This window comes from Lathyrus oleraceus, chromosome 2, assembly GCF_024323335.1.
Source record: "Lathyrus oleraceus cultivar Zhongwan6 chromosome 2, CAAS_Psat_ZW6_1.0, whole genome shotgun sequence".
Classification (NCBI taxonomy): domain Eukaryota; kingdom Viridiplantae; phylum Streptophyta; class Magnoliopsida; order Fabales; family Fabaceae; genus Lathyrus; species Lathyrus oleraceus.
The window spans coordinates 250,122,661-250,266,839 of NC_066580.1; positions in this window are offsets into that span (position 1 = coordinate 250,122,661).

A 144,179-nucleotide genomic window follows, 5' to 3' on the forward strand; every position below is an offset into this window, starting at 1 on the left:
TGGGTAATAGAATCTCAGGAGATCAAAATATCCATCTAGGTAGTAACTAGAAAGAAATGGTCAAACAAATGACTCAACCGAATGAGGATATATCTCAAGGGGAGTGGTTCCATCCAAATAATTAACTAGGGAGGAAACTGAAATAATAATCATCCACGAGGAAATAACTCAGTGGGGAATGAGAAAGATTAAACTCTTTCTGCTTAAGGGGATGACACTCTACAATTGAAGGAGGACAAGCGCATCAAATCTGCATAGGGAAATGATATCATCGAAGCATGGGATTAGAATAAAGGAATCAAGTGCAATAAAATGCATGATAGAATACCTGATGTTGTGTTTTATGCATGAATATGTATGTATATGTTTATAATTATGCTGACAAAATAACCACTAAGGATATAAATATCAGAAATTCGAGTCATCGCTGCAACACTCTCCTAATCTCAACAAGATGGAAAGACCAACTGGAGAAAACTGCTGGGGATGAACATAAATCATCTGGCTCTGAATAACTTATCCTTGGTTGGGGAGAGAAAGCGAAGATCTATGAGGGTCCAAACTGTCAACTCTGCGGGGAATTTTAGGTCAACACCATGTCAAATGGGAGACAACCTCACAAGGGTCCAAATCAAATATCGCTCAAGACCAAATACTGTCGAAAATGAGGGATCTTCAATTTCTGAATATGAACTCCGTCGGGGAACACAAGAGATAAAACTCTACACGTAGATCTGAGCCAATTATTGGGGGGTGTAAGCCTACAACTCAGTTGGGGATGCCTGATGAACTGATGGGAAAAAAATACTTAAGTCAACTGCTTGGGGTAGACCAACAAGGCTTCGCATTTAAAGACTTACGTGTTCTTAGACTGCTGTTAATATTCCTTGCTGAAACCGATTGTTCTTATAGTAATTTCTTTTATATTTTTTAAGAAAAATAATCTTTATTTATTAATTTATTTCAAAATCAGCATCATAAAAATTCAATTTTACTTAGCTGAAATCAATAAGAGTAGAAACAATTGGATAAAAAGCTCAACTTTATTTAATAGAATGGTAGTCTGTAAATAACAGGACTCCATAGATCTTTACAAAAAGTTGAAAATGGTATTTTAAATGGAAAAGGGATACATTGAATACAATTATCGCTACTCCTCCTACCAACTTCAATATCCATTGTGCTCTTGGCTTTGGTTGAGAATAACGAATCAGAACCAAATAACCTGCTCAAATACTGTCTCCAGGACTAGGACCAGCCGAATGCAATTACTTGCCATAATCCCTAATTTTTGCCTACATTTCCCCAAGGTGGGGTACTCAATCTATCAGGATAAATTGTTTCCTTTTATGTCTCTAACTTTTGCCTGGATCGCCCTTTCGGGTTTTCAATCCACCAAGACGCTCATTTTTGCCTAAGCCTCCCTTTCAGGTTTTCAATTTAGCGGGCTGTTCTTTTCTTTTTTAGGCAAAGTATTTCTTGACTGCATCGGCATTCACAGGACGAGGCTACCCTACGCATAAAATTAAAAGTTGAGAGTTGAAAAGATTTGACCAATGGGATGTAATCCAACAAACAAGAATGTTATATAGAAAACCTACTTTCCTTTTGGACTTTGAATCAAGAAATAATCAATAAGCAATTAGCAATATCCAAACATCATGAAGATCAAGGCATCAAATAAAGATAGCCACGTCCAAGCAAGCAATTCCCGTAGCTAGTGGTCTTCTTTTTCTTCTCATGTACCAGATGAGATATTCCTTGATCAACTCAGAACAAAGCATCAGACACAAGATCAAAATAGTAATTAGCACCAAGACAAAGTAACAAATGAAAACAGAGTTCAAGGCTTGCATCTAGGGGTGTTCAAAACCAAACCAATCCAATAGAAAACCGCAAACCAAACCAAACCAAACCGAAACCGCAAAAAACCGCATTTGGTTCGGATTCGTTTGGGTCAATTTTTAATAAAACCGCACGGTTTGGTTTGGTTTGAGGTTTATATTTTGCAAACCGAACTAAGCCAAACCAAACCGCATTATGTTACAACCCAAAGTTCACTTATCTCACATCCAACCCAAACCTCAAACCTAGTATGCCTTAACCTTACAATTACAAACGATTTTCTCTTAATCTCACTTAGGGTTTCAATTTCAACCTTCTTAAATCTCTCATAGTAGGTCTCGCCTATTCTACTCTAATAAGTCCTCTATTATGTTCTTTCTTTTTTATCTTTTATGTTACTATTTTCTCTTCCAATTACGTTTTTATTGCACTTTTCTTCTCAATCTCGCATCTCTTATGTTCTTTTTTTCATCTTCTCTAATCTCTCATCTCATATGTTTTTTTATGTTTTATTATAATGTCTTTGATATTATTTTATGCTACTATTTATATTTGTCTTATATTCCACTTTTGTCTAATCTGGTTTTTTGTATATTGAATGAAACGTTTTTGTCTAAATATGATGAATTTTGATGTTATTTAGTAATATATGAATGACTAAACACAAAGTTATGTCGTTATTTATAGGAGTATATATGGCTCAATAAAAATATTATAAAAATCGAACCAACCCAAACCGCATTGATTTGGTTTGGTTTTATTTCTAAAAGTCAACCGAACCAAACCGAACCGCATGCTTTTTTCTCTTGCGGTTCGGGTGATTTTTATAGCAAAAACCGCCCAAACCGCACCACGAACACCCCTACTTGCATCAGATGAAGGGTCAGTTCACAATAACTTGGTCTCAAAATGTTGGCATTGGCCAAGTCATTTTTGCACAAGGAATGTTGCCTAATCCTAATTCCAAAAGTTCAGATCAAGATCAACAGTCCACCAAATGTTTTTTAGGTGTTTTATTGTTTATTAAGTGTTTTAACGTCCTAAGACCACAAAAAAAATCAAAATGCACAAACAATATATACAATCACAAGATATGGCTCAAATGAGCAAAGTAAAAATGGCATAATCATAAACAATTTAAATGAAATGTACATGGCAATGAATGGTAAATGACTGAAATTTAAATTGCATAAAGTAAAAGACTTGAAAATAAAGAAATATTAATAAGAGTTAGTCAAATGTTAGTCAAAGGATAGTCAAGCATTAGTGATGCTTTTTAATTGATTAAGTCATTATTTGGAGAATACTCAACCATCCATTCACAAGCATGGATCCTTGAACCAAGACATTTTCCATGGGAAGGAAAAAAAGGTAAAGTTTCCACATAATACCATGAAGGATGGGAGACTCACAATCTCACTTACTAGAATGTTATGTCTTTAGGGTCAAATTTAGCTCCATGTTAAGCAATCGTAATTGGACTTATATAGAAGTCACAACTGTCTGAGGCCGAGTAATAAAAATTTAGGTGTTAATGCATGTTAGATATTTGGTATAATAAACCTATCTCCTAAAACATACCACACACTAAAAGAAAAGATCAAGGCGGATGGACTTGTCTCAGTCATACTTGTATTGGTTCATCTGACACAAAGTCATTGATGAACCAATTAGACTTAAGACATTAGAGATTTCATTGGTCAAATGAGGGAATGAGAAAAAATAGGGATGAATATGAAGGGGGAATGGAATGAGAGAAACATAAGTTGGACATGGGAGAAATTTTACCAAATTAAAACCATCCATTAATTTTGGGAGATGAAATGTACATTTCATCAATCCCCTAAATCCAATTGTTTTAATCTAACAAAAGTCAAATCAACCTTGACCGAGGTCCAAACAAATAGTCAAACATCACAAGACCATAAAATGGCTCCACATAATTTTTACACAATTAATCAATTAAAAATCAAATTAAAAATGGATTAAAATACAATTTAATTTGGTCAAAACCTAAAATCTCTTCAAAACACCAAATAAATAGCCAAGAGATTTATCCTAGGTCAAACAAGGTGAAAGCATCTTAGACAAAAAATTTCATGATTTTTGAAAAGTCAAAATAATTTTTAAACAATTAAAAAAATGCACAAAAACATTTAAGTCATGAAAAATATTAAAATTAATCCAAAAAATAATTTTAATTCAGAATATGAAAGAGAAAAATATTTAAAGATTTTTGGTGAAAGTCCCATATTTTTTTGATTAAAAAGGAAATTATTATGAATTAAACAAAATTTAAAGGATTAAACATAAAATCAAAAATTAAAATTAAAATAGAAAAACAAGGGCCATCAGATCTCCCTATTTAGTTGAGGTGGCAGATCTGATGGTCAAAATGCATGCTCCATCATGTACCACAGTCAACGTGTGTACACGCATGGTAATCAGAAGCGAAGGCCGAGATTAGAAGATGGGAAAAGGTCAGATGGTTCAGGACATTGCCAACACATCACTGGAGCTAGGACTCCGGTCTTTTTCTCAGGTGGACCTCATCGAACTGGTCCACCACAAACCACCATGGAAATGAAAAACAATGACATGGATTTAAAGAAAAAATGCTCAGGAGCTCAAATCTGGTCTCAATTTAATCCAATTCTAAGTATATCAAAAGATATAGGGATTTGAATTTTGAGGCTTATGAACTGAGTTTCTTCGATTTGACCTTAAAGCAACTCATGCTTGTTGCCTACATTGGTAGGACTTCAACCAACCAAAAATCACAATGAATAATGAAGAATTGAGAGAGAATCGAAGAGATGAAAATTCTGGAAAATCACCTTCGAATGAGCTACAACCTTGCCAAATCTTGCTTCCAATTGTGCTTGCCTTTGCTTCAGAAGCTTGTAGGAGATGAATTGAATCAAAGAAAAGCTTGGACTCTTGGAGTTTCAATCGCAAAACAAAATGAGATTTGAAGCTCGACTTACAAATGAAAATCTTCAAGATTATCCTTTAATGGTAAGGGTTTCGATTGCAGGTTCAAAGCTTGCGCATAAGGTCCTTAATTCTGAGCCAATAGGGTGTTATTTATAGGCATTCCAATTCATTTCCACACACATCCAAAATTTGCCAAATTTAGCAATTTTCCTTGCATGCTTCCATGGGCGTGTCGTAGGCCCATCAAATGATGTGTTCAGGTCCAAAATCAACAATGTGCAATGCTAAAATCATGTCATTTGGTCATGCAATGGAGATTGTAAAGTGTATGTGAAATCCATCCAAATGAACCTTCGAAAAGTACCCATGCGCAAGTCCTTCATTTCTTGTCCAAATGAGATGATCTGGAACTTTTTGGAAAGGTGAGATCAAGGGGAACAACTTTCATGTTTAACACTTTTCCATTTGAATCTTGGATCATGATAAATTTTGAGGTGGAAGTTTGGAAAACCAAACATATTTGAAACTTCTTTAAGTACCAAGTCAAATGTTCACTTCTTCCACCTTGAATAACTTTTGCTATGGGCTTCAAATGGAAAACTTTCCACCATCAAAGTTGTATCTCCTTTAAACATCTTTAGTTTTGTCATACATTTAACCTCATTTGGATTTGTCATGAAGGATTTATGAATTATAGAAGTTGAGGAAAATCACTTGTTCAATGGTAATGGCCCAAAATGAGCTATAATGTTTCCTCTTGGCACATGCATTTTCTAGTTGAATTTGAACTTCTTACAAAAGTCAAATATGGAGAGTACATCCCGAATTTGATCATTGAACTCTAATGTCTTTCATCTCATACAAATTGAGCAAGTTATGGTCCTTGGAAGTTGACCTCCTAACTAGGGTTCAAACAAAATGACCTATAATCCTTCACCATAAAAAATGAATTTCCAATCAAAACTAGCTTTAACCTTAACAGAAAGTTGTTTGGAATGTAATAAGTAGTAACTTTTCTCTTGGAATCATTTTCATATGACAAAAGTTGTAGGAGATAGGGTCTAGGGAACCCCAATTTTGATCAATTGACTTTCTCTTGTAAACCACCATGAACCATCTTGCAAACTTGACATTCTCTTGATATTTGGGACTCATGGAGGATCATATATGTATAAGATGATGTAATATGAAGTATCCCTTGAAATATTTGATCAAATGATGAAGAAACTTACTGAGGAAGTCATACAAGATACCTAAATGAATTAGGGCTTCCATGGCATACAAGCTTCAAATTCTTGATGAATTCTTGATAAAAATGATATGTGAAGACCATGGGGATCCATACATGATGTCTAGAATCAATGTGAATGATCTCTTTATTAATCTCCTTGCATTGAGGGTCTCAAACCCTAGATATGAGCTTGATGGAGTTTTAAACTCACTCACTACTTATAAAAGCAACAAACAATATATTGACATATTTTTGGTTTTTTGGTTTGTAAATAATGAAAAACAAAGTATGATACAATCAAATATGCTTGGTGACCTATCCCAATGCAAACCCAATGAATGAGGGGTAAGGAGGATGCCAAGGTGTGATCCTAAAGCCAATGCCTATGATGAGATAACATGAGGGATCTTAGGGTTAAAATTTGTCTTACACATACCTATCTGAGGTCGGTCAATAATAATGTTGGTTTTAATGCATGCTAGAAACAAAGTATCCAATACCAAGCTCCTAAACCATACCACACCCAAAAATAATAGAGGATGTGCCTATCTCAATCAAGCCTTTGTTGATTCATTTGACACAAGGTCATTAATGAATCAACTAGCTAATTATCCATGAGAATTCATTGGCCAATATATGTTTGGGGAAGAAATTAGATGAAAATGGAGATATGAAATAAAGGGGATCCCAAATTGGTCAACGGATGAACCTCACTTGATCAATACCATTCATTCATCTGAGAGATGAAGTTTTAAAGTTCATCAACCTCCTAAATCCAACGGTATTGACCAAGTGAAGGTCCAATTCAACAAAGGACAAGGCCAAACAGAAGTAGAGTGAACATCAGGTCAATACAAAAGCTCATCAAAGCATTAAACAAATTAAACTCTTTTTAAAACATTTTTAAGAATGAAGAAAAATAAGTTTTCAAAGATCAAAAACCTAAAACCCCTTCAAAACACCAAAGAAATTGCCAAGGGATTTATCATAGGTCAAATAAGGTCAAATGACCATTGACTAATTTTTTTGTATTTTTCAAAAGTTATAAGTAATTAAAAACTAATTAAAACAATTTAAAAATCACAAAATTCACCAAAAATATCAAACTTAATCCAAAAATTAATTTTGAATCATAAATGGGAAGAAGAAAATATTTGCTAATTTTTGGTGTTGGTCCCGTAATTTTTGGATAAAAAATGAGTTTATGGTGAATTTTAAAAGAAATGGATACTTAAAAATCAATTTAGAAAAATAAAATAAAATAGAAAATCAAGAGCCATTAGATCACCCCTCATTAATTGAGGTGACAGATTTGATGATCCAAAGCGCGCGTTTCATGTGTTCCTTCCGTCAATGCACCCCACACATGGTAAAGGCAACCAAAGGCTCAGAATAAAAGAGGGAAGAGAGATCCAAGGGTAAGGAAATTGCAACGCCACCACCGGAACCCTAGCTTCAGTGGTTTCCTTCGGTGAGGGTCACCGGACTGTTAAGAATGAACTTGCCCTGAAATTGATGGATCTAACATCATTTGAAAGGAAAAATTGCAAGGATCACGAATATGAACTCTGTTTATTCTATCTCTCACTCTATAATTAGAAAAGTGAAGATCAAATCACAGGTGTTCAACCTGAGTTGCTTCAAATCAAGCCCAAAACAACTCAGTCATGTTGCCTACATTGGTAGGACTTCAGCCATCACAAAATTCAGCTTAGATCTAGAGTAGGGAGGGAGAATCAAAGAGATGAAGTTTTTTGAAATTCACATTCTATGAGCTGCTTCTGAGCTTTGTTTGCGATGTGATTCTTCATGATTTCTCTTCTACTTGCTTGCAGAAATTCAATGAAGTGGAAAAGGGAATGCATCTTTGGAGTTTTTGTTCAGAAACCTGAGTTGAACAAAAACTCGATTTCTCAAGAAATCTTCAAAGAATTCGAAGGTTTGAGGTGGAAATGGCTACCAGAGCTTGGGCAGTCTCCTCCTTATTTCTGAGTAAATGGTGTTTGATTTATAAGTCAAACAATTGATATGTGCACCTTTCCAAATTTGAATGAAAAATGAGCAATTTTTGGTGCATTGGTGCATGGGTGATAGTACAAACCCAATTAATGATTAGAATCCACTCTAAATCGTGCCAGGAGGTTGTTGTAATCAACACACAAGGCCATGCAAAGTTGTGCATTGTTTGGAGCTCAAAACATTCCAAAACAAACCAGGGAGGAACCTCATGCGAATGTCCCTCATTTCTCATCCAAATGGAATAATCTTGGACTCTTTGAAAATATACCATCATGGGGAACAACTTTTATATTGGGAATATTTCCATTTGATGCATGAAACATGATGAATTCTGGCCTTGAAGTTGGAAAAATCAAACATACTTGAAAAATTTTCAAAGTTAAAAGTCAAATGACCTCTCTTTCCACCTTGAATAACTTTTTATTTGAGCTTCAAATGAACCTGGATCCTTATATGATGTTGTAGATCTTACAATTCTATTCAGTTTCACCACAAATATGACACCATTTGGAATTTGGATGATGGAGTTATGGTTTTAGAAGTTGAGAAGAATTGCTTGTTCAATGATGAGGACCAAAATGGACCTATAATATTTCCACATGGTACATGACTTTGAAAGTATAAATTGATCTTTATTAAAGAAGAAACATTTAAGAATACATCTTTAAATTAATGATGAAACTTGTATCATATTCATATCATAAAAATTGAGGAAGTTATGGTTCTTGGAAGTTGACCTTCTACCTAGGGCACAGACAAAAAGACATATAATCTTTCTCCATAAAAAATGACTTTACAAGCAAAATTAGATCTTCATGCCAAAATTAAAGTTATTTGGAATGTCATAAATAGTAACATTGTTGTTGGAATCATTTTCATATGATAAAAAATTTAGGATATAGGGTCTAGGGAACCCTAGATTTGACCAGTTTACTTTTCTGGTCAACCTCCTTCAACCAACTTGCAAACTTGAAGTTACCTTTCTATTTGAGACCCATGGAGCATTACATATGCTTATGATCAATTACAATGGAGTGTCAATTGATATCTTTAATCAAATATTATAGAAACTTGTTGAGGAAGGGACATAAGATACCTAGATCAGTTAGGGCTTCCTTGACAAACAAGCTTCAAACTCTTGATGAATTCTTGATCAAAATAAGAAATAAAGAACATGGGGATCCATATATGATGATTAGAACCAATTTTGACCTTTTCTAGATTTATCCCTTGCATTGAGGGTCTAAAACCCTAGTTGTGAGCTTGATGAGGCACAGGTGGATACACACACTACCTACAAAAAGAAACAAAGCTACACTAGACACATTTTTGGTATTTTGGTTAGAAAACAAAAAATATAAAGTATGATAAAATCATAAATTCTTGGTGATCTCTCCCAATGCAAACCTAATGAATTAAAGGTGAAGAGGATACCAAGGTGTGATCCCAATGCTAATGCTAAGTTATGAGATGGCATGAGGGATCTTATGGGTCAAAATTGGGGTCTTACAGCTTCCCTTATTTAAGGTTATTCTATCCGAGGATGTGAAGATTAAAATCTTCGTATCAATGCGGTATAATGGACTTAAATAACAACAATAAGAAACAAATTCAGGTCCCTAAGAGACCTTAAAATGCATATGATATGAATGCAAAATTAATCTTTGTGGGAATGTATTGCCACAAAGAAAATGAATCTGGGAGAGACTGAAAGTCCATAGGAGCATAATATATTCCATAAGGAAAACTCACTAAGGAGACACAGAATCTGGGGATAAAAGTTATGCATAGGCCAGACTACGACTTAAAAACTGTTGGAGACACGAGGGGATTTCCATGAAAATAAATCAATGGAAAGACTCGGATTGGGGGAAAAGAATATGCATGTATCATGATAACAACCAACATAACAAGAAACAATCCACTGGGGAAAGGTGTAAATCAAAACGAAGCTGAAATACCCAAACAAATGGAAATTTGATTTCATAAAGAAATACGAATCCAGACTCAACTGAGGAAGAAAAAATTCAACACATGAGTAAAAGAGATATATTATCCACCACCTGTTACTGGGTAAAGAGATAATATGCTCGGATAGAGGGAAATTCGTTACCTATTAAGGTAAACATATCAAGGATGACTTACTGAGGATAGTGAGGAATATTCGTTACCGGTTACTGGGTAAGAATAACATACTGGGGAAAAAAGAAGAAATAGGATTTACAACTACCTGTGGGGATAGAAGACCGAAGGAAGAATATCCATCACCGGTTAGGTAAACATATCAAGGATAAACTGCTTGGGAGAATCACCATTACCGGTTAAAGGGAAGCTTAACAAATGTGATCAACCACAAAAACAAACATAGGATTTATATCTACCAGATACTGATTAGAAGACTGAAGGAAAGAATACCTGTTACCAGTTAAGGTAAACATATAAGGATAGACTTGTCGAGAAAGAATGATTTACATCTACCTGTTACTGGGTAGAAAACCAAAGAGAGAGTATCCCTCACCGGCTAAGATGAATATATCAAGGATAAACTCAGAAGGAAGAATATTCGTCACCAGTTAAGATGAACATAACAAGGATAAACTACTAAAAGAAATAGGATTTACAACTACCAGTTACAAGGTAGAAGACCAAAGAGAGAATATTCGTCACCGGTTAAGGTGAACATGTCAAGTATAAACTCGTTGGGGAAACAAAAAGGAATTCGCTGAAGAAAACAAAGTAAATTACATTTTACTAGTCACTAGGTAAATTAACACAGGTAAAGTACTCAACATAAAGAAGGATATTATCAATTACTGGGTAATAAACTCTCCGAGAACAAAACATCTATCTAGGTAAGAACTAGAAAGAAACAGTCAAACAAGACTCAACCCAATGAGGACATAACTCAAGGGGAGTGGTTCCATCCAGATAATGAACTATGGAGGAAATAAAAATAATATTTATACACGAGGAAATAACTCAGTAGGGAAGAAGAAAGGATAAACTCTTTCTGCTTAAGGGGATGACACTCTTCTTGAAGGAGGACAGACACACCAAATCCGTGTGGGGAAATGATGTCACCAAAACAGGGGAACAGAAAAATAGGTCAATATGTGAAATCCACAATAAAATATATGATTCTATGTTTACACATGCATATGCATGAGTATGTATATGATTATGCTGATAAATGAGCACAAAGGATACAAACATGAAGCTCCAATCATCACAACTAGATACTCGCCTAATCTCAACAAGATGGGAACATCAATGGGAGAATCTACTAGGGATGAAAATAAATCATCGAGGATATAAATTCTATCTTTAAATATTCAATTCCCTGGGAACAACACACAACCAAATACTCAAGGAAGACTAGGGATATAACGATCCAAATTAAATGCCCAAACTCTGGTTGGGGAAAGACATGAAGAACATGCATCCGACCAAAAACTGTTGAAGGTTCAACGCTCAGACGAGATGAAGAATATATATATCAATAGCAATCACGGGGATCAGAATAGATCCAACTCAAAACTCGACTCTCGGGAGAGAAGGAAATAACTACTAGGGGATAGGCAATAATTGACAAAAATCTTGCTTAAAGCTCCAACTCTATGCGAGAGAAGAAAATACAGCTTAACAACTTCGCTGGGAAAGAAAGCACTGCTTAGGACATTAACCAATACGTTGAGGACAAGAAAGATCTGATAAGGATCAACATATTCAAACTGAGGATTCCGTTAATCAAAAATCAACTTCGTGGGGACTTCATTAGGGAGTTAAATCTACCATGACAAATCAAAAGCCACACGAGGATGCAATCAACAACATATTCCTTAAGAGGAAAACAACATTCATAAGACTCTTCTTGGATATTGACAAATAAACTAGTTCCAAGGTACCAAAAATATCAACCGGCCTGTAGAAACTCACAAAGGGGAAATAATGCGACGACTATGCAACAACCAAATAATGGTGTTGGGGATCTGAAAACCAAATAAAGTTTTGAAATTCTGGTATCGGATATGAGATGTCGAAGGTAATGTCACGACACTTATATCTGAACAATAAAAACAGGATAAGAGATAAAGAACTGTAATGCAAGAGACACAAGCAATTGTTAACCCAGTTCGGTGCAAACTCACCTACGTCTGGGGGCTACCAAGCTAGGAAGGAAATCCACTAAAATAGAATCAGTTCAAAGACTCTCAGTAAACAACTTCAAGTTACAGCCATTTCACCTAATCTCTACCCGTGTGACTTCTATGTAAGAACTCTTAGATATGAGACCCTACTCACTCCCCCTCAATCACAACAATGATATAAACAAGAATTACAATGAAAACAAGACACTCTTCCAAGACACACACTTGATCTTACTTAAAAGCTTTAATCAAGTAGACACACACTCATGCTTCAAAGCTTAGAGTGACAAATTACAACTCAAAAATCAGACCAATTCAATCATCTATGGATCAATTGAATGGCTTACAATTCACACGACCACACAAGACTCAAACCCTTATTCTCTCTCAATATTTTGTTCGTTATTTCTTATGTATAAATCAGATTTTCCATGTCCTTTTTATAGAAGCGTTTGGCTGGGCCTGGACATCATAAAACCCTAAAACTATTTTCCATTCATATCTTCTCATGACAGTTGATTAGATCTCTTTGGAAAAGAAGTTAATCTCGTTGTAATTACTGATTGATAGCGTGTTCAATCATCTCATCAATCATACACAGATTGCCATTAAAAACGCAATCACATAATAAATAACATTCATACTGAATGTTCTGTATACAGATGTCATGACATCGGGTATGACATCTCAGTAAAATCCTGCATAATCACATTTTTAAACATCCAGCAGGTACATGTTATCTTATGTTAAGACAACACATGTGACAAGTTGTGAACACTCTTGGCTTTACCAAAATTGCTGCCAACACTTAGAACCAACGAACTCCCCCTTTGGCAAATTTTGGCTAAAACATATTTCAACCCATTTGTTCACAAGAAAAAAACATATCAGCACTTAAGCAGCAGTAGAAGTAATAACCACACAATTACTAGCTATAATAGCAACTAGTAATAAACACACATTAAACACATATGTGTTTCTTTTCCCCCTAAGTCTGTTCAACACATACATCTCCTTCAACAACAACAACACCTGTAACATTCAGAGTCACCCTCTGACATCTCCTTCAATATCATCTGTACAACACAGAACATCATTCTGTTCAGACATCTCCTTCAACATCACAGAACATCATTCTGTTCAACATCATCAGTTGTCATCACATATTAACTGCAGCTCCACATATTAACTTCTCCCCCTTTTTTAGTAAAAATAGACCAAAGAGACCAATTAGATAAAACAAATGTCAATTAGTCCAGCAGAGAATGTCACAAAGAATGTTATAACATATAAAATGTTAAAACAAAATGTCAGGTGCTAGAGAACCATAATTATACACGGCTACATGAGGTGATATAATCAGAAATCCAGAGAACTCATAAAGAGCCCAAAAATTACATCATGGCATCAAACAAGACTGCCAAAAAAAACTACAAACATCAAATCAATAAAGCATCCAGAACAACATCATAACAGGGGGGCCATCTTCACCATAACTCAGTCTGAGGAGGTTGCATCTTCATCACCTTCAGATCCAGAACTGCCACTAGATTGATCTTGAGAATCAGACCTCTCACTTGAGGTGTGGGCATCTGTTTCCTTGGCTACACGAACATTATCCATATCTCCTTGCTCCAAGCTACTAATTAGAACCTCTAAAGCCTCTTTCCTAGCCTTGGCCACCCTAATCCCAGTCTCCAATTCCTTGCATGTCTCTTTCAGTTTAGCAATCATGCCACCTTGAGAGGTTGGCTTCTTCATCGCAGATGTCATTACAATGTCATTGACATGACTGCCTTCAAATAACTTATAATGAACTGACAATGCAGGCTTTCTTCAACTGGGGATATCACTTGTGCTAAAAATACCAGGTTGTTGGCTTAGAATTATCCCACAAATAATTGAGGGAAAGGCAATTGGCAGCTTCGCTGCATTTGTCGAAGCATGTCTAACAATTTGTTCACTTTCTCTGACCTTTCTCTTCTTGACCTCCACTTTACTCCATGATTTTGAAGGACCTACAGCAGTAGCCTTCTTACCAGTTCCGGCTGTCATCATCTCCGCCACAGACCTCCCCTTCCTGGTCTTCATTCTCTTAGCAACCCTTGGCTCCAAGTGATGAAGCAAGGTGTCATCTTCATCATCTGAGCTTTCTTCTTCCAAATCAATCACCTTCTTACCAGGGGCATGCTTCTTCCAAATCACAATCCTTTTGCAGCAATATCTTTCTCTGACCTAGATGAATCATCATCTTTCTCATTTTGAGGTTCCACCTTAGGTGAGGGGTCCCTTCTAGACAGAGGAGTCGAAACTCCCTTGACTAAGTGTCATTCATTTAGGATCCCCGTGACCAAGTTTCTAATGACACAATCAGTATGATGCATGTCATCTTTAGAGGTAGGGTTATCAGAGTTATTACCTTGAGTATGCTCTGAACTGGAGGAAGGACCAGGGGCATCGCCTGGGATAACTGATAAGGGTATCACTTCCAAAATGTCTTCATGCAGAAAATCCATGGATGGTGTTCTTGCTTTGTGTGTAGGTTTGTGACCAAAAGATGAAGGATATTGTGACATCTTGTTGAGCTTTTGAAAAAGAAATTGTTTCCCTAACAGAGATGGTCAATACAGTTTGATGAAGATGGAAGTGGTTGAACTGAGGTAATGTGTGGAAATGCTATAGATGGTAGTTCCAATACTAGGTAATGATTTACCATAAATGGGGCATTTTCTTTTAAGTGGGCAGGCAATATTTTTATTACCTTTTCCACTACAAATTAATTGCTATAAATTCTCATGGATACAAATCCCCAATTTCCCTCTTAAACATTCAAACTGATTAGCATCCGAAGCCTTTATAAATATGTCAGTTAATTGCATTTCAGTAGTAACATGCTCCAGTGCTATGATTTTCTCTTCCACAAGTTCTCTAATAAAGTGATGAGGAATATCAATGTGCTTTGTCCTGTTGTGCTGAATAGGATTCTTAGAAATATTTATAGCACTCAGGTTGTCACAGTACAATGTCATGACATCTTGTGTGACATTGTATTCAGCCAACATTTGTTTCATCCAACCCAGTTGAGAACAACTAATCCCAGCTGCTATGTATTCAGCTTCATCAGTGGATAGGGACACACAATTTTGTTTCTTACTAAACCATGATATCAGGTTGTTCCCAAAGAAGAAGCATCCTCCTGATGTGCTTTTCCTATCATCAGCACTTCCAAGCCAGTCATCATCACAGTAACCAGTCAGCATAGATCCAGATCCATGAGTATATAACATCCCATAGTCACTGGTGCCATTGACATATTTCAGTATCCTCTTCACTTGGTTTATGTGACTGACTTTTGGTTCATCTTGATATCTAGCACAAACACCTACAGCAAATGCAATGTCAGGTTTGCTTCCTGTGAGATATAGCAGGCTTCCTATCATGCTTTTGTATAGACTTTGATCTACACTAACACCATTTTCATCTTTGGAGACTTTCAAATGTGTAGGAGCAGGTGTTCTTTTATGACTTGCATTTTCCATGCCAAACTTCTTAAAAATGTTTTTGGCATATTTGCTTTGAGACAGAAAGATAGAATCTTCCATCTGCTTGACTTGTAGCCCAAGAAAATAGGTCAGCTCTCCATCAAGGCTCATCTCAAACTCAGACTGCATTTGTCTAACAAAATGTTAAACTATCTGATCTGACATCCCACCTAACATAATATCATCCACATATATTTGAGCCACCATGAGTTTTCCTCCTTCATTCTTAACAAATAGGTGTAATTCCCCAAAATTTAACCTTCATTTTTCTTGGAAGCATGGGATTATGTTTTACACTTCATTAGCATCATATTAGGTCATACTCATTGCATACTGCATTAGCGACATGGAGATCAGATTTTGATCGATCACTCCTTAACATAAGGAGCCCATAAAAAGCAAGATTGAGAATTGGACTTCATTTTCTAAGTATACAAGTCTTAAGGGTCTCAAGGGGGTCCAAGTATCTTATTATGGTCCTCAGTTCATCAGTGAAGGATTCAAAGCTATCAGACTGTTCATCTGGATTTAATTAGAAATTAGGGTTTCATGGCTACCTGCAACAGGAAATGTTTGGTTGGAAGTATAGGAGATCATCCATGTCATGATTAGAGGGGCATCTTGGCCTAGGAAGATTCACAATTATCTCAGAAAGATCCATTGGCAATCAGTGCAATCAGTTCCTGATCATTTTGCCCTAAAACTAGAGTTTGGTATAAAATCAGTTTACTTCTGATTCTTTGGGTGAAACTATTTTCCATGGCCCTCCATATGTCCACAAGGGTCTATATACAAAAAATCAGCTCTTTATTTGAGCTAGAAGTGCTTCAATTGATCAATGGAATCGGGAATCAGAAAGTTTCGGAAAAGTCAACTGTGGGGCCAGAAAAGTCAACTCCTGACATTTTGAGAGTGGAACCTCAAAATCCATGCCTAGGGGATCCTACATGTGAAATTTGATCAAGGTTGGATCATGGATTCATCATTTAATCAGGAATTGGAAAAGTTACTTAATTTGGAAATGGTTGACTTTCCATTTAGGGCAAGTTTTCAAGATAAAAGCTCCATTTGAAAATTTCTCCAACATGAATGGTGTTCCTCTTGTTCCAAGATTTCTATAGATATAAGGTTTGCTCCATTTGGATTAGAATTGAGACAATTATACTTAGTAAAAGTGAGACATATTTTTAGGACACTTCGAAAAATTTCTAAGTCCAAAATCTTCAAAATTTGTCAAGACTTCTTGGCCATTTTTCTTGCACTTCAAGGCATTATTTGAAAAATCTTTCTTCACAACAATTGTACTTTTCCATGTCGTCTTTCACATCCTTTTGGAATCATCTCATTTGGATCCATAGTATGAGAGATACATTCATTTAAAAAGGGCACAACGACTTGATTTTCTAGGCAGATTTTGGGTCTGGCTGGCCCAATCAAATTTCCTAAGCATGCTGCACAAACCAGTCACGTTTTTTACCTCTTTTGGCCATGCATTGGACATCCATTCACTTAAGTTTGGCCCAAAATAACAATATTTTACACCTCACTTCACCCTTTTATTCTTATGGATAAATCACTTATTAAAAAGCCCATGAGAACACCTAATCCACCCTATTTAAGAAGCTGAAACCCTAACCCTAAGACTCTAGGGGGATTGCTTCTAGTGATCCATAGGATGTTCATTTTCCTTCTCTCTTGTATTGTATTTGGTTACCAAGACTGTACTTCTTTGGTGTAAAAACATTTCCAAATATTAATTGACGTGATATTTCCGTATGTGATAAGTTTAATATTTCCAAAATTTTCAAATAAGACTCCAAAGTTCCTCTGATATAAAAATTAAATCATAAGCATTGCATGCATCATGTTTATCTATTCCCAGGGGTTTATATCTTCTTCTTGATTCTAGTCGGGGTTTTCTTACACTGTTTATCTAATGTGAGACTGGAATCAAGGGGTAGAATACCCTTTGAAATTGATATACATGTCATTGCATTTGCATATTCATTAGCATGTCTTGCATAACAGGTACCGCCGCAATGTTCTCATCTTGTTTGGTATTCGATTATTAGGAGAGCTGACTCAGGCATTCACCGATATGGTACCTGAAGGAATCAACAGACAGAAATGGAAGGTTTACAAGTAGAGCTCGCTGAGATGAGGATTCACATGAATCAGTTCATGGAAGTGGTCCAAGGAATGGCTCAGGGACAGCAGGAGATTAGATTGTTGGTACAGGGGAATCCCCCTACTACTCAACCGGAGGTTGTGGCTGATCCTCCCGCTGGAGAGGCTAATGGACCCAATGGACTGGGGCCTATCCCCATCCCACATGGCAACCTTGGTCAACAACCCATCCATGATGATTAGGAAGATCAATTCCCCCTGCTTCAGGAGGACTTTGGCATGGGCCATGGTGTGGACCCTATGTTTCGGAGACTGGAAGAGAGGTTGAAAGCTGTGGAAGGGCAGAATGCTCTTGGTGTGGATGTTGCTGACTTGGGGCTGGTCCCAGGCATGAGAGTTCCGGCAAAATTCAAAGTCCCCGTGTTTGATAAGTATAATGGCAACTTTTGCCCGAAGATTCATGTACAAGCTTACTTCCGCAAGATGATCGCGTATTTTGATGATGAGAAGTTGCTCATGTACTTCTTCTAGGACAGCCTAGCTGGGGCATCCTTGGAGTGGTATATGAGGCTGGACAAAGCCCATATTCACTACTGGAGAGACTTGGCTGAGGTCTTTGTGAAGCAATATCAGTACAATGCGGATATGGCACCTGACAGGACTCAACTCCAGAATCTGTCTCTCAAGAGCAACGAGTGCTTCAAAGAGTATGCTCAACGCTGGAGAGTGTTGGCTTCCCGTGTTCAGCCTCCGATTTTGGAAAAAGAGATGGCCAACATGTTTATGAACACATTGTCTGGATCTTATTTGGAGCGTCTGGTGGGTTGCAACGCCTCGAATTTTGCTGATGTGGTCTCTACCGGTAAGAGGGTGGAGAACTACTTGAAGACATGTAAGATCCAAAATGGGTTTGGATCATCTTCGGGGTCAAAGAAGCCGTTCTTAGGAGGATTGAAGAGGAGAGAAGGGGATGCAAATGCCATATCTTCTTATAAGAACAAGGGTAACCGGAGGAATAACTTTCAGAATTACCATCAACAACCTTATGTTGTAGCAGTGACCATTCCAGTTGCAGCACCAGTGCAACAACAACAACCACAACGTCAACAAAATCAATACCAACAACAACAGGGTAACAGACCTGCTTATCAACAGAGACAAAGGATGATGGATAGGAGTTTCGACACTCTTCCGATGTCGTATGCCCAGTTGCTTCCCAACCTTCAACATTTGCAACTTGTGCAGTTACGCACTTTGGCTCCTCCCGTTGGCAGGCTTCCAGTGGGTTATGACGCCAATGCTAGGTGTAATTTCCACTATAGGGCACCTGGCCACACTATTGAGAACTGCGAAGCTTTTAAGCATGTAGTTCAGGACCTTATTGATTCAAAGGCCATTAACTTTTCGTCGGCTCCTAATGTTGTCAAAAATCCTATCCCGCAACATGGTAGAGCAAATGTTACACTGGTTGAAGGAGAAGTCAAATTAGTCAAGGAGGTGTTGAAGGTGAAGACTCCGCTGTTAGAAATCAAAGAATACTTGCTAAAGGAAGATGTTTTCCCCGACTGTGGGAGCGGTTGTTTGGGTTGTGTTCCACAGAGTGGGGGTTGTGTGAAGCTGCAGCAGGGTATTCAGGTCTTGCTTGACGATGGTATCATCCAAGCTGAAGACCTGTCTGCCCAAAGGTCTGTTGAAGGGATTGCTGAAGGGGTTGTTGAGAATGCAGATGTTGATCCTCTCTTTCCTGAAGATGCTGAAGAATTTACAAATGTTGTTCCTGCTGATTTTGTAATTCCCAATGATGTAATTAATTTTTCTGATGTTGTTGTTGATATTTCAAACATGGTGTTTGATTCTGATGTACTTGTTGAACTTGATTCTGATGTTTCAGATGTTTGTACTTCAATAAATAAGATTTCTGAGTATGATTGTGACGTTGCCACTATCACAATTTTCTACCCGACCGCTCAGATCAGTGCGCTAGTAGCGCAACCGGTACCACCAGTGCGACCGCATCAATCTACTATGACCATCACGACCCCTGGTCCTTTACCTTTTACCAGCGAAAGGGCCATTCTTTGGCATTACGGGGGGAGTGTGTACACGCATGATCATGTAGTGGAGCAGCCACTGAAAGTAGAAGAGGTGCAGGATCAGAAGTCTGAACCTGGAATTGAGATAAAATATCCCGCAGTGGACAATGTTGGTGGAATCAGGCGATTCACCAGAAGTGGTAGACTGTTCTCACCACCGGTTACCCAACCTGATAGTGCTGACACCGCGGCGAAGGCCAAAGGCAAGCAAGTTGTGAATGAGGGTACCTCTGCACCACAGGCTGGCTCTGAGCCTGCTTTTGCGAAGGATGTGGACGAACTTTTGAGAATTATAAAGAAAAGCGATTACAAGGTAGTCAATCAGTTGATTCAAACCCCATCCAAGATATCTATTCTCTCACTTCTACTGTGTTCGGAGGCACACAGGGAGGCACTCCTGAAGGTCCCTAATGCTGCATATTTGCCTCAGGAGATCTTAGTGAACCAACTAGAAAGGATCGTTGCAAATGTTCATACAAGCAACGGGTTGGGTTTTACTGATTCTGACTTGATGCCAGCTGGACGTGATCATAACAAGGCTTTGCACATCTCAATGGAGTGTAAAGACACTGTGCTATCCCATGTTCTTGTGGATACACGTTCCACTCTCAATGTGCTACCCAAGAGAGCCCTGTCAAAGTTAGATGTAGAAGGTTTGATGTGGAAGCCTTCCGATCTTGTGGTAAGAGCCTTCGATGGTTCTAAGAGGTCGGTGTTCGGAGAGGTAGAATTGCCAATTCAGATTGGATCACAAACCTTCAACACCGTCTTCTATGTGATGGATATCATTCCTTCGTATAGCTGCTTGTTGGGTCGTCCTTGGATCCACAATGTTGGGGCAGTCTCCTCGACCTTGTATCAGAAGATCAAGTTCCCGGTCAACGAAAGAATTAACATTGTCTATGGTGAGGAGGATATTCTAGTCAATAACATGTCTACATTCAAGTATGTAGAGGTAGAAGGTGACATTCATGAGACCCTGTGTCAGGCCTTTTAGGCAGTTCAAGTCAAGGATGCAGCTCCAGTGGAAGAGGTTGAAGCAGGTGCCTCTTTGTCGTCCTTCAAGCAGGCACAGGCCTTGGTAAATTCAAGTGTTGCTCCCGGTTGGGGACGTCTGGTGGATTTACCTGTAAAGGAAGACAAGTTTGGGATTGGGTTTCAGCCAACATTGACTTCTACAACTGCAACGCCGCAGACTCGTCAGGGGCCGATTACTTCCTCCAGTGCTGGCATCATTCGGTACGGCCAGGTCTCTGCAATCAACAAAGAAGATGGGGATAGTGATTGCGACATTGACAACTGGGTGCGTCCACGGGTCCCGGGTGAAGTACTCCGCAACTAGTCTTCTGAAGAGATTATCCAAGTCACTCTTCTTAAAGATTAATTTTCTCTATTTATTCATGCATATCCAAGTCTTACGTTCCGCCCAGGGCGTGATGACTCATTGTAGGGCTCATCTATGTGGGTACCTGCATTTTTTATCATAAATAAAGGACGTCTTTTTGCATTCAAATATTTTGTTCATTGTCTTTCTATTTTTGCAGTTTTCAAAAAATCAAAAAATATTTTGGCAATGTTTTGTTTAGTTTTCACTTCTTGTTCACACTCATAAACACATACCATCACTCATGCAGATACACATCGCCGGGTCCTATTGATCACAGTTATACTATGGCTCACTGCAACTTTGAAAATCCAATCTTTCAAGCTGAAGAAGAGGGTGATGAAGACTGTGAACTCTCTGAAGAACTTGCCAGGTTGTTAAAACAGGAGGAAAGGGTCATTCAACCGCATCAAGAGTCTATTGAAGTGATTAATCTCGGCACCGAGGACGTCAAGAGAGAAATCAAGATAGGGGCTACTTTGGAAGATAATGTGAAGAAGGGGTTGATTAAATTGCTGCAAGAGTATGTTGACATCTTCGCTTGGTCTTATCAGGACATGCCAGGGCTTGACACAGACATTGTGGTACACCGTTTGCCTCTCAAAGAGGATTGTCCTCCGGTCAAGCAGAAGCTCAGAAGAACAAGACCAGAGATGGCTGTCAAGATAAAGGAAGAAGTGCAAAAACAGTTGGATGCAGGGTTTCTAGCGGTTACAAATTATCCGCCATGGGTTGCAAATATCGTTCCAGTACCTAAAACGGATGGAAAGGTATGGATGTGTGTTGACTACCGGGATCTGAACAGAGCTAGTCCTAAAGATGATTTCCCATTACCTGACATCGACGTTTTGGTGGATAACACGGCTCAGTTCTCGGTATTTTCCTTCATGGATGGCTTTTCTGGCTATAATCAAATTAAGATGGCACCAGAAGACATGGAGAAGACAACTTTCATAACCCCATGGGGCACCTTCTGCTATAAGGTGATGCCGTTTAGTCTGAAAAATGCTAGGGCAACATATCAACGAGCTATGGTAACTCTTTTCCATGATATGATTCATCATGAAATCGAGGTTTATGTTGATGATATGATTGCCAAATCTCAGACGGAAGAAGAACATATGGTGAATTTGCAGAAACTGTTTGAGCATTTGAGGAAATTCAAGCTGAGGCTTAATCCGAACAAGTGTACTTTCGGGGTGAGATCTAGAAAACTGATGGGTTTTATTGTTAGTGAAAAAGGGATTGAGGTGGATCCGACCAAAGTGAAAGCGATACAAGAAATGCCTAAGCCAAGAACAGAAAAACAAGTCTGTGGTTTCTTAGGAAGGTTGAACTACATTGCAAGGTTCATCTCTCACCTAACAGCCACGTGTGAGCCAATATTCAAATTGTTGAGAAAAGATCAGGCTATCAGGTGGAATGATGATTGCCAAAGGGCTTTCAAAAAAATAAAAGAGTATTTGCAGAATCCTCCTATCCTTATGCCTCCAGTCCCAGGGAGACCGCTGATTATGTATTTGACAGTACTTGATAATTACATGGGTTGTGTTCTTGGTCAACACGACGAGACAGGTAGGGAAGAGCATGCCATCTACTACCTGAGTAAAAAATTCACAGATTGCGAGTCGAGATACTCAATGCTTGAAAAGACATGTTGTGCACTTGCATGGGCTGCTAAGCGATTGAGACAATACATGCTGACTCACACAACCTTACTGTTTTCCAAAATGGATCTAGTCAAGTATATATTTGAGAAGCCAGTTCTCCCCAGAAGGGTTGCTCCTTGCATATGGTACTGACAGAGTACGACATCCAGTATACATCCCAGAAAGCCATCAAAGGGAGTATTCTGTCAGACTATCTTGCTCAGCAGCCGATTGATGATTATGAGCCGATGAAGTTTGATTTTTCGGATGAAGACATCATGTTCCTCAAGATCAAAGACTATGAAGAGCTAGTTGTTGAGGAGGGACCTGATCCAGATGAAAAGTGGACTTTAATGTTTGATGGGGCCGTCAATGCCAAAGGAAGTGGAATTGGTGCAGTCATTACCACTCCGAAAGGTGCCCACATGCCTTTCACCCCTGTATCTTGGGTATCGAGCAAGCCATTGATTTGAGAGTCAAGACTTTGGACATCTTCGGAGATTCAACTCTAGTGATCAATCAAGTGAATGGTGATTGGAATACTCTCCAGCCTAATCTGGTCCCCTACAGAGATTACACGAGAAGACTGTTTACTTTCTTCATAACAGTAAAGCTATATCATGTACCTCGTAACGAGAACCAGATGGGAGATGCTCTTGCTACTCTATCCTCCATGATCAAGGTGATTCGGTGGAACCATGTTCCCAGGATTGATGTTATACGCCTTGATAGGGCCGCGTATGTGTTTGTTGCTGAACTGGTAGTTGATTACAAGCCCTGGTACCACAACATCAAGTGCTTTCTGAAGAATCAAGAGTACCATGCAGGGGCATCCAACAATGATAGAAAGACTTTGAGAAGATTGGCAGGCAGTTTCTTCTTGAACAAAGACGATGTGTTGTATAATAGGAACTTCGACATGGTTTTGCTCAGATGCGTGGATAGACACGAAGCAGACATGTTAATGCAGGAAGTTCATGAAGGCTCCTTCGGCACTCATGTCGGCACTCATGCAATGGCTAAGAGATTGTTGAGAACGGGTTATTACTGGATGACCATGGAAGCTGATTGTTTTAAATATGCTCGAAGGTGTCATAAATGCCAGATTTATGTTGATAAGGTGCATGTGCCCCCAAATCCTCTGAATGTGATGTCTTCGTCGTGGCCATTTGCTATGTGGGGCATTGATATGGTTGGAAAGATTGAGCCGACTACTTCCAATGGGCATCGTTTCATCCTTGTTGCCATCGACTATTTCACCAAGTGGGTCGAAGCAGCGTCATTTGCGAAGGTCTCCAGACATGTGGTTACCCGATTCATTAAGAAAGAAATCATTTGTCGTTATGGGATTCCCAAAAGAATCATTACTGATAATGGTTCTAACCTCAATAACAAAATGATGAAGGAGTTGTGCAAGAACTTCAACATTCAACATCACAACTCTTCCCCTTATCGTCCTAAGATGAACGGTGTTGTTGAGGCAGCAAATAAGAACATAAAGAAGATTGTGCAGAAGATGGTCGTTACATACAGAGATTGGCATGAGATGCTACCCTTCTCCTTGCATGGGTACCGTACTTCAGTACGTACATCGACCAGGGAAACCCCTTACTCCCTTGTGTATGGTACTGAAGCAGTCCTACCTGTTGAAGTGGAGATTCCTTCTCTAAGAGTCATGTTGGATGTCAAGTTAGACGAAGCTGAATGGGTTCGGACAAGGTTCAATGAGTTGAGTCTTATCGAAGAGACGTGAATGGCAGCCATTTGTCATGGCCAGTTGTATCAAAGTCGGATGAAGAGAGCCTTTGATCAGAAAGTGCGTCCTCGATGCTTCCAAGTCGGAGATTTGGTGTTGAAAAGGATCCTTCCTCCTCAGACAGATCACAGGGGCAAGTGGACTCCAAACTATGATGGACAGTATATTGTCACCAAGGTTTTTGATGGTGGAGCCTTAATGCTTGCATCTATGGATGGTGAAAACTTCACTTCCCCTGTGAACTCAGACGCAGTTAAAAAATACTTCGCATAAAATAGACCCGTTGGACGATAAAAAGAATAGTCCAGGCAAAAAAATGGGCATCCCGGCGAACCAAGAAAATGAAAAAGGTTCGGGCAAAAGTTAGGGATTAAAAAATGAAAAGATTGTACACCCAGTAAGTTGAAAACATGAAAGGGCAACTTAGGCAAAAATGGGTATCCCGGTGGATTGAAAACCCGAAAGGGCGATCCAAGCAAAAGTTAGGGATTGAGCGAATGGCTGCGTTATGAGTAGTTCTGAATATCATCTCGTGTCGATAACCGGAAACTTCTGAAGGATTGGACACAATCCAATCACCTATTTCGGAAAGCTGATCATCTGGAGGATCTTGAAGACGAGCGAATCATAGCAGAATTGGAACCCGATATAAATCCATTTCACATTGCCATTAGATTAATTTCTGTTTTTATCTGTTATGCAATTACCGCTTTCCAGGGATTGCTTCCTGATGTAAATACATATTCAGAGGCCACTCAATCAATAAAATCATGTTATTCAGTACATCTCTGTATTCATTTTCATTTTACTGTTTTATTTGCAAAAATGACGTCCGAATTTTTGATAAACATTGCATCATGAAACATAAGAGCTTTACAGGTACGTGCTTAATAAACATTGAAAATTGCTGTAAATTTTAAGTGCTTTGGATCGTCTATTCAGAACAGGTACACTCGGGGCATTTCCTTAAGGTCCCCATCAAATGATCGCGGATGTTTTTCCTCAACAGTTGGAATTTGGTATCTTATCCCTGTAAAGCTGGTCCAAGCGTTGGATTCTTCAATCCCCAGCAGGCTCTCACTGCTGTACTTCCCCAAGCATTTGTTTCATATTTTACATTCACCAGTAGAGTCGATAGTGTCAGACTGTATATCACCAGCGGAGTTGATAGTGTCAGACTGTATATCCCCAACGGAGTTGACAGTGCCAGACTGTACATCCCAGCAGAAGCGGCTTCTCCTTAGAGTTCGATGCCAGATCAATGATCTCGACGCTAGACCCATGGTATCTTTCCTTGAAGCAGAATCTCGGTACCGTATCGGTGTTTGCTTCCCCTGCTGAGTCGTCTCTCTCGCAGATTATGGTTTCCAGAACCACTGTCGCTTTCCTCAGCAGCAAGTTTTCAGTGTCATTCTCTCCCCAGTCAGAGCCTCGGTATTTTGTTATTTTCCAGAACACCGTGTGGCAGGTCATTTCCCCACAGAGTTCTTTGTGCTATGCATCTCCAACAGCCTTGCTAGGGTCCAGAAGATGGTGATCATTTCCCGAGCAGAATTCCTTGCCTCAGCTTAGCGATCTCTCTAATCAAGCATTTCGCATCCCTGCATGTAGAACCATATTGCATTGCATCCTCCCAAATCGCGTAGCATTTCCATTTTCATGGAGCATTACGCCATTGAAAAATTCAAACATACGCATGTAAAGCATAAGGAATTCTCGATATCCCAAGTGATAAGCCAGAAGTTTGTTTCCAGTACTCAGACTGAAGGTCGTTCATGACTTATCCTTATTATTCCCAGCAGGGGTCATTGGCCCACGCGCCGCCTCAATCATCATTTTCCCTATTTCTACCGATACTCACAGGCATGAAAGTTTTTGGTATTCATACCGAAGTGGAATTCAGGCCATTTTTCCGATGTTCAGATTGAAGAAGTTTCCGACGTTCAGGTCGATGCAACTTGTGGCATTCAGGCCAATTTCTGGTATTTAGACCGAAGTGGCATTCAGGCCAGTTTTACGATGTTCAGATCAAAGAAGTTTCTGACGTTCAGGTCGACGCAACTTGTGGCATTCAGGCCAATTTCCGGTATTCAGACCGAAGTGGCATTCAGGCCAGTTTTTCCGATGTTCAGATCGAAGAAGTTTCCGACGTTCAGGTCTACGCAACTTGTGGCATTCAGGCCAAGTTTCCGGTATTCACACCGAAGTGGCATTCAGGCCAGTTTCCCGGTGTTCAGACCGATGTTTGATAATCTAATATCTTCCGATGTTCAGATCAAAGAAGTTTCCGACATTTAGGTCGATGCAACTTATGGCATTCAGGCCTGTTTTCCGATATTCAGGCCTGTTTCCCGGTGTTCAGACCGATGTTTGATAATCAAGTATCGTCTGATGCTCGGATCGAAGTCATTTCCAGTATTCAGATTGATGAGCGGCATTCAGGCCATGGTTATTTCTGTGTTACCATTTATTTTGGTATTCAGGCTAACATTCCTTGTTTCGGTGTTCAGACCGACTCTCACCGTACCAGACGGATTCTTTTTCAAGACCACCTCCTGGCCGATTCTGACAGGCATTGTTACTTCATTTTTTCACTTCAGTGTAAATTTTCGGGCTTTTATCGTATTCAATCACTTGATACCTCGAAAGTGAGAAAGCCATTGCTATCTTCCTTTCGGGTTTCCAGTTGATTGAATAGGGGCAGCTATAGTACCCCAAAATTTACCCTTCATTTTTCCAGGAAGCATGGGATTATGTTTTACACTTCATTAGCATCATATTAGGTCATACTCATTGCATACTGCATTAGTGACATGGAGATCAGGTTTTTATCGATCACTCCTTAACAGAAGGAGCCCACACAAAGCAAGATTGAGGATTGGACTTCATTTTCTAAGTATAAAAGTATCAAGGGTCTCAGGGGGGTCCAAGTATCTTATTATGGTCCTCAGTTCATCAGTGAAGGATTCAAAGCTATCAGAGTGTTCATCTGGATTTAATCAGAAATTAGGGTTTCATGGCAACCTGCAATAGGCAATGTTTGGTTGGAAGTAGAGGATTTCATCCATTTCATGATTAAAGAGGCATCTTGGCCTAGGAAGATTCACAATTATCTCAGAAAGATCCATTAGCAATCAGTGCAATCAGTTCCTGATCATTTTTCCCTAAAACTAGGGTTTGGTATAAAATCAGTTTATTTCTGATTCTTTAGGTGAAACTCTTTTCCATGGCCCTCCATATGTCCACAAGAGTCTACATACAAAAAAATCAGCTCTTTATTTGAGCTAGAAGTGCTTCAATGGATCAATGGAATCGGGAATCAGACAGTTTGGGAAAAGTCAACTGTGGGGCCAGAAAAGTCAAATCCTGACATTTTGAGAGTGGAATCTCAAACTCCATGCCTAGGGGATCCCACATGTGAAATTTTGTCAAGGTTGGATCATGGATTCATCATTTTATCAGGAATTAGAAAAGTTACTTAATTTGGAAATGATTGACTTTCCATTTAGGGCATGTTTTCAGGATCGCTGCACTCACTTTAAGCCCATTTTGGGTCAAGATAAAAGCTCCATTTGAAAATTTCTCCAACATAAGAGTTGTTCCTCTTGTTCCAAGCTTTCTAGAGATCTAAATTTTGCTCCATTTGGATTTGAATTGTGAAAGTTATGCTTAGTCAAAGTGAGACATTTTTTTAGGACACTTAAAAAAATTTCTAAGTCCAAAATCTTCAAAATTTGTCAAGACTTCTTGGCCTGTTTTCTTGAACTTCAAGGCATTATTTGAAAATACTTTCTTCACAACAATTTTACCTTGCCAGGTCCTCTTTCAAATACTTTTGGAATCATCTTATTTGGATCCATGGTCTGAGAGATACATTCATTTAAAGTGGGCACCATGACTTGATTTTCTAGCTGATTTTGGGCCTGGCTGGCCCAATCAGATTTTCTAAGCATGCTGCACAAACCAGTCACGTTTTTTTACCTCTTTTGGCCATGCATTGGACATCCATTCACTTAAGTTTGGCCCAAAATAACAACATTTTACACCTCACTTCACACTTTTATTCTTATGGATAAATCACTTACTAAAAAGCCCATGAGAACACCTAATCCACCCTATTTAAGAAGTTGAAACCCTAATCCTAAAGGAGCATTGGAATTTTATTGAAAGGAGGAAAAGCTTCATCACATATCAGATTCTATTCCACTTCTCTTTTCCATTAGGTAATCATCTCTTCCATGGCCATGTTTTGATATATCTACGCTTACTTACCATGTTCATCACCATTAATCCTTCCATTTTAATATTTTTTTTTCTTATTTAAAATATTTTATTCGTCCATAAAATTACCCAAAAATATTCTTCACTTTTCTTAACGTTTTATTTAATTTTATATAATTTTTATTTTCGTATTTTTTTAATATTAATATTTTATTTTAATTATTTATTCTAAATGGTCCATTTTAACACACTTTTTTTTATTGATTTTATTTTTATGACTTAATATTTTATTTTGGGATGATGGTTGTCCACTGTCTCATGGTCAACCTGACCTTTTCTTGGAATTTTATTTCAGATTTTCAATTTATTTTGGATTTATTTTTGACCTAGTTTGGTTGATTGACTTTTAATTTCACTTCTGTTTTATTTTAATTAATTCACGTACCAATTTTCATTATTTTTAAAATATATTTTGGGGATGATGATATCCTGACCCCACCATGTGTATTTTAATTTTTCATAATTTTCTTGATGAATTTACTATTTATTTTTGATTTATTTCTAACCTAGTCTTATTAATTGACTGTTTGTTTGACTTCTGTTTTATTTTAATTAATTCACGTTCCAATTTTCATTATTTTTAAAATATTTTTGGGAGATGATGATGTCCTGATCCCACCTTATTTAGTTTAATTTTTCATAATTTTCTTGATTAATTTACTATTTATTCTTGATTTATTTCTAACCTAGTCTTATTAATTGACTTTTGTTTTGAGCTATGTTTTGTTTTAATTAATTCACGTGCCAATTTTCATTATTTTTAAAATATTTTTGGAGGATGATGATGTCCTGACCGCACCTTATGTAATTTAATTTTTCATAATTTTATTGATTAATTTGCTATTTATTTGTTACTTTTTAAGTTGACTTGAATTTTCAGTTGACTTCTTTATGATCGATGTTTGACTTAGGGATTGCTTATGGCAATTGAAGAGATCTTTTGATCCTCCCTTGTTCATCTCATATGCCATGTATTAGAGACCTTTTACCTTGATTTTATTTGGTCCTTACCTCATTTCCTGATTAAATTATTCAGTGGACCCTTCGTGTGTATATTTTCATCTGTTTGATTCATCTGTTATCTTTTATACTTGTTTCTCTCATTCATGCTTTCTATTGCTAGATTATTTAACATGTTCATACTCCCATGCATTGTTTAAATGCTCCATTATTTGATTCTTTGGCTTGATTATATATTGTTTATTTATCCGATCTGATTGATAATTGTTGCCTACTTGTATGATGTATGAGGCATATATTCTTATTGTTTGTTTGCCATGAACAATCCCCATTAATAACAAATGTACTCCTCTCCCATAAAGTGTATAATATTTATTTCTTTATTTATTTAGTCACCTGTTAATACAAGAATTAAAATGAACATCCGATAACCATTTCAAAATAAGATCAAAAGCTCGATCCAACGTCGAGTAATCATTTTCAAAACTTAACAGAACTAGCACGTATTCATCCATCCTTTTGTAAGTCGATTGCTTCATGCATCGCCATTTCTCTTGTAAGTCGATTGCTTCATGCATCGCCATCTACCTGTAAGTCGATTGCCTCAGGCGTCGCCATCTGCCCTTATCCGTGAATCCTCTCCTTGCTCCATACGTCGACTCTTATTCCGTATAGATAACACCCATTAGGTAGAACCCTTTGTATGATAACATAGGTAGAATTCCCTTATTCTTTGCATGCTAACATTAGGTAGATGTTCCCCTTTGTAAATCATAACACATAGGTCCATATTGCATGACAACTCTAGAGCAGAGCTTCCCCACTTTTAGACCTTTCGTGCGTCTCCGATCTTGTGGCATGTCAGTCCATTCTATTGCAAAGAGGTAACTGCCTAAGACTCGATTCAGCAAGCTGCGACACCTACTTCTAGGACGTTGAACACACTGCCCACCCTCCTTTGACACATCTGGTGTCCTCTTTTGTAAGTCCATGTTCAGATGGCAATCCTTAACCCCTGGTTAGCCGAACTACGTTTTGCTTTGATTCTCATTCCAGATGAGATACGTAGGCATAAGACGCGACGTCTTACCGAGCACACTTCTCTTTAACCCATATGTAGCCGAGCTACGAAGACTCTGATTCTCATACTCAGATGAGATACGTAGGCAGTGGATGCGATATCCTTGCGAGTCATTTTCTTTTAACCTTCCTTTTAGTAAATAGTACTTTAGATATACGTACACCCTTTAGACTAGAACAACACTTATGAAAAGGGCTCCCTAGGAGTACCTAGGATGTTTTGGGTGCTTAAAACCTTCCCATTGCATAACCAACCCCCTAACCCAGATCTCTGACATTTTTACTAGTTTTTGATTCGATAAAACTTTTAGGTTTTTATTCGCTTTCTAACCATTCCTTTGGATAAATAGAAGTGCGGTGGCGACTCGACTTGTATGGTTTACCTTGGATTTAGTCAATATCTCTAATGGTAACGAATACCCCGCTACAATAGGGTCTTGTCAATACCTCCCTTCCTGTATCCATTTTTAGTGAGGAACACTGTGAGTCTCTCATACCAAGCCCTATGAGCTTGTTTCAATCCATAGAGGGCTTTCTTCAATCTGTACACATGCTTTGGAAGATTTGGATATGTGAATCCTTTAGGTTGTTCAACATATACTTCCTCATTTAAGTAGCCATTCAAGAAGGCACTTTTTACATCCATTTGGAACAGTTTGAACTTCAGAATACATGCCACTCCAAGCAATAGTCTAATGGACTCAAGGCGAGCTACCGGGGCAAATCTTTCATCAAAGTCCACTCCCACAACTTGAGTATATCCTTGTGCTACTAATCTTGATTTGTTTTTAGTAACCACCCCTTGTTCATCAAATTTATTCTTATACTCCCACGTTGTACCTATGACATTTATTCCTTCAGGTCTAGGAACCAGTTCCCATACTTCATTCCTCTTGAATTGACCTAACTCCTCCTGCATGGCATTGATCCAGAACTCATCAGTCAAGGCTTCCTTGACATTCCTAGGCTCAATCTTTGACACAAAGCAACCATGTGATATCACTTCCCTTGATCTAGTTGTGACCCCTTTATTTGGATCTCCTATAATGAGTACTTTGGGATGATCCTTCTGAATTCTGATGGAGGGTCCCTTATTGGTTTTGTCATCTTCAGGTTCAACTTGAGGAGGTTCACTCTCCTTATTTTTGTCTTAGAAATCAGTTGGGGGATCATTCATAAATGTCTCAACATCGTTTGTGACATCAGTCTGTTGGTCATCAACCACAACATTGATAGATTCCATCATTACTTTTGTTTTGGAATTAAAGGCTCTATATGCTCTGATGTTTGTTGAGTAACCCAGAAATATTCCTTCATCACTTTTGGGATCCATCTTCCTTCTTTGTTCACGATCAGTCAAGATATACCATTTACTACCAAACACATGGAAGTATTTGACTGTAGGTCTTCTCCCTTTCCAGACTTCATATAAAGTTGTATGAGCCCCTTTCTTCAAGGTCACTCTATTGTGAACATAGAAGGTTGTGTTCATGGCTTCAACCCAAAACTGGTAGGGCAATTTCTTAGCATGAATCATAGCTCTAGCTGATTCTTTAAGGGTTCTATTTTTCCTTTTCACCACACCATTTTGCTGGGGATTAACGGGAGATGAGAAGTCATGATGAATTCCTTCTGAAGAATAGAATTCAGCAAATTTGTTATTCTCAAATTCCTTCCCATGATCACTTCTAGTTTTGATAACTGGACTTTCCTTTTCTCTTTGAAGTTTTAGACAAAGATCTTTGAAGACTTCAAAAACATCAGATTTTTCTCTTATAAAATTGATCCAGGTGTATATGGAGAAGTCATCCACCACTACATACGCATACTTCTTCCAACCAAGGCTTTCCACCTGCATGGGTCCCATCAAATCCATATGGAGGAGTTCCAGAACTTTGGATGTGGTGTCATGTCTGAGCTTCTGGTGTCGCATCCTTGTCTATTTTCCAATCTGACATTCCCCACAGACTTTTCCTTCATCAATCTTCAAGTTGGGAATTCCTTTAACAACTTCAACAGATATAATCCTCTTCATACCTTTAAGATGCAGATGGCCCAATCTTTAATTCCATATCTTCACTTTTTCTTCTTTGTCTAAAGTACACATTGAAGAATAACCAGTTTCTTGAGAACTCCACATGTAACAATTGTCTTTAGACCTGACTTCTTTCATGATCACTTCATTTTCTTTGTTAGTAATCAGACATTCAGTTTTAGTGAAGTTTACATTTAGACTTTGGTCACGCAGTTGACTGATGCTTATTAAATTTGTAGTTAATCCCTTAACAAGTAGGACATTGTCAAGGTCAGGAACTCCAGGGCAATCAAGCTTACCAATCCCCTTGGTTTCACCCTTTGCTCCATCACCAAAGGTTACATAGCTGGTGACATGAGGATGAAGGCCAGTTAGCAGGTTTTTGTTTCCAGTCATGTGTCTGGAGCACCCACTGTCAAAATACCAATCTTCTTTGGCTGAAACTCTGAAGGAAGTGTGAGCTATCAAACATGTAACATCAGTCCTAGGAACCCATTGCTTTTTGTTGATAGGTCTGTGATGGTTGGGTCTAGGTTGATGATGAGCAGGATTAGGATAGCCATACAACTTATAGAAGAAAGGTTTTATGTGGCCAAATTTTCCACAGTAATGACATCTCCATCTTTGGTGTTTCCCTTTCTGTTGTATTCCTTTATGATGTTGTGACATATGATGTGACATCTCAGGTTTGCTATCAATATGGCTGCACTTAGGTTTGGATTTAGGTTTGCCACCAGTGTAACTGCACTCTGGCTTAGATTCATTGAACCCAATGCCAGATTTGTCTCCTGTCATTTGTCCAGTCTGGAGAATTTTGTCTAAGGTGTCAGATCCATTGTTTAGCATCCTGACATACTTTGTCATCTTATCTAGTTTGGAATTCATAAACACTACTTCAGCTTTTAATTTAGAGATGGTTTCCAAGTATTCTACCTTCTCATTCTCCAGTTGGGTTATCACCTTCTTCTGGCTTTCAACTTGTTGACACGCTTCTGCACTTCTGTGACACAACTTTCTGTAGGTAGTGGCCAACTCTTCCAAGGCTACTTTATCATCACTTGAGTCTTCATCAGAACCCCATCTTCCAGTCAAGGCAGTCACAAGATTTGCAGAATCTTCTGTTTCACTTTCATCAGACCAAGTGACAGCAAGACTCCTCTTCTGTTTCTTGAGGTAGGTTCCACATTCAGTTCTAATGTGTCCATATCCATCACATTCATGGCACTGAACTCCTTTTCCTTCTTTGGGCTTTTCATCCGACCTTGTTCTTCTTCCAATATTGTTGGATTTACTGATGTCAAATGAGATGTTCTTGACATTAGCCTTAGATCTTACATCCATCTTTTTCAGAAGTCTGTTGAACTTTCTTCCCAGCATTGCTACATCATTTGCCAGATCTTCATCAATATCTTGACCATTTTCCTCCTCTTTCTCCTCAGTGTTTGACACGAAGGCTATGCTTTTGACTTTCTTTTCATATCCATCACACATTCCCATCTCAAATGTTTGGAGGGATCCAATTAGCTCCTAAACTCTCATATTGGAAATGTCTTGAGACTCTTCTATGGCTGTCACTTTCATGGAAAATCTCTTAGGGAGTGACCTGAGTATTTTTCTCACTAATATTTCATCTGACATCTTCTCACCCAGGGCTCCTGAGGCATTAGAAATTTCAAGGATATTCATATGAAATTCATGAATATTTTCATCTTCTTTCATCCTTAAATTTTCAAACTTGGTAGTGAGTGTAGCACCTCAAATTTGCACCTCCCATTTTGTACATACATTTTCATGGTTAGGTCATTAGCATTGCATTGTCCACTGCATAGCATTGCATTGTCCATTGCCTAGTGCAAGTCATCAGTCAAGACTGCTCAGGAGATCCAGTTGTGCAAGCAAGCAAGTGCATTTCCTATGGAAGCAAAGCCCTAGGGTTGGTCCATTGTGTTCATGTGACCTAGGGGTCATTTTGAAGTGGTTTGGCCAAAGGTTGGATGTTCAAAGATCATCAGTCAAGATGCAATTCATCTGAAACCCTAGAAAGTCAACCAAAGTCAACTGTCAATTCAATTATGGATTTGAAGGTGGGAGATGGTTAGAGAGGCCTCATTCATGTCCATACAAGTCTCATTTGACATTTCAAACATCAACAATGAAGAATTTGAGGTCAGATGAAAAGTTTCCAAAAATAGTAAGTGACCTGTAATTTGAAATTGCCAAAAATGAAAAGGTTTTCTCCTCAAGATTACATGACCAAGAAAGCTTCAAATGAAATTCTGTCCAAAATGAAAGTTTAAGATCTTTCTCTCCCTATTCCAAAAAGTCCAAGAACATGAATTTCTCATGTGTGGTTGAAAAGATATGGATCAATCATGGCCAAATGAATTTGAACTTCAAGCATGCATAACTTTTGAACCATAAGGCCAAATGGAGTGGTTCTTTTTGCAACATTTATCTCTTGACATGCACTATCCAATTCATGCATCATATGCCATGCATTTCCATCACAAAAATATTTGACTTTTCATTTGAATTTTGGAGGGAAAGTTCAAATTCAAAACTTATGCATTGCCTTCACTTCCCACCACTTGCATTTGGTTCAAAATAACATTTGAAGTGCATTTCCAAGCAGAAACGTGTACTGTTGCATTACCATTCCATGCATAAGGTGCATTTGCAAATTGACATCCACACCTCATTTTCATTAATCCCTTGGCATTTGGTCTAAGCATGTTTGACAAACTTGATTAACAGATCATATATAAGTGAAATCATAACAGAAAATGGGATTAACACTTCATAATTCTCAAATCTGAAAAATCTCTTCCAATTTTCTCTCTCACTTTTCATCAAAATTTTGCAAAAGCATTGCCTTGTTCTTGGTTGATTCATCACATAGGAGCATAGTGGAGCATTGTTAGAGCAAGATCCAGAGGAATTCATCAAGATTCGAAGCTGTTGAAGCTCACACTCATCCATGGCAGTTGGAGATTCAAGCAAGATCAAGCACGATTGAGCTATCATCCTTCATCCATTCAATCATACAAGAGCTGAGGAAGAACTGTTTATGCATTACAAGACCTGAAAGCATCAATTCCAGTTCTGTAGCTTCAACAAGGTTAGAATTTGAATGTCCTAATTCATGAAATTGATAGATGCTTGTTGTAGATCGTGCTTTGGTGGTTAATCTGAACTTTAGATCACTGATTTTCATGAAGAAATGAGTAAGATAGGTTAGATCTAAGTTTGATGGTTGAAACTTCTTTTGCTCGAATCTTTGGATATATGCTGAATTAGAGTAAATTAAGCATGGATTAGTGATGTACGTGGAAGGATGAACGTGTTGATATACTCATTTTTAGAATCTGAGAATTTTGTTCATGAGGCCTCAAGAACACGATGAAGGCTGTATGAATGTTAGGGTTTCTTTTCCAAATTTCCATTTGATCCTTTGCAGCATGTGTTTTGATGTTTTTGATCATGCATTGGTCCATGTAGCGCTGGCTTGGCACAATGGTTGGTCATAATTGATTCCCACTGCCACCTCAGTTAAGTGAAACGGTGCATTTCATTTAACTGAGCGCCACTTTCAAATTCCTCTTCTGTTCGATTCCTGGCGAGGGCAAATTCACATATTGCTTTGCATATTATTTCATTTATTCCACATATTCATGCTATGCTTCATTCATGTTTTTATTTTTTTTCATTCCCTTTAAAAAATCATAACTCAAGAAATATTCATCCAATTAATGTGTGGTTTTTTGCATCTTGCTCCTCATCATGTCTACTTTTTTTTGATTATTTTTCCACAATTTGTGCCTGGATGGAATTTAATTTTGCCTAGGGTTTGTGTATGCATGTTGAATTTGTACCTTGCTTGCCATATGATTTTTGAAATGATAAGATTTAATCCAATGCCTATGAAATTTGGTATGCTTAAACTAGACATCTTGCTGGTCATTTTGGTGTCGAGTTTGCATTTTTAGCATTTATGGTTGTTCAGATATGATCTAGTTAATGTAGGTGTGACAATGTCTGTCACACCTTTACTTGCTTGACTTGATGAATTTCTTTGCCATGCCAAATGAATGCTAAATGATTTGATTTTTTTTATGTTGATTCTTATGCATGTGGAGAGTGATCATGAATTCTTGTGGATTTGTTGGATTCATTTCTGATTTGTTTGGTATTTTTCTTGCTGGTTGACCATGTGTGAACTTTTGAAAAGTGTTGAACTTCAATGATTTGGGAAATGCTTATGCTTTATCATATGGATTTGAAATTTTTCACATTGTTTATAGACACATGGAAGCTTATTGTGGCTTTGGTTTGAGGTCTTTATCATTTGTCAATTCTGTTTTAGGCTTGTGTTAAGTTGATGTAGAAAATTGTGTCCTATTTGAGCTTGTTTGTGCTTACCTTGCCTAATGGAATTTGTTTGCCATGCTTAAACTTGTCCAAATGCCTTGATTTTTGGTGTGTTGATCATGTTTTGTTTTCTTGTTTAGCCATGATTTTTCTTGGAATTAATTGAACCATTTTTGAATTAATGTGGATTTGTTCATTCTGTTGCTTCGATGTGCTTCCAACTTGCATGCCTTGCCATGATTGATTTATGAAATGAATTTGGTTGATGCTATTGACATGAGACCTCTTGGATTGTGTTCTTAATTGGTTTAATTTGATTCATGTCAATTTTCATGTTCTGTTTTGAATTATTTCTCCCTTTTTGACCTTAGGCCTTGTCCTAGTGGTTTGTGCTTATGTTTGAGCTTTGTTTTCAGGATAAGAAGCACATGGCCATAAGGAGATTGATTCACATTTGCTTGAGTTGGTTGATTGTTTGATGTTGACTAATCTTGATTGGTTTTGTAGGTGTCTTTTAGCTCATTTGAGTTTGAGCTTGCGCCCGACACCTTGTTGCATTGCTTGTTTGATTGTACTGATAACTGTTGACTGTTGGTTGTCTGTTTAGTTCATTTGACTTGTGTACTGATTGAGTTGGATTGTTTTCAGGTACATTAGTTGCTTAAGTTCATTGTGAACTTGCTTTTGCTTTGCTTGATTTCTTAAGCATTGAGGTATAACTTCTCTGACTTCATGTAGTCTGGAAGACCTGTCCTGTTACTTGGGCAGGCACCTGTCTGAAGCCCTCCTTAAGAGGCAATGCTTGTGTTTGTTTATCTTTGTGCCAAGCAGGAAAAGACCTCTATGAGGCAATTGGCAGATAAAAGAGATGTGTAATCCATCTCCTGCTATTCAGTGAGTCATCCCTTTGCTCACACACCTCGTGTTGATGCATTGTGGATATTAACCTAAGATTTCTGTTGAGTCAGTCACATGTGGAGAAGAGTTCCAACTTTCTGAACTCCCACACTTTCGTTTGTCCGAAGCTCTCCTAGGCCAGGGATAAGAGCTGTGAAGTCTTATCTTCACTTCCTATTTCATCTGCTTCACCCTAACTCTCAATGTTAGGGTTAAGAGCTAACATCACCCTGTTACAGTGGCTTGTTTGTCGAGGTTGACATGACCCCTTGACTAAAGCTTAACCTTGTGTGAGCCTATCTGTTTGTATATAGTGTGTGTGCTTGCCTTTGTGCTTGTGTTTACTCGGTTGCTGTTTAGGATAGCTTGCTCCCTGTGCAAGCTAGATAGAAACTTCAACCTAGGACCATGGTGAATTTACATGATAACTATTAGGCTCGAGTTAGTCTCCCTTCTAGTTTGTCATTTCCCAGTCTCTGGTTAGGTTAGAAGTTCTTTCCTTGCGTAGGGGAACTACGTCGCCCTGATCCTCATACCAGATGAGGTACGTAGGCAGGAGATGAGCTGATCTCTCCGGGCGCCCTTTTGTTTTGTTTGTGTGAGTTGTTTCTCCTTTTCTGGTTGGAGTCCGATGTAAGTCCAGCGATTGGCATTCGGTTTCCAGTTTCTGTGTTGGAGTCTGACGTAAGTTCAGCGATTGGCAGTTGGTTTCCTGCGTGTGTTTGTTGGTTCGGAGTCTGATGTAAGTCCAGCGATTGGCATTCAGTTTCCATGTTTGCCTATTTGTGTGGAGTCTGACGTAAGTCCAGCGGCAGTCAGTTTCCTGTGTTTGTGGTTTTGTTTGGCGTGCGTGAGCCGAGATACGAGTGCTCTGATTCTTCTTTAGTCCGAGAAGATACGTATGCATAGGATGCGACATCCTAGCGAGCACGTTTCCCCCTGTCTTGAACTACGTCGACTCTGATGTCTGTGTCTGACAGACTACGTAGGCCCAAGATGCGATATCCTGGCGAGTTAGTTTCTCTTGTTTTCTGTGTCTCCTTTCAGCGTGTGTATGCAGTTGTTTGAGCAGCGTCTAGCAACCTTTATCCTTCCTTTTGTGCGTGGATCCCGTCGAGTACGACGGATGCGTAGGGGTGTTAATACCTTCCCTTCGCATAACCGACTCCCGATCCCATCTCTCTTTGGTTGCGAGACCATGTCTTTTCCAGGTTTACTTCGAGCGTTTCCTTTCCCTCTTTTGGGATAAATAACGCACGGTGGTGGCTCTGTTGTTTCGTTTTCCCGCCGGTTTTTCGCGTAATGCGACAGCTGGCGACTCTGCTGGGGACTGAGAAGTTGACCTCTTGCTGGTCCATCTTCCCTAAGTGAGTCAGTCCTAGCGCTCATTAGGATAGTTGTGGTTGCTTTTCTTTTTTCTGCTTTACTTATTGCATCCCTATTTATTATGCGGTGATTGTATATACTTGCATAGATATTTGCATGCATCATACTGTCATGTTGGATTTTGTACAGGTTGGTTCCTATGATTTGGGGTGGGTGTTCTGAGTGAGGCCAAATACCCAGGCCTGAGTATACACCTAGGATTAACATGGTCTCACGTTTCTTCACATGTTGTACGACATGATGAGGAGACGTGTCACCACAGCCGGACGAGGCTCATTTTAGAGAGTCCTTCCGGGTGGAGTTATTCCGCTTAGGTCGGATTATCTCTTATGAGCTGTTGACTTCGGTGACCGTTCTTTCCCGGACCTTTGATTTAGACGATCTTAAGAGAGCTGCAACGGCACACCCGAAAGGGCAAACCCGTTGAGTATCTTTGCCCGATTGTCGAGACCATTGTCCGCCTTAGGATGACCTTGTTAGAATTCACCTGTGAGGGGAGGGTTTAATTCTTGCAAGTACAGGGTTCTGCCAGTGATGTTGTGTTGGTGTCCTTAAGCCGGATTTATGGATCTTTATTTCTGGACGCCGGAGGTTTGACCCTGGTATTGACCAGAGGGTTCCGTTTATTTCGGATCCCTGGGCTGAATTTGAGGTTACTTGCTCAGATGACTTTGGGTTCAGATGACTTTGGATTTCAGATGATTTTGGGGTCTCAGATGACTTTGATTGATGCCAGAATTCATGTCGAAGCTCTGATCCTGTGCTCCGAGATGCACAGCCGACCAGTCATAGTTGCATCATTTGCATCATAGCATGTTTATTTTCAAAAAAAATAATAATGCATGAAAAAAGAAAAAGGTTAACTCGCATGTGCATATCCTTTCCAGGATCATTCATGATAAAATAGTACCCATATCATGCATATCATGCACATATCATTCTTGCATTACAGACATGCTTGGGAGAGATTTCTCACTCTGGTTCCTGACTGAGACAGGATTGCTGATCATCGTCCACACCACTACTCAACCAAACTGAATCAACAGAGGAATATGGATCAAGTTCAGGCTGAGTTGGCCGAGATGAGGGAAAACATGGCCCAGTTTATGACGATGATGCAAGGTGTTGTGCAAGGGCAAGAGGAGCTGCGTGCCTTAGCCCAAAGACAGGAAGCCGCGATTCCGCCGTACAACCGTGCTTTGCCAGTGGGTGTGCCTGTTCATGAGAATGTTGCTGCTGCTCCCGTCAATGACTATGCCGTAGGTGATGAGTTAAGGGGGATCCGAATCAATGGACAGCCTCTTCCTGCAGAGACTGTCAATGCTAGAGCTACCCGGGCTCCTGTTCGTCATCCTGCTCCGCTTGTTGATAGGCAAGAGGACATGTTCACTCTGCTCAGTGATGATGATGAAGTTGTGAGAACTGGAGAAAGGGATAGAAAAGTGGATGCCCTTGTTGAGAAAATTCGTGCCATGGAGTGTCAGAACTCTCTGGGGTTCGATGTAACCGATATGGGTTTGGTTGATGGGTTGAGGATCCCCTACAAATTCAAGGCGTCGTCCTTTGACAAATACAATGGCACTTCCTATCCTCGCACTCATGTGCAGGCTTACTACAGGAAAATCTCAGCATATACTGACGATGAGAAGATGTGGATGTACTTTTTCCAAGACAGTTTGTCTGGAGCGTCTTTGGACTGGTACATGGATTTGAAGAAAGAATCAGTCAGAAGCTGGAAAGATCTGGGTGAAGCCTTTCTGAGGCAGTATAAGCACAACATGGATATGGCGCCGAGCCGAACCCAACTGCAGAGCTTGTGTCAGAAGACTGGTGAGATCTTCAAAGAGTACGCCCAGAGATGGCGTGAGCTAGCCGCAAGAGTGCAACCTCCGATGTTGGAGAGAGAGTTGACTGACATGTTCATCGGGACCTTGCAGGGTGTGTTCATGGATCGCATGGGGAGTTTCCCGTTCAGTAGCTTTTCTGATGTTGTTGTCTGTGGGGAGAGGACTGAGAGTCTTATCAAAGCAGGAAAGATACAAGATCCTGGCTCTTCAAGTTCTTCGAGTTCTAAGAAGACATACTCTGGGGCACCCAAAAGGGGAGAGAGTGAAACAAATGTTGTACATCGTCGGAGGAATGTGAACAAAGTACAATATCGTCAGGTCGCTGCTGTGACTATTCCAGCAACTCAACCTCAACGACAGCAGAGAAGGCCAACTCAGCAATATCAGCATCAACAACATCGTCCTCAGCAGCAGGCTTACCAGCCTCACAATGGTAATCAAGCTAGTACAAGTAATGAGAGGAAGAAGATCATTTTTGATCCGATCCCTATGTCGTATGCAGAACTGTATCCCTCTTTGATATAACGGAACTTGATTACTCCCAGAGACCCGCCGGCTATACCCGTCAACCCTCGGTGGTGGTATAGGCCTGATCAACATTGTGTGTATCATTCGGGTGCTCCTGGTCATGATGTGGAAAGCTGCTTTCAGCTGAAGAATAAGGTGCAGGACCTTGTCAGATCAGGGATTCTGAGCTTCGAGGACTTAGGTCCCATAGTTAATCAAGCTTGAAGACAACAAGCCCCGGGCTGGCGGTGGCTTTTCTTCTAAAGTCTTCAACGAAAAGGGTTGTTCAAGAGCAGAAGCTGCTAATGCAAAGACATTTGTCATCCCTGGTGGGATCTATCACAATTGGGTCATTGTGGGCGTTCCTACAATTGTTCATAAGTCAGAATAATAATCACTTTGTTTAAAAACCCTTCTCCCATGCCAAAAGGAGAAGTGATGACATTGTTGGCAACATTTTGTGCAATGATATTTTCATTCAAATAAAGCATGTTAAAACATTTGTTTTTCCATTTGTTTTCCCTTTTTGCTTTTTGCATGAAATTGGTGATCACAAAAAACCCTAAAAACAAGAATAAAAGCAATCTTTTCATCTGCATAACGATTGTCTTGTTTGATTTCCAAAAAGCTTTCATACTCAAAATCATTATGCAGGTTGTTTCTTAAACCCATTGAACATAATGATCCGACGTCATCTCCCAATTTTGAATTCCATGTATTCGAAGCGGAAGAAGATGATGTTGAAGGGATTCCTGACGGTATTTCCCGACTTCTTGAGCAAGAAAAGAAGATCACTCAGCTGCATCTAGAGAATCAGCAGGACAGCCAACTGGGGCATAAAAAACAAAGAAAAAAAAACAAAAAAAAAAAGAAAAGAAAGAGGAGGGTGCAAAATCAAAAGAAATCAAAAGAAATCCAAATCAAAAGAAAGAAAAAAGAAAGAAAGAAACAAAAGAAAAACAGCACCCTCAAGTCCCAAGTTAACTGATGCTGAATGGATTCAGAGTCGTTACGACCAACTGAATCTGATCGAGAAGAAGAGATTAACTGCCATGTGTCATGGTCAGTTATATCAGCAGAGAGTGAAAAAAGCATTCGATAAGAAGGTCAAGCCTCGTGTGTTCCAAGAAGGTGACTTGGTGCTCAAGAAAGTCTTTGCTCTCGCGCCCGATTCCAGGGGCAAGTGAACCCCAAGCTATGAATGTCCATATGTTATCAGGAGAGCCTTTTCAGGCGGTGCTTTGACACTTACAACAATGGATGGAGAAGTTCACTCGTCCTGTGAATTCCGATGCAGTCAAGAAATACTTCGCCTAAAACAAAAAAGGCAGAATAGCTCGCTAAGTCGAACACCCCAAAGGGCGACTTAGGCAAAAAGGAGTGTCTCGGTGGATTGAAAACCCGAAAGGGCGATCCAGGAAAAAGTTAGAGACATTGAAAAAAGAATTTGCATCCCGCTAGATTGATCACCTCACACTGGGGCAATCTAGGCAAAAATTAGGGATATGGCAAGTAACTGCATCCTGACAAGACTGTGTTCTACATCTGTCATCCGTCAAGGATTCTCGATTCGTCGTCGACTGAAGCTCCGGATACATCGAAATTCGGAATGGTAGAGGAAAGGTCATTATGTTCAATGTAGCCCTCTCCAATATATATCACCGGTTTCAAACTTATACAGATCTATGGAGTCTCGCCCTTTGCAGACTACCATTCCATCACAGCAATTTGAGCTTTTATCCAATTATTTGCACTCTTATTTGTTTCAATTCAACAAATGTTTTGTATGTTTTAATTGATAAAGTATCATTGTTTTCAAAATAAACAAATTTTTCACAAATTTTTCTTAAACAAAGTGAACATTCACAATGATGGAAGGATACTTAGGAGATCCGCCGTGCTCTCCCAAGGGTGGTATGATTACCAACAGGTAAGACATGTGTTCGTATCTCAAGCATAACTGTATTTTTCCTGTAGAACCTCTTATGGTTTCTCCTCAGCGAGGTTGCTCAGTGCAGTGTTGGTTGAAGTTGTTCATCTTCATGTGCCCGGCAGTGCAACATTCTTTCTCCAAGTCCCTGTTAGCTCTATTGTGGTGCATCCCCAGCCAAGTTGCTGTTCGAGCCTTTTTGTGGGCCAGTTCCCAAGCAGAGTGTTTATTGAAGACTCGGCATGGGTGGTTTTCTTTGGAAGATTCGGTATTTGGTGGATTGACATCCCAGTAATCCGGCTTTCCCTCGGATAGATTCCTCAGCGGAATTTGTTGACATGATGAGCTTTTATCTATCCTCATCAAGGATCTGGTTGCTTCTTGGTATCTCTGATCTCCAGCATGAGTTGTTGTGGTGGCATGTCTGCCTGTATATTGAACTCTTTCATCCGGTTGTGATTGATGATCCCTCCGGAAGCCTATTGTGGCCTTCCTCCCCTGCAGGATGGCGTTGTTCCCTAATGTCCCAGTCTCTGGCAGACTTTCCTTTGCTCTCTGGTGATTTTGGCCTTCCCTCTGGAAGGGTAGCACCGGATAGTTGATTCCTGGACCTATGTGTGTTGAGCATGTTTGTTTGTCAGCATTCATCATACATTCCTCATGCATAATGCATACATGCATAATCATAACATTCAGGTACTCATGGGGCATCTTGGCCGTGTATCTGTTGATGGTTGTCTCCTGTCAAATGAGATGTTCTTGACATTAGCCTTAGATCTTACATCCATCTTTTTCAGAAGTCTGTTGAATTGTCTTCCCAGCATTGCTAAATCATTTGCCAGATCTTCATCAATATCTTGACCATTTTCCTCCTCTTTCTCCTCAGTGTTTGACACGAAGGCTATGCTTTTGACTTTCTTTTCATATCCATCACACATTCCCATCACAAATGTTTGGAGGGATCCAATTAGCTGATAAACTCTCATATTGGAAATGTCTTGAGACTCTTCTATGGCTGTCACTTTCATGGCAAATCTCTTAGGGAGTGACCTGAGTATTTTTCTCACTAATTTTTCATCTGACATCTTCTCACCCAGGGCTCCTAAGGCATTAGAAATTTCAAGGATATTCATATGAAATTCATGAATATTTTCATCTTCTTTCATCCTTAAATTTTCAAACTTGGTAGTGAGCAGCTGCAGTCTAGACATCTTCACTCTAGAGGTGCCTTCATGAGTGGTTTTGAGAATGTCCCAAGCATCTTTAGCCACCTCACTGTTGTTTACCAATCTGAAGATATTCTTATCTACTCCATTGAGTATAGAATTCAATGCTTTTGAGTTCCCAAGGGCTAGATCCTCCTCCTCCTTGGTCCATTGTTCTTCAGCCTTCTTATCAGTAGTAGCTTCTCTGTCCTTAGTAATAATTGGATGTTCCCAGCCTGTTAAAACAACCTTCCAAGCCTTATTATCCAGAGATTTTAGGAAGGCTACCATTAGAGGTTTCCAATAGTCATAGTTGGATCCATCTAGAATAGGTGGTCTGTGAACAAATCCTCCATCTCTCTCCATAGTACCAGAAATTAACGTCCCTAGATCTCACCCAGAACCAGAGCAAGATGCCTGCTCTGATACTAATTGAAAGTCTAGTATCAGATATGAGATGTCGAAGGTAATGTCACGACACTAATATTTGAACAATACAAATAGGATAAGAGATAAAGAACAGTAATGCAAGAGACACAAGCAATGGTTAACCCAGTTCGGTGCAAACTCAGCTACGTCTGGGGGCTACCAAGCCAGGAAGGAAATCCACTAAAATAGAATCAGTTCAAAGACTCCCAGTAAACAACTTCAAGTTACAGTCTTTTCACCTAATCTCTACCAGTGTGACTTCTATCTAAGAACTCTTAGATATGAGACCCTACTCACTCCCCCTCAATCACAACAATGATATAAACAAGAATTACAATGAAAAGAAGACACTCTTCAAAGATACACACTTGATCTTACTTAAAAGCTTCAATCAAGTAGACAGACACTCATGCTTCAAAGCTTAGAGTGAAAAATTACAACTCAAAAATCAGACCAATTCAATCATCTATGGATGAATTGAATGGCTTACAATTCACACTACCACACAAGACTCAAACCCTTATTCTCTCTCAATATTTTGTTCGTTATGTCTCGTATATAAAATCCGGTTTTCCATGTCCTTTTTATAGAAGCATTTGGCTGGGCTTGGACTTCATAAAACCCTAAAACTATTTTCCTTTCATATCTTCTCATGACAGTTGATTAGGTCTCTTTGGAAAATAAGTTAATCTCATTGTAATTACTGATTAATAGCATGTTCAATCATCTCATCAATCATACACAGATTGCCATTAAAAACGCAATCACATAATACATAACATTCAAACTGAATATTTTGTATACAAATGTCATGACATCGGGTCTGACATCTCAGTAAAATCCTGCATAATCACATTTTAAACATCCAGCAGGTACATGTTATCTTATGTTAAGACAACACATGTGACAACTTGTGAACACTCTTGGTTTTACCAAAATTGCTTGGTTCAATCACAATAATGAAAAACGAGGATGAAAAATCCACGAAAGGCCTCAATTGGGGAAATGATGATGAACTAAAATGAGAACAATACATCAGCCATGCTGGGGATCAACATAGAACTATTTAGGGAGCAAACACCACCAGAAAAACTACTCCGGGAAGACAACAATGCTTCACACTTAAAGACTTACTATTCTTAGATTGGTGTTCACATTCCTTTTAAAATTCAATGTTCTTAAAGTAAATGTCTTATTATATCAGAAAAAAATTTATTCATTAATTGATTTATTTCAAAATTATCATCATAAAGATACAATTTTATTAAAACAGAAACAAAATAATAATTGTAAATAATTGGTTAAAGGCTAAACTTTATTTAATAGAATGGTAGTCCACAAATGATAGGACTCCATAGATCTTTACAATGTTTGAAAATGGTAATTTATATGGAAAACGAATACATTGAATATAATGGCCACTACTCTCCCTACCAACTTTGAAGTCCATTATACTTTGTCTTCGGTTACGAATGATGAATCAGAACCAAATGACGGGCAACACTGCTTCAATGACCAGATCTAGCTTTTGCTTGGATCGCCCTTTCAGGTCTTCAATCCACCGAGACGCTCATTTTTTCCTAAGCCGCAATTTTGGGTTTTCTACTTAGCGAGTTTTACTTTTCTTTTTTAGAAGAAGTATTTCCTGACTGCATCGGCGTTCACAGGACGAGTGAACTCTTCACCATCCACAGTTGTAAGAATCAATGCACTGCCTGAGAAGGCTCTCTTAACAACACATGGGACATCATAATTAGGATTCCATTTGCCCCTAGAATCAGGTTTGAAAGATAATATTTTCTTGAGCATGAGGTCACCTTCTCGGAACTCACGAGGTTGGACCTTCTTATCAAAAGCTTTCTTCATTCTTTTCTAATATCACTGACCAAGACACATGGCAGTTGTAAGACCCCAATTTTGACCCAAAATCCCTCATGATATCTCATCATATGCATTGGCTTTGGGATCACACATTGGCATCCTCCTTACCCCATTCATTGGGTTTTCATTGGGAGAGGTCACCAAGCACATTTGATTATATCATACTTTGTTTTTATTTATTTACTAACCAAAATACCAAAAATATGTCAATGTATAGTTTGTTGCTTTTGTAGGTAGTGTGTGTGTTTACCCATGCTCCAACAAGCTCATATATAGGGTTTAAGATCCTAAATGAAAAGAGATCAATCAAGAGATTATTTACATTGACTCTAGACATCATATATGGATCCCATGGTCTTCACATATCATTTTGATCAAGAATTCATCAAGAGTTTAAAGCTTGTTTTCCTTGGAAGCCCTAATTCACCTAGGTGTCTTATGTGACTTCCTCAACAAGTTTCTTCAACATTTGATCAAAGATATCAAGGGATACTTTATATTACATCATCTTTCACATATATTATCCTCCATGAGTCCCCAAATATCAAGAGAATGTCAAGTTTGTAAGATGTTTCATGGTGGTTGCCCAGAGAAAGTCAACTCGTCAAAACTGGGGTTCCATAGACCATATCTCCTACATTTTTTATCATATGAAAATGATTAGAAGAGAAATGTTACTCAATATGACATTCCAAACAACTTTCATGTTTAAGACAAGAACTAGTTTTGCTTGGAAAGTCATTTTTTAATGTGAAAGAGTATAGGTCATTTTGTCTGAACCTTAGTTAGGAGGTCAACTTCCAAGGACCATAACTTGCCTAAATCTTTATGTGATAAAATCCATTCAAGTTCCATGATCAAATTCAAGATGTTCAGTTCAACTTTTATGTTTGGAAGAAGTTAAAATTCAACTTGAAAATGCATGTGCCAAGAAGAAACATTATAGGTTATTTTGGGCCATTACCATTGAACAAGTGATTTTCCTCAACTTATAAAATGCATAACTCTTTCATGCCAAATCCAAATAAGGTCAAATTTATCACCAAATTGAAGAGGTTTGAATTATCTACAACTTTAATGAAGGAACATTTTCCATTTGAAGTCCATAGAAAAAGTTATTCAAGGTGGAAGAAATGAACATTTGACTTGGTACTTAGAAAATTTTCAAATATACATGATTTTCAAAACATCCACCTTAACATTCATTATGATCCAAGCATCAAATGGAAAAGTTTTCAGTAGAAAAGTTGTTCCCCTTGAGATCACTATTACAAAAAGTCCAATATCACCTCATTTGGACCAAAATTAAGGGAATTACGCATGGCTCCTTTGTAGGATTTGTTTAGGCAAGTTTCGGATTCAAATGATCATTCCTCTTTGCATGCTTCCATGTGATGACCTCAGTACTATTTATGCATGAATTGAAGTTGGATTGCAAGTTTCTTTCGGCCCAAATCATTTCCCATGCATCCATGCACTATGGTTTCCAATTTTGGCAAATTTTCAAGTGGTGCAAAAATGAATTCCCTTACCTATTTAAACAAGCTCATGGCCTCAAAAATAACAGACACACCTTGCCCAAGCTTTTCCAAGAGAACTCAGAACATCACATCATAGAATTCCTTAAATATTTCTTTGAAATCGAGTTTGAATTTCACCTTCAGTTTTGAAGTTCAAACTCCAAGAATTCATTGCCTTTTTCATCTCAATTGGTTACTGCAAGCAAGAGGAGGAAGAATGAAGCAAATCCAGATCAAGATAAAGTTAAATTGAAGATACTCGAAGGGAAATTTCATAAACTTATCTTCTTCCATTCTCCCTCATTTCTCAATTATTTTGATTGATTTTTGGTTGGCTGAAGTCCTACCAATGTAGGCAACAAGATTGAGTTGCTTTGAGGTCAAATCGAAGCAACTCAGTTCATGATCCTCAAAATTAAAATCCATGTATATCTTGATATACTTGGAATTGGAAAAAGTTGAGGCCGGATTCGAGCTCCTAAGTATTTTCTCTTTGAAATAGTGTCCTTTTTTTTTCATTTTTCATAAAGTTTAGGTTGGACCAGTTCGGTGGAGGTCACCGGAGAAGATGACCAGAGTTAGGGATCCGATGGTGAGTTGGCTTCCTCTTATCCATCTAATCTTGGTCCAAGGATCTAATCTCAGCCTTCTCTTCCAATTACCATGCGTGTACACGCGTTGACTGTGGTTCATGATGGAGCACGTGTTTTGGCCATCAAATATGCCACCTCAATTAATGAGGGAGATCTGATGGCCCTTGTTTTTTTGTATTTTCTGATTTTATGTTTAATCCTTTAATTTTTTTTAATTCATATTAATATCATTTTTAATCCAAAAAATATGGGACTTTCACCAAAAAATCTCTAAATATTTTCCTCTTTCATTTTCTGAATTAAAATTATTTTTTGGATTGATTTTGATACTTTTCATGAATTAAATATTTTTGTGCATATTTTTAATTTTTTAAAAATACTTCTGACTGTTCAAATTAAATAGTATTTTAAAGCATTTTTAAATTGATTTTTAATTGGTTAATTGTGTTGAGCCATTTTTATGTTCTTGTGATGTTAGACTATTTGTTTGGGCCTTGGTCAAGGTTGATTTGACTTTGTAGGATTAAAATCATTGGATTTAGGGGATTGATGAAATGTACATTTCATCGCCCAAAATGAATGAATGAGTTTAATTGATTAAAAATTCCTCCCATGACCAATTTGTGTTTCTTTCATTCCCCTCCCCATTCATCTTCATCCCTATTCTTTCCCATTCCTTTCATTGACCAATGAAATCTCAAATGTCCTAAGGCTTATTGGTTCATCAATGACCTTGTGTCAAATGAACCAATACAAGTATGGATGAGATAGGTCCATCCCTTTGATATTTTCTTTTAGTGTGTGGTATGTTTTAGGAGTTTGGTTCATTATACCAAATCTCTAACATGCCGTAACACCTAAATTTTTATTGCCCGACCTCAGATAGTTGTGACTTCTACATAAGTCCAATTACGATTGCTTAACATAGAGGTAAATTTGACCCTAAAGGCATAGAATTTTAGTAAGTGAGATTGTAAGTCTCCCATCCTTCATGGTATTATATGGAAACTTAACCTTTTCTCCTTCCTATGGAAGATGTCTTGGTTTAAGGATCCATGCTTGTGAATGGATGGTTGAGTGTTCTCCAGAGAATGACTTAATCAATTAAAACGCAAAACACCACTAACATTTAACTAACATTTGACTAACTCTTATTATTATTGTTTTACTTTCAAGTCATTTACTTCATCCAATTCATTTTTTAGTCATTTATCATTCATTGCCATTTACATTTCATTTAACTTGTTTATGTTTATGTCATTTTTACTTTACTCATTTGAGCCATATCTTGTGATTATATATATTTATTTGTGCATTTTTATTTTGTTTATGGTCTTAGGACCTTAAAACACTTAATAAACAACAAAAACCCTAAAAAAAATAGTGGACTCTTGACTTTGATATGAACTTTTGGACTTAGGATTATGCAACATTCCCTGTGCCAAAAGGACATGGCCAATGCCAACATTTTGAGACCAAGTTATTGTGAACTAAGCATTCATCTGGTGCAAGTCTTGGGATTTATTTGAATTCATCTGCTACTCTGTCTTTGTACTAATTGTTATTTTGATCTTATGTCTGATGCTTTCTTCTGAGTTGATCAAAGGAATATTTCATCTGATACATGAGAAGACAAAGAAGACAACTAGCTATGGGATTTGCTTACTTGGATGTGGCCATCTTTATTTGATGCCTCGCTCTTCTTGATGTTTGGATATTGCTAATTGCTTGATTCAAAGTCCAAGGGAAAATGGGTTTCTATATGACATTCTTGTCTGTTGGATTGCGTCCCATTGGTCAATTCTTTTCAACTCTTAACTTTTATTTTTATGCTTAGGATAGCCTCTTCATCTCCTTCCACTTCTTAAATTTTAAAATCTCTCCCCCTTTTTAAAAAACTTTATTTGCTTGTGATTTCAAACTTAGACCTTATATCAAGTAGAACGTTGGCCTTATGCCATTGAATTTTTAAACTTCTCTTTTTCTAAATCAAACTTGTAAATAAATCTAATCATATTGACTTAAACTTTCAAAAGACAAAAATAACTAACAACTCCATTCAAACCATTGGCCCTTTGTGCCCTTCTCAATTTAACTTTTGTTAAAAGCAATTCACCAACTTTGAAATTATTACCACGAACTACGAGGTTTTGATCCCTTGGAGTACCTAGGACACTTTGGGTGCTAACACCTTCCCTTTGTGTAACCAACCCCCTTACCTGTAATCTTTGGATTTTATTAGTTTTGATTTGAAAACTTCTTATCTTTGGGTTTTGTTCATACTTTTCCCTTTTCCTCTGGAAACAATAAGAGCGCGGTGGCGACTCTAGTTTTATTGATGTTAAGCTTATCCGTAGCTTGATGGTCATGATTTTACCCCCACAAAAATTAAGTGGCGACTCTGCTGGGGAGTAGTCCTCAGTGGGTTTAGCCTACTTTTTTATGTGTATATATTTGTATATTTGATGTTTGTATATTTCTTTGTATAATATGACTTGTCCACTGTGCTTGATGATCTCTGAGTGGTGAGATAAGTTCTAACCCTAACATGAGTGCAATTAAGGTAGGAGGATGGTATAGTCATGATCAACTTGTGTGGAGTAGTCCTTAAAAAGTTGGCTTGAGTCCCATCTACTCAGTGGAGACCCTTTTGGAGTTACTGATGTCACACAAGTTATTTGTGGTTAGGAATTACTTTCTCTAATTTGGGGTCCTAGAAGTCGGGACCGTAGAATATTTAACCCAACTTGGCCTATTTAGGATGTAGTACGGAGACTGTTCAGGTGTAGACCTGATAATAGTTGTTACACAATACTACACTCAGACGAGTTTCTCTTGAGAATATTATGGGTTGATGAGTCTGTCATCCTAACCTGTAATATTCGAAAGATGGGATTAAGACTCTGGGAACTTTCCTAGAACATGATCTACATGTTTTTATCCCGAGTACACTCCTTTGGGATGGTTCTTAACTTAACTCCATGCTCGTGACTCACAACAAACCCTTTGATTCTCAGTTGATCCGAGCAAGTCTCCTCAATTTCAATGGAGCTTGGCTGTTGGTAAGGTTAAAAACCATAATCCACCAAAATGGATGATTGATCTTGATGATGACTTGATCCATCCCTTGACCTTTGTTTGTGTTTGACTTGTGTGTGATTCCTTATTTGTGATTGTTGCATTCATGCATACATGCACATCATAACATTTATCACAGAAAAATAAATTTCAAGGAACTGAGGTCTTCTTTGCAAATATTTTCAGACCATGGATTATGGACGAAGGAACACTAAGAAGTACAATTTCAGATGTCCTGACTTGAAGGAGCTAAGGATGTTGTCATCTTTTGTATTAGATCCCTTATACTTCAAGCAACATCATGGGAAGCTTTTATCTATGTTATTTGCCGATGTGGTTGAAGGACTTCTAAGTGTTTTGGTCCAGTTCTACGATCCTCTCTACTTGTGCTTCACTTTTCCCGATTATCAGCTCGTACCTACATTAAGGAAGTATGCCAAATCTTGGGAATACCCATATCTGATAAGGTACCCTTTAGTGGATTGAAAGAGATTCCGAGATCTCATATCGTAGCTAAAGCTCTTCATCTGAAGAAATCTAAGATTAATGCTCATTTGATGAAGAAAGGAGGTATTCTTGGGTTGACTTATGAGTTCCTCATTGGTAAAGCCACTGTCTTTGCTCAAGCCGATATTATGGACGCTTTTGAAGCCATCTTTGTATTGCTCATCTACGTTCTAGCTTTGTTCCCTAACATTGACGTTCTAGCTTTGTTAACGTCATTAGAATCTTCTTAATTGCAACTCATGTTCCTACTCTGATGGGTGACATGTATTTCTCTTTGCATTTGAGGAATTCTAAAGGTGGTGGGACTATGGTATGTTGTGTTGCTCTTCTGTACAAGTGGTTTATTTCGCACTTGCTTGGAGAACAAGCAATGTCTATGGTGGTCCCAGAGACTTATATCTCTCACTAATGATGATATTGTTTGGTATGATTCTGCATTAGATAGCTTGGATATCATTGATAGTTGTGGTGAGTTCTCTAATGTGCCTCTCATTGGTACACAAGGAGGAATCAACTACAACCCCGCTTTGGCTCGTCGTCAATTTGGGTTCCCCTTGAGAGACAAACCTAATAAAACTCAGTTAGAAGGTATTTTATATAAAGAGGGTAAAGATCCCGAACATTTGAAGCAAAGAATGATACATGCCTGACATAGTGTGCATAGGAAAGGAAGATCTGAGCTTGGTCCACGCAACTGTGTAACTTTGGAAGCTTACACTACATGGGTGAAGAGGAGAGCTTTGGAGCTGAAGATGACGTATGCTTGTGAAGACCTATGTCTTTGGTTATGGATGAGCCATCAACTCTCCCTAACCAAGATGTAGAGGAGTTGGAAGACACACTCGCCAAGATGAAGCAAGAGAGAGATATGTGGGAAGAGCGGTTCCATGCTTTGATCCGAAAGCATGAGGAGTTACAACTTGATTCAAAAGATAAGGATGCACTTATTGAGCTTCTTGAAGACCGATGAATGAAGAGACTAAGAGAGCCAGAGGGTCTATCTTTCTCTAGCATGCCTCATCCTTCCGGTGCTTAGAAGAAGATTGTTGATCAGCTTGTCCTTGAGAAGGCTCAGATGAAGACATCCTTTGAGTCTGAGATTCGACGCATCCTAAGGAAGTACGTGCCTGTAACCAGATCATCTGATACTGTTGCTAAGGGAGACTTAGGATGATTAGTTTCCTTTACTATTGTGTTTGTATTCTGGTTTCTGAAATTGTACTCAGTGTAATCCTTCCAAATTTTATGAATAAAAAGAGATTTTATGGTCAATCAAATTGTTACTATCGTTATTATTTAATATATTTGCAAATAGAACTTCATATGTTCCTTAAAATCTAAATAATCAAAAACATTGCATTTCATGCATCATTTGCATAACAGGTTTTCTTCCGCCAGATGTCTTATCGGTTATTCTTCTGTGCTTCAGCCAAGCTGACCTACCGATACAACACTCGTGTCAATCAATCGAGGATAATGGAGCATCTAGAGCAAGAGAACTGAGAGATGAAGGATGAAATTACCAGGTTAACAACATTGGTGGAATCTGTCATTGTTGCGCATAACCAATCTTCATTAACTCCTGCAACTCCTCCCCAAAGGACTGTTATTTCTGAGGTTGCTACTTCGACCGTTCCTGTTGCTTCCACCCAATCTGGTCCTTCTATGCCTGTTGGATTCCCTTGGGGAATGCCATCCAACTTTATGCCAAAAGGGTATGCACCCACTTTTGTTTCTCGGTCGGCATCTAGCCCGGTCATGTCAGTGCCTCCTCCAGTTTTTCACACCATGCCTCGTGTTGAAGACACTATCTACCACTCAGAAACCATTTGGGGGTCCAAACGTGTATGAGAAAATGGAAGAGATGAAGGATCAGTTCCTCGAGTTGCGTAAAGAGTTGAAGAATCTGAGAGGAAAGGACTTGTTTAGGAAGAGTGCAACTGAACTCTACCTGGTACCTAATGTGAAGATCCCAATGAAATTCAAGGTCCCTGACTTTAAAAAGTATAAGGGGAACACTTGCCCGCTGAGCCACCTTGTTATGTATGCCAGAAAGATGTCTACTCAAATTTATAATGATCAGTTCCTGATTCACTACTTCCAAGATAGTTTGACTGGTGCCACTTTGAGATGGTATACGGGGTTGTACAGTGCAAGTATCCGTACTTTCAATGACTTGGGTGAGGCCTTTGTCAAGCAGTACAATTATAACATTGTCATGGCACCCGATAGAGACCAACTAAGGTCTATGTCTCAGAAAGATAATGAGACATTGTAGGAGTATGCCCAGAGATGGAGGGAGCTTGCTGCCCAGATAAGTCCATCATTGGAAGAAAAAGAGATGACGAAGATATTCCTGAAGATGTTGAGTTCGTTTTATTACGAACGTATGATTGCCATTCCCCCCAGTGACTTACCGAAATGATAAATATGGGGATGAGGTTAGAAGAAGGAGTCCGTGAAGGACGTCTGTCCAGAGAAGAAGCATCTTCTAGCAAGAAGTATGGGGGTAGTTTCTCCAAGAGGAAGGAGGGGGAAACTAATTTAGTGAATGTAGGGAGGAAGAGGATGCCTCATGTTAGAAAGAGGTCTCAGCCTCGTTAACACCAACATCAAGTTTTATCATTGATTCCTGTATTTTCCCACAATTCCAACAATCAATCAGTTCTGATTCAGCAACCACAACTACAACAACAACCGCAACAAAGAACCAACTACAACAACAACAATAATCCACAATAAAGCTTTGAGAGGAAAAAGGTTTCTTTTGACCCTATTCCTATGTCATATGCAGAATTGTACCCATCCTTGGTTCTCAAGAACCTCATCCAACCCAGAAATCCTCCACAAATTCCTAAGCCACTTCCATGGTGGTTCAAACCTGAACTTCGTTGTGCTTTTCACCAGGGAGCCCCTGGCTACGACATAGAGAACTTCTATCAGTTGAAATATGAAGTACAAAAGCTTGTGAAATGTGGGATGGTATCCTTTAAGGACAGAGCACCTAATGTGAAAGCTAATCCATTGCCTGCTCATGATAATGCTACTATCAACATGGTGGATGACTGTCCAGGGAATTTCTGAGTATTCGATGTACGACATATCTGTAGGTCGTTAGTGGAAATACATAGAACCTTGTGTTTGATCAGTGACTGTGAGCATGAGCATGATGGTTGTGCAATCTGTAGCGTGAACCCCCGTGGGTGTATGATTGTCTAGAGAGATATCCAGAAGTTGATTGATGATGTAGCGGGGTATTCGTTACCTTTACATTCATTGACTAAATCAAAAGTAAACCATACAAGTCAAGTCGCCACCACACTTCTATTTATCCAAAGGAAAGGTTAGAAAGCGTACAAAAACCGAGAAGTTTTATCGAATCAAAAACTAATAAAAATGTCAAAGATCGGGGTAAGAGGGTTGGTTATGCAATGGGAAGGTTTTAAGCACCCAAAACATCCTAGGTACTCCTAGGGATCCCTTTTCACAATTGTTGTAAGGTAGGTTGGTATTTGTGAAAAATATTTGTGAAAACATGATTAGGGGGATGAGAGAAGAATGTACAAATTATTTACAATTTTGTGTTTGAATGGATAAACCCATTACCTACGTACCATCTTAAAAAAGATTAGGATCAAAACCTCGTAGTTCGGGGTAAAAATCTTAAAACAAGTTGGTGAATTGATTGGTCCAAAAGCCTTATGGTGTTTTGTTATCCAAGGGAGAAAACTCAACCTAAAACCACAAATCCACCATGTGAGGATAACTTCAACATGCTAGTGAGGGGTTAACCCTATAATAAGCATGGAAGACTCATTGTCCATCACTAAGGATATAGGTGAGTATTATATCTACCTCAAGGATAACTCAAACCTAATAGCTAAAGGTTATGAAAAAGTTTTGATAAGAAGTGGCCATTGAAACCACAAAGACATTTGAATGAGTTATATTTACCAATGAAAAGTATTTACAAAATATGGTCAAAGTTGACTTAAGGATTCAATTCAAATAAGTGTTATGAAAAGAAAGTTTGAAAATCAAAAGCATAATGCTTATGTTTCTAATGTTTGAAAACAAATGTTAATGTTTGCACAAATGTTTTGGCTTGGGTTAGAGTGGAGGGAAAAAGAAGAATGGCTAAGTCCTAAACATACAAAAGATGAAGGAGAAGAAACAAGACCACAAATGGAGTTCCCTTCTTGAGATCATATTTATGATCCAAGTAGCTCTCATCCTTTGGAATAAGCAAGCAAATAAGTGTATACTCAAGCAACCAATCAATCAAGCAAGCTCTTAGGAATCTTCCGATGGCTCTTGTATCTCTTACTTTAGATGCACATGACAATGGTTCTTCAATTTGGCTCAAATAAGAATCCCTAGCACAAAAGCACATACATCAAAAAGTTCCATAATGTAAACCAAGAATGGACAAGAGTGAGTTTAGAGATTTGATCCTTCTAATCCATCTTCAACATTAAGGCCCTTTTTTCTTACTCCATTTTGCATAGGGAATGTCCTAGAATCTAAGTCCTTTTGTCCATTTAGCATTTGGTTCACATCAATCAAAACAAAACACAAGCACAATAATATATACACAATTATATGCTCAAGTGAGCAAAAGGCAAATTGCATTAACATAAACATGTGCTCAAATGAGAAAAGGGCAAAAGCAAATGAATAATATGTACAATAATGGTAAATTGAATAAATTTAAAGTGCAAGAATTAAATGTTAATGGTTAATGGTTAGTGTTAGTGTGCCATAAGGCAATTTAGCGCTATGTTAAGCAATCGTAAGTCGACTAATGTAGTAGTCACACCTATCTGAGTCTGATCAATAAAATATAGGCAACAACACAAGTTAGAGATCTTGATTAGTGAATCAAGCTCCTACAACTTACCATGCCAAAAGAAGATGAGAAATGATCTTGTATTGATTTAGGTTCTTTGCTTGATTAGGAAGCAACCTATCCTTAATGCAAAGCCATTCACTTGATCTATGATCAAGATGAATTAGATTTGAATCAAGGAAGATTAAATCTCCCATACATCAAGGCTAACCACCAATCTTTAACTCATTGATCAAAAAAGAAAAAAAAAAGATGAAGAAGGAGATGAACAAGATTGAACATTAATGGAAATCCAAATGAAGTAATCAACATACAGTGACCAAAGATAGATGGAATCAAAGTCAAACATTAGTAAACAGAAGCAAAATGAAGTTTAGAAGTCAAGAAACAAATAAAATATTTTACGTATTTTTCAAAATTAAAATAATACTTGAATTAAAATAAATAGTTAAAGGTCAAACTTCAAATCCATTTCAAATCAACTTTGAAAAGTCCAAATGGATCATCCTAAGTTCAACAAGGTCAAATAAAGTTTGACAAAAAATTTCACCATTTTTAGAAACCAGAAACTATTTTTAATCAATTAAAAATGCATAAAAATAGCCTAATTGAATTAAAAACTCAAATAAATCTCAAATGAATTAATAAATTGATGAGAATATTTTTCAAAGATCCATCATCATTCGAAGAGGCTGAGAAAATATTTTTGTATTTTTTGAATATCAAAAACTATTTAAAATGAATTAAAAATAACCAGAAAAGAGAAAATTCATAAAAAATATCAAATGATAAAATAAAAAATATTAAAAATCATTTTTAGAAACTAGAAATTAAAAGAGAAATAATGCAATTGGTCTCACATTTTTTGGACCAATAATGAGTGAGATATGATTTTTTGAAATGAAAAGGAATAAAAGAAATAAATGGAAATTAAAATCAGCAATTAAAAAATAAGGAAAAGCGTGAGGCGTTGGATGTAAGCTTATTAGTTGAGCTGGCGCATCAGACGGGTCATGAGCGCGCATCCACCATTCACTCAAGTCAATGCAAAACACCTGGCTATTAAATAAGTCATAAGAATGAAGGATACAAATTCGAGCTGGAAATGAGAACGCACGACCAAGATTTGATCTGGAGTTGGGACAGGGGTGTACACCACCGTCTTCTCCGGCGAGACCTCTAGTTCCGGTGAGAGTTGCAGACATGGCAACCTCAACCAAATGCCACGATCTATACAACAAAGGAAAGCTGGGGTGATGTACATCACCCCTGTGCCATTTATTTCCACTCTAGACTTCCATAGAGAGAGGAATTATAGATTGAAAAATATGGTGTTCAACTGATACTTGATGGAATTTCAAAATTCAAAGCATAAATGAATTGCCTCTGATGAGAGGACTTCAGCCAACCCAATAAATGCAAGAAACAAGCTATGAACAAAGAGTTTCGAAGAAAATAAGTTTGAGCATCCACCTCTGAAATGTGGATCTTGAGAGCACGATTCTCCTTTGCTAATGCTTTCAATATGATCTCAGGATGAAGATGAAGCAAGGTTAAGGAACTATGAGTCTGAAAATCAATCAATGAAATTCAAATTCAGATCTGAAAATTTGAAGAGAAAGAGAGAGTTCCTTTAAGTGAGGCTATGGAGGGATTCTTGCAGCATAACAGGCGCCTTCAGGTTGTGAAATTATGAAGCCTTGTGCACTTATTTATAGCAAATGGAGAAGGTATGCATGAGCAGTGCATGTGCATGAATGGAAAGGGCCTCCATGCATGGGCCTGTACAGGCGCATGAAGGGCCCAATTCCTCTTGGTTTGTCAAGCTAAGATCATAATATGATGGAATGGTCGTGCAAAATGGATGCAATAGGCTTATGCAATGTGTTTTCAACTTGTTTCCAAAAATGCACTAAAATGTTATCCCTTTCGAAAATGATATTTTCAAACATAAAACATAGCCTTATGGGTAATGGTTGGAAAGCTCTTGACATGAGAATTAATTGTTATGTTGGGCAAAACTTCATTTGGAATTGGGAAATTTGTGAAAATTGATCATAAATTGCAAGGTGCAAAACATGTGTATGTGAGAATTTCCAAAATGGGCCAACTTCAAGCCCTTCTGTTTCAATGATGCAAGCTCCAAATAACAAAACCTTTAACATAAAAGTTGTATATCTCTTCAAGACAATCAAATTGGACTCATATTTTGCATCATTTGGATTTTTGATGAGAAAATTATGGGCACTTGAAGTTGGACTTTTTCACATTTCAATGCCTTTGGTCAAAAGTGACCTATAATGTTTTTCATAATCACATGTATTTATTTTAGGAATATGGAAATTTGTCAAACATAAAAAATGAACTAGACATCCTAATATTTCTAATGCATTTGATCCCACCTCAGGATCATGAAAAATGAATGAGTTATGTTCTTGGGCAGTTGACCCAAAATTAGGGTTTCAGTCAAAATGACCTATAATGTTTTGAAATGGATGATGACCTTCCAACCTTCAAGTAAATTTTTTATGAACATGAAAGTTGTTCATATGGTACTTAATAACATATTTTCTCTTGGGGTCATCTCCATTTGACAAATACATCAAACGTTAGGTCTCTGTTGACGTCAAAATAGTTAGATGAATTGACTAATCAACTTCTCAAGTCCCTGCCTCAAATCTTGATGAATTAAGGATTTAGGGTACTCAAATAAGCTCAAATATGCATGAAATGATGAATGGGATAACTTCCCTTGATTGTATTTGACCATGGGTTGAGGTTGCTTCATGAGCAAGACATAGTTGATGAAGAGATGAATTAGGGTTTCCTTGGGAAACAATCCTCAAGCCCCTTGGTTTGCTTTGGTCAAATTGACAAATTGAGATATTTGGGAGGCACATATGATGAATAAGAGCTTTGTGAACCATTGTCATGCTTGCTTTCACCTTCACCTAGTCATATCAATGGGCATAGGGTCTCTTAGAAGCCTTGGATCTTTTGGTTGCTCAAGCTACAAAACAAGCAAAGTTAGTGACATATTTTTGTGCTTTTGGTTAGTAAAAAAAATAAGAAAAACAATAATATACAATTCAAGCATTCTTTGTGGTCTCAAACCACTCACACAAGTTCCCACCCTAGGGTTAGGAGCCAAGATGCTATTATCCTTGAGGCAACATGCAAATGCAATGTTATGATGCCATGAGGGATCTTAGGATCAAAATTGGGGTCTTACAGATGAGAATGTAATCCAGATTCAACAGTCGAGGGATATAGATGATGTGAATGTAATCGTGCCAGTATTCAAGACCCCTGAGGGGGTAGTTATTCAGTTTGATAGCAGCAACATCAATGATGTTAATAGATCGGTATCGTCGTTGGTTATACGGTTAGGAGGCCCTGTTCCATATGCATCCGATAATGTTATGCCTTATCAATACAATGCCACAATGATTGAAAATGGTCAAGAGGTTCCTTTACCAGTTGTAGACTCTGTGGTGAATATTGTTGATATCGCAAAGGTGGCCTGTAGTGGTCGTGTGTTCGGTCTGATTTTTTTGAAAGAGGTAGAAGGTGCTGCAACCAGTAAGAAGGTAGAGATTCTAGTAGTGAATCTGGTTAGGACTTCAGTGTGCCAATCTGGTGAATCCAACAATCTGAAGGCTAGTGATGATGATGAAGTTCTAAAATTAATAAAAAGAAGTGAGTTTAATGTGGTGGAGCAGCTGCTCTAGACCTCGTTAAAGATCTATGTGCTGTAATTGTTGATGAATTCTGAGACACATAGGGAGGCATTGCAGAAAGTGCTCGAGAAGGCTTAAGTTAAGCTGGATGTTACTGTGGATCAGTTTGACCACATTGTTGCCAATATTACTTCTTGCAATAATTTGAGTTTTTATGATGAAGAGCTTCTTGAGGAAGGCAAAAATCACAATTTGGCGATACATGTTTCGATGAATTGTAAAGAGGACGCTATGTCCAACGTGTTGGTTGACACTTGGTCATCACTGAACGTGCTTCCAAAGTAAACTTTGTCAAAACTTTCTTACCAAGGCGCACCAATGAGGTACAATGGCGTGATTCTTAAGGCGTTTGGTGGTTCTCGTAAAACCGTCATTGGTGAAGTGGACCTTCCAATTAAGATAGGTCCGAGTGATTTCCAGATAACTTTCCAAGTATTGGATATCCACCCGACCTACAGTTGTCTATTGGGAAGGCCATGGATTCATGAAGCAGGAGCAGTGACGTCTACTCTTCCCCAGAAGCTGAAATTTGTCAATAACGGCAAGCTTGTCGTTGTTGGTGGACAGAAGGCACTTTTGGTAAGCCATTTTTCATCTTTTTCTTATGTTGATGCTAAGGAGGAGGTTGGAACTTTGTTCCAAGCCTTATTTATTGCTGAAGAGAAGAAATATGGGCACCCATGTCTTCTTTAAAGGATGCACAAAAGGCTATTGAGGCTGGAAAGAATGATCAATGAGGCCGTATGGTAGAGATTGTTGAGAACAGGAATATGGATGGATTGGGATTTCAATCGGGGTTGTTGAACGTCAGAATTGAAGATGTACAACCAAGTTTCCGTAGAGGACGGTTCATTCATGGGAATGATCAACAATCAGCTGCTGTGACTGAGGATGGTGATGCTGAAGACGAAGCTTGTGCCAACTTTGTAACGCATGGCCAGACTTGCAGCAATTAGGTTGCTATTGATGTTCCTACTATTATTCATCGCTCTAGGTAATTTGTTATTTCATTTTTTAAGAAAAAATCCTTCTCATATGCCTAAGGGAAAAGTTAACATTGTTAGGCATTTCTATTATCATCAATAAAATAGAAATTTATCCATCCACATATTTGATGTTTTATTTTTACTTTTTGCTTTTCTGAAAATGGTAATCACAAAAAACATAAGTAAATAATAATCTGGCCAACATTGACTTCTCTAAAATCAAAATATCAAATCATTATGCAGGTTGGTTCTCAAACCCATTGAATACAATGATCCTACTCCCTCTCCAAACTTTGATTTTCGTGTGTTTGAAGTTGAGGAAGAGACTGACGATGAAGAAGTATCTGATGAGTTATCTCGTTTACTTGAGCACGAGGAAAAAGCCATTTAGGGGTTTGAAGAGCAGATTGAAGTAGTCAACTTGGGTTTCGAAGATGATGTAAAGAAAGTCAAGATTGGGTCTCAACTGTGTCTAGAGGCTAAGAAGGGGTTGATTGATCTCCTTCGAGAATATTCAGATGTGTTTTCTTGGCCTATCAAGACATGCCTGGTTTGGATTTTGAGATTGTGGAGCATAGATTGCTGTTGAAGCCAGAATTCCCGCCGATCAAGCAAAAGTTGAGAACAACTCGTCCTGATATGGCAGTAAAGATCAAAGAGGAAGTGCATAAGAAAATTGATGCTTTTTTTCTTGTTACCTCCGAATATCCGCAAGGGTGGCCAATGTTGTGCTTGTTCCTAAGTAAGATGGAAAGGTCTGCATGTGTGTTGATTATAGAGAGTTGAACAAAGCTTGTCCAAATGATGATTTTCATCTGCCACATATTGATATGTTAGTAGACAATATAACTAAATTCAAAGTCTTTTCGTTTATGGACGAATTTTCCGGTTATAATCAGATCAAGACGACACCTAAATATATGGAGAAGATGACCTTCATTACACCCTGGGGAAAATTCTATTATAGAGTGATGCGTTTTGTTTTAAAGAATGCTGGAGCAACATACCAGAGAGATATGACCACTCTTTTTCATGATATGTGTAATACCCCAATTTTGACCCTAAGATCCCTCATGCAATTTCATCATATGCATTAGCATTGGGATCACACCTTGGCATTCTCCTTACCCCTCTCTCATTGGGTTTGCTTTGGGAGAGATCACCAAGCACTATGTGATTATATCATACTTGTATATTATCATTTTACTAACCAAAATACCAAAAATATGTCTTTGCATTTACCTAACTCTTTTGTACGTAGGGCATGATCATCATTGATCTATCAAGTTCATATATAGGGTTTAAGACCCTCATGGCTAACAGTACAATCAAGGATTGAGCCACAATGTCTCAAATCATCATATATGAGTCCCAATGATCTCTACATGTCATTTTGATCAAGTATTCTTCAAGAGTTTGGAGGTGATTTTTGTTGGAAACCCTAGTTTGACCGGGTATCTTGAGTAACTTCTCCAATAAGCTATCTCATCAATTGATCAAATTTCTCAATGGAAACTTCAAATTTCATCATATTATGCATATATGATATAACATTAGCCAAAAAAAAGTCAAGAGAATTGGAAGTTAGCAAGTTGGTTGATGGTAGTCGGCCAGATGAGTTCATCTGATCAAAACTGGGTCTCCCTAGACCCTATCTTCTATAATGTTCACAATATGAAAATGATTCCAAGATAAACGTTACTCTAAATGACATTCTAAAAAACTTTGATGTTGATACCTAAATCTAGTTATGCTTGGAAAATCATTTTCTATGTTGAAACATTATAGGTCATTTTGTCTAAACCCTAATTTGAAAGTCAACTTCCCAAGACCATAACTTGCTCAAGTTTTATGAGATGAAATATTTCCAAGTTGAACAATAAAATTAAAGATGTCTAATTAAACTTTGATGTTTTTAGTGATAGCTAAATCAACTTTTATGAGCATATGATATGAGGATACATCATAGGTCATTTTTGACCTATACCATTGAACAAGTGATTTCCTCAACCTCAAAAATGCATAACGCTATCATTCTAAATCCAAATAACATGACATTGGTGACCATTTTGAAGGTATTTGAAAGAGATACAACTTTGATGAAGACACGTTTCTCATTTGAAGCTCACATAAAAAGTTAAGCAAGGTGGCATATTGAGATATATGACTTAACACTTAGAAAAAATTTCAACATGTTGAAATTTCAAAACTTCAACCTCAAAATTCACAATGATACAAGTTCCAATTGGAAAGGTGTTCAACATAAAAGTTGTTCCCCTTGATCTAATCTTTCCAAAGAACCCTATTTCATGCATTTTGGATGAGGTTTGCTAGGGTTGTGCGTGGTCTTAACAGGTCTGCATCATTGGAGAAAATCAAACGTCCAAAACTCCATTTCACTTTGCCTTGCCATTCAAGCATTATTTGAACTTCAGTACAGTTGAAATTGGATCATAATGGATTGCTTCATAGGCCTCTACACGCCCATGCAAGCTTGTGCATCACATTGGCAACTTTAGCAAATTTTCAAGTGTGTAATTATCAATCCCAAATGCTATAAATACAAGGCCTCTGAGCTCATTTCAAACACACCTTGCGTGCCAGCTTTGCCCCCCTACTTGAAACCCTCACCATTCAAAGGAAAACCTGAGAATTTTCAACTTGAAAATTGAGTTTGAATCTCACTGTTTGGATATTCAAAAACTCCAGGATCAAAAGCTTTGTACCATTGCCAAACCACTTCTACAAGCTCCTCGAGTGTGATCAAGTCAAGTTTGAAGCAAGCAAGATCCATTTCTGCACAGCATTGAAGGTAATTTTCAGAAATCTTCTTCTCTTTCATTCTCACTCAATTATCATCAATTCTCTTGGATCTTTGGTTGTCTGAAGTCCTACCAATATAGGCAAGAAAATTGAGTTTCTTTGAGGCCAAATCGGAGCAACTCAGTTGACACACCTCAAAATTCAACTCCTCATATCTTTCTATATATTTGGAGTTAGTTGAAATTGAGGTCAGATTCGTGCTCTACGTCATTTTTTCTTTCAGATCATGTCCTCTTTTTTCATTTTGATGATGGTGATGAGTGAACTAGTCTGGTGGATCACGCCTGAGATGTTGACCGGAGGTCCAGCGGCGGTGGTGTGCTGGACAGGTTCTGAGCCATTGATCTTGTTTAAATTGTTTTAATCTTGAACGTTGCTTTTGAATACCATTGGTGTGGTGCGCTGACTCGTGTGTTTGATGGAACACGTATTTTTGACCACTTAATATGCCACCTCAATTAATGAGGGAGATCAAGTAGTCCAAGTTTTTTTGATATTTTTATTTTTATTTTATTTCATTTAATTTTTATTAATTCATATTAATATTGATCCAAAAAATATGGGAGTTTCACCAAATAATTTTAAATAAATTCTTATTTCATATTCTGAATTAAAATTATTTTTTGGATCATTATTAATATTTTTCATGATTTAATTGATTTTATGAATATTTTTAATTGTTTAAAAATACTTTTAAGTCTCCAAAAATTCTGAAATTTTTTCTCAAAGGTCCTCTGACCTTGTTTGACCTATGATAAATCTCATGGCCATTTCTTTGGTGTTTTAATGAGATTTTAGGAATTCGACAAACCATATTTAATTTAATGCATTATTTTTAGTATTTTAAATTGAATAAATGCCAAATAATTGTGTTGAGCTATCTTGATGATTTGTATAAGTTTGACTTGTGTTGTTGGGCCTTGGTCAAGGTTGATTTGACTTTGCTAGGTTAAGATCATTGGATTTAGGGGATTGATGGAATGTACATTCCATCTCCCAAAATGAATGAATGGTCTTAATTTAGTAAAAGTCCTCCTTTAACCAATATGAGTTTTGATCTATTCCTCTCCCTCTTCATCTAATTCCCCTTCTTTATGTATCCATTTTATTTGGCCTATGATATCTCAAAGTCCTAAGGCTAGTTGATTAAAAAATCAACATAAGTATGGATGAGATTAGGCTACCTCTTTTGCATATTCTTTTTGTGTGTGGTATATTTCATGAGCATAGTCCATTATAATATGTCTCTAAAATGCATTAACACCAAAATTCTATTGCCAGATCTCAAATAGTTGTTACTTCTACATAAGTCCAATTATGATTGCTTAACATAACGCTAAATTTTTAACACAAAAGGCATAGCATTCTAGTTAGTGAGATTGGAAGTCTCCCCTCTTTCATGGTATTGTATGGAAACTTGGCCTTTTTTCCTTCCTTTGGAAGATGTCTTGGTTCAAGGATCCATGCTTGTGATAATTGGGTTGAGTGTTCTCCAAAGAATGACTTATATGAAAAGCAAAAGCAAAAACAATACGAACTTCTAATTAATTAACAAATAACATTTAATTTCAAGCCATTTACTTTTATGCACTTTAACTTTTAATCTCTATTCATTTGCCATTATTCATACCATTCTAATTGTTTATATTAATGTCTTTTCACTTTGCCCACTTGGACCATATTGTGTGATATATCTTGTTTGTGTATTTTTTGTTTGTTTGTGTGGTATTTGACCATTAATGTACATAATAAGAAACAAAAACCCTAAAAATTTATTGTGTGGACTGTTGGTTTGATCTTGGGAAATTGGACTTAGAATCTAGGAAACATCCCTATGCAAAAGGACTTGGCCAATGCCAACTTTCATGTAACCAAGTGCTTGCAATTTGACACTTCATCTGATACATCATTGAAGATACATTTGAGTTCATCTGCAACATGATCATTATGAAGCTGTTATTTTGAACCTGTGACCTGTGGAATTCATCTGTTACATGGACAAATTTGAAAGAGATCATGGAATGGCTAAAGCTTGGATGTGGCTATCATTATTTGATGCCTTGTTCTTCAAGTTAATATTGTATGCATTGTTTGTTGCTTGATTCAAATATCCAAGGGAAATTGGGGTTTCTATATGGCATTCTTGCCTATTGGATAACAACCCATTGGTCAGATATGTTTAACTCTTAACTTTTAAATTTGTGCTTAGGATTAGTCTCTTCATCTCCTCCCCATCTCTTTAATTTCAAAATCTCTCCCTCCTTTTAAAAAACTTATTTGTTTGAACTTGTTATTTTCTAAACTTAGACCCTTTGTAAATTAGAAACTTCGGTCTTATGCCATTGCATTTTCAAACTTATTTTCTTAAATCAAACTTGTAAATAAATTTAACTATACTTGACTTAAAATTTTCAAAATCCAAAAAGAACTAACTCATTCAAACCATTTTTTAGGCCCTTGTGCCTTCCAAACTTAATTTTTGATTAAAAGCAATGCATCCACTTTGAAATTTGTATCACGAACTACAAGGTTTTGATCCCTCATTTTTATGTTGGTACGTAGGCACAAGTCCGAAGGTCTTGTCAAACACAAAAATATAATTAATGAATTATTTTCTCATCCCCCCATTCTATTTTTTTGTAAACATCACTTTGTACATAATACATATGCACGCAAGAAAGGGCTCCCTAGGAGTACCTAGGACACTTTGGGTGCTAACACCTTCCCTCTGTGTAACCAACCCCCTTACCTGTAATCTCTGGCATTTTATTAGTTTTGATTTGAAAACTTCTTATTCTTGGGTTTTGTTCGTACTTTTCCCTTTTCCCTTGGAAACAATAAAAGCCCAGTGCGACTCTTGTTATTTGATGTCTTGCTTATCCATAGCTTGATGATCATGAATTTACTGCTATAATATGATGCATAAAGAGATTGATGTTTATGTGGATGATATGATTTCCAAGTCAAGCGATAAAGAAAAACATGTCGAGCATTTGTTGAAGTTATTCCAGCGTTTGAGGAAGTACAAACTCCGCTTGAATCCCAATACGTGCACTTTTGGTGTTCATTCTAGTAAGTTATTGGGCTTTATTGTCTGTGAGAAGGGTATTGAGGTTGACCCTTCCAAGGTCAAAGCAATACAAGAAACGCATGTGCCCAAAACTGAGAAGCAAGTTAGAGGTTTTCTTGGGCGCTTGAATTATATCTTGAGATTTATATTGCATATGACTAGAACATGTGTGTATATATTCAAGCTTCTTCAGAAAGATCAGTCTTGTGATTGGACCGAAGTTTCCAGAAATATTTTGATAGTATCAAAGAATATATGCTTAACCCTCCGACTCTATCTCCGCCTGTGGAAGGAAGACCGCTGATCATGTATTTGACTGTGCTTGATGAGAGTATGGGTTATGTTCTTGGTCAGCAAGATAGATATGGAAAGAAAGAGTATGCAATTTACTACCTTAGTAAAAAATTCATCAACTGTAAGACTCGGTATTCTTTGCTTGAAAAGACGTGTTGCGCATTGGCTTGGGCTGCTAAGCGTCTGTGCGAATATATGTTGAATCATACTCCTTGGTTGATATCCAAAATAGATCCAATCAAGTACATATTTGAAAAGCCTGCTTTAACTGGGAGAATTGCCCATTGGCAGATGTTATTATCCGAGTATGATATTGAATACCGATCTCAAAAAGTTATCAAGGGTAGTGTCTTGGCTGACCATTTGGCTCACCAACCTATTGAAGATTATCAGTCAATGCAGTATGGTTTTCCTGATGAAGAGATTTTGTACTTGAAGATGAAGGATTGTGATGAACCATTGCTTGAAGAAAGGCCAAAATCTGGTTTCTGTTGGGGCATGGTATTTGATGGAGTTATTAACTTATATGGTAATGGCATTGGGGATATGATTATTACTCCTTAAGGCACTCATTTTCCGTTTACAACTAGATTGACTTTCAAGTGTACAAACAATATGACTGAGTATGAAGCTTGTATTATGGGGCTTGAAGAGGCCATTGATCTCAGAATAAAATATCTTGACGTCTATGGTGATTCAAATTTTGTTGGGAATCAGATCAAAGGTGAATGGGATACGAACCAACCCGGTTTGATACCATATAGAGACTATGCGAGGTGGATTTCAACTTTCTTTACAAAGGTTGAGTTTCATCATATCCCTCGAGATGAAAACCGGATGGCAGATGCACTTGCAACGTTGGCTTCCATGATCGTGGCGAAAATTTAGAATGAAGTCTCCAATTTGATTGTAATGCATCTTGATAGGCCAACTCATGTATTTGCTCATGAAGATGTTAAAGATGAAAAGTCGTGGTATTTCGATATTAAGTGTTTCCTCCAAAGGCAAATTTACCCGCCTGGGGCATCTTTGAAAGATAAGAATACTTTGATAAGATTAGCTGGAAACTTCTACCTTAATGGTAATCTGCTTTACAGGTGAAATTTCGATATGGTTTTGCTCAGATGCGTGGATAGACAGGAAGCAGACACGCTGATGACTGAAGCCATGAAGGTTATTTTGGTACCCATTCCAATGGAGATGCTATGGCAAAGAAGATGTTGAGAGAAGGTTACTATTGGCTATCAATGAAGTTTGACTGTTACAAGTTTATGAAGAAATGCCATAAGTGTCAACTCTATGCAGATAAGATTCATGTTCCTCCGACACTATTGAATGTCATTTCCTCTCCATAGTCCTTCTCTGAGTGGTGAGATAAGTACTAACCTGAACATGAGTGCAATTAAGATAGGAGGATGGTATAGTCATGTTCGACTTATGTGGAGTAGTCCCTAACAAGTTGGCTTGAGATCCATCTACTCAGTGGAGACTCTTTTGGATTTGGAAATGTTACCCAAGTATTTTTTGGTTAGGCATTACTATCCCTAATTTAGGTCCGAGAAGCTGAGGACCGTAGAGCATTTACCCCCTCTTGGCCTATTTAGGACATAGTGCGGAGACTATTCAAGTGTAGACTTGATAACATTTGTTACACGATACTACACTCAAACGAGTTTCTCTTGAGAATATTATGGATCGATGAGTCAGTCATCTTAACCTGTAATATCCGATAGATGGAATTAAGACTTTGGGAACTTTTTAGAACATGATCTACAAGTTTTTATCCTTAGTTCACTCCTTTGGGATGGTTCTTACCTAAACTCCATGCTCGTGACTCACAACAAACCCTTGATTCTTTGTTGATCCAATCAAGTCTTGTCAATATCAAAGGAATTTGGGTGTTGATAAGGTGCAAACCATAATCCACCAAAATGGATGATTGATCTTGACAATGACCTAATTCATGCCTTGACCTTTGTTTTCTTGCCTTGGGTGTGATCCCTTATTTGTGATTGTTGCATTCATGCATTCATGCATTCATGCGTATCATAACATTCATCACACGAAAATTTCAAGGAACTGAGGTGTTATTTGCAAATATTTTTAGACCATGGATTATGGACGAGGGAACACTAAGAAGTACAGTTTTAGATGTCTCGACTTAAAAGAGTTAAGGAAGCTAGCATATTTTGTATTAGATCCCTTGGACTTCAAACAACGCCATGGGAAGCTTCTATCTATCTTGTCTACTGATGTGGTGAAGGACTTCTGAGTGTGTTGGTTCAGTTCTATGATCCTCTCTACCGTTGCTTCACTTTTCCGGATTATTAGCTTGTGCCTACGTTGGAGGAGTATTCTCACCTCTTGGGGATACCCATTTCTAGTAGAGTGCCTTTTAGTGGATTGGAGGATATTCCTAGATCTCATCTTATTGCTGAAGCTTTTCACTTGAAGAAGTCTGAGATAGAGATCTATTGGGTAAAGAAAAGAGGATTGTTTGGGTTGCTATTTGATTTCCTCATCAAGGAAGCTACTGCTTTTGTTCAAGCAGGTAGTGGGGACGCTTTTGAAGCTATCTTTGTGTTGCTCATTTATGGATTAGCTTTGTGTCGCATTACGCGAAAAATCGGCGGGAAAAAGAAACAACAGAGCCGCCATCGTGCGTTATTTATCCCAAAAGAGGGAAAGGAAACGCTCGAAGTAAACCTGGAAAAGACATGGTCTCGCGACCAAAGAAAGATGGGATCGGGAGTCGGTTATGCGAAGGGAAGGTATTAGCACCCCTACGCATCCGTCGTACTCGACGGGATCCATGCATAAAAGGAAGGATAAAGGTTGCTAAACATTGCTCACAAACTGCACACAAGGCTGGAAAGAACACACAGAAAGACAAGAGAAACAGGACTCGGCAGGGTATCGCATCCTGGGCCTACGTAGTCTGTCAGGCACAGACATCAGAGTCGACGTAGTTCGGGACAGGGGAAACGTGCTCGCTAGGATGTCGCATCCTATGCATACGTATCTTCTCTGACGGGAGAAGAATCAGAGCACTCGTAGCTCGGCTAACGCATGCCAAACAAAACCTCAAACACAGGAAACCGACTGCCAATCGCTGGACTTACATCCGACTCCGAACCAACAAACACACACTGGAAACTAACTGCCAATCGCTGGACTTATGTCAGACTCCAACGAGCAAACAAGACAAAGGAAACCGACTGCCAATCGCTGGACTAATGTCAGACTCCAAACAAACACAAAGGGTTGAAAAAGAAAAGGGCGCCCGGAGAGATCAGCTCATCTCCTGCCTACGTACCTCATCTGGTATGAGGATCAGGGCGACGTAGTTCCCCTACGCAGGGAAAAAGGACTAGCCTAACCAGATACAAAGGGAGATACAAACTACTAGGGAGACTACGACTCGAGCCTAGAAGTTGTCATGCATACGATCCCTAAGTTAAGGTTTCTATCTAACTTGCACAGGGAGCAAGCTATCCTAAACAGCACAGGCAAAGCAAACATACACACAAATAGCACACACTATATACAAACAAAGTGGGCTCACACAAGGCTAGGCTGTGGAACACAAGCCAACTGGAATCAGGTGGAATTAGCTCTTAACCCTAACATTGAGAGTTAGGGTGAAGCTGATGAAATGGGAAGTGAGGGTAAGACCTCACAGCTCTTATCCCCGGCCTGGGGGAGCTTCAGACAAATGAAAGTGGGAGTTCAGAAAGTTGGAACTCTTCTCCACATATGACTGACACAACAATGATCTTGGGTTAATATCCACAATGCATCAACACAAGGTGTGTGAGCAAGGTGGATGACACACTGAATAGCAGGAGATGGATTGCACATCTCTTTTATCTGCCCATTGCCTCTTAGAGGTCTTTTCCTGCTTGGCACAAAAGTAAACAAACACAAGCATTGCCTCTTAAGGAGGGCTTCAGACAGGTGCCTGCCCAAGTAACAGGACAGGTCTTCCAGACTACATGGAGTCAGAGAGTTATACCTCAAATGGTTAAGCAACCAAGCAAAAGCAAAAGCAAGTTCAAAAGAACTTAAGCAACTTATGTACCTGAAAAAAAATCTAACTCAGTCAGTATACAACTCAAACAATCAAACAGACGATCACACAATCAATCAGACAGATAAGCAAGCAATGCAAGCCACAAGCCAATGTGCACAACATAAATGACTTGGCATCAACCTACAAAACAAATCAAAATTAGTCAACATCAACCAATTAGTCAACTCAAGCAAGTGAATCAATCCCATTGTGGCCATGTGCTTCTTAACCTGAAATCAAAGCTCAACTGTGAGTTACAAACCACTAGGTCAAGGCCTAGGGTCAAAGATGGAGAAATAATCCAAAACAGAACATGAAATTCAACATGAATCAACCTCAGTCAATTAAGAACACAATCCAAAAGATCCCATATCAATAGCATTCACAAAATTCATTTCATGAACCAAATATGGCAAGGTATGCAAGTTGAAAGCACATTGAGACAACAGAATGAACAAATGCACATTAATTCAAAAATGATTCAATTAATCTCAACAAAATTCATGGTTAAACAAAACATACAACATGACCAACACACAAACAATTAGGGCAATTGGACAAGATTAAGCATGGTAATTAAATTGCATAAGGCAAGGCAATCAAAACAAGCTCAAATGTGACACCAAATGTTACACCAACTTAGTACAAGCTTAAAACAGAAATGAATCAAGGTAAAAACCTCAAACCAAAGCCAAAACAACCTTTAATACGTCTAGAAACGATGTGAAAAATTTCACATCCATAGGATAAAGCACAAGCATTTCACAATCAAGTGAAAATCAAGACACTCCAAAAGTTCACAAATGATCATCCAGAATGAAAAATTTCAATCAAATCCGAAATCAATCCAAAAATTCCAGAAAAAATCATGATCAACCACAACACTCATATCAAGCATCATACAAAAAATCAAGGCATTTGGAGTTCATTTGGCATGGCAAAGAAATTAATCAAGTTGGACATCACAAGGTGTGACACACATTGTCACACCTAACTTCACATGATCATAAAACAGAAACCACAAATGGTAAAAATACAAATTCAACACCAAAATGTCCAGCCAAGAGTCTAGTTTAAGCATGTAAAATTTCATGAGCATTGGATTAAAATTGATCATTTCACAAATGGAGAAGCAAGGCAAGGTACAATATGCACACATGTTCATAAACCCTAGGGCAAAACAAAATCCAGCCATGCACAATTTATGAAAAAATAATCAAAACAAACTAGACACAATAAGGAAGACAATGCAAAAATTCTCATGTTTTTTGGATGATTTATCAATGATTTATGAATTTTGGAAGAGAAATAAAAAATAAAAAAAGGCACGTGACGTATGTACGAGCACATGGAGGTAAAAGGAAATAATGTGGAATGCATTTTGAATATTTTGCATTGGCGGAGAATCGAACTGCAGAGCAATTCAAATGTGGCGCGCCAAACTGGATGAAACATTGGGTTTCATTAATCCAGTTGGCCGGTCAATGCTGATGGTGCAAGGTCAAACGCGCCAGGACTAATCATTTTGCCATGCGTATGCCAAATGGACCAATACATGTTCATATATTCACAAACACATGCAGGGCGCTGAAAACACGAATTGGAAGATCAAAACACATTTCTGGAAAAATTTCTATCATCTTCATACGAGTTCATCATGAACAGTGCATGGCCAAGAACAAATGTCTCAGATTCAAAAAATAAGCACATCAACGTGTTCATCTCTCATCACTCATCACTAATCCAGGCATGGTTTGTCCTAATTCAACATATATTCAGAGAATCGATCAAAAGAAGAATCACACATCAAACTTTAAATCACTATAACTAATTCAATTCTACATGGAATTTTGTGATTCGAAGCTCAGTTTCACCAACGTTCGAAGATCTACAACAATCACATAATCAATTTAAGAATAGAGAAATTCGATTTCTGACCTCTTGGAGAAAACAGAACTGGAATTGCTTGATTCAGGCCTTGAAAAGCTCAAACAGATATTCCAAAGTGTTTGTGGAGTTTATTGGATGAAGAATGAAGGCTTAATCGTGCTTGATCTCTCCTAAACCAGCTTTCACCATTGATGTATCAAAGCTCCAAGTATGAATAATGCTACACGATTTGCTGTGGATCTAGCTTCAATAATGCTCAATAATGCTTCTAGATGATGAATGGATCAAGCAATATGCAATGTGTTTGAAGAAACTCAAAGAAAAAAGTGAGAGAAAAATTTATGGTTTGGATCTAGATCTGAGAATTCTGATTATGGTTACGCAAAAACAATTATGCTTTAGGCTTTATACTCCCTCTTAATCATGCCTCTAATCAGGTTTAAGCAAATGGCCAATGGATTAGCAACATGAGAGTGTAAGTGCAAAATGGATATTCTCACCCTATGCATGGAATGATCATGAACAGTACACGAAATGGTGTTGAATTTCACTCAAAATATCCTTTTGGGGCCAATGGAAGTGTTGCCATGTGTAAACAATGCATCATTTTTAAACTTCAAAATTCCCTCCAAAAATCAAGTGAAAAATCAAATGATTATGTGATGAAAATGCATGGCATGTGATGCATGATTTGGATAGTATATGTCAAGACATGAATGTACAAAAAAGAACCACTCCATTTGGCCTTTTGGTTAAGAAGTTATACATGTTTGAAGTTCAAAGTTCACTTGGCCATGATTGATCCATATCTCTTCAACCATACATGAGAAATTTATGATCTTGGACTTTTTGGAAATGGGAGAGAAAGATATTCAACTTTCATATTGGACAAATTTTAATTTGAAGCTTTCTTGATAATTTAATCTTGAGGAGAAAACCTTTCCATTTTTGGCAAATTCAATTACAGGTCACTTACTATTTTTGGAAAGTTTTGATCTGACCTCAAATTCTTCATTGTTGATGTTTCAAATGTCAAATGAGACTTGTATGGACATGAATGAGGCCTCTCTAACCATCTCCCACCTTCAAATCCATGGTTGAATTGACAGTTGACTTTTATTGACTTTCTAGGGTTTTAGATGAATTGATCATTGACTGATGAGCTTTGAACATCCAATCTTTTGCCAAACCACTTCAAAATGATCCTTGAATCATATGAACTCATTATACCAACCCTAGGGCTTTACTTCCATAGAAAATGCACTTGCTTGCTTGCACAGTTGAATCTCCTGACCAGTCTTGACTAATGAATTGATGGACTATGCAATGAACAATGCAATGCTAATGACCTAAACATGAAAATGAATGTACAAAATGGGAGGTGCAAATTTGAGGTGCTACACTTTGTTTCCTAACATTGACAGTTTTGTTGATGTTAACGCCATTAGACTTTTCTTGATTGGGAATCCCGTGCCTACTTTATTGGGTGATATGTATTTCTCTTTGCATCTAAGGAACTCTAAAGGTGGTGGAACTATTTTCTGTTGCATTCCTCTTTTGTACAAGTGGTTTATTTCGCACATGCCTCAGACACCTGCTTTTGTGGAGAACAAACAATGTCTACGGTGGTCTCAGAGACTTATGTCTCTCAATAATGATGATATAGTTTGGTATGATCCTTCTTTGAACAGTTTGGAGATTATTGATTGTTGTGGTGAATTCTCTAATGTGCCTCTCATTGGTACACAAGGAGGAATTAACTACAACCCTGCTTTGGCTCATCGTCAACTTGGGTTCCCCTCGAGAGACAAACCTAATAACACTTTTTTAGAAGGTATTTTCTAGCAAGAGGGTAAAGATCCCCAACATTTGAAGCAAAAGATTGTGCATGCTTGGGATAATATGCATAGGAAGGGAAGATCTGAGCTTGGTCCGCATAATTGTGTAGCTTTGGAAGCTTACACTCTTTGGGTGAAAAAGAGAGTGTTAGAGTTGAAAATGTCTTACCCTTGTGAAAGACCTATATCTATGGTTGTGTTTGAGCCATTAACTCTCCCTAACCAAGATGTAGATGAGTTGGAAGACGCACTTGCTAAGATGAAGCATGAGAAGGACATGTGGGAAGAGTGTCTCCATGCTTTGAGCAAGAAGCATGAGGAGTTGCAATTAGAGTCTAAGGACAAAGATGCACTCATTGAGCTACTTGAAGACCGAGTGACAAAGAGACAGAGAGAGCCGGAGGTCTCATCTTCCTCTAGCATGGCTCAGCCTTCCGTTGCTTGGAAGAAGATTGTTGATCAGCTTGTCCTCGAGAAGACTCAGATGAAGGCTTCTTTCGAGACTGATATTCGACAAATTCGAAGGAAGTACGTGCCTACAGCCAGATCTTCTGACGTTGTTGTTAGGGATCCTTAGTATGAATAGTCTCCTTTCCTCTTGTATTTTTCATTTGGTTTCTGAAATTGTACAAAGTGTAATCCTTCCAATTATATAAATAAAAAGAGTTTTTTGGTCATATCAAATTGTTGCAATTATTGTTAAATATATATATATATATATATATATATATATATATATATATATATATATATATATATATATATATATATATATATATATATATATATATATATATATATATATATATATATTCGCAAATAATATAGTAAGTTCCTTGAAAAAAATAAAAAAATAGAAAAACAAGCATTGCATTTCATGCATCATTTGCATAAGCAGGTTTCTCGTTCGCCAGATGTCTCATTGGTGTTTTTTTTGTGCTTCAGCCAAGCTGACTCATCAGTACAACACTCGCTCCAATCACTCTAGAGTCATGGAACTTCTTGAGAAAGAGAATAGAGAGCTGAAGGACGAGATCACTCGACTGACTGCCATGATGGAGCCAGTGCTAGCTGCTTAGAGCCAGTCTTCTCCAACACCCGTAACTCTTCCTCCCCATAGGACTATTATTTCAAAGGTGGATACCTCTACTATGCCTGCTGCTACCACTTAGTTTGCACCTGCCATGCCTGCCGGATTCCCTCTGGGAATGCCGCCGAACATCATACCTGAAGGCTTTGCGCCTACCTTTGCTTCTATGTCGACATCTAGCCCGGTCATATCTGTGCCACCTCCCGTTGTGCACACCTTACCTCGTGTGAAAGACACCATTTATCATTCTGATCCATCTGAGAGTCCGGATGTTTATGAGAAAATGGATGAGATGAAAGATCAATTTCTTGAGCTGCGCAAGGAGTTGATAACTTTAAGAGGAAAGGACCCTTTTGAGAAGAGTGCTTCTGAATTATGTCTGGCGCCGAATGTGAAGATTCTGGTGAAGTTCAAAGTGTCTGACTTTGAAAAATACAGAGGGAAGTCATGTCCACTCAGTTATTTTGTGATGTATGCCCGCATAATGTCTACCCAAACAGATAATGATCAGCTGTTAATTCACTACTTCCAAGACAGTCTGATCGGTGTTGCGCTCAAATGGTACATGGGTTTGGACTTTGCCAGCATTCGCACGTTCAACAATTTGGGAGAAGCTTTCGTCAAATAGTATAAATATAATGTGGATATGGCGCCTGATAGAGACCAGTTGAGGTCTATGTCTCAGAAGGATAAGGAGACATTCAAAGAGTATGCACAGAGATGGGGAGAGTTAGCTGCTCAGATCACTCCACCTTTAGAAGAGAACAAGATGACCAAGATCTTTTTGAAGACCCTGAGTTCATTTTACTATGAACGTATGATTGCCAGTCCCCCTAGTGACTTTACCGAAATGGTAAACATGGGGATGAGGCTTGAAGAAGGTGTCCAAGAAGGACGATTGTCAAAAGAGGAGGCGTCATCAAGTAAGAGATATGGCAGCAGTTTCAGGAAGAAGAAAGACAACGAAGCCAATGCAATAACTAGTGGGAGGCAGAGGAGGCCTCACATCAGCAATGCTCACTACGAAGCCAATGCTCACTACGTAGATCAGATCAGAAGGTCATCTTCTGCAAATGTTGAAAGATGGTCAAGAGGTTCCATTGCCTATGACCAGCTCTGTAGTGAGCATTGCTGATGTTACTAAGGTGACCTGTAACGGTGGAGTGTTTGGTTCGGCGTTCCCAAAAGACAAGGAAGAATCAACTGTTAGTAAGAAGGTGGAAGTGCCTGTTGTAGATCAGATTGGTGCTTTAAAGTGTCAGTATGGTGAATCCAGCAGTCTGAAGGCTAATGATGATGATGAGGTACTCCATTTGATCAAGAAAAGCGAGATTAATATGGTGGAGCAGCTGCTCCAAACTCCCTCAAAGATTTCAGTATTGTTTATGCTCATGAATTCAGAAGCGCACAGAGAAGCACTGCAAAGAGTTCTAGAACAAGCTTTTGTGGAACATGATGTTACGGTGGATCAGTTTGATCTTATAGTAGCTAACATCACTTCCTGCAATAATCTCAGCTTTTGTGATGAAGAACTCCCTAAGGAGGGTAGGAATCATAATTTGGCTCTGCATATCTCCATGAATTGCAAAGGTGATGCTTTATCTATTGTACTTGTTGACACCGGATCGTCATTGAATGTGTTGCCGAAGTCAACTCTTTCTAAGTTTTCATATCAAGGAGCGCCTATGAGGTATAGCGGTGTAATCGTCAAAGCTTTTGACGGTTCACGCAAGACAGTGATAGGTGAAGTGGACCTTCCGTTAAAGATAGGTCTGAGTGACTTCCAAATTACTTTTCAAGTAATGGATATCCACCTGGCCTATAGTTGTCTGTTGGGAAGGCCATGGATCCATGAGGCAGGAGCTGTTACCTCCACATTAAATCAAGAATGGAAAGCTTGTTATTGTTGATGGGAAAAAGGCATTGTTAGTTAGCCACCTGTCATCTTTCTCTTATGCTGAAGCTGAGGATGAGATTGGAACTCTGTTCCAAGCCTTATCTATTGCTGCTGAAAGGAGAGTTGGGGCACCTATGTCCTCATTGAAAGATGCCAGGAAGATTGTTGAAGAAGGTAATGTTGATCAGTGGGGGCGCATGGTAGAGGTCTCCGACAACAAAGGTAGAACCGGTTTGGGCTTTCAACAAGTTTATCAACTGCTAGATCAGAGGATATGCAAGTTAGCTTCCGTAGCGGAGGGTTCATTCACGGCAATGAACAACACTTAGTTGTTGTGCTAGAGGATGACGAAGAGGAAGACTGCACCAATTTTGTGACACATGGAAAGACTTGCAATGATTGGGTTGTTGTTGACATTCCTGTTATTATGCATCAATCTAAGTAATTGCTTTTATTTGTTTTAAAAAATCATTCTTCTATGCCTAAGGGAGAAGTGAACATTATTGGGCATTTTCAAATTTGATCATCAATAAAATTAATTATATTCATCCACATCTATGATGTTTTGTTTTTACTTTTTGCTTTACTCTGGAAATGGTAATCACAAAAAACATAAATAAATAATATAATTGTCCATCTGCATAATATTTGGTCACAAATTCACTTCTCCAAAATCAAAATATCAAATCATTATGCAGGTTGGTTTCTAACCCCATTGAATATAATGATCCTTCTCCTTGTCCAAATTTCGAATTCCCTGTGTTTGAGGTCGAGGAAGAAAGTGATGAAGAAGTGAGTGATGAATTGTATCGTCTTCTTAAGCATGATGAAAAAGCCATTCAGCCGTTCGAAGAGAAGATTGAGTTAGTCAACTTGGGTTCCGAGGATGATGTGAAGGAAGTCAAGATTGGGTCTCGATTGTGTCTAGATGAGAAGAAGGGGTTGGTTGATCTTCTTCGAGAGTATTCAGATGTGTTTGCTTGGTCCTATCAAGACATGCCTGGTTTGGATTCTGAGGTTGTGGAGCATAGATTTCCGTTGAAGCCAGAATGCCCGCCAGTCAAGCAGAAGTTGAGAAGAACGCATCCTGATGTGGCAGTAAAGATCAAAGAAGAAGTGCAGAAGCAGATTGATGCCGATTTCCTTGTGACCGCTGAGAATCCGCAATGGGTGGCCAATATGGTGCTTGTGCCAAAGAAAGATGGAAAAGTCCCCATGTGTGTTGATTAACGAGATTTGAATAAAGCCAGTCCGAAAGATGATTTCCCTCTGCCACACATTGATATGTTGGTAGACATTACTGCTAAATTCAAAGTCTTTTCGTTTATGGATAGATTTTACAAATATAATCAGATCAAGATGGCACCCGAAGATATGGAGAAGACCACATTCATTACACCTTGGGGAGAATTCTATTATAGAGTGATGCCTTTCAGTTTGAAGAATGCCGATGGAACTTACAAAAGAGCAATGACTACTCTTTTTCATGATATGATGCATAAAGAGATTGAAGTTTATGTCAATGACATGATTGCTAAATCAATTGATGAAGAGGAACATGTTGAGCATTTGTTGAAACTATTCCAGCGTTTGAGGAAGTATAAACTCCGCTTGAATCCCAATAAGTGTACTTTTGGTGTTCATTCTGGTAAGTTGTTGGGGTTTATTGTCAGCGAGAAGGGTATTAAAGTCGATCCTGCCAAGGTCAAAGCAATACAAGACATGCCTGCGCCCAATATGTAGAAGCAAGTCAGACGTTTTCTCGGCTGCTTGAATTATATCTCAAGATTCATTTCACATATGACTGCCACATGTGTACCTATATTCAAGCTTCTTCGGAAAGATCAGTCTTGTGATTGGACCGAAGACTGCCAGAAAGCTTTTGATAGTATCAAGGAGTATCTACTTGAACCTCCAATTTTGTGTCCACCTATTAAAGGAAGATCGTTGATCATGTATTTGACTGTGCTTGAGGATAGTATGGGTTGTGTTCTAGGTCAAAAAGATGAGACTGGAAAGAAAGAATTTGTAATTTACTACCTCAGTAAGAAATTCACCGACTGTGAGACTCGATATTCTATGCTAGAAAAGACTTGTTGTGCATTGGCTTGGGATGCTAAGCGTCTACGTCAGTATATGTTGAATCCTACCACTTGGTTGATATCCAAAATGGATCCAATCAAGTATATATTTGAGAAGCCTGCTTTAACAGGGAGGATTTCCCGTTGGCAGATGTTGTTATCAGAGTATGATATTGAATACCGATCTCAGAAAGGGATCAAAGGTAGTATCTTGGCTGACCATTTGGCTCACCAACCAATTGAAGATTATCAGTCAGTGTAGTATGAATTTCCTGATGAAGAGATCTCGTACTTGAAAATGAAAGACTGTGATGAACCATTGTTTGAAGAACGACCAGAACCTGGTTCTTGTTGGGGCATGGTATTTGATGGAGCTGTTAATTAATATGGTAATGGCATTGGGGCAGTGATTATTACTCCTGAAGGTACGCATTTTGCCTTTACATCTAGGTTGACTTTCAAGTGTACAAATAATATGGCAAAATATGAAGCAATCGTCTTTGGAGATTCAACTTTGGTTGTGAATCAGATCAAAGGTGAGTGGGAGACGAATCAACCCGGTTTGATACCATATAGAGAATATGCGAGGAGGATTTCAATTTTCTTTACCAAGGTTGAATTTCATCATATCCCTCAAGATTAAAACCGGATGGCAGATGCCCTTGCAACGTTGCCATCAATGATTGTAGTGAAGTATTGGAATGAAGTTACCAATTTAACCGTGATACGTCTTGATAGGCCAACTCATGTGTTTGTTATTAAAGAGATCAAAGACAAAAAGCCGTGGTATTACGACATCAAGTGTTTCCTCCAAAGTTAGATTTATCCATCTGGGGCATCTGTGAAAGATAAGAAGACTTTGAGGAGATTAGTCGGCAATTTCTACCTTAATGGAGCGGTATTGTACAATAGAAACTTCAATATGGTTTTGCTCAGATGCGTGGATAGACACGAAGCAGACCTATTGATGACTAAAGTCCATGAAGGTTCCTTCGGTACTCATTCCAATGGACATGCAATGGCGAAGAAGATGTTGCGAGCAAGTTACTATTGGCTGGCAATGAAATTTGATTGTTGCAAGTTTGTGAAGAAATGCCACAAGTGTCAAATATATGCAGATAAGATTCATGTTCCTCCGACACTGTTGAATTTTATTTCATCCCCATGGCCCTTCTCCATGTGGGGAATTGATATGATTGGCATGATTGAGCCTAAAGCTTTGAATGGACATCGTTTCATTTTGGTGGCAATTGACTACTTCACAAAATGGGTCGAAGCGACATTGTATGTGAATGTGACCAAGCAAGTGGTTGTAAGGTTTATCAAGAATCAGATTATATGCCGTTATGGTGTGCCATGTAAGATCATTACTGATAATGGATCGAACTTGAATAATAATATGGTCGAAGCTCTTTTAAAAGACTTCAAGATTGCACATCATAATTCTTCTCCCTACAGACCCAAGATGAATGAGGTTGTTGAAGCTGCCAATAAGAACATCAAGAATATTATTCAGAAGATGGTTGTGACATATAAGAATTGACATGAGAAGCTCCCATTTGCTTTGCAAGGGTATCGTACATCCATCCTCACTTCAATAGGAGCAACCCCTTTTTCTCTCTTGTAAATGGTATGGAAGCAGTGCTCCCCGTAGAGGTCGAGATTCCTTCATTGTGTGTGCTCATGGAAGCCAAGTTGACTAACGCTGAATGGTATCAAACCAGGTTGGATCAGCTGAATTTGATAGAAGAGAAGAGATTGACTGCCATGTGTCATGGTCAGTTAAATCAGCAAAGGATGAAGAAAGCTTTTAATAAGAAGGTCAGACCTCGGGTATTTAGGGAAGGTGACCTTGTGCTCAAGAAGATTTTATCATTTAAACCAGATTCTAGGGGAAAATGGACTCCTAATTATGAAGGCCCATATGTTCTTAAGAGAGCCTTTTTAGGCGGTGCATTGATTCTTACAACTATGGATGGTGAAGAGTTCACTCGTCCTGTGAACGCAGATGCAGTCAAGAAATACTTCGCCTAAAAAGAACAGAACATCTCGTTAAGTTGAAAACTCGAAAGGGCGGCTTAGGAAAAAATGAGCGTCTCGGTGGATTGAAAACCCTAAAGGGCGATCCAGGAAAAAATTAGAGACCTAAACCAGAAAGAATTTTGCCGATAAGTTGAGTACCCCACCCTGGGGAAACTTATGCAAAAATTAGGGATTTTAGCAAGTAATTGCATTCTGCTGATCTTCAATTTTTGGAGAAGATTTGTTGAGCACAAGAGTTGACATCATTTCATCATCCCTAGTAGCGGCCAAAAGCACAACGGATATCAAGAATTGGTGGAAGGATTAGTTATCATTTGTATTCAATGTAACCTTTTTCCATGAAAATTACCATTTTCAATTTTGTAAAGATCTATGGAGTCTTGTCATTTACAGATTACCATTCTATTAAATAAAGTTGAGCTTTTATCCAATTGTTTCCACTCTTATTTACTTCAGTCAAATAGTTTAAATTTTATTGTGATCATTTTTGAATTTAAATTTTTTAATCAAAATCATTTTCTTAAACATATAAAAGCAAGAATTTTAAAGCAATTAAAAAGAAATATCAACAACATTTCGAAAATAGCAAGTCCTAATTGTGGAGCATTAATGGTTCCCCCGAGCAGTTAACCCTTCAGTTATCCCCAGCCGAGTTGGTTGATTCTTTCCTCCAACAGAGTTTGTGGATATTCCCCAGCGGAGTTTGTATATTCCTCAGCAGGGTTGATGTAGCCTTTGATCTCCAGCAGAGTAAGATTGGTTTCATCAGTAGATTGCATTGGTTTCTCCACCAGTCGCCATCCAGCTCGATCCCCAATCAGAGTTTCCTCTTGGTTTCTTAGCAACTATTTGTGTTTATCCTCTGTACGGTTGTACCCCATTTGATATGGTGTTCCCCTCAGATTCAATAATGTTCCCTTTCCTCAGCAGGTCTCCTCCTTCTCCAGCTAGGGTTGAGCCTTTGGGATGTTGATCTCTTTGCTCCGATAGTTGTTCCCCTCTTTTGTGGATTGACCGAGGCTTGTATCGATGATTCAAATTTTTGTGACACCTTTGTATCCTTTGCGATCGTTTTGTCAGCATAATCATCATATATACATATACATATACATATACACTCATTACATGATTGTATCATCATACTGATTGATTCATTGTTTGAGACTCCTATTTTCTGTTATGGAGGTACTTTATCCCCATACAAATTTGGCATCTGTCCTCTTTCAATTGTAGAGGGTCGACCCCTTAAGCAGAAATACTTTAACCTTTCTCCTTTCCCCACTGAGTTATTTCCTCGTGGAAGATTTTTGTTTTAGTTTCCTCCCTAGTGGATTATCTGGATGGAATCACTCCCCTTAAGTTATATCCTCATTGGGTTGAGTCTTGATTGACCGTTTCTTTCTAGTTCTTACCTAGATAGATGCTTTGGGTCCCCTAAGAGTTTATTACCCAGTAACTAATAATATTCTTCTTAGTTTGCAGTTTGTTACTTCTTGCCCAATACTCGGCAAAGGTACCCCTATTTTCCCCATCAATAGAGTCCCTAGTGGATTCATTCTTTTCCCGGAAGAATATCCTTGATATGTTCATCCTAAGCGATGACAGATATTTTCTTTCCCTGTCTGAGTTTATCCTTGATATGTTCATCCTAACGGATGGCGGATATTCTCATCTTTGGTATTTTACACAGTAAAAAGGTAGTTGTAATCCCTATTTTGTTCCCCAGAGAGCTAATCCTTGATACGTTCATCCTAACCGATGACAGGATTCCTTCTCTTTGCGGTCTTCTACCCAGTAACCGGTAGTTGTAACTCCTGCTTTTTTTCCCCTTTGCAGAGTTTATCCTTGATATGTTCATCCTAATCGATGGAGGGTTTTCTCTTTGTGGTATTCTATTCAGTAATTGATATATGTAATTCCTATTTTTCTCCTCAATAGAGTCTTTCCTTGATATGTTCATCCTAACCGGTGACGAATCTTCTCTTTGATGGTATTCTATCCAGTATTCCATAGATGTAATTCCTACTTTTTACTTAGTTGGTTTATCCTTGATATGTTCATCTTAACCGATGACGGATATCCTCCTTGACATCCCAGGGAAGTCTATCCTTGATATGTTCATATTAACCGGTGACAAATTTTCTTCCCTTCTGAGTCTATCCTTGATATGTTCACCCTAACCGGTGAAAGGTATTCTCAGCTTTGGTTTTCTGCCTAGTAATTGGTAGTTGTAAATCCTATTTTCTACAGTTTTCCCCGGCAAGGCTATTCTTACCCAGTAACCGGTAATGAATATTCCCTCCTGTTGGTTCTCAGTGAGTCATCCTTGATATGTTCATCCTAACCGATGACGGATGTCCTCTCTATAAGATCTTTATTATCTCCTTACCCAGTAACAGGTAGTGGATAGTAGATTTCTGCTCCTCCTGTGTTGAAGTTTATTCCTTCCCCAGTTGAGTTGAGTGTGCATTTCCTTAGTGAAATCGCTTTTCCTACATGATTCAAGTATGTTAGTTTTATCCTGATCTACTTGTTTCCCCTACAGATGTTTTGTTTCCCCGGCTGAGTCCTTCCATTTTTATGGAATTCCTCTGAGTTCCCTAGCAGTTTTTAAGTCGTAGCCTGGCCTACGCATAATCCTTTTTCCCCCAGAGTCTCTGTCTCCCCAATGAGTTATTCCTTATGTAATGCATTATGCTCTTGCGGATATTCGGTCTCTCTGATTTCTTTTCCTTTGTGGCAACATTTCCCCCACAGAGAATTCGCCTTTAGATTCATATCATATGCATCATGAGGTCTCTTAGGGACCAAAATTTGTTTCTATGTTGTTATTTAAGCCCCTTCTACTGGGTCGATACGAAGATTTTAACCTTCACCTCCTCAGTTAGAATGTCCTTAAGATCTCTCATGCAATTTCATCATATGCATTAGCATTGGGATCACACCTTGGCATTCTTCTTACCCATCTTTCATTGGATTTGACTGGGGAGAGATTACCAAGCACTATGTGATTATATCATACTTGTATATTATCATTTTACTAACCAAATTACCAAAAATATGTCTTTGCATTTACCTAACTCTTTTGTACGTAGGGCATGATCATCATTGATCTATAAAGTTCATATCTAAGGTTTAAGACCCTCATGGCTAAAAGTACAATCAAGGATTGATCCACAATGTCCCAAATCATCATATATGAGTCCCAATGATCTCTACATGTCATATTGATCAAGTATTCTTCAAGAGTTTGAAGGTGATTTTCCTTGGAAACCCTAGTTTGACTAGGTATCTTGAGTAACTTCTCCAACAAGCTATCTCACCAATTGATCAAATTTCCCAAGGGACACTTCAAATTTCATCATCTTATGCATATATGATCTACCATGAGCCAAAAAAAGTCAAGAGAATTGGAAGTTAGCAAGTTGGTTGATGGTGGTTGGCTAGATGAGTTCATCTGATCAAAACCGGGTCTCCCTAGACCCTATCTCCTACAATTTTCACCATATAAAAATGATTGCAAGATTAATGTTACTCTAAATGACATTCCAAAGAATTTTCATGTTGAGACCTAGAGCTAGTTTTGCTTGGAAAATCATTTTCTATGTTGAAACATTATAGGTCATTTTGTCTAAACCCTAATTCGAAAGTCAACTTCCCAAGACCATAACTTTCAAAATGTTTATGAGATGGAAGATTTAAAAGTTGCACAATCAAATTAAAGATGTGTAATTCAACTTTGATGTTTGGAGTGAGAGCTAAATCAAGTTTTATGAGCATATGATATGAGGATACATTATAGGTCATTTTTGACCTATACCATTGAACAAGTGATTTTCCTCAACTTCAAAAATGCATAAATCTATCATTCTAAATCCAAATAACATGAAATGTCTGACCATTTTGAAGGTATTTGAAAGATCTACAACTTTGATGAAGACACTTTTCTCATTTGAAGCTCACATAAAAAGTTAAGTAAGGTAGAATATTGAGATATATGACTTAACACAGAAAAATTTTCAACATGTTGAAATTTCCAAACTTCCACCTCAAAATTCACCATGATCCAAGTTCCAATTGGAAAAGTGTCCAATATCAAAGTTGTTCCCCTTGATCTAAGCTTTCCAAAGAACCATATTTGTTGTATTTTGGATGAGGTTTGCTAGGGCTGCACATGGTCTTAACAGGTCTGCATCATTGGAGAAAATCAAATGTCCAAAACTCTATTTCACTTTGCCTTGCCATTCAAGCATGATTTGACCTTTAGTACAGTTGCAATTGGATTATAATGGATTACTTCATGGGCCTGTGCACGCCCATGCAAGCTTGTGCATCACATTGCCAAGTTTATCAATTTTTCAAGTGTTCAATTATCAATCCCAAATGCTATAAATACAAGGCATCTGAGCTCATTTCAAACACACCTTGCGCGCCAGCTTTGCCCCCCAATTGAAACCCTCACCATTCAAAGGAAAACCTGAGAATTTTCATCTTGAAAATTGAGTTTGAATCTCACTTGTTGGAGATTCAAAAACTCCAGGATCCAAAGGTTTGTACCATTGCCAAACAACTTCTGCAAGCTCCTCGAATGTGCTCAAGTCAATTTTGAAGTAAGCAAGATCCATTTCTGCATAACATTGAAGATAATTTTCAGAAATCTTCTTCTCTTCAATTCTCACTCAATTCTCATCAATTCTCTTGGATCTTTGGTTGTCTGAAGTCCTACCATTGTAGGCACGATGATTGAGTTGCTTTGAAGCCAAATCAAAGCAACTCAGTTGACACACCTCTAAATTCAACTCCTCATATCTTTCTATATATTCGGAGTTAGTTGAAATTGAGGTCATATTCGTGCACTACACCATTTTTTCTTTCAGATCATGTCCTCTTTTTTCATTTTGGTGATGGTGATGAGTGAACTAGTCCGATGGTCCACGTTTTTTTTTTATTTTCTGATATTCATTTTATTTCACTTGATTTTTATTAATTCATATTCATTTTAATATTGATCCAAAAAAATATGAGAGTTTCACCAAAAGATTTTAAATAAATTCTTCTTTCATATTCTGATCTAAAATTATGTTTTGGATCATTATTAATATTTTTCATGATTTAATTGATTTTGTGAATATTTTTAATTGTTTAAAAACACTTTTAAATCTCCAAAAATTCTGAAAATTTTTCTCCAAGGTCCTTTGTCCTTGTTTGACCTATGATAAATCTCATGGCCATTTCTTTGGTGTTTTGATGAGATTTTAGGAATTTGACAAACCATATTTAATTTAATGCATTATTTTAGTATTTTAAATTGAATAAATGCTAGATAATTGTGTTGAGCTATCTTGATGATTTGTATAAGTTTGACTTGTGTTATTGGGCCTTGGTCAAGCTTGATTTGATTTTGCTAGCTTAAGATCATTTGATTTAAGGGATTGATGGAATGTACATTCCATCTCCCAAAATGAATGAATGATCTTAACTTGGTAAAAGTCATCCTTTGACCAATTTGAGTTTGGATATATTCCCCTCCCTCTTCATCTAATTCCCCTTCTTTCTGCATCCATTTCATTTGGCCTATGATATCTAAAAGTCCTAAGGCTAGTGGATGGAAAAATCAACATACGTATGGATGAGATTAGGCTACCTCTTTTGCATATTCTTTTTGTGTGTGGTATGTTTCATGAGCATAGTCCATTATACTATGTCTCTAACATGCATTAACACCAAAATTCTATTGCCCGACCTCAAATAGTTGTGACTTCTACATAAGTCCAATTACGATTGCTTAACATACCGCTAAATTTTGACACAAAAGGCATAGCATTCTAGTTAGTAAGATTGTAAGTCTCCCCTCTTTTATGGTATTGTGTGGAAACTTGGCCTTTTTTCCTTTCCTTGGAAGATGTCTTGGTTCAAGGATCCATGCTTGTGATAAGTGGGTTGAGTATTCTCTAAAAAGAATGACTTAAAATGAAAAGCAAAAGCAAAAGCAATACTAACTTCTAATTCATTAACAACTAACATTTAATTTCAAGCCATTTACTTTTAATGCATTTTAATTTTTAAGCTCTATTCATTTCCATTATTCATACCATTATAATTGTTTATATTAATGCCTTTTCACTTTGTCCACTTGGACCATATTGTGTGATATGTCTTGTTTGTGTATCTTTTGTTTGTTTGTGTCGTCTTTGACCATTAATGTACATAATAAGAAACAAAAACCCTTAAAAACTATTGTGTGGACTGTTAGTTTGATCTTGGACAATTGGACTTAGAATCTAGGAAACATCCATATGCAAAAGGACTTGGCCAATGCCAACTTTCATGTAACCAAGTGCTTGCAATTTGAAACTTCATATGATACATCATTGAAAATACATTTCAGCTCATCTGCAACTTGATAATTGTGAAGCTGTTATTTTGAACCTGTGACCTGTGGAATTCATTTGTTACATGGGCAAATTTGAAAGAGATCATGGAATGGCTAAAGCTTGGATGTGGCTATCTTTATTTGATGGCTTGCTCTTCAAGTTAATGTTGTATGCATTGTTTGTTGCTTTATTCAAATATCAAAGGGAATTTGGGGTTTCTATATGGCATTCTTGCCTATTGGATTGCAGCCATTGGTCAGATCTTTTCAACTCTTAACTTTTAAATTTGTGCTTAGGATTAGTCTCTTCATATCCTCCCCACCTCTTTAATTTCAAAATCTCTCCCTCCTTTTAAAAAACTTCTTTGTTTGAACTTGTTATTTTCTAAACTTAGACCCTTTGCAAATTAGAAACTTTGGCCTTATGCCATTGCATTTTCAAACTTCTTTTCTTAAATCAAACTTGTAAATAAATTTAATTATACTTGACTTAAAATTTTCAAAATCCAAAAAGAACTAACTCATTCAAACCATTTTTTAGGCCCTTGTTCCTTTCAAACTTAATTTTTGATTAAAAGCAATGCATCCACTTCTAAATTTGTACCACGAACTACGAGGTTTTGATCCCTCATTTTTATGTTGGTACGTAGGCACAAGTCCGAAGGTCTTGTCAAACACAAAAATATAATTAATGAATCATTTTCTCATCCCCCCATTCTATTTGTTTGTAAGCATCACTTTGTACAAAATACATATGCACACAAGAAAGGGCTCCCTAGGAGTACCTTGGACACTTTGGGTGATAACACCTTCCCTCTGTGTGACCAACCCCCTTACCTGTAATCTCTGGAATTTTATTAGTTTTGATTTAAAAGCTTCTTATTTTTGGGTTTTGTTCGTACTTTTCCCGTTTCCCTTGGAAATAGTAAAAGCGCGGTGGCAACTCTTGTTATTTGATGTCTTTCTTATCTATAGCTTGATGATCATGAATTTACCGCTACAATATGATGCATAAAGAGATTGAGGTTTATGTGGATGATATGATTTCCAAGTCAACCTATGAAGAAGAACATGTCGTGAATTTATTGAAGTTATTCCAACGTTTAAGGAAGTACAAACTTTGCTTGAATCCCAATAAGTGCACTTTTAGTGTTCATTCTGGTAAGTTGTTGGGCTTTATTGTCAGCGAGAAGGGTATTGAGGTTGACCCTTCCAAGATCAAAGTAATACAAGAAATGCATGCGCCCAAAACTGAGAAGCAAGTCAGAGGCTTTCTTGGTCGCTTGAATTATATCTTGAGATTTACATCTCATATGACTGGCACATGTGCACATATATTCAAGCTTCTTCGGAAAGATTAATCTTCTGATTGGACCGAAGTTGCCAGAAAGCTTTTGATAGTATCAAAGAATATCTGCTTAACCATCCGATTCTATCTCCTTATGTGGAAGGAAGACCGTTGATCATGTATTTGATTGTGCTTGATGAGAGTATGGGTTGTGTTCTTGGTTAGCAAGATGGCTATGGAAAGAAAAAGTATGCAATTTACTACCTTAGTAAAAAATTCACCGACTGTGAGACTCAATATTCTATGCTTGAAAAGACGTGTTACGCATTGGCTTGGGCTGCTAAGCGTCTGCGCCAATATATGTTGAATGATATTACTTGGTTGATATCCAAAATAGATCCAATCAAGTAAATTTTTGAAAAGCCTGCTTTAACTGGGAGAATTTCCCGTTGGCAGATGTTATTATCCGAGTATGATATTGAATACCGATCTCAAAAAGTTTTCAAGGGTAGTGTCTTGGCTAACCATTTGGCTCACCAACCTATTGAAGATTATCAGTCAATGCAGTATGATTTTCCTGACGAAGTGATTTTGTACTTGAAGATGAAGGATTATGATGAACCATTGCTTGAAGAAAGGCCAAAACCTGGTTCTCGTTGGTGCATGGTATTGGATAGAGTTATTAATTCATATGGTAATGGAATTGGGGATATGATTATTACTCCTCAAGGTACTTATTTTCTGTTTACAACTAGATTGACTTTCAAGTGTACAAACAATATGGTTGAGTATGAAGCTTGCATTATGGGGCTTGAGGAGGCCATTATTCTCAAAATAAAATATCTTGACGTCTATGGAGATTCAACTTTAGTTGTGAATCAGATCAAAGGTGAATGGGAGACGAATCAACCCGGTTTGATACCATATAGAGACTATGTGAGGAGGATTTCATCTTTCTTTACAAAGGTTGAGTTTCATCGTATCCCTCGAGATGATCGTTGTGAAATTTTGGAATGAAGTTTCCAATCTGACTATAATGCGTCTTAATAGGCCAGCTCATGTATTTTCTCATGAAGACGTTAAAGATGAAAAGTTGTGGTAATTCGATATCAAGTGTTTCCTCCAAAGTCAAATTTACCCGCATGGTGCATCTTCGAAAGATAAGAAGACTTTGAGAGGATTAGCGGGCAACTCCTACCTTAATGGTAATTTTCATTACAAGAGAAATTTCGATATGGTTTTGCTCAGATGCGTGAATAGACACGAAGCAGATTATTGATGACTGAAGCCATGAAGGTTATTTTGGTACCCATTCCAATGGACATGCTATGGCAACGAAGATGTTGAGAGCAAGTTACCATTGACTGTCAATGGAGTCTGACTGTTACAAGTTTGTGAAGAAATGCCATAAGTGTCAAATTTATGCAGATAAGATTCATGTTCCTCTGACACTGTTGAATGTCATTTCCTCTCCATGGCCCTTCTCTATGTGGGGAATAAATATGATTGGTATGATTTAACCCAAAGCTTCAAACAAACATCATTTCATTCTAGTGGCTATTGATTACTTCACAAAGTGGGTTGAATCGGCATCGTATGCAAATGTAACCAAGCAACTTGTTTGAGGTTTATCAAGAATCAGATTATATGTCGTTATAGTGTGCCAAGAAAGATCATTACTGATAATGGATCTAATTTGAACAATAATATCGTGGAATCTCTTTGTAAAGACTTCAAGATTTCACACCATAATTCTTCTCCCTACAGACCCAAGATGAATGGGGTTGTTAAAGCTGCAAATAAGAACATCAAGAAGATTATTCAGAAAATGGTGGTAACCTACAAAGATTGGCATGAGATGCTCCCATTTGCTTTGCATGGGTACCGTATATCCATCCGCACTTCAACAGGGGAAACCCCTTTCTCTCTTGTTTATGGTATGGATGTTGTGCTCACCATAGAGGTTGAGATCCCATCATCGCGTGTCTTGATGGAAGCCAAGTTGACAGAAGCTGAATGGTGCCATACCAGATATGACTAGATGAATTTCATTGAAGAGAAGAGATTGACTGCCATGTGTCATGGTCAGTTATATCAACAAATAATGAAGAAAGCTTTTGATAAGAAGGTCAGGCCTCATGTACTTAGAGAAGGTGACGTTGTGCTCAAGGAGATTTTGTATTTCAAACCAGATGCTAGGGGAAAATGGACACCTAATTATGAAGGCACATATGTTGTGAAGAGACCCTTTTCAGGCGGTCTTTGATTCTTACAACTATGAATGGTGAAGACTTCACTCGTCTAGTGAATGTCGATGCAGTCAAGAAATACTTCGCCTAAAAAGAAAAGAACAACTCGCTAAGTTGAAAACCCGAAAGGAAGGCTTAGGAAAAAATGAGCGTCCCGGTGGATTGAAAATCCGAAAGGGCGATCCAGGCAATAATTAGAGGGATAAAATAGAAAATTTATCCCGATAGATTGAGTACCCCACCTTGGGGAAATCTAGGCAAAAATTAGGGATTATGGCAAGTAACTACATTCGGTTGGTCCTAGTCATTGGAGTAGTTTGAGCAGATCATTTGGTTTTGATTCATCATTCTCAACCAAAGCCAAGAGCACAACATATATTGAAGTTGGTAAGGAGAGTTGTAATCATTGTATTCAATGTAGCCCTTTTCCATATAAATTACCATTTTCAACTTTTGTAAAAAATCTATGGAGTCTTGTCATTTACAGACGACCATCCTATTAAATAAAGTTGAGCTTTTTATCCAATTGTTTATACTCTTATTTATTTTCAGTTAAATAAAATTGAATTTTTATGATGATAATTTTGAAATAAATTAATAAGTTAAAATCATTTATTTCTTAAGAATATAAAAGCAATTACCTTAAGGACAATCGATTTCAGCAAGGATTATCAACAGCAGTCTGAGAACAGGTAAGTCTTGATAATGTGAAACCTTATTGGTCTTCCCTGAGCAGTTGGTTTGGCGTTTTTTCTAAATAATTCATCATTTATCCCCAGTAAGGTGGAGCTGGAGATTAGGCCCTTTTGTAGACCATTTCCCCCAGCTGAGTAGTAGAGTCTCACCCTTAGCAAATGTCTCAGACCTCGTACGAAGTTTTATCTCCTGTATTTCTCGATGGATTTCATCTTCAAATATCGAAGATCTCTTGTTCCCGATAGTATTTGGTTTTGAGCGATGTTTGATCCCCTGCGAGATTGTCTCTCATTTGGTATGGCATTGACCTAAAATTCCCCGTAGATTTGAATCCTCGGCAAATATTTTCTCTCTCCCCATCCATGATTGAGTTATTCAGATCTAGATGATTTATCATTAATCCCTAGAATTTTCTTCATTTAGTGTTCCATCTTGATGAGATTAGCTGAGTGTTACATCAACGATTCAAAGTTGTGATATTTGTATCCTTTGGGATTGTTTCGTCAACATAATTATAATCATATACATACATATTCATGCATAAAACACATCATAAGATATTTTCATTATGCATTTTATCGCATTTGATTCCTTATATCCGATCCCCTACTACGGGTGATATTATTCCCCATACAGGACTGATGTGTGTGTCCTCCTTCAATTGTAGAGTGTCATCTCCCTAAGTAGAAAGAGTTTAACCTTTCTTATTTCTCCACTGAGTTATTTCCTCGTGGATGATTATTGCTTCAGTTTCCTCCCTAATTAACTATCTGGATGGAACCACTCCCCTTGAGTTATATCCTCATAAGGTTGAGTCATTGTTTGATCGTTTCATCTAGTTACTACCTATATGGATATTTTGGTCCCTTGAGAATGTGTTTCCCAGTAACTGGTAATATTCTTCTCAATTTTTGAGTACATTACTTTTTCCCAATACCCGGTGTAAGACCCCAATTTTGACCCTAAGATCCCTCATGCAATCTCATCATATGCATTAGCACTTGGATCATACCTTGGCATCCTCCTTACCCCTCTTTCATTGGGTTTGTTTTGGGAGAGATCACCAAGCACCATGTGATTGTATCATACCTGTATATTATCATTTTACAAACCAAAATACCAAAAATATGTCTTTGTATTTGCCTAACTCTTTTGTAGGTAGGGCATGATCACCATTGATCCATCATGTTCAGATCTAGGGTTTGAAACCCTCATTGCTAAGAGCACAACCAAGGAATTAAACACAAGAGCTTAAGCATCATAGATTAGTCCCAATGATCTATACATGTTATTTTTATCAATAATTCTTCAAGAGTTTGGAGTTGATTTGTCTTGGAAACCCTAATTCATCTAGGTTTCTTGAGTAACTTCTTCAACAAGCTTCTTCACCAATTGATCAAATTTCTCAAGGGACACTTCAAGTTCCATCATCTTATGCATATATGATCTACCATGAGCCTAAAAAGTCATAGAATTGCAAGCTAGCAAGTTGGTTGATGGTGGTTGGCCAGATGAATTCATCTGATCAAATTTGGGTCTCCCTAGATCCTATCTCCTACAATGTTCATCATATGAAAATGATTCCAAGATAAACGTTACTCTAAATGACATTCCAAACAACTTTCATGTGGAGGTCTAGAGTTAATTTTGCTTGGAAAGTCATTTTCTATGTTGAAACATTATAGGTCATTTTATCTAAACCCTAATTTGAAAGTCAACATCCCAAGCCCATAACTTGCTCAATTTTTATGAGATGAAAGATTTCCAAGTTTAACAATCAAATTCAAGATGTATAATTCAACCTTGATGTTTGGAGTGAAAGCTAAATCAACTTTTATGAGCATGTGATATAAGGATACATTATAGGTCATTTTGGACCAATACCATTGAACAAGTGATATTCCTCAACTCCAAAAATGCATAAGTCCCTCATTCTAAATCCAAATGATATCAAATTGGTGACCAGTTTTAATGTCTTTGAAAGAGCTACAACTTTGATGAATACACTTTTCTAACTTGGAGCTCACATAAAAAGTTAAGCAAGGTGGAATAATTGAATATGAGACTTGACACTTAGAAATGTTTTCAACATGTTGAAATTTCCAAATTTCCACCTAAAAATTCACCATGATACAAGTTCCAAATGTAAAAGTGTTCAACATAAGATTTGTTCCTCTTGATCTAAGATTTCCAAAGAATCCTAATACATTCATTTTGAACTAAGTTTGATGGGTCTGCGCATGGTGTAAACAGGCATGTATCAGTTGGCAGGATTCAAGATTCAAATGATCAAATAATTTTTCCTTCCACTCAAGCTTCATGCAAACCTCATTTTAGTTGATTATAGACTTAATTGGATTGCTTCATGGGCCTGTACACGCCCATGCAAGCATGTGCATTGCAATGCCAAATTTGGACAAATTTTCAAGTGTGCAAATAACACTTCATTTTGCTATAAATAGAGACCCTATGTGCTCATTTCAAAGGACCCTTGCGCGCCAGCTTTGCCTCCACACTTCAAACCCTCACATTTGAAAGGAAAACCTGAGAATTTTCATTTTGAAAATTGAGTTTGAATCTCACCGTTTGGAGATTCAAAAACTCCAGGATCCAAAGCTTTGAATTGTTCTTAAGCCACTTCCACAAGCTCCATAAGCAAGATCAAGCACGAATTGAAGCAAGAGAGATCCATTTCTGCATAGCATTGAAGGTAGTTTTCCAGATTTTTCTTCTCTTCCATTCTCACTTAATACTCATCAATTCTCTTGGATTCTTGGTTGTCTGAAGTCCTACCAATGTTAGCCAGAAGATTGAGTTGCTTTGAGGTCAAATCGAAGCGACTCAGTTGACACACCTTAAAATTCAACTCCACATATCTCTCTATATTTTTGGAGTTAGTTAAAATTGATGTGATATTCGTGATCTACGCTATTTAATCTTTCATATCATGTCCTCCCTTTTCATTTATGATGTGGTGATGAATGGACCAGTCCGGCCAAGGTCGCCTGAGAAGACGACCGACGCTTTGCTCCGACAATGATGTGGCACGGTCCAGAGCCATTAGATGGATTCAAAATGTTTTAATCACGAGTGTACATGTTGATTACCAAGCGTGTGGATGTTTGACTCAGGGGCATCATGGAACGCGCGCGCTCAACCACTTGATCTGCCACCTCAATTAATGAGGCAGATCAAGTGGTCCACATTTTTTTGATTTTTAGATTTTAATTTTTATTCCTTTGATTTCAATTAATTCATATTAATTTTAATATTGATCCAAAAATATGAGAGTTTCACCAAAAAAATTTAAATAAAATCCTCTTTCATTTTCTGAATTAAAAATATATTTTGGATCATTATTAATATTTTTCATGATTTAATTGATTTTATGAATATTTTTAATTGTTTAAAAATACTTTTAAGTCTCCAAAAATTATGATAATTTTTCTCCAAGGTCCTTTGACCTTGTTTGACCTATGATAAATCTCATGGCCATTTCTTTGGTGTTTTGATGAGGTTTTAGGAAATTGACCAACCATATTTAATTTAATGTATTAAATTTAAGTATTTTTAATTGAATAAATGCCAAATAAATTGTGTAGAGCCATTTTGATTGACTTTGTAAGTTAGACTTGTGTTGTTGGGCCTTGGTCAAAGTTGATTTAACTTTGTTAGGTTAAGATCATTGGATTTAGGGGATTGATGGAATGTACATTCCATCTCCCAAAATGAATGAATGATCTTAATTTTGTACTTATAATTTCAGTGTGATCCAAGTCCCCTCCCTCTACATCTCATTCCCCTTCTTTATGCATTCATGTCATGGACCTATGTCTCAATATCCTAAGGCTAGTTGATTGCAAAATGAACATCAGTATGGATGAGATTAGATCCCCCACTTTGCATATTCTTTTTTGTGTGTGGTATGTTTCATGAGCATAGTTCATTATACTATGTCTCTAACATGAATTAACACCAAAATTCTATTGCCCGGCCTCAAATAGTTGTGACTTCTACATAATTCCAATTACGATTGCTTAACATAGCGCTAAATTTTGACACAAAAAGCATAACATTCTAGTTAGTGAGATTGTAAGTCTCCCCTCTTTCATGGTATTGTGTGGAAACTTGGCCTTTTTTCCTTCCTTTGGAAGATGTCTTGGTTCAAGGATCGATGCTTGTGATAAGTGGGTTGAGTGTTCTCTAAAGAATGTGTTAAAACAAAAGCAAAAGCAATACTAACTTCTAACTCATTAACAACTAACATTTAATTCCAAGTCATTTACTCTTGATGCACTTTATTTTTAAGGCTTATTCATTTTCCACTATTCATACCATTCTAATTGTTTGTGTATATTGTGTTTGTTTGTGTGGTCTTTGACCATTAATGCACATAATAAGAACAAAAACCCTAAATAATATCTTGTGTGGACTGTTGGTTTGATCTTAGACAATTGGACTTATAATTTAGGCAACACTCCATATGCAAAGGACTTGGCCAATGCCAACTTTCATGTAACAAAGTGCTTGTAGCTTAAAACTTCATTTGATACATCATTGAAGACCTATTTGAGTTCATCTGCAACATGATCATTGTGAAGCTGTTATTTTGAACCTGTGACTTTTGCATTGTGGAATTCATCCTCTAAATGGGAAAATTTGAAGAAGATCATTGAGTTTCTAAGCTTGGATGTGGCTATCTTTATTGAATGCCTTGCTCATCAAGTTGATATTTTGTGCATTGTTTGTTGCTTTATTCTAATGTCCAAGGGAATTTGGGTTTCTATATGACATTCTTGTCTATTGGATTACAGCCCATTGGTCAGATCCTTTCAACTCTCAACTTTTAAATTTATGCTTAGGCTTAGTCTCTTCATCTCTTCCCAGTTTCTTTAATTTCAAAATTTCACTCTCCTTTTTAAAAACTTCTTTGCATGTGCTTGTTTTCTAAACTTAGACCATCTTGCAAACTAAATTTTTTAGCCTTATGCCATTGCATTTTCAAACTCATTTTATTAAATCAAACTTGTAAATATACTTAACTATACTTGACTTAAAATTTTCAAAAGCCAAAAAGAACTAACTCATTCAAACCATTTTAGGCCTTTGTGCCCTTCAAACTTAAATTTTTGTTAAAAGCAATACATCAACTTTGAAATTGATACCACGAACTACGAGGTTTTGATCCCTCATTTTTATGTTGGTACGTAGGCACAAGTCCGAAGGTCTTGCCAAACACAAAAATATAATTAATGAATTATCTTCTCATCCCCACACTCTATTTATTGCAAACATCATTTTGTACAAAAACACATATGCACACAAGAAAGGTCTCCCTATGAGTACCTAGGACACTTTGGGTGCTAGCACCTTCCCTCTGTGTAACCAACCCCCTTACCTGTAATCTCTGGCATTTTATTAGTTTTGATTTGAAAACTTCTTATTTGTGGGCTTTGTTCGTACCTTTCGCCTTTTCCATTGGAAACAATAAAAGCGCGGTGGCGTCTCTTGTTATTTGATGTCTAGATTACCCATAGCTTGATGATCATGAATTTATCGCTATAAAAATTAAGTGGCGACTCTGTTGGGGAGTAGTCTCCAGTGGGTTTAGCCTACTTTTGTGTGTGTACATAACTGTATATTTGATGTATGTACATTTGCTTGTGTGATATAATCTGCTTGTTGTGCTTGGTGATCTCTGAGTTATGAGATAAGTTCTAACCCGAACTTGAGTGTGTAGCGGGGTATTCGTTACCATTAGAGATATTGACTAAATCCAAGGTAAACAAAAACCTAAAAGTTTTATCGAATAAAAAACTAGTAAAAATGTCAGAGATCTGTGTAAGGGGGTTGGTTATGCAATGGGAAGGTTTTAAGCACCCAAAACATCCTAGGTACTCCTAGGGAGCCCTTTTCACATTCGTTGTAAGGTTGGTATTTTGTGAAAATTTATTTGCGCAAACATGATTGAAGAGATGAGAAGAGAATATACAAGTTATTTACATTTTTGTGTTTGGATGGATAAACCCATTGCCTACGTATCATCTTAAAAAAGATTAGGATCAAAACCTCGTAGTTCGGGGTAAAAATCTCAAAATGAATTGGTGAATTGATTGGTCCAAAAGACTTAAGGTCTTTTATTATCCAAGGGAGAAAACTCAACCTAAAACCACAAATCCACCATGTGAGGATAGCTTCAACATGATAGTGAGGGGTTAACCCTATAATAAGCATGGAAGACTCATTGTCCATCACTAAGGATGTAGGTGAGTATTATATCTACCTCAAAGATAACTCAAACCTAATAGCTAAAGGTTATGAAAAAATTTGATTAAGAGAGTGGTCATTGAAACCACAAAAAAGTATTTGAATGGGTTATATTTACCAATGAAAAGTATGTACAAAATGTGGTCAAAGTTGACTTAGAAGTTCAATTCAAAATAAGTGTTATGAAAAGAAAGTTTGAAAATCAAAAGCATAAGGCTTAGGTTTCTAATGTTTGAAAAAAAAAGTGTTAAATGTTTGCACAAAAAGTTTTGGCTTGGGTTAGAGTGGAGGGAAGAAGAAGAATGGCTAAAGTCCTAATCATACAAGAGATAAGGGATAAGAAACAAGACCACAAATGGAGTTCCTCTCTTGAGATCATATTGATGATCCAAGTAGCTCCCATCCTTTGGAATACGCAAGCAAAATAATAATAAGTTCAATCAATCAATCAAACAAGCTCTTGGAAAGTTCCTCAATGGTTCTTAGATCTCTCTCTCTTAGAAGCTCATGGCAATGGTTCCTCACTTAGGCTCATTGTTGGAATCCCTAGCACAAGAACACACACATTAAAGAGTTCTATCAAACAAATCAAGAATGAAGAAGCAAGAGTTTAGAAATTGGTCCTTCCAAAGTTCTCGTTAGCATTTATAGCATTCTAAAGGCTAAATGCCTAGTTGCTCTTTGACTTATATAGCACTCTAAAGGCCCAATGCTTAGTTGCTCTTTGACTCCAAATTTGCATAGGGGAAGTCCTAAAGTCTAAGTCCATATGTCCATTTCTTTGCATTTAGTCCACAACAATCAAAAGAAAACAAAGGCACAATAGTATATACACAATTAATGTGCTCAAGTGAGCAAAAGGAAAATTGCATTAACATAAACATGTGCTCAAATGAGCAAAGGGAAAAGCAAATGAATAATATGTACAAGAATGGTAAATTGCATAAATGTAAAGTGCAAGAAGTAAATGTTAATAGTTAATGGTTAATGTTAGTAGTTAGTGTGCCATAAGGCAAATTTAGCGCTATGTTAAGCAATCGTAATTGGACTTATGTAGAAGTCACAACTATCTGAGGCCGGTCTATAATAATGTAGGCAACAACACAAGTTAAAGGTCTTGATTAGTGAATCAAACTCCAACAACTTGCCATGCCAAAAAGAATATGAGAAATGATCTTGTATTGATTTAGGTCCTTTCCATGATTTAGGAAGCAATCTATCCTTAATGCAAAGCCATTCACTTGATCCATGATCAAGATGAATTAGATTTGAATCAAGGAAGATTAAACCCCCCTAATCAATGCTAACCATCAATCTTTAACTCATTGATCAAAAAGAAGAAAGAAGAAGAAGAAGATGAAGAATTAAGTGCATTAAATGAAATGGAATGAGATAATCAACAAGCTATGACCAAAGATAGAGAAGATCAAGGTCAAACCATAGAAAACAGAAGCAAAAATGAGAATTAGAAGTCAAGAAACAAATAAAATATTTTTGGCATTTTTAATATTTAAAATAAAACTTGAATTAAAATAATAAAGAAAGGTCAAACTTCAAACTCACTTCAAATCAACTTTGAAAAGTCCAAGTGAGTTATCCCAAGTTCAACAAGGTCAAACAAGGTTTGACAAAAAACTTCAGCATTTTTAGAAGTCAGAAACTATTTTAAATCAATTAAAAATGCATAAAAGTAACCTATTGAACTAAAATCTCAAATAAATCTCAAATCAATTAATAAATTGATGAGAATATTTTTCATCGGTCTATCATCATTCAAAGAGGTTGATAAAATATTTTTGTATTTTTTTGATCTCAAAAACTATTTAAAATGAATTAAAAATAACCAGAAAAGAAAAAATTCATGAAAAATATCAAATGATAAAATAAATAATATTAAAAACTATTTTTAGAAACTAGAAATTAAAAGAGAAATAATGCAATTGGTCCCATAATTTTTGGACCAATAATGAAAGAGATATGAATTTTAGAATTAAAATGGAATTAAAAGAAATAAAAGAAAATAGAAATCAGAAATTAAAAATAAGAAAAAAAGAGAGGCGTTGGATCCAGTTCATTAATTGACCTGGCAGATTAGACGGATCTCACATGCGCGCCTACCAAACACTTCAGTCAATGCAACCACACAGACATTTAAAAAAAGTCATAACGTTGGACAGCCAGGATTAAATCTGGAAATGGAAATGGATGGCCACGATGAGTATCTGGAGACCAGACGGTGGCCAGCACCACCGTCTTCTCCGGCTAGCTCCGATGAAGGTCAAAATTTGCAGAGGAAAAAATGTGAACCAAAACGCGCGATCCAGGTATCAAACAAAAGGTGGAGTGATGTACATCACTCCTGTGCCACTCAATTCCACTCTAGATCCCTATTGAGAGAGAAATCAGAGATGGAACTTTAGTGGTGTTCAACTGAACTTGCTTGATTTAAAAAATTCAAAGCACAATAATGTTGCCTATATGCAGAGGACTTCAGATCACACAAAATCAAGGCAAATGGAACAATATATGAGCTGGTTCGAAGCAAAATGTAGTTGAGGCAATCCTTTGAATTGTGAAGAATTGAGTCAAGATCCTTGAGTTCTTTTGCAAACAGAAAGCTCTATGGATCATGGTGAAGAGGTCTAGGAACTTTAGATCTGAAATTTCAATCGAGGAAATCAAAATTCATATCTGAAATTTGAGAGAAAATTGAGATTGTTCCTTTGGTGTGGGTGTGGGATTTCAGTTGCATAGCATGTAGGGCGCCTTAAGGTTGAAGAATTGAATAGCAAAGCACTTGTATTTATAGATGGAGGGAGCTGCAAGCATCATCAAACTCGTGTGCATGGGAGAAGAGGGCCTCCATGCATTGGCCTGTCCAGGCGCATGGAGGGCCCAATTTTGATTGGAATTGCAAGCTATACATCACCAAATATGAATTGAACGCGCAGATTGTGTATTAATGGATCATGCATGGCAATTGGAATGATTTTCATAAAATGCACTATTACATTGAAGCCTTTGAAAATGCCATGTCCAAAATCCAAATGCAACCTTATGAGTAATGGTTGGAAAGCTTATTGCATGAGGAACAAATGTCATGTTGATCAAAACTTCAATTGGGCCTTGGAAAATAATGAAATTTGAGCTTGAAGTGTAGGGTGCAAAACATGCATGTGTGAAATTTCGAAATTTGGCCAATGTTCAAGCCCTTCTGTCTCAATGATACAAGCTCCAAATAACAAGATCTTTAACATAAAAGTTGTATATCTTTTCAAGGAAATCAATTTGGACCTAAATTTTGCATCATTTGTATTTTTGATGAAGAAGTTATGGGCACTAGAAGTTGGACTTTTTCACATTTCAATCCATTTGGTCCAAAGTGACCTATAATGTTTTGCATTATCACATGTATTTATTTTGAGATTTTGCAATTTTGCTCAACATAAAATTTGAATTAGACATATCAAGCTTTCCAATTCATTAAGTCTCACCTAAAAATCATGAAAAATGAAGGAGTTATGTTCTTGGGAAGTTACCCCAAAATTAGGGTTTTAGTCAAAATGACCTATAATGTCTTGGAATAGATGATGACCTTCAAGGCTTCAAATCAAATTTTGATGAACACGAAAGTTGTTCATATGGCTCCTAAGAACATGTTTCCTGTTTGGGTCATTTCCATTTGACAAACACATAAAAAGTTAGGTCTCAGTGCATTTCAAAATAGTCAGATTAATTGACTGATCAACTTCTCAAGTCCACACCTCATATCTTGATGAATTAATGATTGAGGGCACTCAAATGAGTTCAAATATGCATGAAATGATGAATTAAAGAACTTCCCTTGATTTCATTTGATCATGGGCTGAGGTTGCTTCAGGAGGAAGGCATAATTGATGAGCAGATGAATTAGGGTTTCCTTGGGAAACAAACCTCAGACCCCTTTGATTTGCTTGATCAAAATGATGAATTGAGATACTTGGGAGGCATATTCGATGGATGAGAGCTTTAGGAACCATTACCATGCTTTCTTTCATCTTCTCTTGACCACATCAATGCTCATAGGGTCTCCTAGAAGCCTTTAGACCTTGTGACTGCTCAAGCTATAAACAAGAGATGTTAGTGACATATTTTTTGCTTTTGGTTAGTAAATAAAAATGAGAAAAGCAATAATATATAATTCAAGCATGCTTGATGATCTCAAACCACTCACAAGAGATCCCAACCCAAAGGCAAAGGGAACCAAGATGCTTATGATCCTTGAGGTTATGAAAATGCAATGTTATGATGCCATGAGGGATCTTAGTGTCAAAATTAGGGTCTTACAGAGTGCAATTAAGATAGGAGGATGGTATAGTCATGTTCGACTTGTGTGGCGTAGTCCTTAACAAGTTGGCTTGAGATCCATCTACTCAATGGACATCCTTTTGGGTTTGGAAATGTCACACAAGTATTTGTGGTTAGGCATTACTATCTCTGATTTGGGGTCCGAGAAGCTGAAGACCGTAGAACATTTAACCCCTCTTGGCCTATTTAGGACGTAGTGCGGAGGCTATTCAAGTGTAGACTTGATAGTTGTTACGCGATACTACACTCGAACGAGTTTCTCTTGAGAATATTATGGGTTGATGAGTCAGTCATCCTAACCTGTAATATCCGATGGATGGAATTAATACTCTAGGAACTTTTGAGAACATGATCTACAGGTTTTTATCCTTAGTTCACTCCTTTGGGGTGGTTCTTACCCAGACTCCATGCTCGTGACTCACAACAAACCCTTGATTCTTGGTTGGTCCCATCAAGTCTTGTCAATATCAATGGAATTTGGGTGTTGATAAGGTGAAAACCATAATCCACCAAAATGGATGATTGATCTTGACAATGACTTGATTCATCCCTTGACCTTTGTTTGTTTGCTTTGTGTGTGATCCCTCATTTTTTATTGTTGCATTCATGCATTCATGCGCATCATAACATTCATCACACGAAAATTTCAAGGAACTGAGGTGTTATTTGCAAATATTTTCAGACCATGGATTATGGATGAAGGAACACTAAGAAGTACAGTTTCAGATGCCCAAACTTGAAAGAGTTAAGGAAGCTAGCATCTTTTGTATTAATCCCTTGGACTTCAAACAACGCCATGGAAAGCTTCTGTCTATCTTGTTTGCTGATGTGGTTGAAGGACTCTTGAGTGTCTTAGTGCAGTTTTATGATCCTCTATACTGTTGCTTCACTTTTCCCGATTATCAGCTTGTGCCTACGTTGGAGGAGTATGCCTATCTCTAGGGGATACCTGTTTCTAACAAAGTGCAAATTAGTGGATTGGAAGAGATTCCCATATCTCATCTTATTGCTGAAGCTCTTCACTTGAAGAAGTATGAGATAGAGGCTCATTGGGTAAAGAAAGGAGATTATTCGGATTGCCATCTGATTTCCTAATCAAGGAAGCTACTGCCTTTGCTCAAGCTGGTAGTGTGGACGCTTTTGAAGTTATCTTCGTGTTGCTCATTTATGGATTAGCTTTGTTCCCTAACATTGACCGTTTTATTGATGTTAACGCCATTAGAATTTTCTTGATTGGGAATCTTGTGCCTACTCTGTTAGGTGATATGTACTTCTCTTTGCATCTAAGGAATTCTAAGGGTGGTGGAACTATTGTCTGTTGCATCCCTCTTCTGTATAAGTGGTTTATTTCGCACTTGCTGGAGACACCTGCTTTTGTAGAGAACAAACAATGTCTAAGATGGTCTCAGAGACTTATGTCTCTCATTAATGATGATATAGTTTGGTATGATCCTTCTTTGAGCAGTTTGGAGATTATTGATTGCTGTGGTGAATTCTCTAATGTGCCTCTCATTGGTACACAAGAAGGAATCAACTACAACCCTACTTTGGCTCGACGTCAACTTGGGTTCCCCTTAAGAAACAAAGAGGGTAAAGATCCCTAACATTTGAAGCAGAATATTGTGCATGCTTAGCATAATGTGCATAGGAAAGGAAGATCTGAGCTTGGTCCACGCAATTGTGTAGCTTTGGAAGCTTACACTCTTTGGGTGAAGAAGAGAGCTTTGGAATTGAAGATGCCTTATCCTTGTGAGAGACCTATGTCTATGGTTGTGGTTGAGCCATTAAGTCTCCCTAACCAAGATGTAGAGGAGTTGGAAGACGCACTTGCCAAGATGAAACAAGAGAAGGATATGTGGGAAGAGCATTTCCATGATTTGAGCAAAAAGCATGAGGAGTTGCAGCTTGAGTCTAAGGACAAAGATGCCCTTATTGTGCTACTTGAAGACCAAGTGACAAAGAGACAAAGAGAGACTGAGGTTTCATCTTCCTCTAGCATGCCTCAGCCTTCCGTTGCTTGGAAGAAGATTATTGATTGGCTTGTCCTCGAGAAGACTCAGATGAAGGCTTCTTTTGAGACCGAGATCTGACGCATTCGAAGGAAGTACGCGCCTACAACCAGATATTATGACGATTTTGTTAGGGATCCTTAGGATGACTAGTCTCCTTTTCTCTTGTATTTTTCATTTGGCTTCTGAAATTGTACTCAGTGTAATCCTTCCAATTATATAAATAAAAGAGATTTTATGGTTATATCAAGTTGTTGCAATTATTGTTAAATATATATATAAATTTGCAAATAATATAGTAAGTTCCTTGAAAATAAAAGCAATCAAGTATTGCAATTCATGCATCATTTGCATAAGCAGGTTTCTCTTTCGCCAGAGGTCTCATTGGTGTTTCTTCTATGCTTCAGCCAAGCTGACTCATTGATACAATACTCGTGCCAATCAATCTAGAATCATGGAACAACTTGAGAAAGAGAAATGAGACTTGAAAGAGGAGATCGCCCGCCTGACTGCCAAGATGGAGTCAGTTTTAGCTGCGCAGAGCTAGTCTTCTTCAATGCCCGTAACTCATCCTCCTCAAAGGACTGTTATTTTAGAGGTGGCTACTTCTACTGTTCCTGTAACTACTGCCCATTTCGCACCTCACATGCCTGCCAGATTCCTGTGAGGAATGCCACCAAACTTTGTACTCAAAGGCTTTACGCCCATATTTTCTTCTATGCCGATATCTAGCCTGGTCATGTCAGTACCACCGCCTGTTATGCATACCTTGCCTTGTGTGGAAGACACCATCTATCATTCTGAGCCGTCTGAGAGCCTGGATGTGTATGAGAAGATGGATGAGATGAAAGATCAATTTCTTGAGTTGCGCAAGGAGTTGAAAACTTTGAGAGGTAAAGATCTATTTGGGAAGAGTGTTGCTGAATTGTGTTTAATGTCGAATGTGAAGATTCCAATAAAATTTAAAGTGCTTAACTTTGAAAAATACAAAGGGAATACATGTCCAATCAGTGATTTGGTGATATATGCTCGCAAGATGTCTACTCAAACCGATAATGATCAACTATTGATCCATTATTTTCAAGACAGTTTGACTTGTGCGACGCTGAGGTGGTACATAGGGTTGGATGGTGCGAGTGTCCGCACATTCAATGATTTGGGTGAAGCATTTGTAAGGCAGTACAAATACAACATTGATATGGCTCCTGATAGAGATCAGTTGAGATGACTATCTCAGAAGGACAATGAGACATTTAAGGAGTATGCTCAGAGATGGAGAGAGCTAGCCGCTCAGATAAACCCTCCTTTGGAAGAAAAGGAGATGACTAAGATTTTTCTAAAGACCCTGAGCTCATTTTATTATGATCGGATGATTGCTAGTGCTCCCAGTGATTTTACCGAAATGGTAAACATGGGGATGAGGCTAGAAGAAGGTGTCCGAGAAGGACGGTTGTCTAGGGAGGAGGTGTCGTCCAGCAAGAGATACGACAACCATTTTGGTAAGAAGAAGGATAGTGAAGCTAATGTAGTGACCAGTGGCAGTCAAACAAGGCCTCAGTTTAGAATAAGTCAACCACCCCATCAACATCATCATTAAGTATCTTCCATAATTCCTATGTTTTCAGCAAGCCAATCATCACCAATTCAACAACAACTACGTCAACAACAACCACAACAATGTACAAACACCTACAACAACAACAATACCAACATTCATCAACAACAAAATTTTGAGAGGAAGAAGGTCTCTTTTGAACCAATTTCGATGACATACGCAGAACTATATCCATCATTGCTTCTCAAGAACCTGCTACAATCAAGAAATCCTCCGCAAATCCCCGAACCACTTCCATGGTGGTACAAACCGGAACTCCATTGTGCTTTTCATCAAGGAGCCCCCGGACACGACATAGAGAATTGTTACCCCCTCAAGTATGAAGTTCAAAAGCTGGTAAAAAGTGGAATGGTGTCCTTTGAGGACCATGAACCAAATGTTAAAGCTAACCCACTGCATGCCCATGGAAATTCATCTGTTAATATGGTGTACAGTTGGCCAGGGGAATTCAAGGTATTCGATGTACGCTTCATTAGAAGGTCCTTGGTGACGATGCACAAGGGTATTTGTTTGGTAAGTGAATGTGAACATGACCATGATGGTTGTGCTATCTGTAGTGTTAATTCTAGAGGTTGTATGATTGTGAAGAGGAACATCCAGCGGTTGATGGATGAAGGCTTGATTCAGATTGTTCAATCCCGTCACATAGATGATGATGTCAATGTAATAGTTCCAGTATTCAAGACACCAGAGAGAGTGGTGATTCAGTTTGATAGTAGCAATAGTAACAGTATCAGCAAGAGATCGGTATCACCGTTAGTTATACGGTTGGTGGGTCCAGTCCTGTACGCATCCGATAAAGCTGTTCCTTATTAGTATAATGCAACTATGTTGAAAGATGGTCAAGAGGTTCCATTACCTACGACCAGTTCTGTCGTAGGCATTGCTGATGTTACTAAGGTGACCCATAGCAGTCGAGTGTTTAGGCCGGTGTTCCCAAAGAATATAGAAGATTGTTCAGTTGGTAAGAAAGTGGAAGTGCCTGCAGTAGATCCAGTTAGTGCTCCAAAGCGTCAGTTTGGTGAATCCAGCAATTTGAAGACTAACGATGATGATCAAGTACTTCGGTGGATAAAGAAAAGTGAGTTCAATATGGTGGAGCAGTTGCTTCAAACCCCCTCAAAGATTTCAGTACTGTCTCTGCTTATGAATTTCGAAGCGCAGAGAGAAGCACTTCAAAGAGTTCTGGAGCAAGCTTTCGTGGAACATGATGTTACGGTGGATCAGTTTGATCGTATTGTGGCCAACATCACTTCCTGTAATAATCTCAGTTTTTGTGATGAGGAACTCCTTGAGGTGGGTAGGAATCATAACTTGGCTTTGCATATCTCCATGAACTGCAAATATGACCCTTTGTCCAATGTGCTAGTTGATACCGGATCTTCTTTGAATGTGCTGCCAAAGTCAACATTGTCAAAACTATCATACTAAGGAGAACCTATGAGATATAGTGGTTTAATCGTCAAAGCTTTTGACGGTTCCCGCAAGACGGTGATTGGTGAAGTGGACCTTCCGGTGAAGATAGGTCCGAGTGACTTCCAAATTACTTTTCAAGTAATGGATATCCACCCGTCCTTCAGTTGTTTGTTGGGAAGGCCATGGATCCACGAGGCAGGAGCTGTTACCTCCACATTGCATCAGAAGCTCAAGATTGTAAAGAACGGGAAGTTAGTCATTGTTGGTGGGGAGAAGGCACTATTGGTTAGCCACCTGTCATCTTTCTCTTATGTTGAAGCTGAGGATGAGGTTGGAACTCCGTTCCAAGCCTTATCTATTACTACTGAAAAGAGAGTTAGGCACCCATGTCCTCATTGAAATATGCAAGGAAGATGATCGAAGAAGGAAATGTTGATCAGTTGGGGCGAATGGTAGAGGTCTCCGATAATAAAAATAGAACCGGTCTAGGTTTTCAGCAAGGTTTCTCAGCTGTTAGATCAGAGGATATGCAACTCAGTTTCCATAGCGGAGGGTTCATTAATTGAAATGAACAACACTTAAATGTCGTGCTAGAGGATGATGAAGAGGAAGACTACACCGATTTTGTGACGCATGGAAAGGCTTGCAACAATTAGACTACCGTTGATATTCCTGTTATTATGCATCGATCTAAGTAATTGCTTTTATTTGTTTTTGAAAATCCTCTCTATTCATCCACATCTATGATGTTTTATTTTTACTTTTTGCTTTATTCTGAAAATGGTAATCATAAAAAACATAAATAAATGATATAATTGTCCATCTACATGATATTTGGTCACAAATTCACTCCTCTAACCCCATTGAATACAATGATCCTTCCCCTTCTCCATGTTTTGAATTCTCTGTGTTTGAGGCTGAGGAGGAAAGTGATGAATAAGTGAGTGATGAATTGTCTCGTCTACTTGAGCATGAAGGAAAAGCCATTCAGCCATTCGAAGAACAAATTAAATTAGTCAACTTGGGTTCCGAGGATGATGTAAAGGAAGTCAAGATTGGGTCTCGACTGGGTCCAGATGTAAAGAAGCGGTTGATCAATCTTCTCTGAGAGTATTCAGATGTGTTTGCTTGGTCCTATCAAAACATGCCTGGTTTGGACTCTGAGAATGTGGAGCATAGATTGCCGTTGAAGCTAGAATGCCCGCCAGTCAAGCAGAAGTTGAGAAGAATGCATCCTGATATGGCAGTAAAGATCAAGGAAGAAGTACAGAAGCAAATCGATGTCGGTTTCCTTGTGACCGCTGAGTATCCGCAATGGGTAGCCAATATTGTGCCTGTGCCGAAGAAAGATGGAAAAGTATGCATGTGTGTTAATTATAGAGATTTGAATAAAGCTAGTTCGAAAGATGATTTCCCTCTACCACACATTGATATGTTGGTAGACAATACAACTAAATTCACAGTCTTTTCGTTTATGGACGGATTTTCCTGATATAATCAAATCAAGATGGCACCCGAAGATATGGAGAAGACCACATTCATTACATCTTGGGGAACATTCTGTCATAAAGTGATGCCTTTCGGTTTGAAGAATGCTGGTGCAAGTTACCATAGAGAAATGACTACTCTTTTTCATGATCTGATGCATAAAGAGATTGAAGTCTATGTCGATGGTATGATTGCTAAATCAATTGATGAAGTGGAACATGTTGAGCATTTGTTGAAGCTACTCAAGCGTTTGAGGAAGTACAAACTCCACTTGAATCCCAATGTTGGGCTTTATTGTCAGCTGTAGCGGTAAATTCATAATCATCAAGCTATGGATAAGCTAAACATCAAATAACAAGAGTCGCCACCGCGCTTTTATTGTTTCCAAAGGAAAAGGGAAAAAGTACGAACAAAACCCAAAAGTAAGAAGTTTTCAAATAAAAACTAATAAAATTTAAGATATTGCAGGTAAGGGGGTTGGTTACACAGAGGAAAGGTGTTAGCACCCAAAGTGTCCTAGGTACTCCTAGGGAGCCCTTTTTGTGTGCATATGTATTTGGTACAAAAATGATGTTTACAAACAAATAGAATGGGGGGATGAGAAAAGAATTCATTAATTATATTTTTGTGTTTGACAAGCCCTTCGGACTTGTGCCTACCTACCAACATAAAAATGAGGAATCAAAACCTCGTAGTTCATGATACAAATTTCAAAGTGAATGCGTTGCTTTTAACAAAAAAATTAAGTTTGAAAGGCACAAAGGCCTAAAAATGGTTTGAATGGGTTAGTTCTTTTTGGCATTTTTTTGAATGTTTAAGTCAAGTATAGTTAAGTTTATTTATAAGTTTGATTTAAGAAAAGAACCTTGAAAATGCAATGGCATAAGGCCAAAGTTTCTATCTTTTTGCAAAGTGGTCAAAGTTTAGAACAAAATAAGTTCAATCGAAGAAGATTTTGAAAAGGGAGGGAGAGATTTTGAAATTAAAGAAATGGGGAGAAGATGAAGGGACTAATCCTATGCACAAAATTAAAAGTTAAGAGTTGAAAAGATCTGACCAAATGGGTAGCAATCCAATAGACAAGAATGTCAATAGAAACCCAATTTTCCCTTGGACAATTAGAATCAAGCAACATACAAATGCACAATTATATCAATCTTGAAGAGCAAAGGCATCAAATAAAGATAGCCACATCCAAGCTTTAGCCACTCCATGATCTTCTTTCAAATTAGCCCATGTAACAGATGGATTCCACAAGTCACAGGTTCAAAATAACAACTTCACAATAATCATGTTGAACATGAACTTAGAGGGATCTTGAATGATGTATCAGATGAAGTTTCAAATTGCAAGCACTTGGTTCCATACAAAATTGGCATTGGCCAAGTCCTTTAGCATAGGAATGTTGCCTATGTTCTAAGTCCATTTGTCCAAGATCAAGCCAACAGCCCACACAAAAGTTTTTTAGGGTTTTTTGTTGTTATTATGTACATTGATGGTCAAAGACCACACATACAAGCAAAGTATACACAAACAAGATATATCACACAATATGGTCCAAGTGGACAAAGTGAAAATTTCATTAACATAAACAATTAGAATGATATGAATAATGACAAAATGAATAAAGGCTAAAAGTAAATGACATTAAAGTAAATGGCTTGAAATTAGAAGTTAGTATTGTTGTGCTTTTGCTTTTCATTTTAAGACATTCTTTGGAGAACACTCGACCCACTTATCACAAGCATGGATCCTTGAGCCAAGACATCTTCCAAAGGAAGGAAAAAAGGCCAAGTTTCCACACAATACCATAAAAGAGGGGAGACTTACAATCTTACTAACTAGAATGCTATGTCTTTTGTGTCAAAATTTAGCGGTATGTTAAGCAATCGTAATTGGACTTATGTAGAAGTCACAACTATTTGAGGTCGGGCAATAGAATTTTGGTGTTAATGCATGTTAGAGACATAGTATAATGGACTATGCTCATGAAACATACCACACACTAAAATAATATGCAAAAGAAGTGGCCTAATCTGATCCATACTCATGTTAATTTTTCAATCAACTAGCTTTAGGAGTTTCAAATATCATAGGCCAAATGAGATGAATGCGTAAAGAAGGGGAATGAGATGAAGAGGGAGGGGAATGGATCAAAACTCAAATTGGTCAAAGGAGGACTTTTACCAAATTAATATCATCCATTCATTTTGGGAGATGGAATGTACATTCCATCGATCCCCTAAATCCAATTATATTAATTTGACTAAGTCCCAACAACAAGAGTCAAACTCAAACAAGTCATCACAATTGGTCAACAAAATTATTCGGCATTTATTCAAAATAAAAATACTAAAATAATGCATTTAAATTAAATATGGTTTGTCAGATTCCTAAAATCTCATCAAAACATCAAAGAAATGGCCATGAGATTTATCATAGGTCAAATTGGGTCAAAGGACCTTGGAGAAAAAATTGCAGAATTTTTAAAGACTTAAAAGTTTTTTTAAACAAATAAAAACAAATGAAAAATCAATTAAATCATAAAAAATATTAATAACGATCCAAACAATAATTTTAATTCAGAATATAAAAGAGGAAGTTATTTGAATTTTTTTGGTGAAACTCTCATATTATTTGGACCAATATTAAAATTAATATGAATTAATGAAAATAAAAGGAATAAAAGAAAATAAGAAAATAACAAAAAAATGTGGACCACTTGATCTCCCTCATTAATTGAGGTGGCAAATCAAGTGGTCCTTAGTGCGCTTTCAACCGTGGACTTAAGTCAATGCGCCACAGGAATGGTAATCAGAACCAATGTGTGAGATTAGATCATTTTAAAAGGATCCTATGGTTGGAGACGTGCCAACACACGGCCGAAGCTGTAGCTCCGGTCGTCTTCTCCCCTCACCGGACTGGTCCACGTTCAACCATCACCAAAATAAAAAAGGAGGACATGATCTGAAAGAAAAAGTAGCGTAGAGCACGAATCTGACCTCAACTTCAACTAACTTCAAATATATAAAAAGATATGAGGAGTTGAATTTTGAGGTGTGTCAACTGAGTTGCTTCGATTTAACCTCTAAGCAACTCAATCTTCTTGCCTACATTGGTAGGACTTCAGACAACCAAAGATTCAAGAGAATTGAGTGGAATTGAGAGAGAATCGAAGAGATGAAATTTTCTGAAAAATACCTTCAATGAAGGTCTGGATTCACTTGTTCTTGCTTTGGCTCATGCTTCATCTTGTTCAGGATGCTTGCTAAGTAGATTAGAATGTACAAAAGGTCTTGGATCCCTAGAGTTTTGAATCTCAAAACAGTGAGATTCAAACTCAATTTCCAAAGGAAATTCTCACAATTATCCTCTCAAATGGAAGGGTTTGGTGTTTGGGATCAAAGCTGGCGCCAAGGAGTCCTCAATTCTGAGCATAGGGTGCTCTATTTATAGCTGAATCACATGATATTTGCACCTTACAATTGAGTTTCCAAAATTGGCAATGAGTGATGCATGGGTGCAAGAGAGTTTACAGGCCCATGAGATCATTCCATCTGATCCACAATTGAGTGTGAACCAGTCTGAAATCAAATTGGAGTGCTAGGCAATTGTACATGGAAGCTTGAAGTTAGATTTTTGCCAAATGATGATGCAATGTTCAAGCCATGCGCATCCCATTCAAATCTTGTCCAAAATGGATGAAATTGGACATTTTGGAAAGGTTAGATGAAGAGGAACAACTTTCATGTTCAACATTTTTTCATTTGGAGCTTGGAACACGGAGAATTTTGAGGTGGATGTTTGGAAATTTAACATATCAAAAAAAATTCGAAGTGTCAAGCCATATATCTCAATATTCCACCTTACTTAACGTGTTATGTGAGCTTCAAATGAAAAAAGTGTCCTAATCAAAGACATTCACAATGGTTATCAATTTCATGTCATTTGGATTTGGAATGATAGGGTTATGCATTTTTGAAATTTGGAAAAATCACTTGTGCAATGGTATAGGTCAAAAGTGACCTATAATGTAACATCATATCACATGCTCATAAAAGTAGAACTAGCTCTCACTCCAAACATTAAAGTTGAAGTAGACATATTAAATTTGAGTGTGCAACTTGGAAATATTTGATCTCATAAAAATTGAGCAAGTTATGGCCTTGGTAAGTTGACTTTGAAGTTAGGGTTTAAACAAAATGACCTATAATATTTCCACATAGAAAATGATTTTCCAAGCAAAACTAGCTTTAGGTCTAAACATGAAAGTTGTTTGGAATGTAATTTAGGGAAACTTTTCTCTTGGAATCATTTTTATATGGTGAAAATTGTAGGATATAGGGTCTAGGGAGACCCAGTTTTGATCAGATGAATTCATCTGGCCAACCACCATCAACCAACTTGCTAACCTTCAATTCTTTGAACTTTCTTGGCTCATGGTAGATAATATATGCATAATATTATGAATTTTGAAGTGTCCCTTGAGATATTTGATCAAATGGTGAGATAGCTTATTGGAGAAGTTACTCAAGATACCCAGTCAAACTAGGGTTTCCAAGGCAAATCACCCTCAAACTCTTGAAGAAAACTTGATCAATATAACATGTAGGAATCAAAGGAACTCATATATGATGCTCATAACTAATCTTGGATCAATTCATGGTTGTGCTCTTTGTCATGAGGGTCTCAAGCCCTAGATATGGACTTGATAGATCCATGGAGATCATGCCCTACCTACAAAAGAGTTAGGCAAATACAAAGACATATTTTTGGTATTTTGGTTAGTAAAATGATAATATACAAGTATGATACAATCACATAGTTCATGGTGATCTCTCCTAAAACAAACCCAATGAAACAGGGGTAAGGAGAATGCCAAGGTATGATCCCAATGCTAATGCTTATGATGAAATTGCATGAGGAATCTTAGGGTCAAAATTGGGGTCTTACAGCTGCCCCTATTTAAGGATATTCTAACTGAGGAGGCAAATGTTAAAATCTTCATGTCGACTCAGTAGAATGGGCTTAAATAACAACATATAGAAACAAATTTTGGTCCCTAAGAGACCTCATGATGCATATGATATGAATGTAAAAGTTAATGCCCTGTGGGGAAATATTGCCACAAAGGAAAAGAAATCAGAGAGACCGAAAATCTGTAGGAGTATAATATATTTCGTAAGGAAAACTCACTGGGGAGACAAAGATTATGGGGGGAAAGCCGAGTTATGCGTAGGCCAGGCTACGACTTAAAACTACTGGGGGACTCGAGGAATTCCATATGAAAAATGGAAAAGACTCAGTCGGGGAACAAAACATCTGCAGGGGATTCAAATAGATCAGGATAACACTAAAGTACTTGAATCGTGGAGGAAAAATGATTTCACTAAGGAAAAATGCACACTCAACTCAATTGGGGAAGAAATAAACTTCAACACAGGAGGAGCAGAAATCTATTATCTACTATCTGTTACTGGGTGAGGAGATAATAAAGATCTGACAGAGAGGACATCCGTCATCAGTTAGGATGAACATATCAAGGATGAGTCGCAGGGAAAATCCAGGAGGGAGTATTCATTACCGGTTATTGGGTAAGAATAGTCTTGCTGAGGAAAACTGTAGAAAATAGGATTTACAACTACCAGTTATTAGGCAGAAGACCAAAGATGAGAATATTGGTCACCGATTAAGGTGAACATATCAAGGATAGACTCAACAGGGAAGAAAATCCATCATCGGTTAGGATGAACATATCAAGGATATACTTGCCTGGGAATTGTCAAGGAGGATATCCGTCATCGGTTAAGATGAACATATCAAGGATAAACCAACTGAGCAAAAAGTAGGAATTGCATCTATCGAATGCTAGATAGAAGTCCATCAAAGATAAAATCCGTCACCGTTTAGGATGAACATATCAAGGATAGACTCTGTGAGGAGAGAAAATAGGAATTACATCTATCGATTACTGGATAGAATACCATGGGAGATAATCTGTCACTGGTTAAAGTGAACATATCAAGGATAAACTCTGCGGAGGGGACAAAAGCAGGATTTACAACTAGCGGTTACTGGGTAGAAGACTGCAAAGAGAAGGAAACCCGTCATCGGTCAGGATGAACATATCAAGGATTAACTCTCTGGGGGACAAGAATAGGGATTACAACTACCTTTTTACTAGGTAGAATACCAAAGGTGAGAATATCCTTCATTGGTTAGGATGAACATATCAAGGATAAACTTAGGCAGGGGAGAGAAAGATATCCGTCACCGGTTAGGGTGAACATATCAATGATATACTTCATGGGGAATCAGATCCACTATGGACTCTACTGAGGAGAAAATAGGGATACTTTTACCATGTATTGGGCAAGAAGTAACAAACTGCAAACTAAGAAGGTCCACTTCACGAATAACCGTTTTGCCCGAACCGTCAAAGGTCTTGACGATTACCCCACTATATCTCATAGGCGCTCCTTGGTAAGATAGTTTTGACAGAGTTGACTTCGGAAACACATTCAGTGACGACCCGGTGTCAACAAGCACATTTGACAAAGCATCCTCTTTGCAATTCATAGAAATGTGCAAAGCCAGATTATGATTTATGCCCTCCTCAGGGAGTTCTTCATCACAAAAACTGAGGTTATTGCACGAAGTGATGTCAGCCATAATATGATCGAATTGATCCACTATAACATCATGTTCTACAAAAGCTTGTTCCAGAACTCTCTGCAGTGCTTCTCTGTGTGCTTCAGAATTCATGAGTAGAGACAACACTGAGATCTTCGAGGGGGTTTAGAGCAGCTGCTCCACCATATTGAACTCACTTCTCTTAATTAACCGAAGTACCTCATAATCATAGTTGGACTTCACATCCCTGGATTCACCATACTTACCCTTTGAAGCACCAACTGGATCTACAACAGGTACTTCCACCTTCCTTCCAACAACTAATTCCTCCTTATCCTTTGGGAACACCGACCCAAACACTCGACCACTTCGGGTCACATTGGTAACATCAACAATGTTCACCACAGAGCCAGTCGTAGGCAACAGGACCTCTTAACCACCTTCTATCAGGGTAACATTATACTGATACGGCACAACCTTATCAGATGAATACGGGACTGGACCCGCTAACCGTATAACCAACGACGATACTGATCTATTGCTGACATGGCTATTGTTACTGTTGTCGTACTGGATTACCAATCTCTCTGGCTGCTTGAAAATGGGCACTATGACATTCACATCGTCATCTACATGATGGGTTTGAAAAATTTGATTCATGCCTTCATCCATCAATCGCTGAATGTCCCTTTTCATAACTTCACAACCCCTCGGGTTAACACTGCTAATAGCACAACCATCATGGTCATGCTCACAATCACTTACCAAACAAACATCCTTATGCATCTGCACCAAGGATCTCCTGGTGATTGTTGTTGGTATTGTTGTTGTAGGTGTTTGTTCGTTGTTGCAGTTGTTGTTATTGAATAGCTGTTGATTGTTGATTAAAAAATACTGGGATAGTGGAAGATAGTTGATGATGATGTTGGCGGGATCATTGATTCCTTCTGATCTGAGGCCTCCTCTGCCTTCCACTGCTTATTGCATTCGCGTCATTTTCCTTTTTTTTGCTGAATCTGCTACCATATCTCTTACTTGACGATGCCTCATATTTCGACAAACGTCCCTCTCAGACTCCTTCCTCAAGCCTCATCCCCATGTTTACCATTTCTGTAAAGTCACTGGGGCACTAGCAATCATTCGTTCATAATAAAATGAACTCAGAGTTTTCAGAAAGATTTTTGTCATCTCTTTTTCCTCCAAAGGAGGAGTGATCTAGGCAGCCAATTCCCTCCATCTCTGTGCATACTCTTTAAACGTCTCTTTATCCCTCTAAGACATAGACCTCAGCTGGTCTCTATCAGGAGCCATATCCACATTGTACTTATACTGTTTGACGAAAGCCTCCCCTAAGTCGTTAAAAGTTTGAATGCTAGCACTATCCAACCCCATATACCAATGGAGCACAACACCGGTCAAACTGTCTTGGAAATAATAAATCAACAGTTGATCATTATCGGTATGAGTAGACATCTTGCGAGCACACATCACTAGATGACTGACTGGACAAGTGATAAATGATGTCCTCTACACGAGGTAAGCTGTGCACAGCAGGAGGTGGCACAGACATGACCGGGTTAGATGTCGGCATGGAAGCAAAAGTAGGCGTAAAACCTTCAGGCATAAAGTTGGACAACATTCCCCATGCGAATCCGACAGGCATGATGGGTGCAAATTGAGCGGTAGCAGCTGGCATGGTGGAGGTAGCCACCTCTGAAATAATTGTCCTCACAGGAGCAGTTGCAGGTGTTGGAGAAGCTTGACTATGAGCAGCAAGAATTGACTCCATCATGGCAGTCAGGCGGGCGATCTCGGCCTTTAGCTCTCTGTTCTCTTGCTCTATATGCTCCATAATTCTGAGATGATTAGCGCGGGTGTTGTACCGGTGAGTTAGCTTGGCTAAAGCACAGAAGAAACACCAATGAGACATCTGACGAATGAGAAACCTGCTTATGCAAATGATGCATGAAATGCAATGCTTGATTATTTATTTTTGTTTTAAAGGAACTTACTTATATTATTTGCAAATATATATCAACAATTGCAATAATTTTCATATGACCAAAAATCTCTTTTCATTTATATAATTGGAAGGATTACACTGAGTACAATTTCAGAAACCAAAAAAAAAATACAAGAGAAAAGGAGAGGAATCATCCTAAGGATTCTAACAACATCAGAAGCCCTAACTGAAGGCGCATACTTCCTCTGAATGCTTCGAATCTCGGTTTCAAAAGAAGCCTTCATCTGAGTCTTCTCAAGGACAAGCTGATCAACAATCTTCTTCCAAACAACGGAAGGCTGAGGCATGCTAGAAGATGAAACCTCTGGCTCTGTCTGTCTCTTCGTTACTCGGTCTTCAAGTAGCTCAATGACTGCATCTTTGTCCTTAGACTCCAACTGCAACTCTTCATGCTTCTTGCTCAAAGAACGGAAGCGCTCTTCCCACATATCTTTCTCTTGCTTCATCTTGACAAGCGCGTCTTCGAACTCCTCTACATCCTGGTTAGGAAGAGTTAATGGCTCAACCACAACCATAGACATAGGTCTTTCACAAGAATAAGGAATCTTCAATTCCAAAGCTCTCTTCTTCACCCAAAGTGTGTAAGCTTCCAAAGCTACACAATTGTGCGGACCAAGCTCGGATCTTCCTTTCCTATGCACATTATGCCAAACATGCACAATCTTCTACTTCAACTTACGTCAAGCATTGGATTTCATGTCTCAATTAAGAGGAGTCATGGAAAGAACAGGCTCAAAATCAATGTTTGGGATCTTTACACTCTTGATAGAAAAGACCTTGTAACAAAGTGTTATTAGGTTTGTCTCTCAAGGGGAACCCAAGTTGACGACAAGCCAAAGCAGGGTTGTAGTTAATTCCTGCTTGTGTACCAATGAGAGGCACATTAGAGAATTCACCACAGCTATCAATAATCTCCAAACTGCTCAAAGACGGATCATACCAAACTATATCATCATTAGTGAGAGACATAAGTCTCTAAAACCACCTTATACATTATTTATTCTCCACAAAAGCAGGCGTCTGAGGCAAGTGCAAAATAAACCACTTGTACAGAAGAGGAGTACAACAGACAATAGTTCCACCACCCTTAGAATTCCCTAGATGCAAAGAGAAATACATATCTCCAAACAAAGTAGGAACAAGATTCCCAATCAAGAAAAGTCTAATGGCGTTAACATCAACAAAACCGTAAATGTTAGAGAACAAAGCTAATCCATAAATGAGTAACACAAAGATAACTTCAAAAGTGTCCGCACTATCGGCTTGAGCAAAAACAGTAGCTTCCTTGATGAGGAAATCAGATGGCAACCCAAACAATCCTCCTTTCTTCACCCAATGAGCCTCTATCTCAGACTTCTTCATGTGAAGAGCTTCAGCAATAAGATGAGATATGGGAATATCTTCGAATCCATTAAACGGTACCTTGCTAGAAACAGGTATTCCCAAAAGATGAGAATACTCCCCCAATGTAGGCACAAGCTGAAAATCTGGGAAAGTGAAACAACGGTAGAGAGGATCATAGAACTGCACTAGCACACTCAAAAGTCCTTCAACCAATCCACAGATAAGATAGACAAAAGCTTCCCATGGCGTTGTTTGAAGTCCAAGGGATCTAATACAAAAGATGCTAGCTTCCTTAATTCTTTCAAGTCGGGACATCTAATATTGTACTTCTTAGTGTTCCTTCGTCCATAATCCATGGTCTTAAAATATTTGCAAATAATACCTCAGTTCCTTGAAATTTTGTGTCATGAATGTTATGATGCGCATGAATGCATGAATGAAATAATCACAAATAAGGGATCACACACAAGGCAAATAAAGGTCAAGGGATGAATCAAGTCGTTGTCAAGATCAATCATCCATTTTGGTGGATTATGGTTTACACTTTATCAACACCCAAGTTCCATTGATATTGACAAGACTTGATTGGATCAACCAAGAATCAAGGGTTTGTTGTAAGTCACGAGCATGGAGTCTGGGTAAGAACCATGTCAACAGAGTGAACTAAGGATAAAAACCAGTAGATCATGTTCTAAAAAGTTCCTAGAGTCTTAATTTCATCTATCAGATATTATAGGTTAAGATGATTGACTCATTGTAGTATCATGTAACAACTATTATCAAGTCTACACCTGAACAGTTTCCACACTATGTCCTAAATAGGCCAAGAGGGGGTAAATGTTCTACGGTCCTTAGCTTCTCTGACCCACATTAGAGATAGTAAGGCCTAACCGCAAATACTTGTGTGACATTTCCAAATCCAAAAGGGTCTCCATTGAGAAGATGGATCTCAAGCCAACTTGTTAAGGACTACTCCACACAAGTCGAACATGACTATACCATCCTCCTATCTTAATTACACTCAAGTTCAGGTTAGAACTTATCTCACCACTCAAAGATCACCAAGCACAACAAACAGATTATATCACACATACAGATATACAAACATCACATACATACAAATATATACACACAAATAGTAGCCTAAACCCACTGGAGACTACTCCCCAGCAGAGTCGCCACTTAATTTTTGTAGCAGTAAATTCATGATCATCAAGCTATGGATAAGCTAGACATCAAATAACAAGAGTCGCCACCGCGCTTTTATTATTTCCAAGGGAAAAGGGAAAGCGTACGAACAAAACCCCAAAGTAAGAAGTTTTCAAATCAAAACTAATAAAATGTCAGAGATTGCAAGTAAGGGGGTTGGTTACACAGAGGGAAGGTGTTAGCACCCAAAGTGTCTTAGGTACTCCTAGGGATCCCTTTTTGTGTGCATATGTATTTGGTACAAAAATGATGTTTACAAACAAATAGAATGGGGCGATGAGAAAAAAATTCATTAATTATATTTTTGTGTTTGACAAGCCCTTCGTACTTGTTCCTACGTACCAACATAAAAATGAGGGATCAAAACCTCGTAGTTTGTGATACAGATTTCAAAATGGATGCATTGCTTTTAACAAAAAAATTAAGTTTGAAAGGCACAAAGGCCTAAAAATGGTTTGAATGGGTTAGTTCTTTTTGGCTTTTTTGAAAGTTTAAGTCAAGTATAGTTAAGTTTATTTATAAGTTTTATTTAAGAAAAGAACCTTGAAAATGCAATGGCATAAGGCCAAAGTTTCTATCTTTTTGCAAAGTGGTCAAAGTTTAGAACAAAATAAGTTCAATCAAAGAAGATTCTGAAAAGGGAGGGAGATATTTTGAAATTAAAGAAATGGGGAGAAGATGAAGGGACTAATCCTATGCACAAAATTAAAAGTTAAGAGTTGAAAAAATCTGACCAAATGGGTAGCAATCCAATAGACAAGAATGTCAATAGAAACCCAGATTTCCCTTGGACAATTAGAATCAAGCAACACACAAATGCACAATTATATCAATCTTGAAGGGCAAAGGCATCAAATAAAGATAGCCACATCCAAAATAACAGTTTCACAATGATCATGTTAGAGATGAACTCAGAGGGATCTTGAATGATGTATCAGGTGAAGTTTCAAATTGCAAGCACTTGGTTCCACACAAAATTGGCATTGGCCAAGTCCTTTAGCATATGAATGTTGCCTAAGTTCTAAGTCCATTTGTCCAAGATCAAGCCAATAGTCCACACAAAAGTTTTTTAGGGTTTTTTGTTGTTATTATGTACATTGATGGTCAAAGACCACACAAACAAACAAAGTATACACAAACAAGATATATAACACAATATGGTCCAAGTGGACAAAGTTAAAATTGCATTAACATAAACAATTAGAATGATATGAATAATGGAAAAATGAATAAAGGCTAAAATTAAATGAAATTAAAGTAAATGGCTTGAAATTAGAAGTTAGTTGTTAATGAGTTAGAAGTTAGTATTGTTTTGCTTTTGATTTTTCATTTTAAGACATTCTATGGAGAACACTCGACCCACTTATCACAAGCATGGATCCTTGAGCCAAGACATCTTCCAAAGGAAGGAAAAAAGGTCAAGTTTCCACACAATACCATGAAAGAGGGGAGACTTACAATCTCACTAACTAGAATGCTATGTCTTTTGTGTCACAAATTTAGCGCTATGTTAAGCAATCGTAATTGGACTTATGTAAAAGTCACAACTATTTGAGGCCAGGCAATAGAATTTTGGTGCTAATGCATGTTAGAGACATAGTATAATGGACTATGCTCATGAAACATACCACACACTAAAAGAATATGCAAAAGAAGTGGCCAAATCTCATCCATACTCATGTTAATTTTTCAATCAACTAGCTTTAGGACTTTGAGATATCGTAGGCCAAATGAGATGAATGCATAAAGAAGGGGAATGAGATGAAGAGGTAGGGGAATGGATCAAAACTCAAATTGGTCAAAGAAGGACTTTTACCAAATTAATATCATCCATTCATTTTGGGAGATGGAATGTACATTCCATCAATCCCATAAATTCAATGATATTAACTTGACAAAGTCAAATCATCCTTGACCAAGGCCCAACAACAAGAGTCAAAATAAAACAAGTAATCACAATTGGTCAACAAAATTATTTCGCATTTATTCAAAATAATAATACTAAAATAATGCATTTAAATTAAATATGGTTTTTCAAATTCCTAAAATCTCATCAAAACACAAAAGAAATGGCCATGAGATTCATCATAGGTCAAACAAGGTCAAAGGACCTTGGAGAAAAAATTTCAGAATTTTTAAAGACTTAAAAGTATTTTTAAACAATTAAAAAATGCAAAATTAATTAAATCATGAAAAATATTAATAATAATCCAAAAAATAATTTTAATTCAGAATATGAAAGAGGAAATTTTTTGAATTTTTTTGGTGAAACTCTCATATTTTTTGGATCAATATTAAAATTAATATGAATTAATGAAAACAAAAGGAATAAAAGAAAATCAGAAAATAACAAAAAAACGTTGACCACTTGATCTCCCTCATTAATTGAGGTGGCAGATCAAGTGGTCCTCATCGCGCTTTCCACCGTGGACTTAAGTCAATGCGCCACAGGAATGGTAATCAGAACCAACGCGTGAGATTAAATCATTTTAAAAGGATCCTATGGTTGGAGACGTGCCAACATAAGGTCGGAGTTGTAGCTCCGGTCTTCGTCTCCGATGGACCTCACCGGACTGGTCCACCTTCAACCATCACCAAAATAAAAAAGGAGGACATGATCTGAAATAAAAAATGGCATATAGCACGAATATGACCTCAATTTAAACTAACTCCAAATATATAAAAAGATATGAGGATTGAATTTTGAGGTGTGTCAACTGAGTTGCTTCGACTTGACCTCTAAGCAACTCAATCTTCTTGCCTACATTGGTAGGACTTCAGACAACCAAAGATTCAAGAGAATTGAGTGGAATTGAGAGGACTATGAGATCATTCTATTTGATCCACAATTGAGTGTGAACAAGTCTGAAATCAAAGTGAAGTGCTAGGCAATTGTACATGGAAGCTTGAAGTTAGATTTTTGCCAAATGATGATGCAATGTTCAAGCCATGAGAAGCCCATTCAAATCTTATCGAAAATGGATGAAATTCGACATTTTGGAAAGGTTAGATCAGGAGGAACAACTTTCATGTTCAACATTTTTTCATTTAGAGCTTGGAACATGGAGAATTTTGAGGTGGAAGTTTGGATATTTTAACACATCATAAAAATTTCTAAGTGTCAAGCCATATATCTCAATATTCCACTTTGCTTAACTTTTTATGTTAGCTTAAAATGAGAAAAGTGCCTTCATCAAATTTGTATCTCATTTAAATACCTTAAAAGTGGGTACAAATTTTATGTCATTTGGATTTAGAATGATAGGGTTATGCATTTTTGAAATTTGGAAAAATCACTTGTGCAATGGTATAGGTCAAAAGTTACCTATAATGTAACCTCATATCACATGCTCATAAAACTTAAATTAGCTCTCACTCCAAACATCAAAGTTGAAGTAGACATCTGTAATTTGATTGTGCAACTTGGAAATCTTTCATCTCATAAAAATTGAGCACGTTATGGCCTCGGGAAGCTGACTTTCAAATTAGGGTTTAGACAAAATGACCTATAATGTTTCCACATAAAAAATGATTTTCCAGGAAAAACTAGCTCTAGGTCTCAACAAGAAAGTTGTTTGTAATGTCACTTAGAGTAACTTTGCGGTTGGAATAAATTCCATATGGTGAAAATTGTAGGAGATAGGGTCTAGGGAGACCCAGTTTTGATTAGATGAATTAATCTGGCCAACCACCATCAACCAACTTGCTAACCTTCAATTCTTTAGACTTTATTGGCTCATGGTAGATCATATATGCATAAGATGATGAATTTTGAAGTCTCCCTTGAGATATTTGATCAAATGGTGAGATAACTTGTTGGAGAAGTTACTCAAGATACCCAATCAAACTAGGGTTTCCAAGGCAAATCATCCTCAAACTCTTGAAGAAAACGTGATCAATATAACGTGTAGGAATCAAAGGAACTCATATATGATGCTCATAACCATTCTTGGATCGATTCATGGTTGTGCTCTTTGTCATGAGGGTCTCAAACCCTAGATATGAACTTTATAGATCAATGGAGATCATGCCCTACCTACAAAAGAGTTAGGCAAGTACAAAGACATATTTTTGGTATTTTGGTTAGTAAAATAATAATATATAAGTATGATACAATGACATAGTGCTTGGTGATCTCTCCCAAAACAAACCCAATGAAAGAGTGGTAAGGAGAATGCCAAGGTATGATCCCAATGCTAATGCTTATGATGAAATTGCATGAGGGATCTTAGGGTCAAAATTGGGGTCTTACATCAGCGAGAAGGGTATTGAAGTTGATCTCGCCAAGGTCAAAGAAATACAAGAGATGCATGCGCCCAAGACTAAGAAGCAAGTCAGAGGTTTTCTCGGCCGCTTGAATTATATCTCCAGATTCATATCACACATGATCGCCACATGTGCGCCTATATTCAAGATTCTTCGGAAAGATCAGTCTTGTGATTGGACCAAATACTTCCAGAAAGCTTTTGATAGTATCAAAGAGTATCTGCTTGAGCCTCCGATTTTGTCCTCAATTGTTGAAGGAAGACCGTTGATCATGTATTTGACTGTACTTGAAGATAGTATGGGTTGTGTTCTTGGTCTGCAAGATGAGACTGGAAAGAAAGAATTTGCAATTTTCTACCTCAGTATGAAGTTCACCGACTGTGAGACTCAGTATTCTATGTTAGAGAAGACTTGTTGCGAATTAGCTTGGGCTGCTAAGCGTCTGCGTCAATATATGTTAAACCATACCACTTGGTTGATTACCTAAGTGGATCCAATCAAGTATATATTTGAGAAGCCTGATTTAACTGGCAGAACTTCTCGTTGGCAGATGTTGTTGTCAGAGTATGATATCAAATACCGATCTCAAAAAGCAATCAAAGGTAGTATCTTGGCTCACCATTTGGCTCACCAATCGATTGAAGATTACCAGTCAATGAAATTTGATTTCCCTGATGAAGAGATCTTATACTTGAAAATGAAGATTGTGATGAACCATTTCTTAAAGAAGGGCCAGAACCTATTTCCCGTTGGGGCATGGTATTTGATGGAGCTGTTAATCAGTATGGAAATGGCATTGGGGCAGTGATTAATACTCCTCAAGGCACACATTTTCCGTTTATAACTAGATTGACTTTCAAGTGTACAAACAATACGGTAGAATATGAAGCTTGCATTATGGGGCTTGAAGAGGCCATCGATCTCAGAATCAAGTACTTGGACGTCTATGGAGATTCAACTTTGGTTGTGAATCAAATCAAAGGTGAATGGGAGACGAATCAACCTGGTTTATACCATATAGAGATTATGCAAGAAGGATTTCGACTTTCTTCACAAAGTTTGAGTTTCATCATATCCCTCGAGATGAAAACCGGATGGCAGATGCTCTTGCAATGTTGGCATCAATGATTGTGGTGAAATATTGGAATGAAGTTCCCAACTTGACTGTGATGCGTCTTGATAGGCCAACCCATGTGTTTGTTGTTGAAGAGATCAAAGACGAGAAGCCGTGGTATTACGATATCAAGCGTTTCCTCCAAAGTCAGATTTACCCATCTGGGGCATCTTTGAAAGAGAAGAAGACTTTGATAAGATTATCCGACAATTTTTACCTGAATGGTGATGTGTTGTACAAGAGAAATTTCGATATGGTTCTGCTTAGATTCGTGGATAGACACGAAGCAGACCTATTGATGACTGAAGTCCATGAAGGTTCCTCTGGTACTCATTTCAATGGACATGCAATTGCAAAGAAGATGTTGCGAGCAGGTTACTAGTGGCTGATAATGGAATTTGACAGTTGCAAGTTTGTGAAGAAATGCCACAAGTGTCAAATATAGCAGATAAAATCCATGTTCCTCTGACATTGTTGAACGTCATTTCCTCCCCATGGCCCTTCTCCATGTGGGGAATTGATATGATTGGCATGATTGAGCCCAAAGCTTCAAATAGACATCGTTTCATTTTGGTCGCAATTGATTACTTTACGAAATGGGTTGAAGCGGCATCGTAGGCGAATGTAACCAAGCAAGTTATTGTGCGGTTTATTAAGAATCAAACCATATGCCCATATGGTGTGCCAAGTAAGATCATTACTGATAATGGTTTGAACATGAACAATAATATGGTGGAAGCTCTTTGCAAAGACTTCAAGATTGCATATCATAATTCGTCTCCCTACAGACCCAAGATGAATGGGTTGTTGAAGTTGCAAATAAAAACATCAAGAAGATTATTCAGAAGATGGTTGTAAAATATAAGGATTGGCATGAGATGCTCCCATTTGCTTTGCATGGGTATCGTACATCCATCCGCACTTCAACAGGGGAAACCCCTTTCTCTCTTGTATATGGTATGGAAGTAGTGCTCCCCATAGAGGTTGAGATCCCTTCATTGCGTGTGCTCATGGAAGCCAAGTTGACTGAGGCTGAATGGTGTCAAACCAGGTACGATCAGCTGAATTTGATTGAAGAGAAGAGGTTGACTTCCATGTGTGATGATCAGTGGTACCAACAAAAAATGAAGAAAGCTTTTGAAAAAAAGGTCAGACACCGCGTGTTCAGAGAAGGTGACCTTGTGTTCAAGAAGATTTTGTCTTTCAAACCAGATTCTAGGGGAAAATTGACTCCTAATTATGAAGGCCCATATGTTGTTAAGAGAGCCTTTTCAGGCGGTGCTTTGATTCTTACAACTATGGATGGTGAAGAGTTTACTCGTCCTGTGAACACAGATGCAGTCAAGAAATACTTCGCCTAAAAAGAAAAGAACAGCTCGCTAAGTTGAAAACCCGAAAGGGTGGCTTAGGCAAAAATGAGCGACTCGGTGGATTGAAAACCCAAAAAAGCGATCTAAGCAAAAGTTAGAGACATAAAACAAAAAAGAATTATCCTGATAAATTGAGTACCCCATCTTGGGGAAATTTATGCAAAATTAGGGATTTTGGCAAGTAATTGCATCCTGCTGATCTTTAGTGTTGAAAACGTTCTTAAGCACAATGGTTGATGGTGATTCATTATCCTCAGCGACAGATAAGAGCATAATGGATATCAAGAGTTGGTAGAAGGATTAGTGATCATTATATTCGATATACCCATTTTTCCATGTAAATTACCATTTTCAATTTTGTAAAGATCTATGGAGTCTTGTCATTTAGAAACTACCATTCTATTAAATAAAGTTGGGCTTTTATCCAATTGTTTCTACTCTTATTTACTTCAACCAAATAGATTTAAATTTTATTATGAAAATTTTTGAAATTAAAAGTTTTAAATCCAAATCATTTTTATTAAACATATAAAATCATGAATTTTAAGCAATCGATTTCATTTTAAAAGAATATCAACAGTGGTTCGAAAGTAGTAAGTCCTAAAAGTGGAACATTATTGGTTCTCCCCGAGCAGTCGGCGCATTTCTCTTTCATCCCCGACAACATTTTTCAGCACTCGGTGTTTGTTAATTTTTTCTCCGGACGATTTTGTTAACCTTTCCCCCGATGAAGTAGCCAGCTGAGTTGGTTGATTAGCCCCCTGCAGAGTTTAGTGTTCATTCCCCAACCAATTTTGGTCTCTGGCGGAGTAAGAACAAGCTTCCTCAGTAGTTCGCATGGTTGCAATAGAACTTTGGTTTCCCCACCCATCGCCATCAAATTCACTCTCAGTCAGAGTTTCCTCCTGGTTTATGAGCAGCTATTTGTGTTTATCCCCTGCATGGTTGTCTCCCATTTGATATGGTGTGGACCTAAATTTCCCCGCAGACTCGATAACGGTTTTTTTCCAGCAGATTTCCTCCTTTCCCAACTATGGTTGAGCCTTCAGGATGTCGATCCCTCTTTTCTCCAGTGGTTGTCTCCCTCTTTTGAGGATTGACCGAGAATTGTATCGATGATCCAAATTTGCGACACCTTTGTATCCTTTGCGATCGCTTTGTCAGCATAATCATCATATATACATATACATATACATATACACTCACATAATTTCATTATTGCATCATCACTCTTGATTATGGCGGTACTTTATCCCCATGCAACTTTAGTGTCTGTCCTCCTTCAATTGTAGAGTGTCAGCCTCTTAAGCAGAAACACTTTAACCTTTCTCCTTTCCTCACTGAGTTACTTCCTCAGGGACGATTAATATTTCAGTTTCCTCCCTAGTTGTTTATCTGGATGGAACGACTCCCCTTGAGTTAGATCCTCATTGTGTTGAGTCTTGGTTGACCGTTTCTTTCTAGATCTTACGTTGATAGATGCTTTAGGTCCCCTAAGAGTTTATTACCCAGTAACTGGTAATATTCTTCTTACTTTGCAGTTTGTTACTTCTTGCCCAATACTCGGCAAAAATTCCCCCTTTTTTCTCTCTCCTCCCTAGCGGATTCATTTTCATGTCTCCCCAAGAAGTATATCCTTGATATGTTCATCCTAACCGATGACATATATTTTCTTCCCCTGCTTTGAGTTTATCCTTGATATGTTCATCCTAACCGATGACAGATATTCGCATCCTTGGTATTCTACCCGGTAAAAAGGTAGTTGTAATCCCTATTTTGCTCCCCAGAGAGTTAATCCTTAATATGTTCATCCTAACCGGTGGCGGGTTTTCTTCTCTTTGCGGTCTTCTGCCCAATAACCGGTAGTTGTAAATCCTGCTTATTTTCTTCCTCCCGGAGTCTATCCTTGATATGTTCATCCTAACCGGTGACAGATATTCTCTTTGGTGGTATTCTACCTAGCATTCGATAGATGTAATTCCAAGTTTTTGTTCAATGTGGTTTATCCTTGATATGTTCATCTTAACCGATGACGGGTATCCTCCTTAACATCCCCAGGAAAGTCAATCCTTGATATGTTCATCTTAATCGATGACGGATTTTCTTTCCTTTGAGTTTATCCTTGATATGTTCACTTTAACCAGTGACGAAGATTCTCTCTCTTTGGTCTTCTGCCCAGTAGCCGGTAGATGTAAATCCTATTTTTGTAGTTTTCCCCGGCATGGCTATTCATATCCAATAATGGTAACGAATACACCCTTCTGGCGGTTCTCAGTGAGTCATCCTTGATATGCTCATCTTAACCGATGACGGGTGTCCTCTCTGTCAGATCTTTATTATCTCCTTACCCAGTAATCGATAGTGGATAATAAATTTCTGCTCCTCCTGTTTTGAAGTTCATTTCTTCCCCAGTTGAGTTGAGTTTGTATTTCCTTAGTGAGATCACTTTTCCTGCATGATTCAAGTATGTCAGTTTTATCCTGATCTACTCATTTCCCCTGCAGATGTTTTTATTTACCCGGCTGAGTCTTTCCATTTTTTATGGAATTGCTCTAGTCTCCCAGCAGTTTTAAGTCATAGCCTGGCCTATGCATAACCTATTTTATCCCCTCAGATTCTCTATCTCCCCAGTGAGTTTTCCTCACGGAATGCGTTATGCTCCTGCGGACCTTCGGTCTCTCTGATTCATATCATATGCATCATGAGGTCTATTAGGGACCAAAGTTTGTATCTAGATGTTGTTATTTGAGTCCATTCTACTGAGTCGATATGAAGATTTTAACCTTCACCTCCTCAGTTAGAATGTCCTTAAATACGGGCAGCTGTAAGACCCTAATTTTGACCCTAAGATCCCTCATGCAATCTCATCATATGCATTAACACTGGGATCATACCTTGGCATCCTCCTTACCCCTCTTTCATTGGGTTTGTTTTGGGAGAGATCACCAAGCACCATGTGATTGTATCATACTTGTATATTTATCATACTTGTATATTATCATTTTACTAACCAAAATGCCAAAAATATGTTTTGTATTTGCCTAACTCTTTTGTAGGTAGGGCATGATCACCATTGATCCATCATGTTCACATCTAGGGTTTAAAACCCTCATTGCTAAGAGCACAACCAAGGAATGATCCACGAGAGCTCTAAGCATCATATATGAGTCCCAATGATCTCTACATGTTATTTTGATCAAGCATTCTTCAAGAGTTTGGAGTTGATTTATCTTGGAAACCCTAATCCATCTAGGTATCTTGAGTAACTTCTTCAACAAGCTTCTTCACCAATTGATCAAACTTATCAAGGGAAACTTCAAGTTCCATCATCTTATGCATATATGATCTACCATGAGCCTAAAAAGTTAAGAGAATTGCAAGCTAGCAAGTTTGTTGATGGTGGTTGCCCAGATGAATTTATCTAATCAAAACTAGGTCTCATTAGTTCCTATCTCCTACAATTTTCATCATATGAAAATTATTCCAAGAGAAATATTACTCTAAATGAAATTCCAAACAACTTTCATTTTGAGGTCTAGAGCTAATTTTTCTTGGAAAGTCATTTTCTATGTTGAAACATTATAGGTCATTTTGTCTAAACCCTAATTTGAAAGTCAACTTCCCAAGGATATAACTTGCTCATGTTTTATGAGATAAAAGATTTCCAAGTTGTACAATCAAATTCAAGATGTCTACTTCAACCTTTATGTTTGGACTTAAAGCTAAATCAACTTTTATGAGCATGTGATATGAGGATACATTATAGGTCATTTTGGACCAATACCATTGAACAAGTGATTTTCCTCAACTTCAAAAATGCATAACTCACTCACTCTAAATCCAAATGATGTCAAATTTGTGACCATTTTTAAGGTATTTGAAATACTTACAACTTTGATGAAGACACTTTTCTCATTTGGAGCTCACATAAAAAGTTAAGCAAGGTGGAATAATTGAATATGAGACTTGACACTTAGAAATGTTTTCAACATGTTGAAATTTCCAAACTTCTACCTCAAAATTCACCATGATACAAGTTCCAAATATAAAAGTGTTCAACATAAGATTTGTTCCTCTTGATCTAAGATTTCCAAAGAATCCTAAAGCATTCATTTTGGACTAAGTTTGATGGGTCTGCGCATGGTGTAAACATGCATGTATCAGTTGGCAGGATTCAAGATTCAAATGATCAAATAATTTTTCCTTCCACTCAAGCTTCATGCAAACCTCATTTCAGTTGATTATGGACTTAATTGGATTGCTTCATGGGCCTGTACACGCCTATGCAAGCATGTGCATTGCATTTCCAAATTTGGACAAATTTTCAAGTGTGCAAGTAACACTTCATTTTGCTATAAATAGAGACCCTCTGTGCTCATTTCAAAGGACCCTTGCGTGCCAACTTTGCCTCCACACTTCAAACCCTCACATTTGAAAGGAAAACCTAAGAATTTTCATTTTGAAAATTGAGTTTGAATCTCAATGTTTGGAGATTCAAAAACTCCAGGATCCAAAGCTTTGCATTGTTCTTAAGCCACTTCCACAAGCTCCATAAGCCAGATCAAGCACGAATTGAAGCAAGAGAGATCCATTTCTGCACAACATTGAAGGTAATTTTCCAGGTTTTTCTTCTCTTCGATTCTCTCCTAATACTCATCAATTCTCTTGGATCCTTGGTTGTCTGATGTCCTACCAATGTAGGCAAGAAGATTGAGTTGCTTTGACGTTAAATCGAAGTAACTCAGTTGACACACCTCAAAATTCAACTCCACATATCTCTCTATATATTTGGAGTTAGTTAAAATTGATATGATATTCATGATTTACACCATTTTATCTTTCAGATCATGTTCTCCTTTTTCATTTATGATGTGGTGATGAATGGACCAGTCCGGCCAAGGTCTCCTGAGAAGACGACCGACGCTTTGCTCCGACAATGATGTGGCACGGTTCAGAGCCATTAGATGGATTCAAAATGTTTTAATCACGAGCGTACATGTTGATTACCAAACGTGTGGATGTTTGACTCAGGCGCATCATGGAATGCGCATGCTCAACCACTTGATCAGCCACCTCAATTAATAAGGCAGATCAAGTGGTCCACGTTTTTTTGATATTTTTATTTTAATTTTTATTCCTTTGATTTTCATTAATTCATATTAATTTTAATATTGATCCAAAAAATATGAGAGTTTTACCAAAAAAATTTAAATAAAATTCTATTTCATTTTCTAAATTAAATTTTTTTTTTGGATCATTATTAATATTTTTCATGATTTAATTGATTTTGTGAATATTTTTAATTGTTTAAAAATACTTTTAAGTCTCCAAAAATTCTGAAATTTTTTCTCCAAGGTCCTTTGACCTTGTTTGACCTATGACAAATCTCATGGCCATTTCTTTGGTGTTTTGATGAGGTTTTAGGAAATTGACCAACCATATTTAATTTAATGTATTATTTTTTAGTATTTTTAATTGAATAAGTGCCAAATAAATTGTGTAGAGCTATTTTGATTGACTTTGTAAGTTAGACTTGTGTTGTTGGGCCTTGGTCAAAGTTGATTTGACTTTGTTAGGTTAAGATCATTGGATTTACGGGATTGATAGAATGTACATTCCATCTCCCAAAATGAATGAATGATCTTAATTTGGTAAAAGTCCTCCTTTGTCCAATTTGAGTGTGATCCATTTCCCCTCCCTCTTCATCTCATTCCCCTTCTTTATGCATTCATGTCATGGAGCTATGATATCTCAATATCCTAAGGCTAGTTGATTGCAAAATCAACATAAGTAAGGATGAGATTAGATCCCCCACTTTGCATATTCTTTTTTGTGTGTGGTAGGTTTCATGAGCATAATTCATTATACTATGTCTGTAACATGCATTAACACCAAAATTCTATTGCCCGACCTCAAATAGTTGTGACTTCTACATAAGTCCAATTACGATTGCTTAACATAACGCTAAATTTTGACACAAAAGGCATAGAATTCTAATTAGTGAGATTGTAAGTCTCCCCTCTTTCATGGTATTGTGTGGAAACTTGGTCTTTTTTCCTTCCTTTGGAAGATGTCTTGGTTCAAGGATCCATGCTTGTGATAAGTGGGTTGAGTGTTCTCCAAAGAATATCTTAAAACAAAAGAAAAAGCAATACTAACTTCTAACTCATTAATAACTAACATTTAATTCCAAGTCATTTACTTTTGATGTACTTTATTTTTAAGCCTTATTCATTTGTCATTATTCATATCATTCTAATTGTTTATGTTAATGTCATTTTCACTTTGTCCACTTGGACCATATTTTGTGATATATTTTGTTTGTGTATATTGTGTTTGTTTGTGTGGTCTTTGACCATTAATGCACATAATAAGAACAAAAACCCTAAAAAATATCATGTGTGGAATGTTGGTTTGATCTGAGACAATTGGACTTAGAATTTAGGCAACACTCTCTATGCAAAGGACTTGGCCAATGCCAACTTTCATGTAACCAAGTGCTTATAGCTTGAAACTTCATATGATACATCATTGAAGATCCATTTGAGTTCATCTGCAACATGATCATTGTGAAGCTGTTATTTTGAACATGTGACTTATGCATTGTGAAATCCATCTGCTAAATGGGCAAATTTGAAGAAGATCATGGAGTTTCTAAGCTTGGATATGTCTATCTTTATTTGATATCTTTCTCTTCAAGTTGATATTTTCTGCATTATATGTTGCTTGATTCTCATGTCCAAGGGAATTTGGGTTTCTATATGACATTCTTGTCCATTGGATTGCAGCCCATTGGTCTGATACTTTCAACTCTCAACTTTTAAATTTATGCTTAGGATTAGTCTCTTCATCTCTTACCCATTTATTTAATTTCAAAATTTCTCTCTCCTTTTTGAAAACATCTTTGCTTGTGCGTGTTTTCTAAACTTAGACCATCTTGCTAACTAAAAACTTTGGTCTTATGCCATTGCATTTTAAAACTCATTTTCTTAAATCAAACTTGTAAATGTACTTAACTATACTTGACTTAAAATTTTCAAAAGCAAAAACTAACTCATTCAAACCATTTTAGGCCTTTGTGCCTTTTAAACTTAAATTTTTGTTAAAAGCAATACAACCACTTTGAAATTGATACCACGAACTACAAGGTTTTGATCCCTCATTTTTATGTTTTATGTAGGCACAATTTCGAAGGTCATGTCAAACACAAAAGTATAATTAATGAATTATCTTCTCATCCCCACACTCTACTTATTGCAAACATCATTTTGTACAAAAACACATGCATACAAGAAAGGGCTCCCTAGGAGTACCTAGGAAACTTTAGGTGCTAACACCTTCCCTCTGTGTAACCAACCCCCTTACCTGTAATCTCTAGAATTTTATTAGTTTTGATTTGAAAACTTCTTATTTTTTGGCTTTGTTCGTACTTCTCCCTTTTCCATTGGAAACAATAAAAGCGTGGTGGCGACTCTTGTTATTTGATGTCTAGCTTACCCATAGCTTGATGATCATGAATTTACCGCTACACCCGGAAAAATGTAATTTACTTCCTTTACTTTCTCCAGTGGATTCATTTTCATGTTTCCCCATGCAGTCTATCCTTGATATGTTCATCCTACCGATGACAGATATTCTCCCTTTGTGATTTTCTACCAAATAAAAAGGTAGTCGTAATCCTTATTTCATTCGCTAAAGAGTTAATCCTTGATATGTTCATCTTAACCGATGACGGATTTTCTCCTCTTTGCGGTCTTCTGCCCAGTAACCGGTAGTTGTAAATCATGCTTTCCCCTGCTGATTCTATCCTTGATATGTTCATCTTAACCGGTGACGGATACTCTCTCTTTGGTATTCTATCCAGTAACTGATAGATATAATTCCTAATTTTCCCCGGCAGTCTATCCTTGATATTTTCATCCTAAACGATGAAGGATCTTCTTCCTTTGAGTCTATCCTTGATACGTCCACTGCAACCAGTGACGGGTATTCTATCTTTGGTCTTCTACCCAGTAACAGGTAGTTGTTTACCCTTTTTTGTCCTAACATGCTATTCTTACCCAGTCACCGCTAACGAATACACATTCTTTTTCTCAACGAGTCATCCTTGATATGTTTACCCTAATCGGTAATGGATGTCCCTCTGTCAGAGTATATTATCTCCCTACCCAGTAAACGGTAATACATAATATACTTCTGATACTCCTGTGTTGAAGTTCATTCTTCCCCAGTTGAGTTTGAGTGCGTATTTTCTCAATGAAATTGCAAATTCCTTGTTGGGTTCGCGTATTTTAGTTTTGTTTTGATTTACCCGTTTCCACTACAGATTAACCTTTTCCCTAACCGATCCCTTCCATTGATTTATTTTCATGGAATTCCTCTCGTGTCATCAACAATTTTCAAGTCGTAGTCTGGCCTACACGCACCTCTTATTCCCCAAAGTGTTTGTCTCCCCAATGAGTGTTCCCTATAGAATGCATTATGCTCCTGCGGGCTTTCAGCCTCTCCGGATTCTTTTCCTTTGTGGCAATATTTTCCCCACAAAGTTTATTTTTAACATTTCATATCATATGCATCATGAGGTCTCTTAGGGACCAAAATTTGTTTCTATATGTTGTTATTTAAGTCCATTCTACTGAGTTGATATAGAGATTTTAACCTTCACATCCTCAGTTAGAATGTCCTTAAATCGGGGTAGCTGTAAGAACCCAATTTTGACCTTAAGATCCCTCATGCTATCTCATCATATGCATTGGCTTTGGGATCACACATTGGCATCCTCCTTACCCCTCATTCATTGGGTTTGCATTGGGAGAGGTCACCAAGAACATTTGATTGTATCATACTTTTTTTTTATTATTTACTAACCAAAATACCAAAAATATGTCAATGTATAGTTTGTTGCTTCTGTAGGTAATGTGTGTGCTCACCCATGCTCCATCAAGCTCATATCTAGGGTTTAAGACCCTCAACGCAAGGAGATCAATCAAGATTTCGTTTACATTGACTCTAGAAATCATATTTGGATCCCAATGGTCTTCACATATCATTTTGATAAATAATTCATCAAGAGTTTGAAGCTTGTTTGCCTTGGAAACCCTAATTCATCTGGGTATCTTATGTGACTTCCTCAACAAGTTTCTTCAACATTTGATCAAATATCTTAAGGGATACTTCATATTACATCATCTTACACATATATGATCCTCCATGAGTCCCCAAATATCAAGAGAATGTCAATTTTACGAGATGGTTCATGGTGGTTGACCAGAGAAAGTTAACTGGTAAAAACCGAGGTTCTGTAGACCCCATCTCCTTCATTTTTCATCATATGAAAATTATTCCAAGAGCCAAGTTAATTCTTATGACATTCCAAACATATTTCTTGTTTAAGTAAAGAACTAGGTTTGCTTGGAAAGTCAATTTTTGTCATGAAATATTATAGGTCATTTTGTCTGAACCCTAGTTAGGAGGTCAACTTCCAAGGACCATAACTTTTTCAATTTTTATTATACGAAAGCCATTCAAGCTTAATGATCAAATTCAAGATGCCCTTTTCAACTTTGTTGTTTGGAAGAATTCAAATTCAACTTGCAAATGCATGTTCCAAGGGGAAACATTATAGGTCATTTTGGGCCATTCCTCAACTTCTAAAATGCATAACTCCTTTATGCAAAATACAAATGAGATCAAATATGTGACCAAATGGAAGAGGTTTGAAATATGTACAACGTTAATGAAGGAACATTTTCCATTTGAAGTCCGTAGAAAAAGTTATTCAAGGTGGAAGTAGTGAACATTTGACTTGGTCATGATCCAAGCTTCCACCTCAAAATTTATCATGATCCAAGCTTCAAATGGAAAAGTGTTCAACATTAAATTTGTTCCCCTTTCCAAAAAGTCCAAGATCGCCACATTTGGACCAAAATTGAGGGACTTGCGCAGGGGTCCTTTATGGGATTTGTTTTGGCAAGTTTTGGATTCAAATGATCATTCTTCTTTGCATGCTTCCATGTGATGACCTCAGTACTCTTTATGCACGAATTGAAGTTGTATTGCATCTTTCTTTAAGCCTAAATCATTGCCCATGCATCCATGCACTATGGTTTCCAATTTGGGAAAAATTTTAAGTGGTGCAAAAATGAATTCCCTTGCATATTTAAACAAGCTCATGGCCTCAGAAGTAACAAACACACCTTGCCCAAGCTTTGCCAAGAGAACTCAGAACCTTACACCATAGAATTCCTCGAATATTTCTTTGAAATCGAGTTTGAATTTCACCTTCTGTTTTGAAGTTCAAACTCCAAGGATTCATTGCCTTTTTCATCTCAATTGGTTACTACAAGCAAGAGGAGGAAAAATCAAGCAAATCCAGATCAAGATCAAGATGAATTAAAGCTACTCGAAGGTAAAATTTCAGAAGTTTCACTTCTTCGATTCTCCCTCATTTCTCAATTAATTTGATTGATTTTTCGTTGGCTGAAGTCCCACCAATTCAGGCAACAAGATTGAGTTGCTTTGAGGTTAAATCGAAGCAACTTAGTTCATGATCCTCAAAATTCAAATCCCTGTATCTCTTGATATACTTGGAATTGGAGAAATTGAGGCCATATTCGAGCTTCTGAGCATTTTCTCATTGAAATAGTGTCCTTCTTTTTTCCGTTTTCATTAAGTTTAGGTTGGACCAGTCTGGTGGAGCTCACCGGAGAAGATGATCGGAGCTAGGGCTCCGGTGGTGAGTTGGCTTCCTCTCATCCATATGATCTTGGTCCAAGGATCTAATCTCAGCCTTCGCTTCTGATTACCATGCGTGTACATGCGTTGACTATGGTACATGATGGAGCGCGGGTTTTGGCCATCAGATCTACCACCTTAGTTAATGAGGGAGATCTGATGGTCCTTGTTTTTTTGTATTTTCTGATTTTATGTTTAATCCTTTATTTTTGTTTAATTCATATTGATTTCATTTTTAATCCAAAAAATATGGGACTTTCACCAAAAATCTTCAAATATTTTTGTCTTTCATTTTCTGAATTAAAATTATTGCTTGGATTAATTTTGATATTTTTCATGAATTAAATGTTTTTGTGCATATTTTTAATTGTTTAAAAATACTTCTGACTTTTCAAAAATGAGGAATTTTTTTGTCTAAGGTCCTTTGACCTTGTTTGACCTAGGATAAATCTCTTGAATATTTATTTGGTGTTTTGAAGATATTTTAGGTTTTGACCAAATTAAATTGTACTTTAACGCATTTTTATATTGATTTTTAATTGGTTAATTGCGTAAAAATTTTGTTTAGCCATTTTTATGGTTTAGTGATGTTTGAGTGGTTGTTTGGGCCTTGGTCAAGGTTGACTTGACTTTTGTTGGATTAAAATCATTGGACTTAGGGGATTGATGAAATGTACATTTCATCTCCCAAAATGAATGAATGATTTTAATTTGATAAAAACTCCTCCCATGACCAATTTGTGTTTCTTTCAATTCCCTCCCCCTTCATATTTATCCCTATTATTTCCCATTCCTTTTATTGACCAATGAAATCTCAAATGTCCTAAGGCTAATTGGTTCATCAATGACCTTGTGTCAGATGAACCAATACAAGTATGGATGAGATAGGTTCATCTCTTCGAGCTTCAAATGACTTTGGTTCCTTATTCAAAGTTGTATCTATTTAAAACATCTTCAGTTTGGTCACAAATTTGACAACATTTAGATCTAGCATGATGGAGTTATGGATTTTAGAAGTTGAGGAAAATTGCTTGTTCAATGATAAGGACCCAAGTGGACCTATAATGTTTCCTCATGGAACATGCCTTTTCAAGTGGAATTTGATATTTTTCAAAGAAGAAACATTGAAGAATACATATTTAAATTAATCATGAAACTTGGATCATCTTCATATCATACAAATTGAGGAAGTTATGGTTCTTGGAAGTTGACCTTCTATCTAGGGCACAGACAAAATGACCTATAATCTTTCGCCATAAACAATGACTTTCCAAGAAAAATTATCTCTTAATGCTAACATGAAAGTTATTTGGAATGTCAGAAAGAGTAACATTTCTCTTGGAATCATTTTCATATGATAAAAATTGTAGGAGATAGGGTCTAGGGAACCCTAGATTTGATTAGTTGGCTTTTCTGGTCAACCTCCTTGAACCAACTTGCAAACTTGAAGTTACTTTGCTCTTTTGGTCCCATGGAGGATCATATATGCTTATGATAATTCACAACTAAGTATACCTTGATATATTTAACCAAATGTTGAAGAAACTTGTTGAGGAAGGCACACAAGATACCTAGATGAATTAGGGTTTCCTTGACAAACATGCTTCAAACTCTAGCTACCAAAAGAAACAAAGCTACACTAGACATATTTTTGGTACTTTGGATAGTAAAAAAAGTAAAGTATGATACAATCACAAATGCTTGGTGATCTCTCCCAATGCAAACCTAATGAATGACAGGTGAGGAGAATACCAAGGTGTGAGCCCAATGCTAATGCCAAGTTATGAGATGGCATGGGGGATCATAGGGGTCAAAATTGGGGTCTTAAAGGAGCGTCTTATGTGACTACCTTACCCATACACTTGCAGAGGCCTATTAACCAATTAAGTTTGGATTTTCCGATGAGGACATCATGTTCATCCGAGATTGCAATATTCCAGGGCATGACGAAGAGCCTGAACCAGGAGCATGATGGACGCTCGTGTTCGACGGTTCCTCTAATACAAAAGGACATGGACTAGGGGAAGTCATCACATCTCCGACTGGTTTTCACACTATATTCACCTCCATATTATGCTTTAACTGCACCAACAATATGGCATAATATGAAGCGTGTATATACGGTATTGAAGCAGGCATCGATTTAAGAATCAGGATTCTTGAAGTGTTTGGAGACTCTACTTTAGTAATCAGTCAAGTTCGAGGAGATTGGGAAACTCGGGATAAGAAGTTGATTCCGTACAGAGAACACAACATAAAACAGATTCCCTATTTTGATGAGATCACTTTTCATTGTATTACAAGGGAAGAGAATTAGTTAGTCGATGCTCTAGCTACTCTTTCATCCATGTTTAAAGTCAAGTGGAAGAACGAAGCACCTTCCATCCGTATTGACCAAATGGAAGAACCAGCACACCATCTAGCAACGGAGGCCGAATCTGATGATAAGCCTTGGGACTACGACATTAAGAGATACCTGGAAAGACAAGAGTATCCCGAGAAAGCATCCATCACTAATAAGATAACTTTGAGAATATTTTCTGCTATGTTTTTCTTGAATGGGGATATTTTGTACAAGACGTATTATGATTCTATGTTGCTCAGATGCATGGATAAACACGAAGAAAGCACGATCATAAAGTCCATACATGAGGGTTGTGAAGGTGTACATGTTAAGGGGCTTGTTATAGATAAGAGGATTCTCCAGGATGGATATTAATGGACAACAATGGAGCTCGGTTTTTATAACTTCATCAACAGGTGTCACAAGTGCAAAATTTTCGGTGATAAGATTCATGTTCCTTCGACTCCATTGAAAATTTTGACTTCTCCTTGTCCTTTATCTATGTGGGGAATTGATATGATTGAGATGATCTAGTCAAAATCTTCTAACGGTCATTGTTTCATCCTTGTTGCCATTGACTACTTTACAAAGTGGGTTGAAGTGGCTTCATATACGAATGTTACAAAACAAGTGGTTATAGGATTCATCAAGAAAGAAATAATATGTCGATACAGTGTTCCTAGAAAGATTATACTGACAATGTCAGTAATCTCAACAACAAAACGATGAGTGAGTTGTGCCAAGAGTTTAAGATTGAGCATAACATCCCTTGACCATATCGGCCCAAGATGAATGGCGTCGTCGAAACGTACAAGGATTGGCATGAGATGCTTCCCTTTGCTTTGCATGGCTATAAGAACTTCAGTGCATACTTCTATTGGTTAACTCTTCATTGTCAAAAAGGCCTTCTCATGAGGTCTCTCATTCTCACCATAATGGATGGGGATGACTTGTTGATGTCGATGAACTCAGATATAGTCAAAAAATATTATGCCTAGAAAAAATAGGAATACAAAGCCCGCTAGATTGACATTCGTCAAAACCAATCTAGGAAAAAATGGCTATCCCGATGGACCCAAAAAAAGAAATGTCCATGCAAAAGTTAGGGATTGAATAAAAAAATGTACAAGCCCGCTAAGTCAAAAACCCGAAAGGGTGACTTATGCAAAAATGGCATCCCCGTGGACAAAAGAATAAAAAATTCCACACAAAAGTTCGGGATAAAGGAATTTGACTATATCTTGACATTATATTTTGAGCATATTTTCACCCTCAGCTTGACCTCATACAGCATCAGATCAGTCTAATCACTGTCAACAAAAGTAAAGTATTGGAGCCCAGTGCTATAGCGAATGGCAACCAATATTGTAGTCAGTGAAAAGTCAAACAAATTTTCCATTGCCATTTAATTTGTTTTTAAATATTTGCAATTTACCCTTTAAGGATTTTTTCATCCTTGTACACACCCTACATATACGAAATTTTC